Genomic DNA, 102,893 nt, shown 5'->3' on the forward strand with positions numbered 1-102,893 from the left:
CTTCCGTCTATAAGCCTTGATTAAAACATTCCCGGTTACTTTTGTTAAGCTGCTCACTGCACATGAGTTTAAAGTAGAGGTACGCACAGCTGTGGTTTCCCCACATACTTCCTTATGCCTTCTTTGGGATGTATTCGCACTCTAGCATTGCTCTATGCGGCACAGAGCCACTGCTAAACTACTTTATAAATTGGTTCCTTTGACATATTTTACTTGTTTTCTGTTTTCTCATGGTAGCAGGCTTACACACGTCAGCGCTCCAATGACACCAAACTCTTACGCCGCGTCGGTAGTGGTAGTTTCGCCCCTCGTTTGTTCTTCTGTAGGGTGTGCATGTCAAATTCCCTATGCAGTTGATGCATATTTGCTTTTGCTGTTTTCGCATTTGTGCCTGCCTGGGAAGTGGTGGTAGGGTGAGAACTCTTACACTGCCCTGCGCACAGTTGGTACGGACGGACAGTTACCGAAAAGGTGGGCCGTGTGCTTTGAGATGGGTAGGGAAAGATATCCCGGGTCAAGCTACGCGTGAACACCTTCCACTACACCAGGGTTGTAGTTAACGGAGAATTACCAGAGAAGTGACTTACTCATTTGACTATCCGTATAGCTTGTTTAGTGCAGAGTACTGTTATCTCAATACGAGAAGATGTAATGGTATATGTGTGTGCGCTAGATGCTACACGCAACTGATTGCTAAAGGTCGGAAATTTGAGGATGCAGCTACGCGCATAGTAGCTGACCCGCTTCCCTTGAGTCGGGAACATTAAGGTTGCAGGCAGGGGAAGGCACAACTTCTTTTGGTGAATACGCAACAACATTCCATCAAATTTGTATTGAGTCCGGAGTCAAGTGACTCCCTGCCGCAGTCTTAGATGGAACGTTAGACTTCCTTGCAAATCACCATGCCTTGAAATATCTTATTAGGAAAAGGAGTTCTACATTTACACATTTAAAGGAAAAGTCTAGAATAAGGAAGGCTAGCCATTTGAAGGCCTGGACTAGGGAAGAAGCAGATAGAATCTAATGATAGCATCAACTGCACAGCTAAGCAAAAGGTTGATACTATTACGCATCTCAGCCGTAGGTCTACATCCGTGAGAACAGCCAGCATGACGGGATGCGGGATTCAAGCGCCTCTGCTGTAGAAATCATTTGAACCGCCGTTCGAGACCCAACCTCTGAGAAAGACGCACAAAGCACTGGCTTTAAAGCCTAAATACGGGAGCTCTAGATCCTTGAAGCTAAGGCTTGAGTCTGGATACACTAAAGAAAAGCAAGCAAATGGCATTAACGACGAAATACTTATATTTGGGGTGGTTTGTGGCCAACAGCCCCAAACCACCGACCCGGAGACCCCGCACCACCCTCCTCCGGAACTCAAAGCCCTACACAGTATACTCAAGAGAGGCTTGATATATGCCTGATTCTTCCAGCAAGAACTCATTATCTTTGGTCTTTCATTCTTTCTCATCCCCTGCAAAACCCCGGACAGATCGGCACGCGCTCCCCCCCTTCAAAAGAGAGGGTATGGCCTGTCTGGGGGGCCCCTCTTTCTCTTTCTCTGCTTGCTGCCGCTAATTCCTTGCTCTCATTGGACCATACACGCCAATCTGCCTGCGAAATACAAACATAACGGCCACCACCCTTCACAGGTTCGCTTCTCAGCGACTTAGGGTGTGTGGTACCGGAGTGTGCAGAATGATCCCCAAAGCAAAGCGCAAGGATAAGCAAAAGGGGGCCCCTCCCTCCGCTCTAACCACGGATGCGGCTTCTTCCATCCCACAGAAAAACCTTTTCTGGGGGCCATCCGCCCCTGGGGCCCCGCGTCAGATGGAAAATGGGGGATCGTCTCACGATGAAGGGGCCCCTAGAGCCAGCAGGAGACGTAGCAGGAGGCTAAGAGATAAAAGTCCCCCTGACTACTCTGCGGATGAAATTATTTCGCTTGTGGCAGACCCACTCCACCACAACCACCACCGCATCGGCAAAAAGCAGCACCCGCAACAGCAGGAGCTGCAGGAGCACAGTGACGGCGGGAAGCCACAGCAGCGACATAAGAAGCGAGGGGCCCCCAGAGGCCTAGCCTCTTCAAAGCCTTCGTCTCGGAGGCCACGCAGAGAAGATAGCCGTGGAGTCACAGCAGAGGACCCTTGGGGGGGAACCCTTTCGCTCAGCATTCCTGGCAGACACGCAGGGGGGCCTGTGTCGACTGCTCCCACTTCAGGGCAAGCATTCGAGCCAGCCTCTTCACCTCTAAGCGCTCTAGCTCCCACAGTTGCAGCTTCAGGAGCAGAAACAGGAGACGAGGCCTGCGTCTTGGTACCCTTGAAGCAGGCGAGGGCCCTCCTTGCGTCTGCGTCTCCCGCTGCAATCCAGCTGGCGGCAGCAGCAGCAAAACCCCTTCCCCAGGTGGCTCCACAGAACAGGTACTGTGCGACTGGAGGCAGGGGCCCCTGGGGGCCTCCTCATTTTGAAGACATTGGAGGAGAAGTGCCTCCCGTGGAGTCTCCTCATGCAGAGACCATCGTCGCGCTGAGGCCCCCGCACAGCTCAACACATCCTTTTCGGTGCGCATGCAGATCTCGCAGCCCTTTAAAATCAATCTTTGTCTGCTTCCCTATCGCCTTTTCACGGAGCCTACAAGGGTGCCTTTCCCGAAGTGGGATGTGATGGCGACCCCCTCTTATCCTTGCCTTCGCTGCCCTGCTGTGTGTGTGTTCAAAGGCATCCCTCGATGGCGCTCGCTTCCCTCCCTGCAAGCCGCCTACCCACGCTAAGCCACGGAGGCCACCCAGTCGTAGATCCTGCAGTACCCCCCCGTGTGGCGAGCTTCCCCCAGGGTTTCCCTGCAAAGGACCACCCCGCTCGCCATCTTCAGCAGCACGTCGAGGGGCCCCCTGCTCTGAGCAGAGGACCTCAGGGCGGGGGGGGGGCCTCCCGAGGAGGCCCTTACCCTCTTCGTCTTCCAGGCAGAAGAAGCAGCGATGACCCTTTCGCATGCGGCTCTTCTCTAACGGGTCACACAGGGCCCCTTCCCTCTCTGAAAGACCAACTCTATTACAGGCTCGCTGGGGGGCCCCCGCGGGGGCCCCAGGGGACAGCTGGCCCTCGCACGCCCGAGAGGCTCCACGAGCATCTAGCGGCAGAAGGCAGATCCTACACTGTGAGCGCTCTCACCAATCAGCAACTCGCCAACTTCCACACCCAGAGGATGGACGCTGGAGGCTTGACTGTGGGGAGGCCTGGAGGACTGGGTCCGACAGGAGGGGATGCCCTCCATGACGCTTCACTGCGCGTGCGCAGCCTCAGGGATGATGACAATCCTCAGACGGATGCAGCCGGCGCTATCCCGAAAGCCCCTGTAGACGTGCCTCAGAAGGGGGTCTCCTCATACTGCTTTCGGGAGCAGGGCCCCCTGGGAGGGCCCCCTAGACCACAGTGGAGAGAACCCGAAAGGCAAGCCTTGAGGGCCCCTGCCCCCCACTTCGGCGCCTTAAGAGACCCCCCTGATACCCCCGCTGCCGCAGCAGTGCTCCACCTGGAAGGGCCCCCCACAACTGCCTCACGCCAGGCAGCGTCCGCGGAGATGGCGCTGGAGCTCCGACAACGGCCTCAAGCCACCTCCGGCTTGCTCGCTTCTGGGGAACCCCCCAGAGAGAACGACATCTCGAGAGAACTGACCTCAAGCTCCTCGCTACCTTTCCAGCGCGGGATGATGAATGGTGCCACTTCTGGAGCTGCCTCGGGATTGCGAATGGCCCTACCCACCTTCGATGCTCTTGCAGCGGTGCTTGCGCCTCCCCCGCCGGAAGATCGGGGGCCCTCAAGAGACAGCAGTGCTGCAAGGAACAAGGACCTTAAGACGAAGGGACGCGTATCCGTGTCTGGGGTGTTTCTTGACGCTGCATTCCCCGCGGCGAGAACCCCTCCTGCAGACTTCCAGACGATCCCTTTGGAACGGCACGGTCCCCCCCGCCAAGCCCTTCTTGCTGTTGCTTCAGCAGCGGCCAAAGATACTCTGGAGGCGCTCAAGAAAGGAGGCAGGATTGTGCTGCGGCTACCATGGGCAGAAGGAGGGAGCTCTCCAAGCGAGAAAACCCCCCAAGCAGCAGATATTGCAAATCGAACTTGTGCGGTGAACAAGGACCCCAAGGCACCAGTAGGCGTCCCTCCCCCCCCAACCCCTCAGCATACTCCGGAAAGCCTAAGACGAAGTGAGAGGAACCACTTTCCTTCCTTGCCGATCCGCCTATATATACGCCATAATCCCTTTACTTCGGGCGACTTCTCGCTGCCCCCATGGCTGCTCCTCACGGGCTCTGCCAAGCTGTCTGTCTATCTCTGCATCCTCCCGTCTGCCCCTCTCCTTGAAGCCCTTCCTGCGAGTGGCTTGGCGTCCGTCTCACTCCAGCAGCAGTCACCCCCTTCGAATGCCTGTATGTGTTGCTAAGTGTGCGGCTTCCCCCTCCCTAGTCGCCGCTTGCGTCTGTGGCGAACCCCTACGACAATCGGCTCGCTTCTTTCCCGCATCCTCTCGCCTCAGGTGTGGCTGCCCTAGTAGGCCCACTTAACGAACTCGAGAGCTCAGGCGGCCCTTATGGACCTCCCGTAGAGATAGACGCTGCTGCGTCTGCTCTTGCCATTGTACGAGTCACCCCGGCAAGTCGAGCTGCTGCTGCTGCGGGTTCAGCAGCAGCAGCAGCTGCTGCTGCCCTGAGGAAAGCGTCCTTTGCTCCCACTGCAGCAGGAGAGAGAGAAAGCACAATAGCTACTGCCGGGGAGGCTGTAACGGCAGCGGCAGACTTCCTTGGCCAGGTCAGACTGAGCAAGCCCCCTCCTGCGTTCTGCCTTTGCCGCGCTGCCTACTGCTGCAGCCTTGGCTTCCCAGGCTGTCTCACTCCACCTTCCTCACCAAGTCCCTTTCTGGCTTTGTGTGTTCGTGTGTGCATGCACCCCTCCTACCCAGGTGCTTGCTGCTACACTCGACGCCTGGCGCCTGTCCCTCCTAGAGAAGCGGAACAGCCACCAGATCTCCCCTGCAAAGGCAGACGCTCTGGGGGCGATCGGTGGGTTTCACGAGGTCGAATTGCAGTTGCTGTTGCTCCTGTAGGCATGCTGCTGCTCGAAACGCGCAGAAAGGCGGGAAGGCTAGCAGGTGGGGAGAAGCAGAGGGATGGCTGGGACCTTGAGCTATGGAGGCGCATTGTTTGTAGGCGTCGTTGCCTGCCTTCCCGGATGTGCGTACAAATCATGCAGCTGAAGTCGCAGCAGGCCTGGCTCTCGAGCAGCTGCAGAAACGCAGCCGTTCGCTCCGAATGGCCTTCGAGGATACGCAAAGAACTCGTCTAGAGAATACAGAGAGGCAACGGAACGAACGCCTTGCTCAGGAGTCGAAAGGCGCTGCCCTCACAGCCTTCCTCAGTGTAAGCTTGCCAGACGGTATAACGTGTGCATCCCTGTGTATTATCTGCCGTCTTTCTGACACCTTTGAGCCCTCTCCGGTTCTGCGTGAGCCTCCGAGAACCGCCGATCTGCCCTCCTTGCTTCCAGGGCAGCCCCATGCCCTTGTTCTATTTGCTTTTTGCACACACGCGCGCCATTCCAACGCACACCTGTGCGCGAGTAGGACGCATGTTTTACCACCGCTTTCTGTGTAGCTCACCGCGTGTGGACTCCAAGGCGGCCACAGGCCTCAGAGCTGCCGCTGCTCGCAGCTGCCTGGGCATCACCCTGTTCTTCTTTATTGGATTGCCTCGGCTTTTCTCCTTGCGTCTGCGCACCGTTAAACGGCTTGCATCCATGCGCGATCCTTCCCTTCTGCTCTCAGCGCCGAACCGAGCGATGGTGCCTGCACTGGCGTGCCCTTCATGGAGCAACTTGCGCGTGAGCATGCATGCCCGACTCCTGCCTCCGTTGCTTCCTACTCGCCCGTTCTTTTGCCTCTCTCTGATTCCTTACGGCTTCGCCTTCTACGCCTATTCTGAGGAGAAGGCACTGCGCAAGCGCCCCGTGGACTGCGGCAGAGGGACCGAGAGACTCAAGCCAGGATCTGTGATGCAGCGAACTGAGTGGCTTACGGTTTCCTGCCTCTGTAATTTTGCTGCAGGCGACTGCGTGATCTTGCGGCCGCCGAGAAGATGCTCCGCTCGCTCTCGGCAGATGCTGATTCCTCTGAAAAGAATGTCGTGGTTCCCCAAAGTAGGTCGCCTGAGTGTGAGTGTGTGTGTGTGTGTGTGTGTGTGTGTGTGTGTGTGTGTGTGTGTGTGTGTGTGTGTGTGTGTGTGTGTGTGTGTGAACTTTTGAGGAAGGAAGGGATATAGATCTGAAGCAAAACGTACTGTCCTAGAATACTTCATATGCATGCAATATCACCGGCGTGTTCGTCTGTTTTCGCAATCAGGTGAAGGTCGTCAGGAAGAAGCAGAAATTCGGGTGGCACCCAGGACGGTGCAGCAGCTGCAGGTGCGCAGTCGGGGAGTGGGACATGGCTTTCCATTTAGTTTTCTACCATCTTTTGCGTCTGATCTGGCATTCGGTATTATTAATAAAGGCTGTTGATGTAGGCTTCAGAGCTTGTGGCTAATTTGTCATCTCGCTGTTGCAGGCCGACTGTATCGCTGCGGCAGAAGCCACCGGACAGCTCAGCATCGTCAGCCAGTCCGCCTTGGCTACCCACAGAAAGCAGCTAAGAAAAATAGAGTCCCAAGTCAGTTTTATGAGGGGAGAGAGTGGGGAATTTCAGATTTCTAGGCTGGCAGTGCGACGTTCAAAAGTTCCCTGTTGCAATTCAGTGCGAAACTTCCTCGATAAGACGTTTACGTGCTTTGTTATTCGCTGAGGGACTAAGAATGAATGGCTTATATCTAGGCTTGTGTTGCTTTTGCGAGGGTGCAGATGGTATTGCGGGCCAATCAGGCACTGAGGTTGTTGGAGGTTCTGGAACAAAAGAAGCGCCAGCTGGTAGAATTGGTGGTCTTCCGCTGATATTTATGTTGCCACATCCTTTCGCGTCCCTTTGTAATTTCCGGATCTTCTTCATTTTCAGGTTCACTACTTTTTTGCGACCTATCTACCTCCTTCTCAATGAGTTTTAGGGCTTTTTGTCGACGGTTTGATGTTTGGGGCGTTCGTACAGTTAGGCTCAGCAGCACTCTTCCATCGTTGTGTTATGCCCGAGACGGATGAAAAAACAGTCCTGAGCAGACTGCAAAAGGTAAGACACACGCGGAGGGGTCTCCGCATAGATGGTTTAGGAATTGAATGCACAGGAATTGCAAGTCTTTCGCCTGTTTGTGGGTAGTGTCGTACCACGGACACAAAAATCCCCTAACTGATGAGTATCTTTGTCACCTCGAGATTTCAGGATTTTGAGGGCTGCTAAGGGCGATGGTTGTCTGTCTTGCAGTTCCAGTTACATGCTGAGCGAATTCCAGTGGATGAGGTGGAGAACGAAGTCAATGGCGCTCAACGCAGCAGAGGTAGGGGAGGGTTTGGAGGCTCCGTAAGGGCGCCTCGCCGCAGTTCTCTTGAGTGCCGTCTCTCGGATTGTTCTCTTTTCACCGCTTCATATCCACACTCTCAAGAGGATTTTAGATTTTCTCTAAGTTCCCTTTTGAATGACTCTCCTTCAAGTCTTAAGGCAACGACTCCCCCAGAAGGGACGCTTGCTGAAGGCCCTTTAGAGGAATCTCTGCCGGTGGCTCCCCAAGAGAGGCCCCTAGAGGCTGACACCCCCCAGGATGCCGCCCGGGAAGCCAGGACCATACATTCGCGTACACAGGAAACAGCGTGTCTCTTCGAGCAGCCTCAAATACAAGGCGTGGACCGTACGCTTGAAGGGTTGTCACTAAGGAAAAACCAAATGGCGGATGTAAGAGCAGCATCAACGCCAACGGTAGCAGCAGCACCAGCACCAACAGCGCCAGAAACGACCACACCAGTTCGAATTGGAATGTCGAGACCTATCGGGCCGGGGGAGGGATTTACTGGAACTTTTTCCCTCCGCAGCCTCATGGGATCTCGGCATATGCGTTGAGGTGTATGCAGACCCCGAACACGATCGGCTGCAGCATCTGCGGACTGGTTACACCCCATTCTGCCTGTTTTTTTACACACACAAGACTCGCATCCTTGTAGCAATTATGTTTGCGCCGCGCCAGTGTCCGAGCAGGGCTAAGAACAAACGCTTCAGCCGAAAACTGTAGACTATAACCTTAGACTTTAGGCCGTACATGCACGAAACCTCGTGAGGCGTCTTAGGGGGTAGAAAGTGCTGAGCGACTCCGAACACGTCCTTACGCGGCACACTGTTTTAGGTCATAGAACCGAAGAACATTATAAGACTGCGAGCCCAAGAGGAGTAAGGAGGCGTGCATACAGAAGATGCACCTGCAATTTCTATGTCTAACACACGGTAACCGCACTGCTTCTAGTTGTACATTAACCTGGAACCACGCGGCAGGGGACGGTGGTTCAGACATGGCAGGGCGTCAATTGTTTTCCTATAGAATAATCACTGCGACATTCTCGTGAGTTACCGGTGCTAAATCACTCCATGCATAGCATGACCCGAAAAATGCGATCCTGATATTACTCCAGCTGTCACTGTGGGGGCTGTTGACTGCCACCTATAGATTACGGGATATAAATTGGACTAGGGAAATCGTGCACAATGGAGAAGGCAAATTTAAGCGCTGGAAAATTGGATAAAGGCTTGCTAGAAAGCATTTTGTTGAGGAGGCTCAGTTGACTTCTCTACGATTTGCTCGAATTTACACGAGTGCGTGGCGATTGTAGAACAATCAAGGAGTATGCTTTCCTATTGTTTGTCCCAAATGGATCTCAGTACCTGAGAGCGACCGGGATTGCTAAGGGCTTCAGAGGGAAGCTCGCAAAAAGCAGTGGATGAAAATACCCTCCTACGCGATTCGACAAGTCAGCGAGGTCACGGGATCCATTGGAGGCGATCTTTCCTCTTGCCTTTAGCTGTCCTTAGCCTCTAATGTCCTTCGTAGCAACTCAAGCTCAATGCCTATTTTGACCAAGAGTTTCGCTAGCGCTGCCGCTTGATCCGGTGGGGTCTACATCTTGAGGGGCAATATCTTCTAGAACCAGTGCACATCTCTATGAGACCACTATGGATATTCATTCGCTTCCTCGCAGTTCATGAGCATCCCGCCCAGAAATGTAGTTATACACCTAATCCATTGCTTTACGGCTTTTATGTGCTTTAGAATTACTTTTGATTTCTTACCCATGCCCCTTCGCCTGCCAGCTTAGCACACTCACACATCCAACATCACTTACGGCAATCGTGGCGTCGCAGAAATCGCCGAGGAAAACGCTTACTTCAAGCCTATATGCAGTAGTTTTGGTGTGTTTGCATGGAGGTTCTGCATATTAACTCTTTCATGTCTTTTCCCAACTTTCGCTGTGTTCCTTGTAGCCTTCAAGTTTTCTCTCCGGCGTTGTCGATGGCTGCGTCCACTCAGCGTGCATGCCTCATCGCGTTAGAAACACAGTCGCCTGAATCTTCTTGAGCATACCATGAACTACTGTAAGCAGCTATATTCTGGGACTATCTTCCTCTCTATTTGGGGTGGAGGGACACCCCACTTCATTGCAGCTACCGGCAGCACGAACTCGTTGGGATCAGCGAATGCGACGAACCCGTCGCCAGAGAGCTCTGCCTTCACATTAGAGCACCCTTTTGTCGCCCTGCCTATTCCAGATGCAGAAACCAGTGACTCAAGTCTTGATGTGGAGGAGCGATTTATCAAAATTGTAAGAAGGGAACTGCAACGAGCCCGAGAAGAGACATCGCACGAGGGAGAAGACATAGACACGGAAACGTTAATTGAAGAGAGCCATCCACATTCCGAGCTCGTCATTGTCCCCCGTACTAACAATATATCTAGAAACTCCACCAACAATCGCTTTAGCTATGCCTTACTCATTATCCTCACCGCCTTCCTCGCCTACTTCCTTGCGCACGTGGTGCGATATACTGTTTCGCAAGACCCCATTGTCGAATGTGTCTTGTCATTTGGAGACGTAAAGGTTCCACCTGATGGTCAGTCGCCCCCCAAATGCTCCAAAATATCGCAGACAGAGTCTTAAGGGCCGCAAATTTTGGTGCAGACTTACCTTGCGGATGTAGTTTCTACAGCAATCTGCAAATAACCCTAAACACTTAGCCATTTATCGCCTCTCGTGCTACTAGATCTTTCAAGTAGTTTCAACATGTTGGCATTTAAACTAGTTTCCTGTTTTTTCGAGCGAGGCTTTAACATGAACCCTACGACGCTTCTCGGGTTCCGTAGAGAGTGTCTTATGGTGATTGTCCCTTACATACACTGCTCTATATACTTTTCCAGATCGTCCTCATTACGTATTTACAGTGAACGTATCTCTCAGGTGCTGCATACCTCGGACAGCGTTTCAAATACCTGGAACAAGAGAACCATATAATCATGAAGGGTGCTACTCACGATGACTCAGACTGCACCTTCAGCAGGCACTCCGGTTCATTCGTGAATGCCTCTGACCTCACGCTTTCATCCTCGTTTAAATGGAGTTAAATTTTTTCTAAGGGTAAAAGTTTCGCAGCAACAAAGGACAGCAGGTTTCGAACTCCTCCGAGGGCGCACAGACCGGAAGTAGATGGATTAAGTCCAGCCTCCACCTCCGATAATGATGAATGGAATGGGCCCAATAAGATGTTTTTCCAAGATACAGAGAAACCTGATCCTTTTATGCACTTATAAGGCGCCGTCAGCATGATTATTCTCCTCCAAGGATGATAAAACTAAAACCCCATAAAACTCCTTTTGCTGAAGAATTGCCGTCATCCTCTCTCACCAAGCATATTGGTGCTCATCCGTACACCCTAAATCGCTTCACCACCACTAATGTAGCATCAATCGATTGTGTAAATGATTTTGATGCGATAAGCTTGAAGACCCATTCTGATCAAGCGAAGCGAATCCGTTTCAATGGTAAAAGTCTCCAAAACACCCAGGAGAAAAATTATTTGGTGCAGATCGAACGTCCTCTCTGGACGCTAAAGTATAGTCTCATTGAAAGCCTTTTTCCGCGTGAGAATATCACGGGCGTGCATAACTTATTCGATGCTGCTACAAGTGATGAGCACGTTGGGGTGTTTCGAAACCCCACCTCATCGATGGAATTGCTGCCCCACAGGCGCCGTTGGAGAGATTTCACATCGCTAGTACCGGTGTTCAGGGCCATGCAAGCTTCTAAAGACTTCCAGAGAGAATCAAATTCATTAAGGCTGTTGTATGTGATAGCGCCTGAGCTGTTCGAAATGTGGCGCAGCCAAAAGTCAATCACAGATGACGGAAATTCGCTTGATTCAGCGTTTTCATTGCATCGGAACATATGCCATAGTCTTACTGAGGGGAGCAAGACCTGGGAACCGACCAAACAAGATTGGAACAGTGAATTGCCCATGGAAAGTGCTTTATCCACGGGCGAGTCACGGAGCCTTGGGTTGTTAGTGCTTTTTGGGGCAATTTTTGTAGTGTCTACAGCTGTATTCGGACTTTATAGAAGTCGGCTAGTACAGGGGAAAAGTTATCGCCTCCTTTCTCCTTCGTACGCCGAATGGGAAATACAATCATGTATTCTAGCATTGGATGTGTATCACGCAAAAGATCCCACCGATCTCTACTCTGGCATTATTCGCTCTTCCTTTAATGCCTCGGTCAGTATCGTGGAGCAACAAGTAGTCATATCGTACGCCAGGAGGGCCTCTGTCTCTCGCTCTCCTCTCTCTGCCCTTATGGGGAAACCAATACAAGTGCAGGAGACCCTAGACCTCCCCAGGGCGGTCTGCTATGCTCCAGCCCCTTCGTAGATTGAGAAAGACCTTGAGTTGATTGGCTTGAGGGAACATCAACAAGGGGATGACAAAACAAAGGAGAAAATAAGCGTGGCGCTACGCTTCGCACCTGCCCGTGGGTGGGAACAGCCAGCAGGACGACAAATACCGCCACCCCCTTCTGCTACCTTCATGTCCCAGGTCGATTATTTCGTGCATCCGATTCGCAGCGGGCTCATAATGAACAGACCCACCGGGGAGGCATCAATGGGAAGCAGCAAAGAGCAAGAAGCCCAGGCACGTCGACCCATCGGTGTTACGAAGACAGGGGACAAGTGCATTTGGCATGTGCTCCTGCAACAATCCCAAGAAGCCTCTATCAAAGTAAACGTAAACACAAACAATTCTTGTCGAGCCCAAAGGGGGCTTTCTAACCCCAAGGCGTGAAAGCATGCAGTTCCTGACGGGTTCCAACGATACGTAGAAGCCCTTCCCCAAGCAAGATATCTTTCTTTTGCGGATTCCCGAGACATGCTACCTTGGAAACACAGATCAAATTTCTACGAGGATGTGGACTCTAGAGGAGTTGGGAATCGGCAAAGGTTTCGAACCACATCAGGGGCCCTGTGGAGATGCCACAGAGGAGGAGATCGAGGAGTCTAAGGAGGTTTGGGATCGTCCGGAGGGCGTTATCGTGAGGATGTACATTGAAAAGGAAAAGAAAACAGAATATCTGCTACCGATTCTTCCAGCATGACATCTGGCCGGCCGACACACGCAGACTGCCTGGGCATTCATATGTCTGAAGTCCAACGTTTGAATGAGGTGACTAAATGTACAAACTGGAGAGCATCTACAGTGATGCTCTATTAGACCTTAAGCCTATCTGGTTGGTGTCTTCAGAGAACGTTGGTTTCTTCGTTACCTACCACTTCCGTCTCCGAAGTTGTTGGTACACACGGCATAGTCTGCTAAAATTCGGCAGGCCTTTCGGTGTGTATGCTCGTCAATGCGGGTTTTGCAGTGCTGCAAACCCAAGGGCACTCCTATTCGGGCCACGTTTGCCCGGCTTTAACAATATGCATCAAACTGTATTTAGAGCTAGTGGGGGTAAAAGTGGGCTGCCCGACAGTCCAGAGGTGGCGCCTTTTTTCAATGAAACGTTACGGGCTATTCTACACAGCATCAGGGGTGGGGTTGAGAGAAGCTACGGGGTCGTTAGAAGGGCTCTAGCTGGGCCTCTGGCCTGCTTTTCTTCTTGAGAGAGGAAGACCCATTGCGTGAGCTTTTCTTCATGTGGAGGTGGATCTTGGCCCCTAACATGCCGTAGTGGAGTAGACTGCGGTTTTTGCTGCGGATGCAGCTGTTCTTGCGTCTTCATCTGCTCTGGAGTAGGCTGCATAGTTTGTTTTTCTCTTCCTCCTTTGGGTGCGTTGTTGCACAGGGGTGTGTGGTGGCCGTGTCCAGTAGGGGCTGCGTGTACGAGGCGCAGAGTTGCCCCTCTGGGTGAGCTGCCCCGTTGCAGCTGTTGGTGCAGTTGATGCTGCAGCATCAGCTTTTGCTTCTGATCTAGTTGCTGCCTGTGCCACTCATGCAGCAGCAAGAGCTGCTGCTGCTGTTGTTGCTGCTGTTGCTGTTGCTGCTGCCACTGGTGTAGTTGGTGCTGCGGCACTGCCCGTTGGTGTTGAGGGGCAGTTGGAGGATCTCCAAGGGGGCCACAAAGGTTCACGGGAGCGACCGTTCCAACTAGGCTGTTGCGAGCGCCAATTCTTGCGGGGTGTACATGCACCTGAGGAACCGCCCATGACATTCCAGAGGACGGCCCAAGCGACCTCGAGAGGCTGACGCTTCTCCTCATCGCCGGGGCGCCCACTGGGTATCCGCATGTGTAAATGAGGGACGTGCCTCCAAGAGGCCGCAAACTCCCTTCAGGTGCACCTAGTGCGAGAGCTTCTCTCCGTGGAGTCATTGATTGGGTCTGCTGCGGCCTCACGGAGGTTCGTGGGGTAGTCCCGTGGACCCCCTCGTGAGGCTCTCCTTGAAGGCCTCTAAGAGTGTTGTTATTGCTGAGGGCTTCTCTGAAGAACGGGGTTGGCTTGTATGTGGGTGTTATACTGCGCCCCCGACTGCCGTGGCCGAGGGTGTGAGGTAGTGTGGGAGCCGCCCGCGGAAGTGGTTGAGCACCAAGCGTCTGTTCTCCCGTTCGAAACGCTCCTAGAGGGTCCCCCCCAGACCGTGGTACTGCGGTATGCGAGGCCACGCGATCTGCATGCATGCCACTCCTGGGGTGCATGTACAGTTGAGTGTTTGCACCGCAGCCGCCCCCATAGCTCAAAGATCCATGGGAAGTTAGCTGCTGAGGATAGCCGGTGTGCTCTGGTGTTGTACGAGGCAGTAATCCGCGTGGAAGGGGCCCAGCTGTATTCGTCAGCTCAAGCGGTGTGATTGTGGAGGGAGGGCCTGCAGGTGTTGCTGCTATTGCTGGTGTTTCTGTTAGGCGTCCTAGACCGTTTTGAGCCCCTTGCGGAGCCCCTAAAGGCGCCCAAGATGGAGGGCTCCACTGAGAGGTTCCTATGCATGCGCTTGTTGCTACTCCTGCGTGGCGGTACCCCAGTTGGCTTCCAAGACTGTACGATGGAGGGACTCCTCCTAGGGGTCCTCTCTTCATCTGGCGTTCCCGCTGCCCGGGAGCGTTTAATGCAGTGGCACCTTGTGAAGCGTATCCCGCGAGGTGCCTGGGGGTGAAGAGAGCCTTGGGGGGCCCCCAGGCGACCTGTCTCATGTGCCCGGAGTCTCCCTGCGCTGCAACTGCTGCAGGTGGAGGAAGGAAGGCGATCTCGCGGGCTGGCGCTTCTGGACTTTCAGATCGCTTGGTGCTCGTCTGTGGCATAGAGTGAGCCGTTAAAGACTGAAGGCTGAGGGACCTCTGAGGCATTCCTTGAAGAAAAGGATTTGCCCGAAAAACAGGGTGAGCCCCCATGGTCGTAGACAGTATTGGGGAAGCCTCGGATGTAATTGGGCCTCTTAACAGAACTGCAGCTTTTGCTGCTGCTGCTGGATGAGGAGACGCCGAGGGTGCTCTCCCCGATGTCGCCCCTGCAACAGACTGGGGCGTTGTGGGAAACTCACGTGCTGCACTACAGCTCGGGTCGGCTGCTTTAAACGGGAAGCCAGGCGCTGCATTGACAGCGTGGGCTGCCTGCCCAGCTTGTGCTGCTGGATGCGGCAGGGTTGGTGGGGTTGTTGCTTTCGCTGCAGACTTTGCCGTGTGACTGTCATACAAGAATGCTCGACACTTCGATAGTGAGGGCGAACTTTCAGTGGCCGCCCCCTTGGCAGCGAGCTGCTGCTCCATGGGCCCCTTGTCAGGATGGTCGGAGGCATGAGATGGCTGCTGCTCCTCCTGCAACTCCGAGATGCTCAGTGCACCGTCCAATGCGTCGGGGCCCTCCCGCTGAGAGACCCTGGACACGTACTCAGGACTGTTAGTGGAGGCCCTTGTTCCAGCAGGAGAGGGGGGCCCCCGGGGGGTGAGGGCCCCTACTGGGGTGATGGGAGGCCCCATAATGGACAGCCTCTGGACCGCGAGAGCCCGGATTCGTTTGCTCTTGATTTTCCCGCCGTCGAGGCACAGCTGTACAGATAGCCCACATAGGGGCTTCTGCTGTTGCTGCTGCTGCTGTCGGACTAGGAGGGTGATGTGATACTCTCCGCTGCTGGGGAGCGCAGGAAGCACAAGTGGGCTCCGTGTGGAATGCAGTAGCTCCTGATGCTGAGTGCCTCTGCTGCAGTCAAGTACACACGCCTGTAGCTCTAGAAGCCCTGTGGGGGCCCCCCGCACGTTCCACTTGACTTGGAGGGCCCCCGACTCTGAAAGGCCTACCTCAGCATCTAAGCTCGGGGCTTCACTGTTCTCTGCGTGGGCCCCTTCAAAGGGCCCCGCCGCAGCAGCAGTCTGAGCTGGTTCCAATGTTTTTGGTGCTGGTGCTCGGGATGTACTGCGGCTCGCCTGAGGTTGGGTCGTCTGGACACCCCACAGAGTCTTTGGTGCCACGCCCTCTTTCCCGCAGTGGCCTTTCAAGCCCCCATCAACAGAGGGCCCCCCTCCAGGGAGCCTTCGCGAACGGAATGTGTCCACTGCTACCTGACCCTGCTCTGCCAAGAGCGCAGCAGCAGGTTCTCGTTTGCTGGTGCTCGTGCCGCCGTCCCTGCTACCACTGGCTTGGGCTCCTTGCCGCCTGTTCGGCCCCGCAATATCGGACCGTTTGCTGCTGCTGCTCCTGCTGCTATCGCTACTGTTGTTGCTGGTGCTGCTGATTCTGCTGCTGCTGAATCCTGATGCTTCGAGTGTAAGGGGCTCTGCTGCAGTACGCCTGCTGCCAGTGCTGCTGCTTCTATTGTTGCTGCTGCTTGTGCTGCTGCAGGTAGGGCTGCGGTCGTTACTTCTGCCGGCCATATCTACACAAGGCATTTCGCCTGAGTGGGCAGCCCTCTCTGGCGTTTTCTCGAGAGTTTGGGACTCCCCCAGCTCACATATCAACGGTGTGACTGCTATTTTGGGGTGCCGCAGATCGTGCTGTGCTGCATCAGGGGGCCCTGCATGTGGCGATGAGACCGACACAGTAGGCCCGTATTGGTCTACATGCTGCGTTTTTTGAGGAGAGCAGCTAGTCCTAACGTCACCTAGTGCTATGGCGGTTACAGCGGAAGGGCCCGGTTTTGCTGCACTAGCAGCTTTTGCTTCATGCACAGGATCTGCAGGAACAAAATGCTGTCGCTCCTGCGATTGTTCTTGCTGTTGCTGTTGCTGAGAGTAAGGGAGAGCGCAGGAAGACTCTTCCTGTTTGATTACAGCAGCCTCAGAAGCGGGAAGAGCCCCATGAGTATCTCGTGTGGGCGATATTTCTGGTGTCTGCTGTGTTGGTGCTCCAGGAGTGGCGGCACCAGCATCACGCTGAACGCCATTGCACATTTTTCCTGCTTCCTCGTCTTCGGAATCATCTTCAGCACTATCTAACGCATCATGAGCTCCAGCAGATGCTGCAGCTGATGCTGCAGCTGCAGCAAATGCCCCGGAGGGCCCCTCTAGGCCCAAGGCCTCACTAATCTGCAGCGCCAAGAGACGGCTTCTGCAATTCCACTCTTGCTGCTTCCTGCTGATACTGATGCTGTTTTGAGTCTTACTGCCGGAGCAGCCTTTCCTGATATCTTCTTCTGCCGCTGAAACCGCGTGGGGAGTCTCTAGAGACGGTGCTGAATCCTTAGGAGGCCTGCTCCCCGCCTGAATCTTAGAAGGCCGTCGTGTCAAGGCCTCTAGATCTAGGCCTTCCAAGGATAGGCGCCCCTCAGACTGTCTGCATGCGGGGGTATGAGAGAATTCTCTACACATGTACGGTTCCTCCTTGCCAGTTTTAAAGGGAACGTCCCCCAAAATGGCGGTCGGCTCGTGCACTTCCGCCGCTTGTTGGAGGAGTGACACTTCTTGGTGGGAAGTCTTATCTGAAAGTTCTTTAGCTTCTGCGGGCTCTGAGGCAAGGCCCCCTTCCCTCAGCCAGGAGAGGGGCTTGCTGAGGAGTTGAAGACCTTCTTTCGCAGGAGCTTTAAGCCCCTGAGCCGCTTGTAGGAGGGAACGAGCCAAGCGGGGAGTGCTTCCCCCCGCCTGCTCGGGAGCCTGCAGGGAGAAAGCACAAATGCTCTAATGCGGGAGATAGCACATGCAAGAGCGAGTCTCGATTAGAAAAGGCGCGGTATGCCTTGCACTGGGATTCTAGCAAATATCAACCAGGTGCCTATTCATTCTCTTTGTCTCAAAGGAACCCCACAAGGTCAAAGACTGGCCAAGGGAAGGCCAAGGAAAGGATACATGTGTGTGGTGTTACTGCTTCAAGCGGCACAGCGGCGAGACACTGTGAAGACGGTGATGCCGAGGGAGCAGAAGTCTGTGTGGTGGATTCCCCCTTGCCGTTTTGCTGCGGTAAAAGACCTTGGAGGCCAGAGACTCCCAAGCTGAGGAAACACCTCAGTGCAAAACCAACTTAAGAAAAGATTTAAGAATTATAATTAAGATCATCAGGCTCCCACATATTCTAGGCCTTCTGAAAGGCTCTGCGTGTCTTTGCTTGGCATTGTATACTTCGTGCCGCTCTGTTCGCCGGATCGTATTCAGTGTCTAGTCATTGCTCACTCGAGTAAAACAGTCTGGAAGAGACTAAGGCCCTTGCCCGCATGCCTATTAGACAATCACAGCACACCTGTCAGGCAATTTTCAACCGTAAACCCTATAGTTTGGTCTGCTGAAGCTGAATTTCGGCACATACTCTAGTTGCTCCTGCATCTCTCTCTCTTCTTGCCTAAGCTCTTTTCTCTGTCTGCACAGGGTCTCCCTTTCCTCTGTCAGATCTCTTAGCAGCTGCTGCAGCCCTGAGCAACTCAAAGCATTAAACAGAGCAGGATGAAAACAGGCCAGCAGCAGCTTCAGTGAGAGCAGCAAAAACCCTTGAGGAATCGTCGGTAGCAAAAAGATACACTTGAAAAAACAGAAAATGTGCTTTTAGTGCAGGAATAGCAGTGCAATACGTGTGCCCTGTTCCTCGCAGCAGATGAGGACAAAGGGATTGTATTTTCCTTGTTGCCAAAACTACCAAATAGGTCGGCAGTAGCAGGGCCCATCTGGCATGCGTGTGACACCACTGGGGGTCCACAAAGCGTGGGTACTTTGTGGAGGTGCTGAGCAGAATTGTGGGCTTATTCCTGCTTTTCAGGACAACCATCGGGGGAGAAGAAGGCAGAAGATTGATCAGGGGTGTGGTGTCTGTTCGGGATTTAGTGCTGCGCGCTGCTCTTGAGCTCTTACGGATTGTCACATGAAGTGATGAAAGAGAGGGAGGCCCCTACCTTGTTTTGTAGTTCGCAGGCCCTTTAGTGTTTGCAAGAGCTGCGGTTCAGGGAGGGCCCCCAGAGCCACGAGTGTCTGCTGCTCTGTCTGCATCTCCTGGAGACAATCAGGGCTAACCGTGGGGACTAAGGCTACATGCACGTTAAAACGCCGAATACACAGCAGGAAAGCGTACACGAGACAAAAGTCAACATGCAGCCGAACAAGAACCAGACCGGTCGGCAGAGGCCCTGATGGAGGGCTACTTCTGGGTCTTCTGCCGCCTGGAATCACCTTTAAAATAAAATAATTCACTTTAAATTATCAAAGAATATGACCGGGGGGATTAAAGCTCAGGGTATCATGTTGATCGGCCCATGTGGTTCACTTTGCTGCAACATAACCGCCACTGACCGCCGCAAGGGGTGAATAAACAAGGCTGCTGCAGATACGTATTCTGCTGACCATATTTGTTTGCTTCAGCAGGAATCCACTAATTAATTCCAAGCAATGCAACCTTTGTGCAAAAGCTATATGTTTCTAATTATTTGAACTCATTATCCGATCATGCATGGGCCTTAGCAGCCTGCCGAGCCCTTGAGTGTACAGGGACTACTGAAACCATAGGATTCAAATTCGATGATACAGATTTAGGGTTTATCCTAACCTTCAATTTTATCCGCATATATAAAACATGAGTAACTGGCTCTTTTAGCAAGTTCTCATTGCCACTGCCGTTTCCCCAGGGTCTCCTGCCACTTGTATGGCCCCCAAGGTGGCAATCTGAGAGGCCCCTTAGGTGACCAAATGACGCAATGTGGAGCATGATACTACAATCGTCAAGCATCAAAAGGTATGCTTATACAGCCCTAATCATACAGGAGAGAGCTGAAGGCGTGCTTGGTCTATGCTTTTCCTTCAAAAAGCGGGCCGTTAGAACACAACCCACCATCTCTTTACTATCCTACCAAGTACCCAACACACCTACAAGGACAATTGAACATTTATCAAGCATTCCAAAGGCGGGACCTTTCATTCGGAGCTAGTTACACTCTGAAACTAGCACAAGCTCACCCAGGATTGCGGCTCCTCGTATCGAGGTAGCAGTATCCTGCAACAGATAGACAACCCAACAAGCTAGCTAGTCAATTCTTTAAAATGCTTAGTTGACTAAACCCAATATGGTAGAAAGTGCTTAGTTCTAGCTCAGCCCGCTACATATTCCCCTCGTATCAAAACACTTGCCTTCGTGTTCCGTAGCTGTTGTCCGTCTTGATCAGGTGCACGCAGGACAGTGTAAGAGTTCTCCCCCTACTGCCAGCCTCCAGGCAGGCATAAAAGCTAAGGCTGTACAAAATGAAAAACCCCTGCATGCATCAACCGCCATAGAGAAATAGACTAGAAGAAAGGCACGCATACTGTCCACTGCGAACAATCTACAAATCCACTAGATCCAACTCCCCAGGTTCGAAACACGCACACGACCACGGCTTACAATAATCCCGTGCCTGTCTCTCTTGGACTTTGTCAATGTAGCTGCGTGCACTAGCCAGCTGTCCGTCGAAAGCTTTTGCTACTAAGAGTGCCTTTACACACCGGACGCCAATGCAAGCCCAGATCTTTTGCTGCGGGTACATCAGTGTACTGTCGTGATATAAACTCACTTAGAAACCGGAACAAACTCAAACTATGCAGCGGGGTGCTAGTGACAGTAGATTCGCAAGTATTGCAGAATGTGTTTGGTGCGCTCTGTCTGTCCACCTGCTATTGGGTGGTTGGCAGTGCTCATAGTAATGTCAAGGTGTAAGCGGGCCATACAGGGAAGACGGAACGCACTAACAAGTTTCGGTTGTCTATCCTTAGTAATATTCCTCGGGAGTTCGTGATGCCTCCAGATATAAGTTAAGAACAATTGATCTCCTTCCTGAACCATTGGAGAACAGGGGTAAGGGGTGAGATGGGCATTGCAAACCATGTAGATGCTCTCTTGATTCTGGGCCTCTGGCAGCTCAACAGACACGACCATAGCCAGTTTAGTCGAAACACCTCCAGGAGCTGGAAACCTCTTGCAAAAAGCTAGGTTCCAGACAATTGAGCGGCTTCAGCTTCTCAAAGCTGGGCACAACCCTCGTCTACCGTGAACGCATCCCAGGGCACTAGAAGTACCGCAAGAACTAGTTCACTGTAGCACGAATTTCATCATGACACAAACACTCGTATATACCGCGTGCAAAACGGTATGCGGTGCGAATCCGGCTTGCACAAGCCACGTAGTCCCAGCACTGTTTCGATCTACCGCAGGCCGTCGTCCACGTGGTGGTGCTTCGCCTTTTATCATTCTGGTGTTTCTCAATATTGGCAGATTCATGGGTGTCAAAGGCATGAAACGCAGAGAATGTCGATACGAGCTGTGAATTTCCACTGGCTTGAGCGGTTGCGCTGAACAATGATGAATTGCTGGGGCTTCGCGATAGAGCGTCCGCAACTAACGATACTTTACTGTAACAAGCCAGCGAACAAATGTCAGGCTCTCACAGCCCTGCGAAATCTTTTGATTATTGTCTAGACAACAAAAAGGCACCAATAGAAATAGTGCCGGCATCTTTTTCTCCCGTAAAGCTACACAGAATTTCTTCTACAGACATGGATACTGCTGCTCAGTTCCGGTGCAGCGATGATAATGCCTAGCAAAGCTTTAGAGCTTCGGTAAATTCACACGCAGTTAGGAGAATATTTGACCCAGGGATCCACCACTATTGTTGGTTGTTACGAAGAAACGACGCTCATAATGGGGCAGGGCCAGTGCCTATAATATTGCGCGACGGCAGACAAGCATTCTTGCGTTGGGATCAGCCTCCTCGGTCCGCATTGTAGATTGCGTTGATAAGTATATCATCCAAAGATACAAAAATCCAATCAACTTTAAACAAGTTTTGGTGAAAGCTGGATGTTCATGTGGGTTCGCAATACCGTTGCAGATGTAGGGGTATGCACCAGGCCTACTATTCTGATTTTTTTCAGATCCGGCGTAACTCCTGCAATCAAAAACGCGGAAGCCCAGGAATCTTTTTTCGTGAAAATGAAAATTTGCATGCCTTCGCATACCACTGCTTGCCCGCAACAGCTGAAGCGCTGGTTGTAGGTGCTGTAGGTGCTCTTGAAATATTCCTTGAAGACTAAGACGACCTTTAAGCAGTCTCGCAGTCTGAGGTGGGCTCATAGAAAGCCCAAGAAAATTAGCGTTGCATTTCACCTCGGCCACCAATATGTCCAAACGCCATACAGGTACACTCCACTTCGCGAGTGCGATTTTGATTCGCCAATTTGGGAATGTAATTAGCGTAAATGTATATACATAAGAAAGCGTGTTTGAACTTGAAAATCAGGTAGACTGTTGAACAGGGTGGCTTGTCAGGTGATTGGCCAATATGAGGCATCGAAAGCTTCGGTTCCTCAGCAAACCTGTTCAACGACTAAAATGCCGCGCTCTGTGCCACTTTCCAGTCTTTTTCGTCACCAGTACGGGGCTGTACCCAGAGGCGCTGGTCCTTTTCTGTAGTTTGCCTGTTCTCAACAAAGCATCCTATTGCCTCTCAGTCTCCTCTTCATGCCGTGTAGGCTTTCAATATCACGAAACATATCTCGGGATCGACTGCAAACGGCCTCGGTACGATTAGCTAGATCACCAGCAGGTGACCACCGTGTTGGAAGTTTGCGATTATTTGGCACATCCGCGAGCTCTTCCCGTAGATTTGCCCATTCCTTTTCTTACTTTACCGAGTCCTCAGCAGCGCTCGCTGGAAAGAGCGACTTAAGGCGTTTGTATGACGGGACCCGACTTCAGAGCCATCTTCTCTTACTGCTCTGCTGAACTCCGCACGAAGAAGCTGACTCACGTTCTTGGAGCATTAATTGTGTTACGCTCCCCGTAGTTGATATCCGCAATAGTGAGGAAACCAGAAGTTGCTTTTTTATAGTGCTTCTCGGCATTGGCCTCCACAGCTTGCAGCTGTGGCCAAATGCGCCTCTTTCTTCGGGTCGCCCATGGCACACCTAGGATTCTGGCATGATGCAGGGGATCATTAAAGAGTTCACGAACATTGCTGGTAGGACCCTGCTTTTCTCTTCTGAGTTTCTTTGGCTTTTTGAATGTGTTTTCAGCTCGGGATTGCACGACTTTACCTCTCTTAGTCGACGCAGGTGTGTTGGTGGGATGGATCTAAGTGGCTGCCTAGGAGCTCAAGTCCCTCCGATTTCTTTCTTGTTCTCCTTGGACTGTGGCTTGGGCCCGGCTGACAAAGCTCCGACCTTCATAGCTTCCCTATCCCAACTTGGCCCTGCCAAAGAAACCAAATGCGCAGGAACTGCGTTTAATTGTTCCTGAAACGCCAAGTGTTCCATCGTATATTGAAGCCCCGCCAGGAAGTTGTTACAGCCCCTAGTTGCTGCTCACTCTGAGACCACCTGACGCACCATTTCGTGTAGAATCGCAGTGGGAAGCCAGCTGCTTGTCTCAGTCGTGGCTTTCGCGATTGAAAAATTCATAGGACGTGATATGTCGATTTATTGATAGGCTAAGCTGTTCTAGCTTTCTTAAATTTACCCGTAGTTCTCACTCGTCTAAGTTGTGGCTTTCTCAAACAAAGAAGTTCTGAAAATATCAGTGTATTGATGGATAAGACTCCTTCAAAGCTTGCTGCTAAGCTGATACCCGCATAATCCGATGAATCAGGGCTTCTATAAAAAGCTTGAGCTGTAATATTTCTTGCATGCAAACGATTTTGTCTACTTCAATACAGCCACCATCGAGATTATTTTCCCCTCAAGAAGCCAGGTTTAATAAGCACGAGGTTCTCTATATTTCGGGGTAGTACGCAAGGCACATTTCTGACCGCTGATGGAATTTTCAGGTGCGAGCCCATCCTTATGCCCGTCAATCTTTCCTAGTTGGCACAACCACGTAGGCACATCCACGATCATTTTCTAGGCAAACGCCAGGCCTCTACACATTTTGAAGCCAGTGCATGAGGACCGGCTGTTGTCACAAGGACAGGCGTTTTGCCACTGTATACTTCCTTCTCGGAGGGTTTTCCCAGCCTGCTACCAAAGAAAAAAAGTTGCTGACTTACCGCAATGAGGGAAACCAGACAATTGTTGCATGAGAATCTAAGCCAATACTGCATTTTACAGGCAGTGGCTGATAAGGAACGGTTGCATTCGAATCGTGCAGTGCTGCCAACTCTAATGCCCACTCAAAACATGTGCCGATAAAAACCCTCAGCCCCTGGCCAACATCAACATCAATAAGACGGCAGTGAACCTTTATCAAGAAAGCTTCACCATTCATCGAGCTTGCTGGCGTTTTCGAGAGGAGGTCAGAGGGACGGCTAGGATGCTTATAGTTGCACCCATGACCAGTCGCAGCTAGCTATGCATAGCAACTAGAGCATACACACACAGGATTGCGTTTTCTTGTATCGAGGAAACATAAGTCTGCAATTCCTAAGTCATATAAACGCAAAAGTCAATCGGCCAGTCGTGTGCTGCTTTCTAGACTACTAATGTAGTAGATTAGAGCTTTACCGGAGCCTGGACGGCGAGAGCTGAGGCTTTTGCCAGGGGTGTACTGGAACCTCATACTCCTCGCGCAAGTAGCTCCTTTTCTATCATAGTACCTGGATCAGCAGGAATGTATGCTTGAAGATAGACATTCCGTGAAAAGAATCCTATAGACGAGACCTGGTGCCCCGCCGAGCCTCCTTGTTGCTACGGAGTCGCGCTGCGAACTGTGGGCACGCCTGTTGAGATCTCAAGCTCCATGACCACTCTACTTAAGCCCCAGAAAGACCCACACAAAGTCGGTTTCAAGACGCAATGCGTTCCATGTATGTAACAATGTGCATTTTTCATAAAGGCGCCGTTGATTGAATCTCGGTTTCCGCAAGTTTGCTAATTAGGCCGCCCTCTGACGCTCGAAGCTCAGACCCCAGCACCACCCACACACACGGTGGTTAGACAAACAATTTGGTGATAAAGAAGACAGCAAGTGTTGCTTAGAATCATTATTCAAAAACTGCTCTGTAGCCGAGCTTATCCCTGTACACAATGTTTTGCGCAAGCCACCGAGCTCAAACTATGTTTTTGCTATTTGCTCACTGTTCAAGCCCGACCATAGTCAAGCTTACCTTCCTTGTTAAGCCTCATTGTGGGGGAATAGCATGAAATTGTGACGAAACATGAAATAGCTTCCTTTCCCTTGGTAATTGTGGTTTGCACATGTTATAGACGATCATGCGTCTGCTTTTACGTTGTTTGGGGGCTGCTTGATAGAATATAAACTTCTAGAGGCCTCAATTCTTTAAGTATCAGGGCTTAGAGAGCACTAGCGACTGTGAAGAAAGTATCTAGACTTGTGATTACAGTGCTGGTGCACTACACCCACACCTAAAAACTGGAGGCTTCAGTCTATGTGGCAGCATATCACCGACCCAGCAGGTTGACAATTATAAAGGTAAGGCTACACTACCCTGAGTAGTCTCACATTACGAAAGCAGCGAGCAGAATATCTGTGTGTCATGACACATTTGGGGCTGGCATTTAGGTAGCGCTATCGTGAAACAGGTGGCTCAGTGGGTTGCCAGGTCTAGTGGACCAGGGAGAGATAGATGAAATCAAAGGACCTAGTGCTCGGGATTCATGTAAAAGACAAGATCAAAGAGACATTGAATCCACGCTCACGTGGTCCGTAGCCACATGCTCTTTCAACTGGGCTGATGGCCGAAATCCTACGCCTGCTTTTATATGTTTACCGTGTGAGAGAAAACGGGGGTATAGCAGGCGAAATGGACGCAAAATCCCTGCTGATAAGCCAGTTTGTACTCAGCAGGGTTTACCGTGGCTGGTTTGGGTTGGTAGATTGTTTATTTACAGCGTCCTTCGGTGGTGGCGAATGCATGTTTGGTGAGTATTTGTGCCCCGCACGTTTGTATTGAGTACGCGCAGGAGAGGCTGGTAGAATTGCTAAGATACGTCGGAGCGTCGCGCTACGCTCTTGCTTATTGGGCACGGCGCACAAGTGGAAGAGTGCAGCTTAACTTTTGCAAACAAATGAAGTAAGTATACTTGATGAAGTATGATCGTATTTCTGTTTGCAGCCCCTGTAAGGACGTTCGGCAACAAGTGCTTAATGAGATATTAGGGCGCCTCAATCGACTTGCGGTATCTTCAAATTGTTATTACATCATCCAGATTCGTGCCTCTATATACTTTAAACTTGTATGTCTCTTAAGAAGCCACCTTCTCCCATGAGATTCTCGTTCGATGTCTAGTATACGCTTACTATTTAACTCTGTTTCGTTACAAACGGTAGAGCCAGCAAAACCTTCTCTTACGGTGTCACATCGCCTTGTCGTTTCTTATTACTTCCATATCAAACCTTATTTAATGACGGCCTCCAGTTTTTGTCCTCTGGTTTACAATAAACTTTCGAGGAAGTGGAGGCTAGAGTGAATGGCCACAGGAGAGCATCATGGTAGCAACGGTGACCGCGTGGGAAAACGAAGCCAGAAGCAGATATAATGGCAAAATTCTGGAGAAAGAATATTCATTTTAATTGTTAGAATGCCTTCAGTTATTCATTACCAGTAGCAAACGTGAAAGACCTATCCGTTGGTCCCTTACAATTACCTTGAGACCCAAGTGACCCCATGGGGGATTGGGGGAAAGGAAAGTGGCACTAGTTTTCAGCCCTCTTACCTTCCACTGCCCTAAATATTTTCATGTAAACGAGCCAAAGGGGAGGGGAGATGTTCTTTATCAGCTTCTCTTGTTGCTGCATCTACCCCGTCCCCGGCACCGTCTAGTGTATCGGTGACTTTTCAAGCGCATTACCTTTTTGTAGCTGTTAATTTTGAAAATACATACTCTCTTTCATGGCTAGGATTCTGCTTTTGCTCTTAGCTGAAGAAACAGCTTTTTACCCTCATGGGAGGCGCCTGCGCCAGCTACAGTGGGCCCTCTCTTTTCCCCATGCCCCGTGCCAGTCTTTGCCAGAGGCCTTGGAAAGCGTTAAAACTCAATGGCTTTGCCAGGCTGGTAAAATCCATTGTTAGTGTCGTGGATTCCTCCCTCTGGATAACCGCCTGATTTTCAGTTGCTGCCCATGCCCGCGTTTGTAGGGACAATAGAATGCCCGCACAGCGCAAGGACTCTTCCAAACCAATCGCCCCTGATATCATGCTCCCCACCTGCCGCATCAAAGACGGTTGGGCAGCATGGCGGGTCCTTAGATGGCCTTCATGACGACTCCCAAAGGAGGAGATTACAGGATTATCTATGCAGGCTCAACGAGACGTCTCACGACTCTCTGCCCCAACCTACTGACAATGATAGAGGTGGTGTAAACAAAAATGAGAAAAAAGAGGAATCTCATTACTGCTGCGCTTGGAGGAGTGGGCAGTCTGCTCCGTCCGTTAGACAACCGGAGAACAAGAACGAGGAGTGTGGCGAGAGGAGGCCAAGCGAAGAGGAATCCCAAATCCCTGGTATTTTGGGGGAGAGTGCTGGATATCGATATGCCCTCGGAGGAATTTTGGTTTACTATGAGGGCTGTGGAGCTGAGAGAGCCACAGGGTAGGTAGAAAAGAACTAATTCGAACTTCTGCAGATGCTAGCTCTCAAGGGTTGCTGCTAAAGATATGCTCCTGATTTTTCTGTGCCATGCTATGCGAGCAGCATGAGTAGAGACCAGTGGACAGACAGCAGCAGCGTGCCCCAGACCAGCAGAAAGAATGAAACTGCTGATCCCGCAAGGGTACCCAGTGTGCCTGTGAGGAAACGGCGGGAGGGTTGCTGCTGTTGCCTCAGATGCCCCTGGGCAACCCCAAATTCCTCCAGCGCTTCAGATCCCTACTGTAAAGACACCCGACGGTGCTCTGCCACCCAAGAGTCTCCCAGAGGATTTCTTAAACGCGAAGCTGCTACTGAGCGACCAGGCAGTAGTCATGCACACGCAGAAAGATCAGAGGATATAGGAAAAAGAGAAACGGGGGGACAGAACGTCTTAGAAGCACGGAGGGACATAGCGCAGCGCAGAGAAGCACCTAGGAAAGGGAAGCCACATGAAGGAGGCGTTTGTTTTTGTTGCTCCTCTCAACAGGAGATAGTGAGGCGTAGAGGCTTGAATCGTTGCTGCTGCTGCTGCCCCTACAGGGACTGTAGAGTTCCACTTTCCCAGTGTCTGGCAAGAGCCCTTGGGGAGGAAAGTGACCCTAGTGTAGAGGGCAAGCCAGTGCAGCAGAATTGGCGTGAACATCTGCAGCATGTACAGAGGCAGCTAGAAGGGCAATGCGGGGAGTCTGACCGGAGCAGAGAGATGGAACCAGTTGGGAAGCAAGAAACAGAAAAGGGTATAGCAGCTAAGAAAACAGGCGCTAAGGCACAGAGAGGAGAGATGCGAGGCTCAATGCGAGAATCGCACAGCCGAAAGCACGGGTATTGTGCAGAGGAAGGTGAAGGGGTGCAAAACGAGACTAGGGAGCGTCCCCTGAACAGCTTGTTGCACGCTACCCCGGAGGTAGACTCATCGCTGCTGCAGCTGCTGCAGCAGTTGCCTCTTCCTGCACCACCGTGCGCTGAACAGCTTGTGGAGACGGCGTGGAAGCCTGCAGATACAAAGGCAAGGCGCCTAACTGCAGGAGATAAACGCTCTCAGTAAACTGCACAGGGAAGGGAGAGAACGGCAAATACGCTCAACAAAGATAAGGAAACACAAATTTTCCAGCAGCGACTGAGCTGTGACCCTTATTGCCGCCGCTGCAGACGTACAGCCCTCTCCAGTTGCACATTGCCGATAGCACACCAATTACAGCAGCATGCATGGGGCTCATGCGTGTGCGTGCAGCTAGTGGTGCCACTAGACTCTCTCATATTTGAGTCCCGATTTGAATCTGGTAAGGAAATAGGGTGTGAGTGATTTTGTGTGTGTGAGCCCCTCCCTGTCTATCTCTCTGTGTCGGGTTGTCTTTATGCCCTCCCTGTGCTCCATGCCTATTTGTCTCTAACTCTTTCCCTGTATTCTTGCTTAGGCTGAATTTCTCTACTGTGGATTTCCTGTGCATATGATTTGTGTGTCTGTTTACTACTTCGTTTTTTGCTCCATTGTTTCATGTGAGGAAAGCGAGTTGCTGCTTTGTGTCTATGACTCTCCATCCGTGAGACAACCTCCTAAGTGGTAACAGCCCTGTCCGTGCCTTTTTCTGTTGCCCTCTCTGTGCATCCGTAAACTTTTGCTGGCTATTTCAATTTTCCCGCAAGAATAACTCGGACTTTTACGCGATTCCACTTCTATCTGCCTTGGTAGCTGCCCTTTGGTCTTGGTCTCTTGCATGTCTCGCAGTTGGGCCTAGTTTTTTCGCCACCCACTATTCTGCTTTGTAGTTCTCTTTCGCTGGAAAGCTAGATGTGCACGCCACAGAGCAACTTATCGAAGCACTCTCTGAGTCTATGTGCTGGCTGTAGGGAATCTATTGGCTGCAGTAAAGGGCATCTACGAGCCCAATATTTATCTCCTGCTCCTACGCCCAGACACAAAGAAAAACAACAAAACCTTTTGGTTTTTTTTTTCTGCTGAGAGAACAGCCGAGCCCAAGCAAGGAGCCAGACCCCTCACTGTCACGTAGGGTGCATGATCAATTCCAAATTTCGGGCTAGAAAGCTATACATCCTAAACTGCAGTCAATATAGGCAGACAGGCTCTTCGCAAAGTGACCTGTCTTATTCCGATGGAAACCTTTTACAGCTTTGAATACATCGTAGCTGTTATCTTCCAAAAAAAGGCACAAAGTGTCACAAACCAAGCAGAATTGAATTGTTATCAAAGATCGAAAGGAACATCTGCTAAGCTTGCCATATCGCTGATGTCAGTTCGATGGACTCTTATAACCCTAAACGCCTATAGCGGGTTTTTGTAAGCCCCTTATTGCTTATTTTCTCAGATTCAAAATTTTGAATCTCGTCAAGGAGAATCCATTTTACTGTCAGGGGCATGGGGCTCCACTTGTCTTTTCTCCTAAGGCATTTCGGGAGAGAAGGGAGGGCTGGAGAAGAATTGACTGTCCAGTTCGATTTTACAAAAACAGAGCCGCAGCCGCAGTCAATTATATCTTCGAGGGATGCTCACCACCTTCTGCAGCTCCCTTTGTGTCTGTTCCTAAGAGAATCTCTACTGCAGACGCAGTATCAACAGCAGACCCGTGTTCTGGATTAGCAACGCCAGGGCACGCGGCAGAGGCCGCTGCTCCTGCTTCCCCTCCGCCTTCTGCAGCGGCAGCACGACCTGGAGTGCTGCACTGGTCCTACGACGTAAATTCGCCAGTGACAGACTTGCGTCGAAGCTATTTTTCTCTTGAGTTTGATTTTACGTTCACGGAGGAGACAGGCGACCGCATCTTCTTCGCAAGCGCCCTTCCCTACACTTACTCAGATCTCCTCGATTTGACTGCCGCTATGCAAACAATGCCGCATGCCAAGCGAGTGAGTAAACATGAGGCACCAGCGAAAGTTAGCTCATGCAAATATAATACCAATTCGTGAACTAAGAATGAGGCCACAGAAAAAGAGATTCCCTACAGTAATAGACAGAAACCTGTCACAAACCTACAAGACGACGTACGGAAATTCGATTAAAATATTGCCCGGACGGTAGCGTTGGGCGACGAAGGTGCCTTGCGGTACACTTGGGACCTTCAACTAAAGCGAAGGGGAGAAATTCAGAGCCTGGTTGCGATAAAATCAGTGCCGACGTCGCTTTCAGTTGTTTTTGTTTCCGCATCCTCAATCGTCCATTTTTTGGTGCTTTGTTCCCTGGTCCCCTGCTTGCGCATTTCTGGCTTCCTCACTATTTCTTATTTCCCGCCTCTGCGTGTTTGGATATGGTCTTCTTAGTACTGCTCAGTTGGAACCCTTTGTAAGACTCCGGGAAATATTCCATGCCCCGTGTTCCTCATTGGGGATCCCCCGGAAAGCCCGCTTCTTCAACAGCACAAATCACCGAAGGTGCACCCTTTCGTGTTTGACGCTTCAGCGTTTCGTTTTGACCCAGCTAGTGCAGAGGAAGGTGCCACTAAGCTCTCTAAATCTGAAAGGAACAAGGGGTCACCCCAAAATATCGCCAGTTCAACTTCAGGCTGCAGACACCGAGCAGCGACGGCAGTATCGGCACCGACAACAGCAGAGGCAATATCGGCGTCAGAAGGGCATCAACGCCATATGGGGGGTCCCCAACCGCCAAGGAGCGCCAGTGTAGCTGCATCAGGCATCAGCGCTAGCAAATGCAGCAACAGTAGTTTGAATCACCATCTCTGCAGCAACAGTAGTTTGAATCACCATCTCTGCAGCAACAGCAGCGCCTCTGCGTGCCGCAGCTCCGTTCATGCCTCAGTCAAGGCTTCGCCCGTGCAGCAGCCTCTGCCAGGAAGTCCTTCCTCTTTGTGGCCCTTCTCGGCAGAAAATCATTCATTTATGTGCGTTGAGTGCATGCGCTCTTCAAAGCCGCTTTTGTGCATATCATGCCGCGTCCACCCCAGCGAGAGTAATGCCAGCTATTTGCTGCTAGGTTTGCTGTGTTTTTTGTTGTCTGAGTCTCCTGAGGCCTCTCTCATCCGGCGCCTCTTTTCCATCGTCGTGGTTCCCATGCTCAATCCAGATGGAGTTATTGGGGGTATGAGCCGCTGCGGACTGCACGGAACGGATCTGAATAGGGTGTGGGAGGCCCCCTGTCCGGTGCTGCATCCCTCTATTTTTTTTTTAAAGCAAATTCTTGCGGAATTAAGGAGAACAGCAACCCCACCACTTCTCTTCCTCGATCTTCACGCACATTCCAGCAAAAAAGACGTATTTATGTAAGAGTAAAGTCATCATGCAAGTGTCCACCACAAACGACGGGGATAGTGACCCTCACGGGACAGCTACTCATGAGGCAGCCGCACTCCGTCTCTAGAGGGCTTCTAAGAAGCGTAGCAATGTATGCTTCAACTAGCTAGCCTCCACATACTCCTCGTATACGATTTGCAGCTATGCAAACAGCGCGGATCAGCAATTGAATCCAGAGGGGTTCTCTGCGGGGGATGGACTCCTAGGACTGTCCTCTTCACCTCAACAGAAGGGACCTCCCAGCGGTTTGAGCGCCCTGGGACCGCCTGAGGTCCTTCCGCCTACCAGCAGCACTCTACTTAAAGCTCTAGAGGAGCGATGTCCATGGTTCGACATGACGGGTCAGTCTGAGGAACTTTGTAGCTTCAAAGAAAGAGCATTAGGGTGTCATAAATGTGCAAAGGGTCGATACACAGTGGTGCTGTGCCGACCGTGTCCACCAGTATTGATCGGAGCGTGGGCAAGAAAGCACTTAGCGGGCCGCTAGCGTGTTTCGGCATTGCAGATTGCAATAAACTCTGTGGCATTCTATGTGGTGGTGTGCGGCGTGCGGTTTAGCATGCATCACAAAGATACAAAAATGCAAGGAGGGAACGGGCCGCGTTGTAGGATTCAGAGAATTGGGAATTGCCTGCTCCTACACTCTCGAAGCCTCTGTTTTTGGCCACGCACAAGCAAGCCCCAAGCAATGGGCAGCTGCCCTCAGCCGTGTAAGCACAGGGGGAAAACGGTGCTCTCCCGATCATAAGAGACCAACGAAAGCAGAAACGAAGGCCCTCAAACAAGCTCGGTGCACTCTCCAGTCCATAGACCCCTTGACATGAAGGGTCAAGCCACATCACGAAAAAATTCAACTTGGGCAGGCATAAACCCCAGACACGCCCAGTAGAACAACATACCCAAATCAATACCCTCAGACATTCGCCGTCTAGAGTGCAGATTGAAAAGTAAGAAGGTGTGGTTCTGCAAATGTATCCACGTTGTCTGAAGGGGCCCAGAGGAAATGAAGGCGTGTCTTCTGATAAGGAATACAAGGGAGACGGAGATCCTAGGGCCCCTAAGGAAGCGAGCTCCTTTCACTCTTTAACCCTACAACGTCGGTAGAACCATAATCACACTGAGTCTCTTGTTTATGCTGCTAGTGATAGTAAGCCAGCTTCCCGCTGTTTTTTATCGTTTCTCATGGTGTGCTCTCGCTAGTTAAACGGCTGTGGTCTGTGCTTCTGGCACTGACTGCTTGCAGGCAGCCCCGAAACTCGTTGCGCTCCTCAGCACATAGAAGAAGGTAACCATCGATGTTTGCAGAAGCCTCGCTATTCACAGGCCGACAGTGGAACTACGCGCACCCCAAAGGAACAGCTCCCTGGGTGCCCCCCAGCGGGGACTAGCCGAGAAGCTCCTCCCGACGCCGCTCCAGCAGGGCGCCTCGTAGAAGGAGCCTCACCACTGATGCACTTTGAAGCTGGTTCTCTCTTGCTTACAGGGCTGACCGTGGGCCTGGCACTTTATGACTGGTCTCTTCAGCTAGCAAAGGGTGCCCCCGAACTGTTACAGCCAGGGCGAGCAGCCCCTGCTGGAGAGAAAGGGTGCCCATCGCGGGGTTTGCTCCCTGCGTGCCCGCGCTGTGCGCTAGTACGAAATAGGGGCTCTTGCAAAGCTGCTTCCCCCGGCAACGGCTGCAGAGGCCTAGGGGGGATCAGACATCGGGGGCCTTCTAGTAGGAGACACGTCTCAGCTGCATTACGTAGATGTGAGGTGTGGGAGTCTTCACGGGATGCATTACTGGTAGGGGTCCCCTACCACTCTTACGAAAATTCAGTGAGAAGCTTTATCGGACCTTCCTCTGAATGTGGATCATTTGTTGAGGGAGACCTCTGTGAAGGGGAAGCAGCCACTAAAGGGTTGCGACCACTGCCAACAGCAGGAGAAGCAGCGAGAAAAGCGATGAGCGCGGTTAGAAGATCCCTTAAGGTTTTTGCTGCAAAGGCATCTCCTGCGGAAGATATACCCCATGATATCCTCTCTGGATGGCCTCGACAAAAGCTTCCTCCCAGGCTTACAAATGGAATGGTTAGGCTGGACACTGATGAATTTTTAAACACTCACGGCGAGCCTTTACAAATATTCTCAAAGGGAGAAGAAGTAGCACCGCACAGAACCAGAGCAGCGGAACAACGGCCATGTACCTCACCCTATGAAGAAAGCGCATCATCAGCAGTAACAGGCAGCGCTCGCAATGGCAACAACAGGGACACCTTTTCCAGTGACGGCCTTAAAACCTCAACAGGCCTTGGAGCGCCAAAGGGACCCACTCAATTTGTGCGGAAGGGGGCTCTGGGATTCCGTGGGTATAGCAAAGCCTCAGCAGCTAGGCTGCGGCTACGTCTGCGGCAAAAAGAAGATCCATGGATTTGTAAAAGTACTTTATACAACACTTCAGACGAATCCGTTCAAGCGGCCTTCAGCAGTTGCCCTAAGAAATGCTGTGAAATTGGACACATTGATCCTAAACTTGTCGCAATTCCGCTCCACAGGACCTCGGTCGAAGCCCACCACCCGTCCTCTTCTCCAAATAATATGAACGACCTTCAAATGTCGCACGTGGTAACAGGCCAGCTGGACATTGCCTGCTCCATGCCAAGGTCTTCAATGCAGCGCCGGCAGCATCGAAGCATGCAGGCAGAGAAAAAAACACGCCCTAAGGGTCACCGGAAGCGCTGGGGCACCCATATTAGAGCAGCGGAAACCCACTTGAATGGCACTCATCCGGGGGAAAGCCTCCTCCAAGGGCGCTCAAAATGCGGAATTCCCACAGCAAGCAGCACGGGATCAACAGGCGGATTGGGAGTTTCCCAGGCTTCAGAATCCCCTCTAAGGGCTTCTTCTACTGGTAAGGCACCGGGGACGTCTGCTCGTTGCAATGGCGGGGGACCTCGCTGCTTCTCCAGTAAGCTCGAGGAAAGCGCTGAAATGACAAACTCCTCAGCACCTAAGGAGAGCCTGTTGGGTTCGTGCTCCGCACCTTCATATTTTTCCCTAGGGTCCCCGTACGAGCGCCAAAGGCCTGAAGGGATCATTAACCAAGGGTGCAGCAAGCGGATCCTTCGAAGAGCCACCAGCAACTTAGGCACCTCTGTACTTCCCGCTTCTGCTGCCTTCCCATCCAATTGCAACAGGTCTTTTGTTGCCGCTTCGAGGGCACAACTTAACGCTTGGGGCCCATGGGAGGAAGAAGGCCCCAGGAGAGGCTTTGTTGGTTTGGAGAGTGCCTTGTCCGCTAACAGCCTTAGTATTACGCGGGTCACTCCAGCTGCAAGACCACGGAGGCCCAATAGGTGGGCTGAATTTCCCCCAGGCGTCTCCTGTCAGGGGGAATCCGCCGCTTTGGGGACTCCCTAGAAGCCCATTGGCTCAGTGTTTTACAGCGCATACAAAGTTAGCAGTCCCTAGCAGAATAGCCACATTTGCAGGGGGAGAAAGCACTTTTTAGAGAGCAAAAAAAAGTCCTTGCGGCGTTTGATCGGCTCTTACGTGTCACCCAGACCATTGGGCACTAGCAGGCTAACCGGGGCCTTTGCGCGTTCGTGCAGCCTCTTTTTCGTTCGGGCTGTGTTACTAGGTCTCAACAGACTGGATGGCTTTGTTGGGGTTAGAATCAGCAAGCAAGAAAGGTGAAGAAAGTAGCACACACACACGTAGGCGGTAAGATGCTGAAGGGGGTCACAGAATAAGATTGGCACGTAGACAGACTTTTCAGTAGAGAGATTGACAATTACGTTAAACCAACGCGTGAAAGGGAAAGCGCTTAGGGAAGGAATCAGAGCCAAAGCAAATGAACACGAAAGAGATCGTGTGCGGTGCATACACCATTATATTGCCAATCATCCAGTGACTAAGACGAACAGGAAATTTAGAGAGTTCTATTCCCTTTGTAGAACGTTGCTGTAGGTCGCTGCTGCTCCCAAAGAGAGCGACCCGCAATTTGGGTGTACGCCTTAGCAACGGTTGCCGCAGCAACAACCACATTCGCAGAGGGGCAACAACACCTGTTGCCGCCACTGGTGCTGCACGAGAGAGTAAGATGAGAAAAAACAGTAGACTGTAGGTACACCGTAAGGTGCCTGTACACCTGAACTTGAAGATTAAAAATACACTCACCTGGGGATCTACTGGGTATGAGGACACTGCCAAAGGAGGCCCCCAGAAGCTTATTTGGGTTTCCCCAGAAAGGCACGGGCCCCTGGATAGCTGTCGAGGGCCCCCGTTATTCAGGCTGTCTGTGCATCAGCAAAGAAACGAGAACTGCCCGGTGGGGCCCAAGGAACCCGGGTGCCCTCCTTTGAAGAGCCCCTTACGGGGAGAGGCCCCTTGGAGACCTCAAAAGGGTCCACTGCAGAAGGTATAGGAGCCTTCTTTATGCTGCATCCAAGGAAGCGTGTATTTCAAAACACCACCGAGTGGTGCGGACACGTTGGACATGGATTGTGCTTTGTTTGAACTTGCCGAATTCTTTCTAGCGTGCTTGCAATTGTGCTTGTTTGCTCGGTGGTGCATGTCTTTGGCTGCTCCGCCTGGGGGCCTGTGTGCGTGTTTGGCTGTGTTTGAACTCTTGCACCGACTGTGCTTTGGTAAATAGCCTGGAAGCCCATACTTTCTTGCTTAGTTGAATTGACTTCTTCGACGGGTCCCCTTCTTTTGAGTTGCTCCTGAACGTGCACGTGTTTTTGGCCACTGGTGTTTTTGTCGTTGTCAGCTGCTTGGTGTTTCAGTTGATGTGGTTTAATCAGAAGTCGTGGAGCCAACTATCGCACAGGCTCTGCTGCTCTGAGGGAACAGAAGGAAGGAGATTCAATCGAATGGTGCATTACAGACGGCATACGGAGGGAAGGGGATGATTAACAGAAGCGCTCGCGGGTACTAGAGACAGGAACAGCCCTTTGATGAGAGAATAAAACAGTAAGCGGCACGCAGCAAAGCAGCGTCGAGGGATGGATATCACGACAGGGAGACACTGGCAACCAGGGAGGCCTTCGGGGTCGAGGGGGGCAAAGGGCGTGTGCAGAACATAACGCAGCAGACAGTAACGGAATCCAGTGACTGAGAGAGGGGCACATCTGCACAAAATGCAATTTCTCTCACCAGGGGTCAACACTGCATCCTCAGAGCTTTCCGGATATGCGTCGAACGCCTCACAGTCGAAGGGCCCCTTTATTTTAGGTATAAATGGAGGGGACACCGTATGGCCGTAGAGGCAGCCGGGCGGGAAGGAAAAGAAGCAAGAGAAAAAAGCGGAACGCGCTGCCGCAGGAAGAGAGAGACGGATGCGGCTGTTCTTTTCCAGCAAGCGAAGCAGCAATTGCTGCCCAGAAGGTAACGCACATCTATGGAGAGACCAGACGTGAAAAACTGATTCTCTGCTTTGCGACCTGACATGTAATTTCTCAAAAGCCCGCCCCTGCAAAAGGGGCTACGAGGAAAATAGAGAATAGTTGATTTTCATACCCACTTACTTCACCTGTCTCTTGCTTTTGTTGTAGTTTTTCCCCTCTAACTCACCCCCACTTAAGTGCCCCTGACTACAACGGCTCTTTCCTGCCGCTCAGCATGCACGTACCTCCAGTGAAGGCGGAACACCTTGTGGTACTGTAAGAGGTTTATTGAGGATGTCATCATACATCGCCGCAGGGTCTTCACTGTAAAAAGGTGTTTTCCTGTGGAGGCGCTCGCAAACAACGAGATGCAATGCACACGCACCCACATACATAAGTATACTTTGTACACAGAGCCGCTGTGTCAATCTTTATTTTTTCTACTCCTCTAAGCTAACATCTCTGTAGCTATTCCAGCCACCGATCAAGGCGGATTTGTGCCGCAGCTTCCAGCAAGTATCTCTCCCTGCATTGCTGCTCCAGAAGGGTTCCCAGCTGCGCCTTGCCATGGCAATCAAGCACGCAGCCTACAGCAGCAACCACAGTAGTATGCCACCTCACCAGAAGACAAGCTCGTAAAGAAGAATCCCAAAAGCCCAGGCATCGCTGCAGAAATGTTGTCCTCTCCTTAGCAGTGTCTCCGGCGGCATGTACTCGCTCGTGCCACAGAGGGTACAGCTCCTATTGAGCTCTCTCTCCTCTTCTGGCCAGGGAACGTTTCCAATCTCCCCACCGTATGTGGCCTCCAAAGGAAATGAAGGCTGCAAAGGCACTCCAGTAGGAGCCGGGTCACCTGTTGGAAGTTTATCGAAATGTGTTCTTCCCACTATGGCCTCTTGACCTGCTGTCCCTGCTAGCTTGGATCCTGCTACGACATGTGCAACTGCGACTGCAGTTGCTGCCGCTAAACCAGCTGGAGCTGGTGAGGAAGATTTAGGAGGTTCCGAATGATCTGCTGAGGAGGCATGGACAGCGGAGGCAGCGGAAAGAGGCACCAAAATTATCAGCGCCGTGTTGATACATGGAGGGGCAGAACTACAGCCATGCTGGTACGCAGAGAGGCACAGAGCGACAGAGAGCACCAGCTCTATACAAGGGAAGATAAACAAAAAGAGAAAGACCTCAACAAGCAAGTAGAAGTATCCGTGCATTTCAAGCGTGGGGTAGTTTCAAATAAAAATAAGCTCTCAGGGGATTCATGGGGTGAATCAAGTGCAGTAACAATGGTCAGACATTTGAGATGCAGATGGTGGCGGCTACATAGTGGTTGCAGGAGCACCAGCTGCAATAACTAAGCTTAAGGACACACGGGCAGCAAGTAGAACAATGGCAACCGGTGCCTAGGTTGCTCTTAGTGCTGCGGGTGCTCTTAAGGAGAGGTACTACTTTTGCTGCAACTTGGGCTCTTTCGTCTGCTTGAGCCCGTGCAATATTTTCGTAAATCGCGACAGCGCTATCTCCTGTGTTCCCGGTTAACACTCCTATTGTTCCCCCTATTTTCAAGCCGCTGCTGCCACAAGTGTTTCTCCTCGTATGGCTTCACCATCATTAAGCGCAGGGTTGACAGGGACTAGGGTTCGATGAAGAGATACCTTTGAGCTGCTCCAACTGGTCAACAGTTTTCTCTTTAGAGCCTGCAGCACCACGCAACACTCGAAGACGTGCTCCCTTACTGTTCCCCCTCACCCATCTACTTCTCTTTCTTTATCTGTGATTCAGTCTTTCCATGGCTTGCACCTCGCCTGGATAAGGTACCTAAGCTCCCTTTACGTCTCAGCTCCCGCTTCACTTTCCTGGTTAGTGCCTTTGGTTTCTCTCAATTAATGTACATCAAATTTCGCTACGCTGGCCTGTCTCATGCTTCCCGGCCTACATGCATACACTTGTACCCACTACGTAGCCCCTCATTTTCACAGGCTCTTATATCCCTCTCCCCTTTCTTGGTGTCTGTCGCTTTCTTCTAAACAGCATTAGATCCGTTCTGTTCGGGCTTCTCTTCATGCCTATGTGCTCAAATGTGCGACTGTTCTCGACAACGAGAGCCTCTAAGTTGCGGAATGCTCAAGAAGTTGCTTCTACTCTACAGTTCCCTTAGATCCCTGTGTGTCGGCATAGGTTCCTAATCCCCCTGCGTTGTAAACCTTTGTACCTGAAGAATGTCCTTCATCCTGTTCTTCATTATCCTTGGTTGGTTCCTCCAGCAGGATTGACACCCAGCTCTCTCTTTGAAGGGCCCCCTCGCCAAAGCAACTCTCCTTATCCGAAGCCCCACGGAAAGGCCCCCGGCTGACGGTATTACCGCCAGAAAGCCACAGTGGTCCAAAAGACTCCGAAGGATCTGGAGAACTCTTTGCAAGTCCTTCAGAGAAGCGGTCATTCTGATGAAAACTGGAGGGCAGCGGCCCCAATTCAGTTCCAGGAGTTCCTTTCAAAGGACTTCCGCGCCAACTGTTTGCTGCGTTGTAAAGCCGTTTGTGCTCTCGCTGCAGCTGCTGCTGCAGCGCGTGGTGTTGGGACTGGGCTCCATCTATCACTCCATAATCTCCTAGTGAGAGACAACGAGGAAGCGGCGGTCCCACAATAGGCTGCTGCAGTGGGGGAGCCCCTAACCCCCATGCTGGAGGGTCCCCGGCGTGGACTAGTTTTGAGCGAACCGGAGTACATGGATATTCCTGAGTGTCTCTCTCCCAGTGGCTTTCTTCTGGTGCAGAAGTAGAAATAGGGGTCACTTTCAAAGGATCCATTGGGGTTCCTTCAAGCCTTTGAAACCCCTCCGCCTCGTTTGGTGTGGGTCCATGCATATGCGCTCCAGTGTTTCCATGTGTGAGGCTCTCTTCAGAGCTGCTATTTTGGGAGGCCCCCAGGACGCCAATGAAGGTTCCCTCCGAGTTTGGGGTGTGTTGCGTCACCGATGCCAGGTAACTCTCTACAGTGGCAGCCTCTGCTGTGTTGAGAGATGCAAATGAGCCCGAGTCTAACCAGCCCAAAGGAGTGGTGGCCCTCGTGGTAGAGTCCACAAGAGGTCCCCCGTTCAATTGCCTGGAAGAACGAAGGCCCATTGACTGGGCCTTCTTTAGAGACCAATAGGGCAGCAAGCCTGCAGGGAGCAAGCACAACGTGTTGAGGCAACAGCAGGACTCGTTGCTACTGCAATATCAAAACAAGATGCAGTAGCATTTCCAGGAGGATGGGCTAAAAGTTTTGTGTCAATATCATTTGCACCATAAGCAGCATCACAAGGGGCAGTAGTATTATTAGCTGCCGTGAACTGCCAGTGTACCTTCTTCGCAGCTTGTAGCTTCTCCCCTCACGCAGCCTTCCTTATCGGTGGCCTTCGGAGTTTCGAAGGGCCCGTCTGCCCCAAACGAGGAGGTCGCAAACATATCTAAGGAGTTTAGGGGTGTTGTCGCATGCAAGGATGGCCGGTGCTGAGTTTCAACTGCTTCTATGCCATTCAAAGGAGGCCCTCCACCTCCAAGTGTCTCCGCTGCGTCGGTGGAACCCCTCTGCAGGGCTGAGAAGACGCCATACTTATGCCTTGCAGCCTCGCATGCTGGATGGCAACAGCTGAGGGTACCCCATGAAGTCAAGTGCCTCCATTGTGGGAGACCCTGGGAGCCCTCGCACCTTCCCTGAGCTGCCCCCAAGATGAATGGCCTCGGCTTTTCTATTTGCTTGGAGAATCCAAAGTCTACGATTTTGATATGGCCGTCATTCCCTATTAAAATGTTTTCTGGCTTTAAATCTCTGTAGATGACTCCTAAACCTATTTATAATGGAGAAAGATGCACAGGCAGATATGCACACAGAGGTAGCAAGACAGGCAGCGACGTAAACAAGGCAAACGAAGGCAGTCACGGAGGAGGGGGGCAACAGAATCAGCGAGAGGGAAGGATATCAAGGAAGGCAAAGTAGGAGACGCATGCGGGGGAGTATGCAGCGGAGCAGAGCTAGAGAAAAGAAGCGAAGACGGGTCGGCACAAAAAGTTAGAACCTTGCTACACAGTGTGGCCTGTAGCCGTTGGGCACTTAGAGGAAGCAGAGAAACATGTGAGGCTACCGAAAGAAACTTTCTGACATCGAAAGACATCAGCTAACAGAGATACGGAGAGTTCAGGGGAAAACGAAAAAGGAAAGAAACAGCTTACTGTGAACATATAGTAAAGCAACCAATACCTCCGCCGCATAGAATCGAGCCGCCTCCAGACGGAGGGACCCTTTTCGACTGCATTCAACCAGACATACAAGATAGTTAGGGGGGTTGGCACCTTTAGAGTTTGATGTCAGTGAGGCCGGTTGTTCGATTAAAAAGGATAGGCGTCAACCTCAAGAAAGCCACATGACACACAGTGGACACCTGGGGAGGGATAGTGAAATCAAGGAGGATGAGATGTTACAGGATGAAGCAGTAGCCCAGATAGTCGGGAAAAAGTAGAGGAGCACATGCAGAGACAATCAGGGATAGTCATGAGGTTGGACGACAGCAAGGTCTGGATTGTAGGGAGTTGAGAGAAAGCAAATGGCAGCTACCCACGTAACGGCCCACAGCTAAACAATTGATAAGCCAAAAGAAGCATCACATCTTCTGCATATGAAATTCCAACAAACTCTGGGTAACGCTGTAAAGAGGAAAGAAGAACGGCTATACTGAGATGAAGGGAACAGTGCGTAGCGGCGGTGCTGCTACTTTCGTATTTGCAGCAGGTGATGCTGCGGTTTCGGCGAGTGCCGGGACAGGGTTGAAAGTGTGGCAGGAAAACAAATATTTGTGCAGCTTAGCGAGGCAGTTACTGTGTGTGGTTGAACAGCTTTTACTTCAAAAGAGAGAAAAGTTCGCCACCTCCGACGAATTCCATGAGCAAAAATAAGTGTGTACGCGTCTGAAACGTAGTGAACCTACAAGCAAACACCATGCACTCTGCCCCTTTGCGTTGTACAATCATATCCAGTTCCCAGAAAGTGGCTGTGCCTCTGCCACCCCATCTGTCTCTTCACGCCTTAATAATAAGCAGTGCTACGATTCGTGCCTTGAGTTTTAGGTTCGGGCTTTGGTATGAACGGTTAAGAGCCCATCGAATACGTACAGGTTAACGACGAGAGGGTGGTTCATTCCTCGGAGTATTCTCCTTTCATTCAGAACATGGGTTTGTTGCTTGACCTGCAAGATCTGGTATTTTCGCAATCTCTTAATGGCGTAAGGCCGTGCCTCCAGGGCTTTCCTAAACCTGCAGCAGCTGAAGGACCCCTCAGGTGGAGCCCAAGCAGCTTCATCTCCTGGGAGCCCCCTCCGGAGGGAGCTTAAAGAAGAAACTTGGCGTGGCTTCAAACGGCTTATGAAGACTCGACCCAGAGTGCCGGTTCCTGAAAGCGCAAAACTTAGCGTCTCGGATATTAGGAACAAGGGGAGATAATTAAGGGAAAGAGCTGTAGACTCTGCCCGGCCTCCCCTACCAGCGAAACATAAGAGAGCCACTGCAGGTCCCAAAGGCGCCACTGCTCTAAAAGAGCACCTAATGTCCTAGCCCCTAAACAGGCTAGCTTTTCTTCGAAAGGCAGTTTTAGGGCATCAGGCATACCAACAGTTCTGATGAAAGTAAAGTCTTCGGGAGCCCACGAACAAGCAGCAAAAAATGCCTTCTGTTCCTCAATTGAGGGTCCCCCAAGTGGGTCTACCGGCTGGAGGAAGGGTTGGCACGGCCTCTGCTGCTGTTGCTGCTTCTCCAGCAGACAACAGGCGTGCATGCCACCTAGTGGGGAGCCTTCTAGTAGCCCTTTAACCATCCCGCTGCTGTAATCATCTTCCACAGCACCACTTGTGAGACCCTTCGGACAAGTCTCCCCCTTTGAATCTCCCCTTGATGCTGGCCTTGGGAGCCCATCTGGGTCCTCTTGTAAGTTGCGTCCTTCCTTCCGTATTTTTGAGGGCTCCTTTTTTGTATGAATACCTTCTCGTGAGGAAGCAGTCAGGGCCACCGGCGTAAATTGCCTGGGTTCGGGGCCTTTTCCTTCTCCCACAAGGGTGTCTTTGTGGGCCCCTGTGTAGTCAACGCTCCCAGGTGTCTTATTACACACAGGCGTCTCATTCCCTCTTGCGCCGGCTAATGGAATACTCTGAGGTGGGGTGGCAGTGCTGTTGCTACTCCGCTGCCGGGAAACGCCCTTGACGGACCTTTCTCGTGGAAGTAGGTCCTCAGGGGCCTCAGAGACCCCTGGTGCTTCTTGACGGCCTTCTTCGAAGGGGGCCCTGGTTTTGCGCCGATGCACAGCCGCACGAAAGGCCTTCCTTAGCCAGGAAATAGGTCGATTATTTTGCGGACTCGTACCTAAGAAGGCTGGGGTATCTCTTGGGGACCCTTGCGGTGCAGCTCCCTTCAACAAGGGGGGCTCAGGAGAACAGGGAATAGCCAAGTGGCATCCCTGTCGCCTAGAGCACAGAGCCGCTCCCAACGCCAATAGTCCATCTGCTGTGGGGCCTCCGTCCGAGTAGCCTGCTCGAGAGGGGGCACTTAAGGAGGCACCCTCACCAATCCCACACTGTGACCAAGGAGGCCCTCCGCCCCAACCGCGACGAGAGAAACAGAGGCTCTCTGTTTTGCTACGAAGAGCTCTAGACACTCGTTTAGATGATATAGTATTGGGACCGCTGTTACTGCTGCTGCCGTGCTGCAGCAAAGACGAAAAAAGATGCTTGCTGCGGCGGGAAGATGCGGAAGATGTTGGAGCCCCGGTGGAAGGTCCTCGTGAAGCCTCCAGATGCAGAAGGGGAAGAGAAGGTGCAGTGTGACTATTTTTCATTGCTAGTAGTACAATTGCCAGGGCCTTCTTGAATATCTTGCTTCTTTGTCCCCTCGTGCTGTTTCCTCACCCCGCTGTTTGTGGGTTTTTACTTGTGTAGACACGCGTCTCTGGTACTGGTAGAAGCAGAAGACTGAAGAAGTAAAGCCTGTACGCTTGGCGAGACCCTTAGCCTTGGGCCTGAAGGAGAAGCGAAGGGCCCCACATCTCATTCCTTGGCTTCTGTTGACTCCCTGAAAAATATCACGCTAGGTGCAACTCCACCACAACCAGTAGGTAGTGCCATGTACGTTGGAGTTACTGTGACATCCATAAAGCCCTCATTGGACTTGCAAGAAGTCTAGGTAGAGCGGCAGGGGAGGGAAGCTGGATTTGCGTTGTTCGGTCCCCCCGACAGGCTTCTGTGCACGAAAGAGCCTTATGGAAACTCTTTGTGTACCTTCAAGACGGAAATGACAGAGTAATATCATGAAAAGCCCGAATTAGAGTCCCAAAAGGCATAAAACAAAGAAGCAAAGAGGAGATGAACCAAAACTCTGGGCGCTCACAGCTGCCTCTGCAAGGGACTCTCCAGAAATCGGGAAAAGAAGGTTTCAGTGTCTCAGCATCGGATTATTGGCGGTCCCCTACTTGTTAAAACAGCTTAATTCATTGAAATCAGAAGAAAGAAGACAAAGCTTCCCCCTGTCTCGCTGTCTGGTTTTGAGTGCCTAGCTGGCAGCTGGACGGCAAATGGCGGAACAACAGACTGTAGTGCTCCTTGAAGAGTCATCAGGGCAATAACTCAAGAACATGCACCATGAATACATATTTCATCTTAAAGGACAGAAAAAATAGCACAGAGATGACCGAAAAAGCATGGAGCACATTCGGCTCCCCACACAGCACCGGGCGGCTGCAGAAGATAGAGCCGCTATCAGCATTAAGACGAAGTGGGAGAGAACTGCTTTTAAAGGCTCTCTAAATCTTTATCTGCTCTTAGACGGGGTATTTCTAGCATATTTCAATTTGCCTTCCCTCCCTTGCAGGCTCTGTGCTACCGTGAACGTACATCACAACAGTATAGGATAAGCCGAGATAGGAGAGGATAATGCTATTATTACATTACATTGATTTTTTTCATCGCCTCCTTAAATTCTTAAGTGCACTTGCGTACATATTTCAAAAGGTCTGTAGCCATATTCTGGGGCAGTATCCCAGTGCGTGAGACAGCAGACAAGACGGTGAAATGTCCCTTATTAAGTCCTCTCAAAGGTATCTGCGACCCGAAAACCAAATCAATGCTACTTGGATAAAGTTTCAGCAACTGCATCTGAAAGCAGAGCTGATAACCCCAATGTATGTCTTTTTTCTGGGCCCAGTGAGTCCTGAACTCACAACGAAGGAGCGCAGCTTGGTGCAGGAGCAGCCCCAGCATCCTCTCCCACTGTTATTTGCAACACGGGTGCACAAAACAATTGCTCACAGGGTACACTTCAGGCATACCCCCCGAAGGCTGCACCGTATCAACACTCTAGCTACGACATTTTGCCCTAGTGGAATGAGTATAATACGATACTATCAGGGCACATGGTGCTAAAAGAGGCTTTGGTCGCAATGGTCTTGCAGGCGTGTTCATAGTACAGGGTTCTGTATTTTAGGAGGGTCTCTAGGTTGCGTTTATCGATCTTGGAGCAGCGAAAATGAAGCTGGTAGTGGGTTGAATTTGAACGAATGCTTGACCTTCCCTCTACTCTAATGTCAGACGCAAAAAGCGATAAGTAATGAAGCTGCTGGGACAGGCACGCATTTATACGTCTGGTGAAGAGAATACGCGCATTGCACGGTGCTGATGGTGGCAGCTACGACTAGCTGAATCTTACCTCGGGGCTGTCAGAGGGCCATGAAGAAAAGCCAAAAAGTGAGAGAACTCATAGAATGAGAAAGCCTGAAATGTCCTTTTAATACAATTATTCTTTAGCCTTTTCATTTACATTGCCTAACTGGCAATAACCACTCCCGGGCACGATTAGAAGAAACGACCTACCATGTTCTCTCCTCTAAGCCTTAGAATTTGCCTTGGTTGCTGCTTGGACAGTATCCAAGTGCTACTTGTAGCATCTTCTTCTTCAATGTACAAAGCATCACCAGATATATACATAGAACATTACTTTCACCGGCTGTTAGACACCAGGTTACATTCCATCGCCACTCCAAGCTCTGCAGCAATGTTTACTATCTAATACTCATGGTTTTCGCTTCCTGCGGGTAGAATACATTATCAAAGCTGACCTCCCTCAAGACGCAAGCCAGTCGGGGAAGAGTCACTCACTTTGGGCCAGTTAGAGGCGAATCCTGAGAGGAATCAGCTTTGCGTCTTTGTACTGCTTTGTCAAGATCTTATTTTAGCGGCTATAATGCCAACTGACGCTCTAGCGTAAATGCACTCTAGTAAATTTTTGCATACCCTTGCCTATTCACGCTTTCCCACCTCCTGTTTCCCTCTAATAATTCTTGCGACTGAAAGCGAAAGCGTGAAGCAAAGGGTCTGGCGCTCGGTTGCTATGGTTGTGACGGACTGAGGTAAGCTTTGGCACGTGTTAGTACCCTAGTTGGACTAAATTGAATATTGGTAAGTATTTGTCTGATTGGTGTGCCTGGTCGCATATCTTATCCTGTTTATTGCAGCCTGGCGTTAGCCGGGTACAGTAAGACGCGTTGGTGAATGCCTGTTCACTTGTGCAACAAGCGAGTGAATGGAGGGTCCAGCAACGCAGAGCGTAACTGCCCCTCTGTCATCATGCCGTGAGATCTGAGAGGCGCAGGCACGAGAATGCACTAGTTTTCTGAAGAAATACTCACTTACATTTTACAGGGTTTTTGTCGAGTCTAGAGTTGTCTTTCTGTGGAGGTCTTAAATTGAGCGTGACAGCCATAGCAACGATTTCTAGGACACAGAAGTATGATTATTTGTTTTGATCTGGGCAGTCATAAGTAATATACATTCTCGTCCATGTGTGGTCGTCATAGTCATTCCTCGTGCACCCATGCCTGCTTTTACAGTTTGCTGTCACTTCATGCATTGCATCGGCTGTTGCCGGTTAACAAGTTTTATGGGGCTGGTTGCCGTTATTATGGCCAAATCATGATGAATTTCGATGCGAATTTCCATTTTTAGCTCGTCGACACCGAAGTAAAGGCACCTTCCAAGCGCAGGAGTGGTAATATTCCTGGCACAGGAATAAAAGAGCTTACGGTGCGTTTCACAATGAAACAACACGCTGAAGCTACAATTTTGTGCTTATGTTTAAACGTTGAGATTTTGGATGGGAATTTAGGGACTATGGTTTAATGGTCAAATAACTCGGCCCGCAGACACTCGGTAAGTTACAGGGATGAAATCAAGCAAGTCACATGACTGCATGGGAAGACCTATCTGATGTAAGATTTTTGTTCGATGATTTACTACCAAAAGTAAAAGTAAAGAGTTTAGCGATCGAGGTGCCGCTCGAAATCATCATCTGGTTGTCTGGTCGATTGAGGGTCAACCGACCGGTCAGCCGCAGGCCCCACGGTCAGATCGCTTAGCATCTGGAACCCTACATCGCAAAACCTAAGCCCTGTGCCCAAATGCTAAGGATCACCTCATAAATATTAGTCATTACGCTAAATCCTTGGGAACTCTGAGACTTCGCAGTGTGTCCTCCGCTGCCTCCGGCAATTGAGAGGGACCATAGAAACACAATACCTTGAAGGTTAAATCCTTCAATCTGGACGTTACACCCTTCACTCTCAGCTTCCAACTTCGTTCTCTTTTGCCAATTTACACACAGTGCTCCAGAGGATAAAGCAAGATGGAGATCCCCACCTTTCAGTCCCTCTCTGATGACTGCCTACGCGTCGCCGATGCGCTCTACAACGCAAGACACGACAGTAAGCTGCGAGACCTAAACCATAGAACTACACTACAAATTTATAAGCATAGAGAACTATGCTCTAGTCCTAAAAGGGGCTCCAATTTTCCGCTTGAAAGTCATGTAAGCGTCTTCAAACGATGATAGGCAGCTCTGAGTTCTTTCTTTTCTGCATCATATTTGTGCGTGCAGTTCCACGCCTAGCATCCCTTGCTTGCCTCCTTACAGCTATATTGGGCTTCGCCACTTCAGTTGCATGCATTGGAGTCGTTATTCGGCAGTGGCTCAGCAGCGTTCTGCTCTTCTTAAACCTCGGACAGCTGTAAATCGCCAAAATCTTAAGCCCTTAGGGACTCTTTGAGATTGGATAGTGCTGGCAGAAGCGGTAGACATAGAAGTACGCATTTTTCCTTGTCCGGTCTGGTATGCCTGTGTTCTGCTTGAAATCCCAACCCTGTTGTCTCTGTTTTCTATGTATGCAGCCTCTTATGTTTGTTGCTGATAACCGCTGAGGCGGGCCGCGTGTTGCATCTAAGCTCCATGGACCAGTGTATGGAGACGCGCTTCGGTTTCTTCTCCAATGTCACGTCTCGTGCCATCATTTACTTCTACCTCGGTATAGATCTAAACCGACACAAGCCCTGGTTGGAAGAGGCTATAAGCTATCCGCGAGCAGCTCATTGGCGTGAACAGATAGTCATTTAGTTGGTACTCTGAAATGCGGAAGCCTGAAGCATCGACCATTGTGTGCACTCAGGGCTCTCGTGCATGACTCTGGGCCACTTGACTTACCTCTGCTACTTTACAGGTAACCAGAAACCTGTGGTCATACCCTTTTCTGGAGGCCATATGTTTTTAAGGATTTCATCTCGCAGGCGTCGGTGCTCTGTCTGCAGCGAGGATTTCTGGTTTTGAGGCTCTGTGCTGCAGGGCTACTGTTCATGGGAGCGGGAGTGATTAGCATTGTTTTCCGGAGGAGACAGGTGGTGAGTACAGCGCAAAAGTACCGCCAGGATGTAAACGACGAAACAAGGGGGGTTTCCTTCACAACTTAGCAGCCGCTGAGCGGTAGAACAGGGCGGAGATGGAAGGAGAGGCATGGAGGGCGTGTACACTTGCAAAGGGGATAGAGAAAACCAAACCATTTGCAGCGCAATAAAAACGTATGGAATCCGTTTGCGCATTGTGTCCTTGGTGCTTCAGCCTCCTGAAGGAGAAGTTCTCCCCAACTACTAAGGCGAAACCCGAAGCACAAGGGCTTCGGATTTTACTGGGCGTTGTCTACCCTGAATTTTAGGTTATGTGGAGATTAGTTTTGAACGGAGGATCCCGGGTTCTGCAAGGCTGTCTGAGGGAGATCTCTCTGGACTGTATCCTCCATAGGAGACAGGAAGGGAGAGCGGGGGTAGCAAAGGAGGAGCAAGGAAGTTCGGAGACAGCGGGAAGTCGGCCCTGAGGAAAGATAGAAGGTGGAAGCACAACAGAGAAGACACAAATCGGAACGAATGTTCTGTTTTTGCCTTGTTTTATGTGAGCACGGAGCTATAAATACATAGAAGAAGCAAGGTAAATGCTTTGGAGTCCTTGGCAAGAACGAGAGAACAAGGCAGGCGTGGGGGATATAAAAGTCAGAGAGACACTACGGGAGACCCAGACCGGAGGATGTAGACAATCACAGAGGGCATCCAACAAAAGAGGCGGATCTACCAATGAAGTATGGAATTGATAAGCTTAACAGTCAATCTAGAATCGAACCCACCCACCACAAATAATACGAAGGCACAATTACACTTGCTACGTCATCCAACCCGTTACCCCTAGCCTCTCAGTTCAGTAACTCGCTATATGTTTCTCTCTGTAGAACACACCAGCTGAACTTTGCCTGAAAAAAATGGTCATCTGCGATCTGCATGACATGCGTGAGCTGCCTTAAAACATATTTTGTTAGAAGAGACAGAGCCGGGTCTCCATAAGGAATCGCGCCTCCGTAAACATTCCTGAGCCACAGCGATAAATATTTTGAATAATAAAGTGCGTTCACTTAGTAGAGTCAAAGAGGAAATTGCAGGACTCAGAAAAGACAGCAGAGACACGGTTTTAGAGACCAGAAGCAAAGGGACCACTTGCAAATGAAAAATTCTGCGTGCATGCACTGGCGCATGCCTAGATATGCAAGCATATTGATGATGCTGGAGAGGCCACAACGCCAAAGCTCACCCCCAAAGGGCCTCCTTGATTCTCGCAGGACAGATTTCGCCCTCCGTCATTGCCTGATCCAGCGAGACCATCAGCTGCACGCATATATACAGGAATAAAACACTCCCACCCATAAAGAGGGCCATATTCAAAACCTACCCAGCAAATAAAATCAACTGAAAGCGCGAATAAAAGCAGACCCGTGCACGGCTTGGCCTTGAGGTCGTCGCATTACTATACCCATGGTTTTGGAATGTTCGTACCCCGAAGGCATATGCTTGACAGTTCTTAAGTTCCGCTTGGAACTGGAACTCTCCGACCTGAGAAGCGCGACAAAGAAAATCGCAAAAAGTTAGCGAACTAGAGCAACGGACAATAGCTCGAATTTTGTGCACCCAGATTTGCGAAGGAGGCTTCTTCAGTCTGGGAAGACTCAAACACCTGCGACACCATGGGAATGTCACGCTGATGATACTTGAAGATATGGATACTGTAGAACAAATAGACACGTGTTCACGTAAGAAGTACAAATGAAGAAATATAGGCAACCGCGAGCATACTAGCTGAGTTACATGCTTTTTCCCGAGTGAGGAAAATTCCCTATATGCATAGCTCAACAAGGATGCAAAAGCTTTCGGAGATATCCCGAAACAAGCAAGCAAATGCATCTTGATAACCAGGCCTCGGTTCAAGATCACCCCTCTCTGCCCTGCACTACTTCCTTGCAATGCCATCCTCCCTGTGTCCTCCCCTTTAAACACTTTTCCTGACTTTTTGTCGCCCCTTACCTTTTTCAGTTTCAGCCAGTCCTTCAAAACTTCCCATGTTTGCTTAAACACAAAATCATTAAGCAGTTCCCCAGACACTTCAGCTCTCAATGCCGCGACCCGCACTGCCAAGGCCAATCCCTCAGGGATCTCTGGAGGTATCCGCCTGTCCCTTGAACTTTCTCCAGGTTCCTGGATAGAGTCTTCCGAAGGAAAACTTCCCTTGCCCCCCCTTGTGGCTTGGTGAGTGTGAGGGCCAGACGGGGTTTTAGGAGAAGGTGGCAGGGCCTTCAGATCCCCAGTGAGTTGGAAAATATTCACATCATGGCTGCCGTTCGCAAAGTGCATCATCCGACGGAAATACACTCGGCGCAAGAGCGCCTCCTTGACTTGCTCTGGAGACGCTGGGGTTACTTTTTCCGGAAGCAAAGAGAAGAGAAGCTTCTGTACAATGTTGCCATTACAGCTACGGCTGCTATTGCTGCCGGCTGCGGACGGTGCGAGCGCCAGCAGCGGGTTTTCAAAGAACGCACTCTTCTTCCCTTTACTGCTCTGCATCAAGCGGCAATGGAGCAGCCAAAGATGAAGGATGTACACGTAAAACGATCCATTGAATCCCTTGGGAATTGCAAATGCTGTACGCAAGCGCACGCTTAAACGGTGCTCATGGAATGAGGCGCCAGTCTGCCCCCGCGACAGCGACGGCAGCAGGAGCAGCCCGTTGGCCTGCTATTGCAGGAAGACCTCCCCTAGGGTGGCGATAGGGAAAATCAGCAGCAGCAGTGCGATGCCCCTAAATGAAAGTACAAAAGAGTTCTGAAATCGCATATGAATTGGGAGTTCACGAACTCCTGTTCAATTGCTCATTCTCCACGCGTTCGAGGATGATGTGAATCATCTGCCAAGCAATCTGCGGATACTCCTGGTGTCGCCTGAATGCAAAATACAATCCAAACTCTTTGCCATGCATCCCACTAGACGCACTTCGCGCCTCTGCTGGTAAAAAGTCAGAAGGAAAATATTGATGGACCCGATGCTATAATTTCTGAGCTATAAGCCTTACGAGAAAACTCTGTATATGGCTTCCTGAAGGGGTGCTCGCATGTGCTTTTGCAGGGGGAGCTCTCTTTCGGCAGACTGCCTCGGGCTGATAAAGCACAGCGTTTTATCACTTAGGAGCACCCGACTTTCCAGCTGGTAGTCATGAAACTCTTCCGGGTGAAGCTTCCGAAAAAACTGCATACAAAGTAGCCACACCTAAAAATGCACCGTTTAACGTTCGTGGATGCACAAGCCTTTGGGTGGCTGTTCTTGCACTTCGCCAATGAGTGTAATGCATTCGCCGATGATTTAGGATTTAGGCTTTGGGGCGAGTTACACGGATCAGAGGAAGACTTAGGGCCCCCACCAAATGAGAACTCAGGTTTGGAGTTTCTTACGACAGGTTTCGTTGTTTGGTTCTTCTTAGCTTTCCTTAGTTCATCGGGCGTTGGGTTCCTGTAAATCTTCATCAAGTGTTGCTGAATAGCCACACTACTTTGTGATGCCTCTCCTCGGGGGCACTGGAGCCAGTTTTCCGAAAACGTGTTCATCCCTGCATTCGCCAGTTGTGTCCCTTTCCTCTGCGGTGCTTTTCTGAGGGCGCCCAACTTTTTGGAAGGCCTACCTAAGCGCTCACGTATGGTATCCAGTAGGCCAGAGAGTGCAGTCCGCTGCCGCTCCTGCTGCAGCTGCGAAGGCCGCGAAAAGAGAGAGGCTCGTTGAGGGGGCCCCCCCGGGAGGCCCCCTATGCTCGAGGGGGCCCAAGTAATCCATGTGGAGCGTGAGGCGGAACGAAGACAAATTCGATGCATTTTGCGGGGTCAATCGGACGCCCGCCTCAGCAAAACAGACCACCCATTAAGCACACGTTTAAAGCTCGCAGTATACGCCTTTGTGTTTTAAATGCATGGGATGATCTTGGTGTTACCCGGTGTGAACTAGACCAGGAAGGTTCCAGAATACAAATAAATATACGCAAATTAACTGAGATAAGCCGAGGCCTCTGTTTTGGGGTTTGGAAGTAATGCTTTGGCGCTAGGACCTGTCGGTTTCCTTGGGGGCCCCTTGCGAAGCCCCTTTTTGACGGCTGCCAACTGTTGTTCATGGCCTTGTTTTGATTCCTTTTGTTTCTATATCTTGTTTTTTTGCCTTTACAGAATATGTTTTTTTGACGAGGACATAAGGTTCGCGTGTGTTGTAGTGCAACCGAGAGTTGGGGTATATAGCAACAGCTGACAGCAGTCTGTGATAAATTTTTATTTTCTCGAATATGTCTACGACTAACCCAGACCAAATTGAGACAGAATGGGACCAGCTCCAGCGTAAATACGGCAATCTTCCTCCCAAACCTCCTAGAGAGACAGAAGATCAGAAAACCAAGGAACTCGTCAATGCCCTCGAGGAGGTAGATACACTTGAAGGCAAAACACTGGATCAGCTAGATGCCCTTGAAGATGAATTAGACGAAGATACACTCACAAAATACAGAAACAAACGGATAGAAGAGATGAAGAGGCAGCAGCGAAGAAACAGGTACAAACAGCAAAGTATAAGGAGAACCTGCAACTACATTCTCATCCGCAGTAACATATTGCTGGGTGCCTGGGAGATGTCTTCTTGCACTCCTTTTAAAATCTAAATGCACCCTTCCTCTGAAAAAGTAACAGCCCCGGCTGCTTAGCACAGAACCATCATTACTGCGCGTGCTTGTAGGTTTGGCGAGCTATTACACCTAGGGAAGGACGACTTTCTGACCGAGGTGACAAAAGCATCCGCAGTCGACCCGGATGCCCAAGAAACATCAGAATCAGCAGGTTCCTCTAGTCAGCATGAGCAACTGGAGCAACAAAATTGCGGGACCTGGGTGGTATTGCACCTGTACCAGGAAAGTGCTTCCCCTTGCGTGCTGATCAATCGTTGTTTGGCAACTTTGGCGGCAAACTACAAAGAAGTGAAGTTCATGAAGGCGATAAGCACCGATGTCGTGCCTGACTACCCCAACAGTAGGCTTCCGACTGTTCTTCTATATTTTGGAGGAACCTGTAAAAAGCAAATCGTTGGAGTGGATGAATGGGGAGGCAAAGACATCAACAAGAATACCATTGAACGAGCCCTGAGTCAGACAAGCCTTTAACGGCGCCACCCTGAACCCTTATTGCATGCACGTTCTTAAACACAAATTGGACTTGTGTACTGTAGAGCATCAGAGTAAGAGTCTTTAGCAATCCCCCAGGAGGAGCTCGATGTTCTCAAGCTCCTGCTTTTATGGTTTGGCTCATGTATATCGCAAAACTCAACCCTAGGCGTGCTTTGATTCACGTCTGTGTCTGTGTCTGTGCGTGTGTGTGTTTGGCTTAGAACGCTTTGGCGTGCTGCGGAGAGAAGGGGAAATGGCGCAGTCCGATAATTCAAGTGATGAGTCCGACGAAGAGAAAGAAAGAATAAGAGGCAAAGGGTATTCATCTATGCGTCTGGACAATCTTCTGAGCAGACGGCTCTGAACCCCACTTGGCAGCCAGCAACACTGAGGCGTATAAGGGCAATCATGGGCTGCTCTAGAGTTCTCGTAGATGTGGGAAAGGCGAGGGGCTTCCAGAAGCCTGCTTCTTTCCTGTCAATGGAGGCTGGGCGGGGGCAAACTAAAAGTACAGGATGTGCTCCCTTATCCTCTTATGAATATATCATGAAGCACCTTCTCCCTTAGAATATTTTGCGTTCTACTTCTTTTTCTTCTTTAGCGCTTGTTCTTTCTGCCTCCCAATGGCGTGCCTCTCTGAGATCCAGAACAGCTCCGGCTGCCGCTTCTTCAAATCAGCATGAGGGAACCTCAGATGTATGAGGTTCTGAAACACCTGGAGTTTGTGCTTTTCTGTGGCAGTGAGGCCTTCCATTAATTGTTGCCTGTACATCTGGTGAAAGGCTAGTGCCTCTGGAAACTCCTGATGCCTGTAGGCATCCCAATCCTCTGCTTTTTCATTCTCGTCTTCTATTTCCTCCGCTGAAGAAGCTGCCGCTGGCGCTCTTTCTTGCCCGGCGCCTCGTGCTGCCGCTTTTTGCTGCAACCATTGCTGTGCCGCATTCGCCTCGGCAATCGGAGCGGTTGTTGCTGGTGTAGCAGCCATACCAGCACGACAGGCGGAGCAGGAGCTGCTCTGAATAGCCTCTGCATGCAGATCAGCAGGAAGTGACCCTAGAGCACGAAACGCAGAAGCTGCCGCTGCCGCCTCCCTTAGCACAAACGGCGCGTCGTGACGCTGTGGAAAGAAAAAGAATGCACCAGAAAGCCTTGGGCAAGGAATCAACAACTGCCGTCATACGTGCCCCACGTATTGAGACCCTGGCCTAGCACTCAAATAGTGATAGATGCTCCCCTAAACTAAGTGTCGGCTTGCCATTTAGAGGCTTATGATTGCGTCTCGTGAAGCGAATGGCCCATGTGTATCCCACTTTAGTTTGCTGCCTGCTCGATTTGCTAGTAGAGAGCAATCTGCTTTATTAGTTTGTTTTCGAGTGTATCGGTGGAAACTCCACTGTAAATAGCGTTAAGTACCTGTCTTAGAAGGTGATACTCCTCTAGTCTTTCTTGGAGGCTCTTCCTCTCAGCCTCCTGTTCATCGCCTTCCCTGGGTGAGAAGATAAGGTCTAAAAGGCAGCGAAGCTTGCTGCTGCTCTTCAGGAACGCCGTCGTCTCAGCAACAAGCGACTCGGGTAAATGAGGGCGATAGCGGCGCAGGTGCAAGGGGACATCCCCCACCCTGCAAACAAAGCGGAAATCAGTTGGAGATGCTTAATTGATAGGGCTGAAAGAAAGACTACGAAATGTGTACGCTTTCCAATTAAAAACCGCTGGCTTAGCCTACTGTGTTGTTTTCTTTTGTTGTGGCGTCGCCTTCTTTTTGGGTGGTGGAGGTCCCCGGGCTGGGGGGACGCTCAAGGCCGCTGATCGCGTAATGGAGAACACCGATAGGAACATTTCCCTCGTCCTCGCTTCCTGCGCTCGTTCTCACCCCTGACTGTATTAATCCTTGATTTTGTGTTTCTTTTGGCCTTCTTTCACCATACCATAGGCGGCAGCACTGTCCTCTGATTAGTGTTTCTCTTGGTCGTCAGGCTAATTTCCGGTACACCAGTTTAGAATGAGCAAGCGGCCCTTCTTACGGATTCCAAGGTCATGGTACACTGAGGGAGGGCCCCCTGCTTGAGGGTTTTTGGGCCCTTCTGAAAACGCTACCTGAAAACCCTTACCACTTACCCTACACAGTGCTGGGGGCCCCCAACAGGGGGCGTGTGCCCTCTGGTGTATAGGAGGTAGTCAAAGGAAAAACTGATCATAGGCGATTAAAAAGCAGTGAATCGATAATAGAACGCAGAAATATCTCGAAAAGATCCCTGGCTCTTTCCGTGATGGTTTAATTGTGTAGGCTTTCGGCATATCGGGGCCCCCTATCGAGGGCCCCTACGACGAGTAACTCGCCCGAAATGCAACAGCTCTTCGAGAGTCCCGGCTGCTTCGGTTCCCAGCTCAAAATGGAATCTCCTGTTAATAAAGGGCTATTTTGGGGGGGGCTTAAGAGGAAAATAAACCCTGTGTGGCGTGAGGATGCGGTCCAAATCCCAAGCTCGACACAGTACCCCTAAATAATTAAGTGGCTACTGAGCAGGTTAGCAAGAGTTTGTTGTATCTGCAGCTGTAGTGCTTTCAGATGCCTGTATACGTAAAATTAGTAAATAGTGTAAGACTCTAAATCCTTGCGGGGTTGATGTTTTGGGGGACTCCTGCCCGCCAGTGCGTGAGGAGGACGGCGTCAAAGCCTTCCGCCACCGCAGCATCAGCAGCGGCCACTGCAGCTGCGGCAGGAGAAGCCCCTGAAGCGGCAGCGGCGGCAGCTGCAGCCCCTGCCGCAGGAATGACACTGAAAGAAACAGAGAGGGGATTATAGGATAGGTAGGCGGATATAAGCGCAGGCACTAGCACAGGGGGGGAAGCTCGCCTCCTGCACCGCTGAGGAACAACAGCACAGGCCATAAACCGAGTAAATTAAGGCGCATTTGTCGAAAACAGCAGGTCAAGGAGCATATGTGTACACGCCAACCAAAGCCGCATTTGCCCCCGGTAAACGCTAGCGGCTCCAAATGCAGCAACGATAACAAAAGGATTAGCAGGAGGAGCATATGAAACAGATTACCACTTCAAACTGCCCTTCTCGGAGCCCGTAGATCGCTCCCAGTGCCCATCTGCCTGCGCTCTCCCTCTTCTGTGCTTCGTTTTCTGATGCACCGTGTTCTTTGGGAGCCCCCTGGTGATGCCCTTTACCCCCTCCTAGCACTCGAACCTCTCCCCTTGGTTCTAGTGCCAGCACGAAACGCCGGGTCGCTCTCCATTCTAGGCGAAACGCCTTCAATACCTTGTATAGCTGACGTGGGCCTGCAGCAGCATCTGCACTTGTGGTAGCATCCGTTCTAGACACACTAGGAGTAACAGCAGCAAGGGAGAATTCCGCAGTCCAGAGGCGGTCCATGGCAGAGAGAGGCATGGAGAGTGAAGCGAGAGCATCACTGGAGGGGCAGAGAGCCGGAAGGAGCGATGAAAGAGGGAAGAGACAGCACGATACACAGCAGTAGCAGAAAATAGATAAAACGCAATAACGACCGCACTTTTTGGTAGAGAAAGAGCAGCAACAGAATCGCAAAAGCGTCAGCACAGCGATGGGTTAAGCAAACTGAAGGTGGCACTTACCACTGATCGATTGGCATGACATAGGTGACAATTTCGGATCGGGGAAAGGCAAACACCCAGCTGTGCGATGCAACCAACCTACCGAGCTGAAGGCCCCACTGAAGAGCATGCTGCACTGCTCCAACGTTGCTGGTAACAGTGGAGCCCCCTGCGGACTCAACCCAGCTATATGTGGACCCGGCGATCCTCTCCGATGTGATTCTCGCGCTGTTGGTGCTGTTGCTGCATGACTCAAACATTTGGGGCTGTCCGTGTCCAGCACCCCTAGAATTTCTTTTTGATGTTCCTTCTATTATCAAATGGTGGGGGGCCCTGAGAAGCCACTTGGTGGCCTGTGGGGAGTAGGCCTCGGAGATGGGGAAATTTCCTGTTGAGCCACATGAGAGCCCCTGCAGGAAGCCTCTTTCTCTTTCTTCCCTGTGCTGCTGCTGCTTCCTTTCGGCGACAGCCTGCAGTGACCGCATTTCTGGAGGTCCATCCGGTGTCTCTTTCTTAAGCCCAGACTGACGACCGTACGAGGGGCTCTTGACGGGAACTTGTTCGGTATGTGAAGGGCGAGAAATGCGTGGTAGCGCTCCTTGCTGGGAGGGTTCCTGCAGCTTTACAGAGGCTCTCTTGGGGCCTCCAAGATGGTGTTCAGTGGTTTTCAGTGCATTACAAGTCGGCAAAGCCCCCAAGGTACCCACGTTCTTCAGTCTGTGAAGAATTGGGCCATCGATAGGTTGAGAATGAGCCAGTGCCCCGTGTTTGAACGGTGCTGCTCGAAGCTTGCTTGTTTGGGCATGCTGTTGGTTGGTGTCTACCTGGGATGCCGCTGCCTGGCCTGAGGACCATTCTGTCGGTTGGAGAGCTGCCGAAGAGTCTAATGGATTGCTACTGCTGCTGCATTGACTACGAGAGAACACAGAACCCTCCACTTGGATCACCTCATTTGGTTCACTGAGAAAGGGTTTAAGCGGCAGGGACACGATTTCGCCTTCTCTGTAGTCTGGGAATCCTATTGAAGCAGACCGGACGCAGGCCCTAGAGGGCTCCCACTGGCAAATCTTGCCAACATCCTTTTGTAGTGTCTTCACGGAGCTTGTGCTATTGTCCCAGTTGCTGCTGATAAATGGATCTTTGAAAGGGCCCTTGTGGAGGGCCCCCGCCAAGTCAAGAGGTTTGTCACAAGGCCCTTTTCCGTGGCCCACAGGCAACACCCAGGCCCCCGAAGAGCGGCCATCAGTGGGGTCAGAGGCACTTTTATACTGTTCTTTAGGACATTCGTGGGCTCCCAAGCTCCGGCCGGATGCCGACGAACCACAAGAAGACTGTCTACTGGTTGTGCTCATGGATTTAACGGTAGCAGGTGCCGTGGAGCTGCTGCTGCTTGTATTATAGCCCCTGATGCTGGCGGCGTCAGTTGCTCTTTGAGGGTCAGAATGAGAGGGCACCTGGGTACTCGAGCACTGGAAGGCACCCTCCTCTTTTAGTCTCCGCTGTGAAGTGCCAATGTCTGCTTCTTGCAGCTGCTGTTGCCTGCATTGTTGCTGGTGCCTCTTCTGATGTTCCTGCACTGTATGCTGTGCCATCTTAGTAGGTGTTCGCCGCTTTCGATGCTGAGCGGAGGGGTGTATTCGCTCGCAAGTCCTGCTGAGCAGCTCAGGAACCTTATGGGAATTGCATCTGTGCATCTGGAGAGAGGCCTTCCAGCAGCAGCTGCTTTGGGAAGTAAGGGATCCCCCTCCTGCTGAAAACGAGCGGAGCTTTTTTTGCCGTTGCAACCGACTAGTGGCTGCTCCATGTTTTAAAGGACGAGGCCAGAGCCGTGGCACCTTGGAGTAGTGGCTATAAAGGGGCTTTTCGCTATCAGAAGCAACCCAAAGACAACAAGGGCTCCCCAGTTGCCTAGGGGTAGCATCAAAACCACGAGACTTAATGTCGGGTCCATCTTTGCTCTCGCTGGTCCTTCGAGCATGGTAAGACAATTGTTCTTCATTGGCTGCCTCTGAATGCTTGGGCAGGATGCCTGCTGTGAATAACGGAAAGGAGTGAGGATATAGGCTTTTGGGACGAACAGCCCAGAAAGCATTAGAAGATAGGTTAGCCGCGAACACTCACGCATTATTGCCCAAGGACGGCACTTAACTCAAGCGTTCGTGGTGAGCGTGGTTGGCCTAAAGTCGTGCAAACGAATCTCGAAGTATTACCTGGAAGTTCCAGAGGAGGCCCTTTAGTGGCCGATAGCCTCCGTTTGCTGCTGCGGGATCTTCGTCTTCCGGCTCTTGCCGCTGGAAGTTTTCTGCATGGTGTAGCAGCATAGACGCGGCGGGTCCCACAACCCACCGCGGGGCCTATTCTCAGAGCCAAAATACAAGAGTAGTGCCTGATAGCATGAGTGCGACTCCTGATGATGCTTCTGCCAATGCTACTGAATTGGCTGCTTCCCCTGTTCGCGCGGCTACTGAGGTGGTTTGAACAGCAGACGTAATATGTCTTTTCCTGTGACGCCCAATGTCAATCGTCCGAAGGCTTCATACGCAGTGCTTCAGGGCTAAAATGTACCTGTCTGTGAGGTTTTGCTTGCCAACATGGGCCTGTGGAGCGAAGTCGAGGTTAGCTGGAGGGTCCTCCAGAGTGGCGCTTGCGAAGACCCTCGGTACTTCGCAAGGAGGCAGCATAAGGTCTCTGCTGCTCCCTCCATCAACTCCAGGTCCTCTACAAGGATGTGGGGCCCTAAATCACTTTCTTCCTGCAGGCAAGAGCCTAAACAACTGGGCTGTTCAGGGTACGGGTGTCGTCGTACCTGGGGACAAGCCCCAAGTCCTCAGCCTGGGAATATACATTCCATATATTGACTCTCGCACCGACAATCCAAGATGTTAGTACCTTAGGGACGCATCTGCCTTTCTCGTCATTGCGCTGCATCCCGAACTGTTGTCTAGCCTTTGTAGGGATGGAAGCACTGGCTCCGAGCAAACCAACTGTTTCCCCCGCTGTTTTCGAGTAGCCACTATTGCTCAGTCTTATGTCTGAGGACTTAGAACCTGAGGAGGAAGAGTTTTGGCGAGGAGCAACTTTGTCGCTGCAAGTGCTCTTTTGCAGTAACGCCAATGACTGCTCATTACTCTTGAAGTAGCTGAACCGAACAGGACAACGGAGACCCCAGACCTAAACTTTAACACTATGTATCTCCCCTCAAGCCCTATTTCAAAGCCCTGCATGCAAGACGCTGCATCAGACATTTCGTAGGATTAAATATAGTTTGGTTGGATTCGGGGAGACGCCTTACGCATCCCTAATTTGCACTTTGAACATCGAATCAGTAGTACTACATGCACTTTATTTAGGAAATAGGGTTTTTGGTTTGCCTCTCGCTGGCTTTCAGTCCCCGAAGAGAAAACGCAAGACTCTCAGTTATACCTCGGACAATCTCCGCATAGTCAACTGAAACACACAAGTCCTAAGCCCTAGTACCAAGCCCAAGTGTATCGATCTATTAAATAGAATCACGTTAGCTGGCTGTTTAAATTAGCGAAGAGAAAGTCACCGCTACGCTTTTGCAGTCTAGAGTTCACGTTTTAGGGTTTGGCCGACCAAATGCAGCTTCACTTTCGTGCAAAGGACCTTCACTTAACATGGAGCTTTCTGCACAAACGAAGAATACCAGCAACACTGAATGTATAGACCTTCTGCTTGAGCTTACAAAGTACAGGGGTTACTGTTATAGACGTAACGGAGTACGAAAGTTTAGGGTTTGTAGGTCACCAGCCTTGGTACTGTTAGCCATCAGGGACTGGCCAGTAGACATACCAACAGGAGATCGCACAACTTCATAGTGCCTTAACTGAGTACCGCCAATGGTCGAAGGCCCCTCGGACCGGTTGCTGCTGCAGCAGCTGCTGCAGCCCCTCCTCGTGCTGCAATTTGTGTTGCGGTTTGTTAACAAGTTCAGTGTCTTTTCCTCGCTGCTAATGCATGTGTCGCACTCTTGCCTACTGCTTTTGGTAATACAAATGATGCTGCCGGGGGAACCTCTACGAAAGCGATTGAAATCGCTACTGTCGATGGTACTGCTGCTGCCACTGGCAGTGCTACTTTGGACTTTCTCCAGGGGCTTGGCGGCGAAGAAACAAGGGGATATCACTTTTCTTTCTGCTGGCGCGTGCTGCAGATACACCTCAGGAAAAGATGAGTTTCTTATTTAATTGCTCCTTTGCTTTCCATGCAAAACGAATTGCCATTTTGGTCTACGCAAAATGTTGTCCAATTTTATGCAGCAGGCTATGACTCTAGGGCGTCCCTACACCTGATTCTTTCCTTGTTCCTAGGTCAGGTGTGCTTGTAGACCTTTGGTTGGGGCCTCCAGAGGCCTCCAAACTAAGGATTGCTGCCTCTGGCGTGGTAGACGCTACTGCTTGCTCTACTGCACCTAAAGTGCGGGAACTGCTGCTGTTGAGAACAGATGTAACACCACTTGGGTCCATTTTAGGAGTCAGCCATGTAGGCTTGTCAGTATTGCGGCAAGAGCACCCAATCTCGGTGCTGGCAATGAGCTGCAGCGGGAGGCCGTCATGATGTGCCTCTTGGTTGACAGAGCGCTCTTTTACCGCCCCTGCTCCTTCATTTGCTACATGAGCTCTAGGGCACGTAAATACTGTACTAGCCTGAGAAGTAGCTACAAAGGGAAGGCTATAATGAATCGCCTCCCTGGAGGAATTTAGATGTAGCTCCACTTTTTCCATTGGAGAATTTTCATCTTCAGGATGACAAAATGCGAACGTGGGTGGGGCCTCGTCTTGCTGCGGCCGTTGTTGCGGCTGCTCCAATAGACTTGGCTGATGATATATGGAATCCCAAGAAGAAGCACTTCCTGATACAGGCACCGACCACTCCCAGCCTCTGCCACTATTGCCTCTTGCGTAGCCTGCAACAGCAGCACCGGAATTTACTTGTCCTTTATGGGGCTTTCATTAGCGACCTCGAAATAGAGCGAGAGAAACAAAAGCGGGGACGGCACACGTGCCAAAAGAGACGCGAGGCAGAAAGCACAACAAAAATACTCACCAACTAAAAATGAAGGAAGAGAAGGGGTGTCCCCCAGAACAGACTGCCTCTCAATACCCAATTGTTCGTTACTCAATTTGCTCTGGCTTGCCGGTTTCCCACAAATCACGCAACAGAGATGTTCTGAAAGAAACTCTGGAGAGGTTTTAGTGGACTCTCCGAGTGAGTACATAGGGGAAACCTCCGAGCTCTGTGCTGGTGCTTCCTTGGTACAGTTAGAGGGGACGAGGCAATGATCACCCATGGAAAAGGGAAGTGTCTCCTTAGCCCCGCTGTAAAGCTCTCTAGAGGAGTTTTCAGATGATGGTTGGAGGAGGTGTCCACCAATCGCACGGTACATACAGCTGATATCTCCTGATAGAGTGGGGTTTTGGGGTGCAATGCAGGAGCTGTAAGGCACAGTCCAGCAGCCTAGGGAGTATTCCATGTTGAAGAATGCGCGCCTCGATATCAACTCCTAAATCATAGGTGATAAATAGATACGAGTGGAAAATATTAGCGGAATTACACAGGCTTCTAAGGGCATTTGTATGTGCTTTCCCGGTAGTGCGCCCCAGCGGGGAAAAAGTTACTGAGTTTGCATTTCACAAAGAATCGTAGCAGGTCATAGGCTAAAAAATAAGCTGACCTAGCTCCTGGGGCCATTTAGTGATAAACTGTTGCAATGCCGATCCAGGTGGGGCTGCCCTTCTGCCACTCCTCCACGACACGCATATTACCAGCGGGAATGCAGTAGTACCTCCAAATTTTTTTTGAACCTTCAAACAGCTCCAACTAGCATATTTAATATCTATGAATACACAGATCACAAGGATATACCTAGTAATTCAATACGAAGGAAGAGACGGATACGCTTGTGGAGCCAGCCATCACTTGCCCCACGGCCCCCGTGCACCCCAGGGTCACTTTCAATTTTTCTACCATTTCCTCGAGAAAGTGGAAATGTTTTGCCTTATCACGAACAAAAGCGGCCAAAAGCGGCAAATAATGATGAAAACTGAACAGAACGGAAATACTGGATAATTGCTGCCAAGGTCACCAAGGGTACGCTTAGCCGTTCCAAGTATCGAGCCAAGATATTTTATTGTTTGGCCCGTCTTCCACGAAAACACTCGAGCTTTCCACTTGATCAGATCGATATATATATTTATGGGTGATCAAGCAAAAATAATATTTTTTGATCGTAGATTCACTCGATGTCTAGACAATGAATAGTTGATTTTCGAGCCTCAGCGGCTCACAGCTGCACGCAGAGCCAGCATTCCCAAAACTGCATTCCCTAGGTCAGAATTCTTCACTGTCTACATTCTCTGAGGGTATTTATAGTTTGTGCACCTCAAAGTCATAGGCATGCACACTGAGGCGTACATTTCAAACCTGAATCATATATCCACACTGGTGGGAATATTTATGTACGCGGAATCCTGAAATTTCCCAAAGTGGGCCTGAAAGCACGTTTGAATTCAAGCCATAAATCCCTGAGGATATGCTTAAGCATATATCCCATCAAGTCTAAATAACTCATTCCTCCAAAAGTGCGCTAAATCGTGCTTCTTTTGCCCCAACCTCCTCGCCTTCCCCCGAGGCCACTTGCCCTTCTGTACAAACGTGGCCACTGATTCCGCTATTCAGACCAGAAAGACAGGCAAGACTATATTCAGCTGTCTGTCATAGCAGTCCCGATATTAGCAAACGTGTCTGGACTCATCAGTACATGTCAATATCGCATCTACATAGACAGGAAGTTTACGAAGACAAAATCACAATTAAGCCAACTAGTCACTTTGACAATCCTCCTTCCAATACAACCAGCCTAAGATTCACAATTTGATATCAGCCCCCCAATTTCCAAGTCGTGTATGGTCTCCCTACCCCTTGGAGCCCATGTCTAGTGGTACATGTATCAGCCCCCATCTATTTTGGGGGGAGGCATACACACGTGCAGATCCTTGCATGTAAGACTCTAAATTATATACCAAAGCCACTATCTACCAGCAGCCCTATTATTCGTTAAACAGGTACCGAGCTAATGGCAAAGCAGTGTTTCTCTGTTTGTCTGAATGCCTCATATATACAAAAGGCATCGGCCAGTAAGGAAGTTTGCATGTTTTTATAGGCCTGAGTCTCTTGAGCTGCTATTACTCCAGGGAACACACCAGCATCACTATCTTTACTGTTAGATTAGCAGCAACTTCACCATGGAAACTGTGAAAGCCACACTAACCACCTCCACCTTGCTGGTGCAGGAGCAGCAGCAGTAACAACAGCAGGAATGGCGTACCAGCGGTCCCGAAAGCGATCACTGTTTAAAATAAACCTGCTGCTGCACCACTACCTGATCGGATGATGATGCAGCGAACAGAATTTGGGGTGCCCATAAATTAAGAATACAGTGCAATGCACGAGGTCGTGGCTATCCGCGAGACAAACGGCATCCACGAGTAGGCACCAGCACTACGGGTTGTGATGGCAGGGGCTCTCTGCTGCCAATGCACCATTGACTACGGAGAGCGGGCACGTAGTTCGCATCATAAAGAGGACTACCCCTCTGTTTGCGTGCGCGCCTATGACACTTTAGCGATTCGCACCATACATCTGTTGCTACTGCGGCTGCTGCAACAAAAAGTGCTGTTGCTGGTATTGTGCTGCCAACGCAACGCTGGCTGTTGTTGCTTAAACTGCCGCTGTGACAACAGAAGCCGCTGCACATGTCGCCACCTGCTGTTCACTACTGCGTTCTCTTGGCATCTTTGTCCACCGGTTCACTTTCTGCGCTGTCTGCAGCAACAAAGGCTGCTAAATGCGGTACCAATAGCAATTGGAAACGTGACATCCTGTTCTGCTGCTTCTTCTACAGTCTCCATTGCCGCTCTTACTGCTGGCTAAGCTTCTGGGGACTCTCCAAACTGCTTGTTGATCCATTCCGCGATCCTCCGGGTGCACTCAGATGCAGAGGGCTCCTCCAAAAACCCGAAACAAGGAAACTGAAGCACAACCTACAAACACTAAACTCTAGATCCAATGCCTTTCTTGGAAGCCTACAGAAACATTTCAAGATGTGATCGCTCGATCCAACGTACTACCCCCCCCGCCACACACACACACATATCCTACGGCAAAATGCTCAACCCTACACCCCAAAGTGGATAGCAAGAACCCCAGGTTATTCCGTACGACGTGAAATTCGTCTTTCCAAACGATGACGACGGCATTGGGCTCCGTGTCCCCTGTCTTCGTCGCGTTGACGGTACCATTCTTCTCCAGGGTGTTCTGGGCCTCCTCAGACAGCCATCCCAGGTCGGAGAAGTAGGAAGGAAGGGGTGGACCCGCCTGCGGTTCGTTTCCGACGAAGTTTGGTGTTGTTTCAGACCGCAAAAGCTCAGGAGAAGCGAACGAACCGAAGTCAGAGGGGAGGGATGATACCCGAGACGCACGACGAGCAGTTTCCGTCACAATATCACCCTCTCCAACCTGCGCTGCATTGTGTTGTTCCTCAAGACCTTGACCTACTGTCACTGGGGATGATAGTGCTTTGCATTCTACTGTTGCTGGTGATAGTGTTTCCGCTTCATCTGCTGCTGCTGCTGCTGACGCTGCCTCCACCTCAGCAATTTCCAGTGAAGCTACTCCTGCTGCTGCCTTTAGTTCTGCAACTGCTGCCGGTGAGAAATGCTGTGGAGTATTCATCCTTAGAGTGCCGTCAACTTCGATATCTGGGAGGACGTTGCTGCTTGTATTTAAGATGTACTTGCTGTTTCTCACGTTGCTGTTGCAGCTATTATTGATGTGGCTGCCTCTTACCGTGTCGCAATCCTCTGGGATTTGCAGAGGCAGCAAAGGCTCCGGAGAGTCGAACACTTCCGCGTCTCTACAGGCGGCGTTGAGCCGCCGGGCGAAAAGCAAGGAATCACTCAGAAGTACCTGAATAGAAAACACACGCAGAGGGAACAGCACAAGGAAGTAGAGAGACTGAGAAACGGGACATACAAGGAGGGGAGGTGCGGCGTCTAGAAAAAGTAAAACTTTACACCCATCGGAAACCAAGAGCAGGAAAACATTTATGACGGTACAGGCAAAATGTAAACAGCTTGAATGGGTAAAAGATCATGCAACGTGAGGCTATGCACACCCTAGAACTGAGAGCGTTGCAGGCCCATTCTGCTATGGATTACAGCACCAAATGGGACACCCCACGCTGTCTACAACGTTTCGAGGTAAAATCCCGCACAAAACAATTGCTGGGCGCCATGCATGCCATATGGCATAAGTGCTAGATATGTCAAGTTTAGGACTGAGGTTTGAGACTCGGATGTAGCGCTTCTGGTACCTCTACGGATCCGGTGTGTATGCAAGTTGGAGGGAAGCTCCGAAGCACCGTGCGGTCGCTCAGGAAAACAGGTGATACCCAAGGGTTTCTAAAGGGGGTTTTATCCTGCATAAGTCAAGCACCGCTTAAAGCATAGAGCGACATCGTGAAGCGCAGACTGTGTCCTACCTTCATACAGATACTGCCAAATGTGACGCCTTTCGGGTGTGGGAATCCTAGGACTGCACCGACAGCCCGTTGCAGAGGATATGTGCAATGGTTTACGATTTGTGGCACTTACCAGAGTGTTGCTTTGGAGATCCATTGAGAAGGCACCTCCGCCAAAGCGGTAAAGAGCTGCTGCTTTTTCAATGGAGAACAGTGGCAACAGGGGCTCAGCCGTCCTGTTAAGCTGCACCCCGAGATAAGTAGCAAACGGACTGCAACCCTCATGAAGTGCTCCTTGTGGCTATCGGTGATAAGGTTGAGGATTCAGCGCTCGTGGTCTTCCGAGAGCCTGCCGTTTAGGGCGCGCGAGCCCTTTATGCTTAATTTTAGCAGCGCCCGACCCACAAACAGGTCCTCTAATGCCACTAAGAAGTAGAGCTTAGCGCTTACTGTATACGAAGGCCCACTTTGGGTGAGGTCCAACCACGGGGAGAGCAGCACAAGAGCTCGCGGCAGGCCAATGGGGATCCCACCTTCTCCAACTGTTCGATTGTGCTGTATAAGCTGCATTATCAACGTGACCGCCAGGTTTCCCCCCGCACTATCCCCTGTACCAACAGCGACATTGTAGGCAAATTCTGTAAGAACCTATTGAGCCTTGTCAAAAGAGATATTGGGCACCCCCGTTCTTTCTAGTTCTGATGCCCGGCTCTGGGTTTCTGTTCTTACCTGCTACGACAATAGAACTTGGATCAATTCCTTCCTCTTCAATGAGATATCTATAAAAAGATAGCGCATCCTGTAGCTGTCCTGGCCAAGGGCATTCCGGAGCTAAGCGATAACGGGGCGCTACCACTCGGGCCCCTGTTTGGCGGGAAAGATCTGAGCGCATTCATTATCACTAGAACCCTGAAGCCCGATCCCTAAACCCGAGCAGACAGTGCAACCAGCATAGGCTAAGAAGCATACAGCGGGACAACTCCGTTCTACGGTTGGAGGCTTCGAGATTAGTGGGGGTTCGTACTGCGCTGACCGTTTAGGAAGATGCGATAAAAATCAGGATTTTGTGAGATGAAGGCTCCGCCATGCAGGAAAAGGATATACCTGGACTCCTTGACCTTTTCCGGAAAAGCTACAGAGAGCGGAGGTGCACCATTGCTAAGAGCTGCTCCATGGGAAACCCCATCAGGAGAATCAGGATCCGACGCGGGCACCGCTGGTTCTGTCTCTGTTTCTTCTGCTTTTGAATCTGTGGCAGCCCTTACTATTGAGTTTATTTGCTTTAACAGCAACAGTCTGAGCCTCCAAGCATCAGTAAACGTATATTTCTGCTCAGAGCTCTTAGGGGCCCCCCTTGGCGTTTCATACACATGAACCATGACCCCGTCCTTCGTATATACAACAACGGCGCGCTGGTGCTGCAGGGCCCCCATACCCTCCAGCATCTGATTCATCTTGCATATGCCCCTCTCCATGACGCGCCTGTCTCTAGCCAACTGCCGGTAGCTGTGAGGCCAACGGGTCAAACGGGTGTACGTAAAGATGGCGGGACAAAAAAGACGACGGGCGGAATGATCAGGCACCGCGGTCCGCAGCAAGGAATGCTGTGCCATTTTCACAGATATTCTTTATTGGTAACTACAAAACAGGATATATATGCATATAGACTAACAATTAAGCATTCAAAACGAGCCACGGGGAAGGAGGAAGGCCAAATGAGCTCCAGCCCGTTGCCACAGGTGTAACAGTCCAAAAACCGGGGCCAAAGCCTCAACTCAAGCTGTTGGACCTCTAGGGAGCCGTCTTTGAGGCTGGAACGACAGAAGAACAAACACTAGAGGCTCTTAGTGTTAAGAGGGGGGCATTCCTTTTGCCTACGGCCTCATATTACGCGGGGGGCGCCTCCTAGCAACTCAAAGAGCCCCACTGCCGCATGAAAACAGCAAACAGAGACAACAAACAGAACAGAAAGTACCTGGACAAACGGGGTTCCAGGGGGGACCGCTCAAGTGTGGTGGTTCCGGTTGTGCTAGGTCGAGCCGTTCATATAAAGAGATAAGGAACGAGCATCCCCAGTCTGCCCTCTACACGTAAACCACCCCGAAAAGCACCTATAATGTCAATAACATTCCTTATCTTTGAAAAGAATACAGGGAGCCACGGAAAAGCACGCGCTGGCTGTCTTCGTCTCCAGGGGCTGATGGTGGCTTGACGTCAAGAAAAACAAGGCACAAGCGAGCTTCCTTTTGAGCAGAAGAGAAAAGAAAATTGTGACTGAGAGGTAATCGAAGAGACACTTGCAGTATTCTGATTGGCATGGTCGAGTCTCATTATTTCCGCTGTTGTGTTTGCAGCGGTCCCCGGTGCGGGGCCCGGAGGAACAGCAAGTGCCTCAGATGCAGGACATCGCAATTCAACAAAGCACAAAACACCTGACAGTCCCATTTTCAATAAAATAGAATTCTGCTGTAAATCTCTGTTTTTCTTGCTTATTTTTCTGTTTAATAGTAGAAAGCCATACAGGTTTTCACCCCTGTACGCGAGGCGCCCGGTCGGTCTGTGGGCGTCGAAGATTGCCTACATTGCACAAGGGTGCTGTGACACTTCAATACTTCAACTGGAGCCATAATTAAAGCTTTGATTTTCTGGTATACCTAAAAGCTACCCCAGGTAATTTCGAATATGTGCCCTATGGGGATGAATGCTTCCTAAAGGTTACTCAGCGCTGGCAGTACAGCCGAAGATTCCGGCCACAGGAGAAATTAGCCTGTGCCACTTCTTAGCAAGCTTAACAAGCTCTCTTTAAGAATTCCTTTATACTGATGCCAAAAAACGTTAGAAGCCTTTGTACTATACTGCTTTCTGTCGCTTGGACTAACGCAGTCTTCCCTTAGTACCAGTAGCGCCTACTGGTTGATGGAACGCTTCACCATAAGGTCTTTGAAGGGAGATGTCTGGTTGTTGCTTCACTATAAAAAAGGGGAAGTTAATTATGGTTTTTTACAAGAGCTCCCGCCTTCTTGTTCCCGACACGTGCAGGGGGACGTACAACTAGATTGCAAGTAGATGCACCCTCTGAGCACTCCGCAGTATCGCAGCTTGTTGTACCTGTCATCTAGTGCACACCCATACAGCACTGCAATACATAAGATGTATGAGCATACAAAGCAACTAGCCAGTCCTCTACCGTTTCATAGCGACATGTAACCAGTTGGTAAAAAATGCAATGTTGTAGCTTAACCCGCTAAGTTCAAAGTGCATTCTTACGCAGTGAGAGTCTAAATTAAAGTGTCTATCTTTGAAGGCCTTATATGGAGCGCTAGATTTGGCAATAGTGCATGCTTCACGCAGCTGTCCCCCGGTTATCAATTTGACTGCTAATTCGCTGAAACGTCAGATTTACCCACAACTGTCTGGCATCGACCAAGTTATTTGGTCGCTCAATAATCTAATGACTTATTCTGGTAAAAGGCGGAGGAAAAGCCTCTGACGGTAAAAGCTGACGGTGGCATCACCCCTCTAGGGGTAGCAGAGGCCGACATGCAAACTGATATGGACACTACAGGTAAAAGTACAGGATTCCCTAGCTGACAAAATGGTTACGGGTGGATCTATGAGGTTGCGCAAACCAAAAGGGCATCATCGCTGGGATAATGGATAGGGACTCAGAGAATTCATTAGCCGATTGGAGATGTATTCTGCATTGTTTTTCTCGGATGGAGAGAATGTGCGCGCGTTGAGACATATTGACTGAGAGGAAGATGCCTTCAGTGGTGGCCTGGTTTATGCAGACAAAGCCGTCTTCCTGTAGGCATTCATTCTGTTGGAGCCTTTGCACGCGCCCAAGGTTAACAATACAATTTGAAAAAAATGGAGTTTTGCACAGGAACCTATCAGCTGGCTGTTTATCAAGATGCACGAAACCTGGGTTTGCAAAAGCCACAACGTTGACGAGCAGTTGCTTTATCAGCGGCGTCACGTGAGGTGGTTACAGAATGTGCAGCGACTCAGCGCCTGAATAGCCTACCGTTAAAGCTCTCACTGATTATGGAATCCTTGAGGTTTCAGGAGCAAATGAGCACAGAGCCTGTGTCTTTCGTTTTGAATGGAAGAATCAATTTGAGAAAAAGAGCCTATGGATGCCGGAGCTGTGTCAAATCGCCCTAGGCTACAGCCAAAGGTCAACGAAAAATAAACGCTAGAAACACCGCTGAGCTCCTCAGCAGCCCCACGTAGTCTCTCAAAACCGCACTTGCTTTTACTAACGGAAGCTGGGTCATATAGTCCGCAACTGCAAGAGCATACAAGAACCAAAGAGGTTGAGCTACTAATATACATATTGCAGAATGACGCTTTGACAGCGAAGGCCCAGCAAGGAAAAGGTTAGTCCCTCACACAGGCTGGGGCGCAATGAAGGGAGCTCTCAAGGCTAGAGCCGCATTTGTGGACCCACCAAGGGTCAGTTCTGCACTGATACAAGCTCACAGAAAATGGTGGAGAATTTCTAGCGTCATTTAAAAACGGATTCGTTCGGGGAGCTACCATTAGAGGAGACGGCATGCAGGCACGATCTTCTTGTTCGCTTGTTGGCTCAATCCATCAGACTCATGTTGCTCATAGGCCTCGAAATGCAAGGCCTGGCAAAGCTGAGGCCGCTAAGTACTACTTCGAATTGAAATTGGGCCCTTTGGGCATCGTCCGTGACATTCGTGTCGGACCCACATGTCATGAAGCAATCAAGGCATGCATGAGTGAGCCAACAGGAGGCGCGCATGCGATCGCAGCTGCGCACTGCGAAGTTTAGTGTGCTTGCCACGGCTATGAGATTGAAAGTGCATCCCTTCTTACTGTCGGTGCAAGTCCCTCACTATTAAAACGTTTAACCGAGTTTTCAGGCATATGAACAGCAAGTGGGCAAATATCAAGGAAACGTTCACCCTTTTGTACTTACTAATGACGAGCTGCCAAAAGGCTGGCCACCTGATGGTCGTCCAGCTCAGCTTCTTAAGCTGATCCCCGGGTTAGCACCAAGCCATGTTCAACGATATAGGAAGCCTCTAAAACATTAAGAAAAGACTGAGCTGAATGCAGATGATTATTTGGAAAACGGTAGAAGGCACAAATCTATCAGAGGCTTTAGGCATAACCCGATGCTGCTGCCCAAAAAGCACGAACGGTGGCACATGTGCGTTGAATTTCTATGCCTGAACAACAGTGCTAAGGAGAAGAAGTTTTCGATGGCCCGTATTGGCGCATTTCCTGACGAATTACGCAGGTCAGCAGCCTACTCGGTTTTCGACTTCACAAAGGCTTTCTGTGAAATTGCCACTCACTCTGATGGCAAAAATCTGGCGTTTAATACCCGCACTCGCGAACTCGAGTATACCTGCACGCTGTCTGAATTTGGTAGTTCCCAGCCGCTGCTTGTATGGATGACGTCCTACACTTCGGCGAAAGCGCTCAAGAGCACCTCAGCACCTGCGGAGTGCGCTTCAGCTCTCACGGAAAAGGCACTAGTATGTGAAGGCGCAAATGTGTTCGCTAGTCCCGAGGACAACCGGGGTTTGGGGATACCGTGTTTCAGCTGCACAAATTCTGCCAGATCCGGCAAAAAGTTGAGCAAGGTGCGGCTTTTATCTAACGCACCCGCATGGACGCCGCGAGTCCTTTGGTTTGCATCTGCTTAGAGATATCATTCCTCTATTTGCTCACATATTTGGTTTGTTGACTGATATGATTACAAAAGACGCATTCTGTGACCCAGGCAGAGGAAGCTGCTGCCGCATGAATGTTTGTTATTGGCCGTCTTACAACACTCCTGGTGCTTGCGCTACCCAGTAATTTATTGGCGCCTTCTTTTCGTAACAACCGGCTCTAGGAGCACAGTGGTGAATGACATTCTCAATCAAAGGCTAAGATATCTCCCCAATATTTTAAAAAGTTGTTTGTCATTCTCGTTGCTAAACCGAAGCCAAGCAGCGGTATTCAGTGCTAGAAGAACTCTGTGCGGTGAGTTGGGGTGTGAAATGCTTACACCTTTTTTGTGGGCGTACATTTAGTGTCCAGATCGCCTTGAATCGCTAATATGCCTTAAGAAGAGCTCTCCAAAAGCTCTGATAATAGTAAATCTGTCTATTGCCTTGGGTGCTTTGTGCATTGCGACGTTAGATTGTATCAAGGGACTCACCAAAACGATCGCCGAAGGGCTCTCGCGACTCCCTATGCATCTCACCATTGTGTAGCGCAATCGCTTTGTCGATACTGATTTACAAGTTCTCTCAAGTTGTGTACGTCCCAAGCTATTGACACTCACTGGTTCGCTATTCGTCCCAACATTCAGAATGGCAAAAGGGTGAAGCATTACCACGTTGGGGATGGCCTGCTGTAGTTCAAAACCAAGCGAGGCTTCAGTATGTGTATACCATCACTCTATTCCGCACTGCCTACTTGCGCAAAGCTCAGGATCGTGTTTTCGTATATCATATTGGGACTCACATTGCAGTAGAAAGCTCCCACGGTACCCTTGGTGGCCTGGGATGCTTCCTGCGGCAGAGGAGTGCGCATCGTCATGTCAAGCTTTTCAGCAGCTAAAGCCGCGCAATCACTCTAAACCCTGCTTCCTAAAAATTTCGGTCAGCTCCTAGAAAGATTTGGACTGATCTGGTCATGTGTTTTATCGCTGAATTGCTGGGAATTACGGTCCAGGGCGGCACTTACGTCATAATTCATGGATCAGTGAACAGGCCTAATCGCTTTCTCCTGCGTTGTCACAGCTCAAAAATTGCTATGCTCATGCCTATGTCCTTAACAGATTCCCCAGGAATGCCGTTACGGACAGGAATCCGAATTTCTTGGTGACCTCGGAGGTACACTTCTTACCTGCCTACCCGTTTGCTACAATTACCACTGTCAACCACCCTGAGGCTGCAAGGCGGAAAGAGCGCACGAATCACCTTCTCCTGCAGCATTTGGAACTGTGCACTAGCGAAAATTCAATGAATTGGCTTGATTACCTTCCGTGTTCTCTGCGGGCTTGTGCTGCCTGCCACCCACTGCTCTCCTCCACCAAGCCGCGCCTGGTCCTGGGGTCCGGAGTCACGAGCCACCTGTGGCAGTGGAAGGATTCAGATGACAGCTGATCGATGTACGCGAATGTTGCATAAAGCTCAAGCGACAAAAACACATCGTCACACTCAGCCGCGGTCGGTTATGTGTTCAAACACACCTTATTGCAGATACTGTTAGCTTGATACAAGAAGCCGCAATGTGTGCGTATGCACTAGTTGCTATGTGCAACTAGCTGTAAATGGACGAAATACTTAAAGGGTGTAGCTGCTTGCACCCCATTTGTCGCTCTTACCTGATGCCGTAACTCTGAGGGGTGCCGGGAGTGAAAGGTCGGCCCTCGTTTAGGAAACTCTCAGCTGTACTTTACTAAGTATGTCTTGATTATAAAGTTCAGTGTCCCCTTGCGGCGACTTCAAAATGGGATGTCGTGCCAGAAGCGGGGGCATCGTGTGAGATAATGGAAAGAATAGGGGGAGCTCTTTTTTATGTCACTTCTTAACCTTCTGATATATATTTGCAGCCATCTGCGGGTGATAAGTTTGTTGTGAAGGCCCAAAACGAACGTTATTGTAGGAACGAATAGCCGAAAGCTAAACGAACGCCAGCAAAATCATGGGATATGAGAAGTTCTCGGAAGGGGATGTGCTGGTATGCAAATATTTCGACCTGGGGCTCTACATATCCATGCGGCTCAGCTTATGGAAAGGAAGCATTTCGGCCAATCTTCCAGCGTCTACGGCGTTCCTAGAGTGGAAATAAACGATGAGTTTCCCATGTGCAAGGAATCCAGTCTTCGATTATTGAACTTTCTGCACACAATACATTCAGTCCAGTTAAAAATTAATTTCGGTAATAAGGCTGCTGCGGTTTACAGGCGTCTCTCGGAGTTCTAGAAGTCTGCCACTCTGTTCCGCTAGAGTTTTCCTGGAATTGTACTAGTAGAGCACCTACCAGCGGAACAACTGTAAGGGAGCAGGAAGTCAAATATATACCATGCAGGCTTAAGCCTTTTGGTTTTTCTGGCAGACTGAGAGCGAAGTGCTTTGCTTTTGTTTTACTGAGAGAACGAAATGGTCCGGCAAATCAAGAACTAATGCTTGCGCACTCTAGTGTACTTCATCCATGAACCCTTCGCGAACGAGCTCTAAAAAGTCCTTTTATTGTTTTCGATGTCCTTATTCTGTTGGGATTTCAATTATAGGTTCTCCACGACGGTAGAGCATCCAGGTTATGTGTGATTGGCCATCAGCTTGCCAAAGTGGATAGTGGCATGGTGTTTTTTTGAGAAGTTTCTTCATGTTCCGCACTGCTGAAAGGTATTTAGTTATGCCCAGGCGTGAGTTAGTCAACTGTTTAATGTTTAATCGGAGAGTTGTTCAAAAGACAGAGACCCAGTCGACCTTATTGGAGCCCCCGGAGCAATGCATGGGCATAAAGTCCTAGACAGTCGGACCTTTGCGAACTGAAAAAAACACTATCCATTATATATTTCGCACACTTTTCATCTTTAGTAATTTGTTATATCCCCTTTTAGTTGTTTCAGATTGCTATGGCCTTTTCACTCTGTCCCGGTACATTCTCCCTTACAGCGACCTGACCACTTGAAGACCTGCAACTCAGTACAGCAAAACCAGCATACGCACTTGGGCATTCGCTGTACGGGCTAAGTTCAGAATTTTCCTTATGTGAAGATGGAGGAACTACTAAAAATTGAAGGCTGTCTGGAGCCCGAGCCCCCTCTTCTTGCTTCACGAGAAGAGGACACGCCCAAAATGAAAAGATGCGTAAGGTTTCAATGTCTCGGGCTTGATGAAAGCCTTTCACATCAATGCTTTTTTCCGTTGCGTGTTACTGAAGAGTTGCCTGCTGGGCTTCAGTCAATGAACGGAATATCGCACCATGAAATTTCGGTCTTAATGCATGGAGTTTATCACTCTGCAAGCTGTCCGTTCTTTTGTGTTCGCTTAGCAGCTTTCTATGGATACGCTGCACCGAGATACTCCCGACGAGAGCCCAGCCCTTGCCTGCCCTGGCGGTGCCTATGGACCTGTCGAATCCCTCACCGTGGAGCGGGCGAAGCAGGTGCCTCTTCATCGTTGGGAGTATGTTGACGACTTTGGCAAGACACAGGTAGGGAGTTCATGCATGCCTCCTTAATTTCATCGTCCATCTCCTTATTGTAGTTCGCCTTTATGTCCGTTCAGGTGAGTTGGACATTGCAGGAATATGCTTACCTTTGTGCCCTGTCGCCCCACTTTCTCCTGCTTTCTCCACGTGTCTCTAGTGAAGCTATGTGGTTTACCTTTTATATTCTATTTGTAGTGCTCTGCTGTGTGTCTGCATCTTGCTGACCGACTGGCTGAAGGTCTCGTAGTTCATTGCTGTCCTTTGCGTCCTCTGCCTCCTGTTGCGTCACATTGTCGAGCTCTGTTGCAGCACCCCTAAAGGTTTATAGTAGGCTCGTGAGTGTGCTACAGGACTTCAGTAGCGATCATACCTCTAATCGTATATTGTGATCTCTAGCTCATGGCTTTCTGCTTCAGGGTCCATACGATGCTCTGCGCATAGTGAAGTGGATCCAAAGCGGCTTCTTCGACAAGAGGGGAGGGACCCTCTTCAGAATGGCGGGAGAGGAGACATCTAAAACCCTCTTGGAACAGTTGCCCAGTATCATGACTGGTAGGTACGAAACAAGAGGGGAGACAGGGGCATAACTGACAAAAGACAGAAGGAATGATGACCCGCGTTACCTTGGTCCTCATTGTGCGTTACTGCTCGCTTTTTAGCAATCATGTACTTATATACAGGAAGCGTGCTGGACGGATATTCACCTTAGCAAGGGGTGCCTAGGGTTGGGGACAAACTGTAAACGTGCCATGCTGTAGCCGTTGGCTTTCGCTGTCGTACTTTCATCTGCCTATGCTTTATTGAGTTTTTCTCCCTTCATGTATTGTCTGCTTGTTCGCGCGTGTATTCCCCTAACCTCTCGTTACAGAGGCATATGCTGCGATGGTGTTACGTATGGAGAAACCCCAGCGGATGCAAGCACCTCCGGAAGAGACTTTGGAAGTAGTGGAAATGATGCCCATGAACCTCTCTGATCAAAATTCAGATATACAGTCTGTCCTTAACGTCAAAGCGTGAGGCTTCACCCTTCTATATCACGGAATGTAGTGTACAACCACTCACATACAGCATAAGGACCCATCTCTGAGGAAACGCCTTGCCCACTTTTGCACAGCTAGTTCACCCGTACATAGAACCGTAGAGTATCGTACTGATATAGAGATTCACCAAACAGAATCTAAGGCCATCTCTCTAGTCTCAATTTTGTAAGTAAATTGAATTACTGCCAAAGCTGTGCGCCCATGCAAGGTGTGTTTCACCCTAACATTCCAAGTGTCGGCTTCTGCAGGTCTGTACTTTCCTGTACGCAGCAGTTTGTGCGTTGAGCATGGCTCTACATTCTGCAGTATGCTTCCATGTATATGCAAAAACACGCTTACACCATTTAACAACTGCGGCCTCTTGCGCCACTTGCAGGCTGCATCGGAGTCTCGGGACTTGCGACCTCATGGTGGTGCTGATGCCTTTCACAAAACGCGAGGATACGCCTGCGAATCGCAATGGGGACTGCTCAGAGGCAGCGCTGAGGAGAGCTCATGTAGATCACAAATCCCAGCAAGCACTGGTTCACAGCACAGGCAGTTATGTGTTTTCATGTGCGAGGCTTGGCCGGTCACAGAACTATAAGCTGTGAAGGATGTAACGGTTTGCCGCTTTTGATGAATTACTGAATAGGTTGAGATACTTCTGGCTTCTTCATCTACCTTTGAATCCTGCTCGCGTAGGGTTCTGTTTACTCATCGTTCACCTCTGTACTCGCCTTGCACTAAATGAACTCGATACTGCGAAACTCTCATCACAAGAATAATAGTTTGGGACCACGCCATTCATATTTGCTTCAGGTGCCCCAAAAGATGTTCAAGATTCCCGTACACAGCGCCATTTTGCGCCTGAGTTCGCCTATCTGGCTAACTGAGATAACAGCCCTGGAGGAGAAGCACAAACAGAGATTACTGTATTCAGGTAAGCACAGGAATTGAATAAAAATCTAGATGCGCAAATCAGTGTTACATAGTGACACGTTTCCCAATAACAGTTGCTTGGCTGCACATGGACCTACATACGTAATTAGCGAGAGGCTCAGCTAGAATACAAAAGCAAAAGATGCTCACATACCGTGAGAATATGTGCATGCATATATGTATGACAATATACATAGAGTGAAATATTTATAGGTTTGTTGGAGGACTTTCTTTTAGCTATGGAGTCCATTCGGTCAACTTTTGCACTATTCCTGCAGACCACCCAGACCGACAGGAGATGCTAAAGTACATCATTGAATGCCAAAATCCAGAGGCCCTTCGCTGCATCATTAACTACATTTACGGGTGGGCCTAATGTAGCTATGATTTTGTTGAAAGGCCCTTATATAGAACCTGTACCGTCCACATACGATACAGTTACATCGATCTCGACTCAAAGCTACTTTTACACTGCTATGTGTACTTCATTGCTACCTGTATGGAGTCACCCTGCACTCACCACGCTGCTCGAAACCATCCTTATACTTTCGGTTCGGGACTGTTGTGGCTACAGCTACAAGGCAAGCATCACTCACGGCAATCCGATGTTGTTGGTGTCAGTGTACTTAGAAGCGAGTCGCTTCAAGATTGACAAGATATGCAAGGAGGTGCTGGAACCCCTCTCAGCGCCAATGAACATGGAAGCCCTAACGCACCTGGCGTCCTCCTCTGAAGCAGCTGGCTGCGAACAAATCCTCAAAGAATGTGCAAGAGTACTCTGTGACTGTGCCTTCGCGCTGTTTTCAGGTAATTCGCTCTTCATCTCTGCTTGCCTTAAACATCGCTTCATATTTGGCATTTATGTGGTCTTCTGGTGCTTCCGTACCACGCAAGTATCAAGCGCTTTTCTACACAACACATATGCAGTCTGCCATCCAAGGATTTTATGTGCATTCTTGCGGAATAGCTTTCGCGCATTTCTTGTGACCCTCTTAGATCTGCGCACTTGCGCGTCATCTGTAGCTCTGCCATCCATGATGAGGAAATCACCCAATTGCTGGTTAGCCAGTGTGTGTGCCATACATGCTCAGTGAATCTGTTCGCAGTACCGTATGACGGCCTCTGCTGAACAACACACCTTCTGATAGTTTTTATGTAGCGTGGCTGGATGGTACTTGCTCTGTTGTCATTAACAGGAATGAAGCACATGCAGTTGGGCCCACAGGCCATGGCCTTAATCTTAGAACACGTACGCTTCACACTCAAAAGAACCAAAGACCACTGTAGTCTGCCTTCAGTGCTGCCATTCTTGGTCGAATGTCCGTTCTACGGATTGGTTCTAGTTTCCTTTGTGCAATGTCACGGCGAAGGCTGTAGGTTGCTGTGCCTCTAGGATCTGTGCTCTGTGATCCACTCAGGACAACTTGCAATTGGATGAGATGCAAGTTTACTTATCGGCCGCAGCTTGGTTGCACCAATATATCGAGAATTTTGGAGAGCTTTCAGATCCTTCAATCATTATCGAAGACGCACAGGTATTTTGCTGTTAATACAACAGTCAGCCGTGCATTTATCCTTTTACTCAAATGATTTGTTGCGTTTTGTCATGGAGAGCTTATGCAGTAAAAACTATCATTTCATTGCACCAAATGCCTGGGTGGAGAAATCCGATGGTATTCCCCAAGTGAAACAAAGGCCTTGATTTTTTGGGCAGCTAGTAATATTCCTTATTACCTGGCTGAAAAATCAAGGCTCTTGCACTATTTGCATGAGTTACAGCCGCTGCTGAGATCAGTGTCTGCGTATGCTTCTGCAGTCCATCTACAAAGCTATCCGCTTTTGTAGCATGTCCCCTCAGAGGCTGCAGGATGTGCGCGAGCCCGAACTCGACTCTATCATCTTGAACGCTTGCCTGCGCAAGTTCTCTGGGAACGAGTGGAAGCCCAGAGTCTTTCCCTGGACGGTTAGTTGTACATGTATAATTTATGCCTACATCAGCTAGCCGCTCTTACAACGATCTTCAAACGTGGTGTGCATGACTGTGCAGCTGTAGCTCCAGTAGTACGTTCTACATCCAGACCCCTATAAGCTGATGCACTTTTTCAGTATACATGCGCCAATAGTCAGATATCAACACGCTGTTAGAGATGCGCACGTTCTTCTAATACCGCATAGCGGTATATTATGCTTGACTGCTTTGGTACACCAATGCACAGATCCTCTGCATATGTCCTTATCTCACTGCCTGCGCAAGCTGTATAGTCTGCATGCTTGTTCGTCTTCTGCGCTCATATCCGTGATAATATGATTTCCTAGGGACTATCTATATAATAATTGCGCGTTCTTTAGTGCGTCTACCTGTTTCTGGGCTAGCGTCCTACTCGGCAAATAAAGCTGTTGTTTCATGTGCCCGCGGCCAGTCGATAGAAGCGTAGACGCCTTTGTGCAGATACGCTGGATTATATGGTGGAACTACAAAATTTTCCAAATACAGTTGAAGATATCTTTGTACATAATCTTGCGCCCATCCTTCCATCTCCACAAAATTGGATGAGATATCCTACATGGTCTGCTGTAATGAGTGCCTACACATGCACATGCGTGCCTACGTGTATCTGAATGCATGCACACGTCTTGTGGTGCAGGAAAACTGTGAGTACGAGGTGCAGTGGCGAGGCTCGCTCTACCCGACAGCAATAACACGAGCTAACAACCAGCGGGCCGGCAGGCAGTGGGCGTGGACCATCGGGTCTCCACGCCTTGTCAGCGAAGTCCTGTACGCCACCGAGATAGTGCGCACTGAGAAGGGGGCCATACATGTAGGAGTTGCTACAGACGACCACGGGAACAAGGGCAGTAAGGATTCCACTTGAATCGGGGTTTACGGCAAATGAGGTTGCTGGATGTACAGCCGTGCAGAGCATTGAGCATTTGTTCAGGAGTTCCTGCCTACGATGCAAGCTTTTGGCCGTGTCTACGGCCGAGGCTAAATTAGCTGTACAAGATGCCTGCCTCCCTAATATTCATCTTTCTCGATCGCTTGTTATCGTGGGTTGCCTATCTGAATTGCTCCTTGTGTGTGGACCGCAGAACTGGCGTGTTACTTCGACCACGAGGCCAAGGCCTTCGTTACGGCAAGTATCGGGACTGATCCACTGTGGGTGAAAACTGTAGAAAACAGTATTTGGGTATAAGCTAGAGTAAGCATCATTCTAGTGTGATGAAGTTACCACTGCTAAGCAGTATGTCACAAAAACCAGTGATAGGGCCATCAAGCACCCACACAAATCACCTGCAAAGCGGAAAGCTCGATTGCCTTCGGGGACTAGCCATTCCTCGCACTCCTACGTTCACCATCAACTAGCGGTACACATCTAATATTGATGATCCCGAAGAAGTATACACATTTCCGTGATTAATCTGAGTGGATGCATTTACTGCGGATACAGTACGCAGACATACATTGAAACATGCATGCACACACCTGCGTGCGTAACGACATGAAAAAAGCAACGAGCCTTGTGCCGTGTGCCAAACCTTTTGCGCTCCCTCAGTTCTTCTGCGTACCACACAGTTCACCCCACTCCGGTTTGTACTTGGAAGCGAAGTCTCAGGCGTGGAGATATAGTGGCCCTAAGGTTATCGGTCGGCATAAGTGCACTGCACATCACGATTCAAATTTTGAGAACCTCAATGAAAGCCTCGTTCGTGCTACCTCATAAAGTACCAGTTGTAAGCCAGCCAGGGGACTATGCAACCCAAGTATTTTGGTGCATTTTTAGTAGAAAACCGAATGGACGCGCCCCTCGCAGCTTCTTGACAGTGCATGGGTGCTCTATATTTTTAACTTGGCTTTTCTGCGGTTTCGCACGTTTCTTGTTTGCAGTCCTATCCGTGCCGAATTCTTAAAAAGCCATTCATCCAGGTCTATCCGTTCTTCGAGACCCTGAACTGTGGCGATACCTTGGCGCTCCCTGAGTTGCAGACGGACCTCTTCAATAGCTCCTAGAAGACATGGAGCTTCAGATGTGAAGCCGTCGTTAGTTTGGCGGATTGCTGCATTCTGGTAGCCCCTGAGTTGGGGGCCCCTAAAGGCTTTTGGCAAAAGGATTCAGGCCGAAGATAGGCCTAAGGACAGTCCTTGCAAGCCTGCTAGCCCACCAGGCGTTCCCTTCTTGCTAGGATCGCTCTTGGTGCAGCAGTAAATGGCATCGAGGACGCTCTTCTTTCAATTAATTATAAATAGAGGACCGAAGCCCAAGGCATTCGTTTCGTTCGCGCTAGAGCTCGGAAGTGGAGAAACTGTAGATTGTGGTTCCGCTTGCATAACTTTTAGAATCATTTGTTACGGTCTCTACATTAGGTATAGTACCGCTGCTTATTGCTGCATAATGCCTCTCGATAAATCCTTTGACCGCCTCCTTAATGGCTTCTCTACCCTCACGCAACAGCGTGCTATCCGACGCTGCGGGCTCATAGAAGTCCATACAATGAGATCCTCCCTAACGTCGCAAAAAACACGCACAAAGCCAAGAGGGACCTGGGGCTGAATCGTACAGCATCAATAAGGATTACGAGAAAGATGGGTGCTCCCACTGCGCAGCAGATGGAAATATGCTGTGTACTACCGCGGTAGTTAGGCGTGATGATGTACTTCGATAACGAAAGCTGAGACGTGCTGTTTTTCTTGTGTGAGTGGGTCAACGTGGAGGATCGAGAGACGGCTCCATGGGTCGACCTTTCCGTTAGTAAAGTGAATCTCTGAGGCTGCACCGAGAATCCCCAGTTGTCTTCCACCCCCCCAGGCGTTCGTCTCCTGTATGCCCCGGTCGGTGAACAAGCCCTCTGTCATACACCAAAACGTCAGCCCCAATTCAAGGCTTTCATGGCCTCGGGTAAACATAACAATCTGTTGGTTTGCAACAGCTTATTACATGGGGGCTCAAAAGACGATGTACAGCTTTGAGGATACGGAATATCTGGTTGCCTATATGCCACAGTTGGGTTTGGTTGTCCTTACTTGGGAGAGGGAAGAGCTTGTTGCAGACATCAAGATGGAACTGCACGTTGATAGACTGAGGACGCAAACTCCCGGGATATCCAACCTGAGCAGTACACAGCGGATTAAGAGGTACAGAGGTCATCAAAACCCGCACGCATCTGCGCGGCACCGTCAGCACAGAGCAAAGCACGGCTGGCAACAATTAGCAAGTAGGAATCATGATTTATAAGGCAGCAATGGTTTTGGTTCAAGGGCTTGCCCGACCTGCCAAAAACCAAACTGAGCACAACTCTGCCACATCCACAGCCTTGTATTCGACAGTATAGAGTTATCTGCAAAGCACAGGTTCCAAACACTTCTCTGAATGCAATGAACGCCAGGACAAGTAAAGCCATGGTAGCATAAGTCTGAAAAATGTGGGAGCACCACACTGCGGGGGAGCTACTGATATCATAGGAGCCCCTTGAAATATCAAGGCGATTATAAACACACGTAAATGCCCAGTCGCACGGCGAAAACTAGTCCATGTACCAGAACAACTACAAAACTTGGGATGAAATTCCGAAGTCTAAAACGTACCAAGTTTGGTTTCCGTCGCTGCAAGCATATTTACGTCCTTGCATTTCGCCTTTTTCCTCTTTAGGGATTCTGCAAAGTATTGTGCGAGACCCTGAAGAAGGCGCTCTTCTCTTCGGCTTTTCTCTGTGTGTGCCTCGGAGCTTTGTACTGCTTGGCCTCGTCCGTGGCTGCCGCTCAGTGCCTCCTCTCTGACCTCCCCTGCCTCCCTCTCTACCGGGTTCCCTGCAACTTCCTGAGCAGCCTCTCCCTGAAGCTCCCCTTTCCTTGCGTCACTGCGGTGGAACTTCTCATTTAGGTGGAACTTTTCATGCGCGTTAAAGCCGCTGAATTTCCCGGCAATAGTCTCGGTCAGCGTATCTGCAGCTCCCTCATGCGTTGGCCCCGCAAGGGCTCCTAATAGCGTGCAGAAACTGTCAATCAAAGGACGCTCAACGGGCCTATTATACTGCAAATCACCAACGGAAAACCCTATTTCCTCACTTAGTCAGCAAAACTACTGCCTTCCCAGCGCTCTGTGTGCTCAACAGGGTCAGGATTGTAAGCCGTAAGTCTTACTTGAACAGCTTCCGCAACTGCGTCAACGATGGAGTACAGGAACGCCACTTTTTCCTGAGTGCTGCTGCTCGCAACACCTTGGCATCCAAACCGACGAAGCTCCTCATCCTGCTCACAAACCCTATACCGTAAATTCTGGGGTTTCATTAGCCATACGCCTTATCTCTTAGCGACAAAACATTTCAAATCTGGGGCTTTTGGGCTTTCAGCATGTAAGCAGGGCGCGAATTCGCTAGTGTCCGCATTCACGTGTAGAATTTGAGATTTACGATGTGTCCTTCATTGATTTTGTTGTTGAGGGCTGCAAAAGCAGCGGCAGCAGCGTCTCTGCAGGAATTGGGAAGACTGTTTTTAACAACAGAATCGAAAGCTCGGAACTCCTCAATAGCTTTAATGGGGGAGGATGAACTGATGGCCCCAGATATGAGGAATGGATATTTCATGCGGCTAAAGGCAGCCAAAGCTCCTGATGCACCCGAAAACCACAATGCCCCAATCCAAAACGCCAAGCTCTGCACCCTCAACCTAAACTCCCGGACAGGCAGTGTTAAGATAAAGGCGCAAATCTTGATGCCATTCCTCACGCTATCTGAGGTAACTACTAGTTCACTTGCGAATTCGATTATATGCACAATGAAATTGAAGGGAATCGGGGCCAATGACAGCGGATGGGGACGAATGCATGCATCGAATGCTATATGCACGTTCTCGTGCTACAGCGCACCTGGGTAGGAGCACCCAAACACGACTACCGGTATCTCGTGTGGGGAGACACCTTGGGCCTTTGCTCTCTTGAGTCTTTCCGTCGTTACGAATAAGGCCAAGTCAGCCAAAGCCTTGAAGGAGAGAGGCAGCGAAATATGGCGCAGAGTGCCACCGAAAGACACAATACAAGAAGGCGTGACGGAACAAAAGGCTCGAAGGGAGGAAGTCAGGAGATGACATGGAGAATCACGAGCATCAGTCCATCAAGCGAAAGGCAGAAGAGCCTGAAGGTGAGAGTGCACCAGTAGCAGCAGTTTGCATAGCAGTATCCGGCTACTAGACCCCTTGACCGGAGACAGAGATGACCCTCTTTTTCCACAGGTCCACGTTTGTTGCTTGAGACCTCAAACTGTGAACCCTACATACAAGCCCCTAAAGCATAGGGACAAACCTGCTGTATAGTAAGCCATCTGAGGCTCGTTGAGTCTGAAGAGGGTAGAGGCTTTGATTGCCCGTAGAATCGATGCTCAAGGGCATATGCATCAGCGGAGAAGGTTGTGCGAAGGATCGCAAAGTGACCTGAAGCCCCCCCACACACACACACACAGAGGCAGAGAGAGGGACAGAGACAAGGGGTGTGAAACTCGCATGGGAAAGAAGCCGAAGGCGACTACGCTGACAAGGAGGTACTCCAATAAAGCAAAGAGACAGCAGAAATTTCAGTGACAATTCCTCACGGCAGAAGTAAAAACCAGAGACTCACTGAAGGACGCATGAATATCAGAGGAAGGGCGCAAAAGAAACCATGGCCATCAGGAATCCTTCAAAGAATAACCGATGCGATGCATTAAAAAGCACTGGACGAAAATCGTTGTAGCCTCAGCAGCAGGCGCGGACCTTCTGTGATATCTGTAGGTAAAATCTCTGCTTCACCCCCGATGTATACGAACATCGGCGTGGGCAGATTTTGCTGCTGCTGCTGCTGGTGTTGGTCCTTGGGGTGCAAGAATTCAAAGTAACGCTGCCTCCAGGTGAGTCCCTCTGCCTGGATGACTGGGTCGAAATGATCTAGGGGCTGCTCTATCCATTTGGTTTCCACAGCCGCCTCGCGCTGCTGCAGCAGAACTTGCAAAGGCAGCACAAAGGGTAACGAAGGCCTGGAGATACTAGCAGCAACATATGCACCCCTCTAAAATTGCAGCAACTCAAATATGCACCCAGCTGCTGCTTCAGCACTATCGGCTCCTACTGCTGCCGTAGCAGCTGAAGTATCAACCTACCGTTTGTCTTGTACGGTACAAGTCATGGGCAAAGGTATGGGGTCTTCCGAAGAGGAACCATTTTGTTGATGATACCTGCTGAGGCTGCAGTAATAGCAGCAGGCGCAGGAAGTGGAGAATGGTTGCATGTAGGATTGTCATGCTTAGCTCAGTGCTCCTACCCAATGCTGCAGCAGCACACATAGCGGCTGCGGCTCTTTTGGTGCTCCATGCTCCATGCAACAGTGCAGTGCCTCAGGCAAGAAAGCCCTGCTGTCTCAAAATTCATGCTGTTGTTGCATGCTGTGGCCCGGCGCTACCTGCTGCCGCTACAATGGCCCCGCTGTAGTCGAACTTCATGTAGCATAAGGCACACAAGTATAGACCGTCTGCCGCTCCCGAAGCTGCTGAAATAAGAGTTGTAGTAAAAGGAACGTCCTGCATATAATCAAAGTGTAGAACGAGCGCCGCTGCCTTCTCATCTCCGCCCCTATTCCGCCGCTGGAACTCCTTCCGGTAGCCTGTGCCCCCGAGCGATGCACAATCGAGAGCCATTATCTGCGACTGCTGTTCCCCCGTGATCGTCAGATCAGTGTTCGAATTATTTGGGTGCTTAAACTTGTTTCGCTGAGCAGTTTGGTTGCTGTTGCCTTTGAGAAAGCAGCGGCGGGGACCAGACCAGCAGCAGGCGTTATCAATGGATCGGCACCATGGAACCTCCCTGACGTGGGGACAGTGCGAACAACAGCAGCTCTCCCCAAGTAGGGGAGTTGTTAAAGCTCATCTGCCGGGCGGTACAGGCAAGAAGAGGGCAAACAGTGGCCCTAGTAGGGCGTCTAACAACCTCGGTGAAAATGATATCTAGTTCGTACGTTGTTGCCTCATTACTGCTGCAGTTCGATGCTTTCGCCTTGGCACATGCAAACGGTGTCTCTCTCGACCACACTGACGTGAGTACAGCAACCACTGCTGCCTCCTCAGTAGGGGCAACCAAAGAGCTGGGGTTGCCCACCGGCATTGTGGCACGTTTTACCCTTGGAGGGGATCGTGGATATGAGGTGCCCATAAATTTGGGGCCACGGTCAGACGACCCTTCTCCTAGACGTGATGTTGTAAATAGTGCAGTAAAAGGTGCTACCGCTGGGCTGGTGTGTATGCTGCTGATCACCATTCTTTCGGACATCCTTCATCTTTCAAAGGCTAGGCGGCAAAGGAAAGCTACACAGAAGGAAGCTAAGGCACTTACTGCACAGCGACTTGCTGCCCTAGCTTTTATGCGGAAGGCATCAGGGCTTTTGCTGCAGATGCAGGAGCAGATGGAACGACAGCGTCAACAAGAGCTGCAGCATCAGATGCTAGCTACAGCTGCAGATATTGAGCAAAACGTGGTGATCCTAGGTGTGCTACCGGAAACAACAAGCGTTGTAAGTCAACTGATCGACCGCCTTCTGCTGGCAGCGGGTGCACGGACGCCCATGGAACATGAGCAACGGCAACTGGAAGTACAACTAGAGAAGCAGCGAAATAAGGGAGAGGCAAGGATGCCGCAGATCGGGATTGAGTATGACATGGCATTCGGACTTGATGCTGAGGCGCCAGCGCTATCTGCTGCACAGGGCAGCACTGTTAGTACCTACGGCAGCAGCAAAAATAAAAACACCAGCACCTTTGAACCTTCCCCCATCGCGTTGGAACTCACAGAAGGGGTGGATCCTTGGAGGAACCCCAGATTGCCATACGACCAAGACGAGGTCTTACTGAAGTCGCAGGCCATGCTCAAGGATCCGTTGTTGGATACCCATGCGGTTTTGGAAGGCACCCAAGGGCCCCTGGAGGCTCTCGAGGGCATCGTGGATGTTTCTGGTTTGCTCTCAGAAAACAGGGACCTAACAAGCAAAGATCTACATGCCATTGTATCAGCCTTAAAGTTGCCCCTCCTTGTGGGCTTCAGTGTGGCGGAGGGTGAGGGCAACCGGAACTCTCCAGCCACCCAGAACATGGGGGAGCGAGGCGCTTCAGAGCTCAGTGAAGACACCCCCGAGTAACTCAAAAAACCTTACTAAGAAGGATTAGTGACAACTAATTTCTCCTCAGCTCCATCCTAGGGTGAGTTTGAAGGAAGTGCCTTGAGAGGTCAACAGATGCCATTCGTGGCAGAACTGTGGAACGAGCCCAGCGCATGGTGTGCCTGCTGGCGGTGAAAGAGTGGAAAACAGGGTAGACAACCGTAGACATCTTGTGCAGGTGGCGCCTGGGGTTATAAGGTTAATGCTGCGTAATCAGGGAATTTTCTGGAATGCAATTTTAGAGTATTGAGGTGAATTCCCCTAGGACCTTCTGTAAGTTTCTTCTTAGTTGAGCTCCTGACCGTTCTCTATCCACACGCCACGAGTTTGGTGGCGCAGTCTTTTCTGTGCTCACAGACAGACACATGCGGAAAAGGCGCAAATACCCTAATCGAAAAGCGCTCAGCCCTGTAAATTAGGTGCTCTATTCGCACAAGCAACACAGCTATTTCGCTCATGGGATAGTGGACCTTCAAATTTAGGGGTTAAAGTGTACGCTTTGGGGTTACCGAATAATAAAGCATGTACTCCCGAACCTCCAAGGATGGATTTTGGATATAACTGCAGTTGCCTGAGTCGTCGCTCAAGAACTAGGAGAGAAAAGCTCTCGTCTGCTACATCATATAGCACATGAGGGTCGAGGGGCCTTCTGTTGAGAGCGCTGCTGCGATAGGTGCTGGAAGGCTCCGACAGGCCACCCATGCTACCCCCCAGCAGAGCGCTTCTTAAGAGGCTTAGAGTCCGACGAGTGCCTGAAGGAAACGCTGACTTCGTGACAAGAAAACAAAATGAATACTATAATTTACGGCATGCGAATTCAGGATTTTATCGAGGCTTTGGGACCTACCCACGGTCAAGACTTCTGTTCCTGTTTCCATTTCATAGAGATCCTCTTCCGATTGATGCTGGTTATTGAGCAGGTCCCTAAAGAGCCTCTCGTTGCGGTACGTCAGGGATTCTGTGAACTGTTCATCTCTTCGAATCGCGTCCGCTTCAGGGCGCATGATCCTTACCCTTCTGTGAATCCGAGGCTGCCTGCATCCTCACAGCTGACACACAATGGCTCGAGTAAATGCCGAAGTAGGTCCGCAACAGCAGGAATCGGCAGGAGCACTTGAACGCGTTTGTCTCGGTCTAGAGTTTGGATGTACGGACCTGAGGTCAATACAGTGGACAAGTGAGCCCAGGGGTTCTTGGAAGGGAACAGGACCCACGGCGAGCCTCTCAAGCGTTTCCTTCGCATCAAATACGACCTTCACCAGAAGGGGATTTGTTAGCAGCCACTGAAGTAGCCGCTCTACGGCTGTAACATATGCTGTCTGCCTGTTTAGGAGGTCAACGATAAGCGTCCCCGAGGAAACGGAGAGACACATAAGAGATGCCGTATGAGGAGGGGCCCCAATCACACGCAGCCCAACTGCAAGAGGCAGCAAACCAGCAATTCCAGGCTCTCCAATCTCAAGAGGAAACAAAAATTCCCCGTGGGGGCCGCCCTTCAAGGGACCCCAAAATTCCCCGTTCCGGGCTGCGAAGCTTCCCGATGAGGTGTCTGTGGCGGGAGGAGACGCCCCACAGGGAGGGGCACCCAGAGATGCTTCTACTCTGGCCCTCGTAGAGGGCCCGCATGCGAAGCGGTTGCGCTCCTGGAGATCTTGTAGCGAAAACCGCCGGTGGCGCACGAGCGAATACACAGTAGAATCCGTCACGGGTCGCTCTGGGATCGGTGTGCCACCCCGGACAAGTGTCTCTTTGATGTCTTGATCCGTCTCTAAAATCTTAGTTTGCTGCTGCTGCTGCCGCCTAAGAGCCTCGAAGTACTCTCCAATTTCTTGGGGTGTCCTGATAAAACGAACTGCAGATGCCGGCAACAAGCAAGGAATACCGTTACCGCTGCCTGGAGCAGCAATGCAGACAGCATCGTGTTTCTGTGCGCTTGGATCAATATTCAGAGATGTTGTTTCACTTTTTGACGAGGGCCTCTGATTGGTGGGCCGTGAGGTGGAGGACTCCGAACGGGGTGACCCTTCGCTGGATTGGAATCTCAGGCGACGACTCATCAGGAATGCCCAGGGATCCAACGGCAGACCTGCAGCCAAGTAAATACAAAAGCTACATGGACCTTGACACTTAATTGACGCGGCAAGGGACAGGGCAAGGAGAATGCAGTGGAAAAGGTAGGTGGTGGTGGTGGTGGTGGTGTGTGTGTGTCTCTGTGTGTGTGTGTGTGTCTGCGTAGGTCGCCTACGGCGCTGACGGTAAAGTCCATTATGTCTGCATCCTTCTTATGTCATGCTACGCAATACATATGATAAACCTCTACATGCTTATTCAAATTAGCAGTTGAAAATCGAAAGGGTATACAATGCATGATGCGCCGTCTCTAGAGAAAACAATAAGCGCAGACCGTACTCCTAGACGTCCAAATGTGTAGCACCAGCAAACAGGTGAACACACCGGTACGGGGGTCTTTGTCTTCCAGAAGCGATGCAGCTGCTCTCTGCAGAGCAGAACCCCTTATGCATCCAAAAACATGTAAAAGAAATGCCTCGCTCTGTCGCTGCTGGGCCACGTCGATGAAGTTTCGCCAAGAAATAGACGTGCCCTTCAGAGGCCGGCACAGGGCCTCGCGAGACTCAGTCATGGTCAGATTCTCAGCCTGGAAACCACAGAAAACCCATACTCTGAGCCCTATGACTTAACCCTACTTGCCGAGGACGCACTAACTCTGGCATGCTAAGTGCTGGTAATACAATAAGAAAGCAGACAGAGGCACGTGCTGCCACTATTCATATAGGCGAAAAGCAAATCACAGGGAAGCCGTCTATGCCTAACATGGGCTTCTAAATTCTGTAACATGCTTTATCGATGCGTAAACAGGGTAGAAGAGCTTTCGGGAATAGTCTTGGGCTTGCTACCGGTAACGCCCATAGGCCCTAGAGGAAATCATACATTTTCGGGGTTCTCTGCAGCCCAGCAGGCAGCAAAGATTTTGGGAGCCTCAAAGAGAGGACGACCCTGAGTTTCGCAGAGCCGACTGAGGAGGGTGCTTAGAGACATCGGACTGAGTCGTGTAGGCAGCTGCTGAAGCATCAAGTTCTGATGCTCTTGTTCGTGGTGCTGTGCCCCTTCGTCATCTTGCTGCTGCTGCACCTGATGTTTGTGTTGATATTCCGGCTGCTGCTTGGGCTGAAGTAGTATGCATAGCATGTCTAAAAAGCGCAGAGGCCCTACTACCGCTAGCAGTTTGTCCAAGTTGACTGCTTCGGCGCTGCGGGGCATTAGCGCGAAATGCCTGGAGGACCAAATACAGCGAACAAAGGGATACCGAGCCCCCATGTAATTGCCACCACAGCACACGAAGTACCCCGGGGGCTCCCCATAGCGCTTGAATAGACAGCCAACAACAGCAAGCGGCGTGGGATATGTGACAGAGCTGCATCCATAGCTGGGACTAACACCGAGAAAGTGGTGGCGATAACCACTGGGGATCCAGAGGGTCAACCACAACGAAGATTGGAAGCCTTACTCTTTAACCACAGATTGGAAAGCATCTTGTGCAAGAGAACGCTGTCGGGGGGCTGCAGAAGGCGCCAATCCCGAGTTCAGGACCCCAAAAACAAGCTCTGGCGTCCTGCACTTCCTCCTCTCGACCGCCGAGACACTTCGTTCTTCTAAAAACCCCTGCGGGTCTTTGTCTGCAGGTTTTAGTGACAAATCAATTCTTATGTCTGATAAAGAGCGAGGCATAGGGGTCTGGTCGTCAAACAAAAGCCTTAAAGCTTCGTGCAGCTCAGCACGCAGCTCCTCCCATCCCCTATACAAAACACATTACAAGGCAACAGATCTTTGCTTCATGCCCCTCAATGGCTAGCATGCTTCGTAGCTTGAGCTAATTCACGTCGTATTTTGCAGTGATTCAGGCCTTTGGTGCTACGGTTGTACCGGCTTACTTTTGATGGGGAGCTGGGTCCGGTGGCCATTCTCCACTAAAAGGTCCTTGCCGTGGTAAAGAGGACCCCTGAGGGCCTCTCAAAGCATCCAAAATGCTGCTTACTAGGTTGGCAGCAAGCTCTTCTCCTCTCCCTTCATCGCAGAGCCTCCAACAGAGTTCAGGTGTGGACACAGCAGCATGGATGCGGATGGGACATCGTAAGGCCTTGGGATCCAACTGCTTCTGATTTGCTATCCCCGAAGCCGTAGTCACCGTCCGGTCACAATGAAGCAGAAGTGGATTCCTTAAATGCAAGGCCAAGTCATCTTTGCAGCTAATCGAGTTGCTGCAGCGCCGGGATGCAACGCGACCAAATGGATTCCTGAAGTAGCCTGTGAAGATGAGATTGCTGCCTGTAGTTCCTCTGCTACCACTTTTGTAGTGGCTACTGAAGGGGTCACAATGCCTAAGGTTGTATGCGCCACTCGAACAGCATGATACATGTCCATACCCTTGAAGTGCCGACCCGCCCAATGCCACAGTGGTCCGCCTGGATACTCCAGGCATCTCTTTTGCCTCTGCCAAAAGCTCAGCAGCTGCTCTGGGAAAGCCTGGTTTCCGGTTAGGGGCTAAGCTTATTCTTTCGTAAACGCTGGCAAGGTAGGTATGATCACAAAGAACGGAGAAATTACGTTAAAGTCTTCCAGAGGTATTAGAGCATAGTAGTTTTACTATATCCTACATAGTACAAGGAGAGTTTGCTTTTTTGTAAGAGGCGGTTGGATATTGGATGTAGTGATTTGTTGTGCAGGAGTCCCAGCCCTCGGCCCATTTTAGGCCTGAGGCCCCTGGAGGTACTCAAGGCAGAAGTAGGAAAGGAAGCCTGGAGATAATATCCGCATGACATAGCAAATGTTATTGCAAGTTTCTATGGGATAAGTATTTTCAGTAGTGATAAAGCTCTTGGAGCCTGCCAACAACGAAGATACCACCAGTTTCGTCGATGTCACCGCTTTGTACTGCCCGGAAGAAATGGACAGGAGAGTACCCAATACAAAGCGAATCGACAAAAGCAGTTTTATCTTCAGTGTCCATAATGCTTAACACCTGTCCTCCGGGCGTATCTAAGTCTCCCGTGGTTCAGATTTTCAGTACGGTGAGTAATCTCATGGGACAGAAATGACTGACGACATCCGAAGGGTGTACTCCGTCAATGCTCTAAAGACGGTGAATTAGAGGCATGCATTACTGTCCACTCTACGAGCTGAAGAGTCATGCTAGCTGATGCATAAACAATAAGAGAAATCTGTAGACCCTGCAACGGAAACACCGTTGCGTAGCCTAGGGTGCGCATAAACCCGTGCCACTCCGCTACCCACTTCACACTCGATAACTATGTTATGTTATGCGTGGCCTTGGGACAGCGGCCCAACCTCTCCCCTGGAGTAAAACGGTTTAATATAAAGCTAGAGGGATGGCAACCCCCTTCAGGAACAGCGAAGCTAGTCGTCTTCTGCTACGTAACCCCACTAACAAACCGTTCGTTCTTCCAGAGAGCTCAATTTGAGGAATTTCTGCACAAATTATTCTATTTGGGTCCACCTAGCAAGTGCTCATTAGGCCAAGTTCCTTGAAAATGCACTAATTTTCACGGCAATACAACAATTGAGTATAGTCACGCATAAACGCATGCGGATCCTCTTAGTGTTGAACTGTACATCTACAGTAGGGACAGAAAAGGTATCCGCGAGATGCTGCGCTGGTCGTCAGTAAAGCGAAATTCAGGCAAGCTGTTCATTCTTAATAGCAGTAAGCACAAGGGCTGGACAAAACGCAGCCCTAGTAGCATTATAGCGCTCTGGATGCTAATAATTCAAAGAACCCTCTGATCCCTTCAAGAGAACATGTAATGAATGCCTATGATATACTTATTCTGCTCACGAGATAGTGCGTTGCGCTGCCTTTTGACTGTAGGGTAGGGTGCAAGGGTCCTGGCGCCACGGGGCTCGAAAAAGGGCAAATCAACAATATATTAGTCAGAAAGGTGCTCTACAGCGGTACACTTGGGTAAGTATATTATATAAGCCTAAAAGTGGCCTGAAAATGAAAGCCCCTGTACCAAGCGAATTATCTGTCTGGAAGCGAAGTATTGCGCAGTAGATAAAGCCACGAAGTTGTGTGCGTGTGTGTCTTACTCGATACCCATGCGCTGTATTTCTCCTCCTCGTTCATCGCCTGTTTCCTCTCATTTTGTGATAAGCGTCAGACACAAGCTCCCCCACAGACCGAAAGATATCGTGAGCAAGCTCGGAGTTCACTGCGTTCTTCACGCCTCCATAAACATGCGATCCCGCCACAGCGGCGTCCTGTCCTATCCTTCGCGCTTCTGATTGAATAACGGCCGCCTGTTCGGCGCTAGGTAGCAAATACTTATTTGCTTCCTGAATCCAACAGGTCCGCGGCGCTGGGGAGTTGTAGTAGTACTGCTGATTCTCATACTGAATTGGGTACGAGGTTCGATGCACCACCTTCTGGGAAGGTGAGACACGCGCATACACCGTAGATGCCCTCGGGGAATTGACCTGCCACTGGCGAGCTGTAGCGCCCAAGCTAGTAGCTGAGATGGTGCTGGTTCCCAAAGCTGGACCCGAAGAAAATCTGCAGCAATACACGGAACCAGGACACATCATACTCCATAGATGAGCAAACACACACAGGTGCAAGCAAGTATCCCAAAGGCAACAGAATGCTTCAGCGGCTCTGGACAGCCAGGGTGGTGTTGGCCTACACGCATAACTGCAAATTCATCATCGTGTGCAATATCTATGAGCCGAAACCAGCAGATCTATCTGGCTGAGGCACTTCGTTATGCCTATTAGTGAACACACCCTCGGTAAGTGCCAGCCTGATTAAGGACAACGAAATCAGAGTAGGGCATGGCGCCGAATCTCGTCTGTATAAGCAACTCCCCAGGACCGTCCTGCACCACCTGAATAATTTCATCGCATACACGCCAATCCACACTGTATAGAGCACGTACTATTCACTCTGAGGCTTTTTGGCCAACCGTGTATGCCTTCACCACATATTTTCTTGAACATACCTTGGGAGGCATGATAGAAGTGATTTTGGGGTCGCTGGCCTGATGTACGCTACAAAAAGCCTCTGTTTTTCTCTGCGTTTCTGTTTCTAAGCGCTGCTGCTGCCTTAGATGGTCTTGCTGCAGCTGCCTGAGAGCTTGTTCCTGCTGTGCTCTCAGCAGCTCTTGTTGCGCTTGCAGTCTTTCATTATGCCCCTTAAACTCCTCCTGCAGTTGCTTCTGCTGCTTCTGCTGCTGCGCCAGCAATTGGGACAATGCCTGCTCCTGTTGTTTCAAGCAACGCTGTTTTCTTTCTTCGTGATCTTGTCTCTGTTTCTCTTGTATTTGCATCAGCTCTTCCAGTTGTTTTTGTTGTTGTTGCTTCTGCAACTTCTCCCTGTGCTCCTTCTCTTGTTGAATCTGTTCAATCCATTTCTGTCTCTCCTCATCCCTCTTGCGCTTTTCCTCCTCCAGCCTCTGCTGCAATTCGCGTTCCTTCTGTTCACGTTGCTGCTGCAATCGCTGCTGCAGCTCCTGTAATTCCCTCTCCCGCCGCTCTTCCGCCTGCCTGCGCTGCTCCGTGAGTAGCTGCAATTGCTGTAAGCGTTTCTGCTCCTGCTGCTCATATGAACAGCGTTCTTCTTCTCTCCGTTGCTTCTGCTGCTGTAAATGTAGCATGTGCTCTGACTGCCGTTCCTCATCCTTCTGCAGCGCTTGCTTTTGGTAATAGTCTTCCTCATTCATGAGTCCATGCTGCGCCTGGGCCACTATTGGCTGAGTCTGGACGTATGTCTGTGCGTGTTGTTCCCCCCTCCGGTAATCATGCATCTGCCCACTGATATAGCTAGCGGTGAAATCAACAGGCCAACGGCTCGACGCAAGGGAATTCTCGTTGTTCAACTTTTCAAACTCGGCAAAGGGCATATCTCCGAACTTCGTTCTCATCCAAGGCTCTGAGGAAATCATTTCCTGCTGTTGTTCCACCTGCTGTTCTATCTCCTGCTCTTCCTTCAGAGCTAAATTGTGTTCTTCATACTGATACAGTGGGGCGGACGCATGCTCAACAAGGGGCACAGCGGTCCGAGGTACTTCGGACGGGATCACTTGAACGCTCTGAATCATGCCACATCAAACAAAATAAACGACATGGACCCATGAGCTAAGACCGTAGAAGGGCCTTCACACACCCCGAAGATGGATACTTACCCTCATCATTGATGGTAGCGAGGCCGTTCTCATGGGTTCTCCGCAACAGCTTTCAAACAGGCGTCTACCAGCCTTTTCCCTTGAAAGTGTCGCCACTTTCACATTGTATCTATTGCTGGTCCCGGCTGTGTTTGGTGATAGAACGAAATCTCGCCTCTTGACCGTGTGTTGCCTCGGTGTTAATGAACAGCAACCAGCCTCGTCCGCTACAGATTCCAAGCCCTCAACCACAACCGGTTGCTGCTCTTGCTGAAGCGGCTGGATAGGTGTTGTGTACCAACGCGCCGGTACAGGGTAGCCCCTGGGGCTGCTCGGGCTTGTATGAGCTTTGTTTTCTTGGTTGGCTACCCTTGGGGTTTCTGGGTTGCAGCAAGCACCGAAGATATCAGTCGAAGGCGCGCAGACAGGAGTTGAATGTTGCCTCCATCTAACAGTGCTCGGCCTGATGAATCTGCCTTCCGCAACCTTGTAGCTTGATTTTTGGACGGAGGCCGGAGCTTGGCGAATGACCTTGCTGCTCACTGGAATGTCTTTATACTTATACTGTACCTGAATCTGAGGGACTTCTACAATGCGTTCTACGGGATACGGCCGATGCACGATTCGAGGGATTTCAACAACTTTCCCTACGACCACGGGCTTGGGGATGTGCGTGATGCGCTCCTCTACAACAGGCTTCGCCACAGGCACCACTACGTCCTGTGGAGAAAGGCCACGGAGAAAACAAGCATGCACAGACATGGAAAATCATAATATAACAAAAAACAGCTGGTAGGAAGAGCAAGCAACCGATGATACAGAAGCAGCTAAAAGAAGACACAAAACGCAGGTCCCGGAGCGCTGGAAATGCGGGATTTCGCGAAGTGGGTGTGAAGTGCGCTGCGAGAGCAGGAGGCAAGCAAAAATGCTGCCAGTTGCAACATGAGGGAACACAAGACGCCACACGGCACAGAGGTGCTCATGAGGAGAGCACTTACTTGGTAGATAGTAGTAGGAACCTCCACAGTTCTTTCAACGACCTGCACTTGAGGTACAAACGTAACGACTTCTCTTGATATGTGCTTCGGCACGTGGCTGACTCTCTCTACAGTTTCATATTTAGGGACAAATTTCACTTTCTCCTTTAGTATTTGCCTTCTCTCTTCCATTATTCTCTCCCTGGGCACAATATGCGGCACCTCCACGATCCTTTCCTGCACTTCAGGGCGCCGCACCTCCACAACCCGTTCACTGAACCAAGGGCTAGTGGATGTTGGGCCTGATATAGTCAGTATCTCTCCCTGTTGCGCTGGCTGCTGCCCCCCTCCTTCGCAGCCAAGGCAGTTCGACAGGGGGCAATGCGGCTGCTCCGAGGAGAATTGCTCTTGTATCATCCTGCAGAAACGACGGTGGACCACCTCCAAGCAATTGCTTGTTGCTACAGAGTGGGCACAAGAAAGGAGTCCCACTCACGAAAGTCAGTCTAGACGACGTGTCCACAGGGAGTTGTGGGGTAGTTGCACGATCCTCTTGCTGCAGCTGGGGAAGTGCAAAAGCCTAAAGAGCCAACATCAAGATTGCCCCTTGCTTTGGGAACCTAAATAGCAATACGAGATACACCTGTGGTGAAGTTGCTGGGTGAGGGCTTTTTTGGCATCTCTTGCGCTTTCCACCAGTAGAGGTCACCAATCACAGAAACCTGAATACCTTTCTTGACCAGATTGGTTGAACAATTTTAAAAACCGAACAATACCATGAAAAACCTGTGAAAATGGACCCTGAACGTCTGTGGCTTCCGTTGCAATGTTCTTCCGATGCAGCCACTGTAGCTAGCCCTGATTTCGGGGGCCCTTTTCAAATCACCGATACATCGTGAGCTTATTTCTGAACCTCGTAGGAAGATATCCATAAAAATTAGCAACACAAAACCTTTGTTGAGCTGAAGGATGCCGGTACCAAGCTCCCGACGGGCTCGGCAAATCGTACCTGAATGGCAACACCCCGTCACGAGCCCTAGCCAACCGGCACACTGAGTCTCTGTACATTGCGGATGCTGGAATACAGGCCCTCCCAACCACTCACAATTTAATGCACTATCATTATATTCCAGGGGGAACTACAAGACCAGAGTCAGATTCGCTTGGAAGCATCCCATGCCTCCAAAAAAATGGAGTACCACTTGCAAAAAATACTACACGTTGTGGGGATATGGCAGTTGTTATGCCAGTACAATCAGTCCTGAAGGCTCTAATTCATTCCATACATATATCGTCGTGCCTTTGAAATAGCCTGCTCAACGCAAAACGGAGAACTCGCCCAGTGTGACATGAAAACCTTGAGATAGGTGTACCGTGCACTATGCAAACTACATGAGCTTATGGAATATCCACTATTTTTGCTACCAAATTATTCGAAGCTTTAAGGGCTCAAAGCTCGTAGCAGTTTAACCTATTGCCTGCTCTTAGCAAGCAGTTATGGATAACCACTGACTACCTGTCAGAAACAAGGGACACAAACAGATTGCCAAAGTAAGTCAAACTGCTGCATTCTAAAAAAATATGACAATACAAATCACAGGTCATCACGAGAATGAATGCCTTGCGCTCGAAATTGTTACTGTGCAACTAATCACTATCACTTTATTATGCTCAGGCCCCAAAACTTGAGAGTCAAGGGCAGAGCTACAGTGACACTGTTTTTGTAGTGAACTCTTCATTGCAATCCGCCATGAACTGCACGCTATGCCGCTAGTTATGCTCTTGCCTACCATTTTTGCTTTTTTCGTCCAGCGTAAGGTGGTCCCTGTGCTACACTTACCCACTTTCTACTCAACGAGTACTGTGGAAGCAGTCGTGTGTAAGCAATTCTTTAATCGGGTTGTCTATCTCCAAATCGTACTCAATAAGACGTACCTTCAATGCAATAGATGAGGCACAATTCATGTACTGTGTGCCAGAAGCCAGAAGAAACCATCGATAAATTTTCGGAGTTCATCAAGGGTGCAGCAAGACTCAAACTAGCGGTTCCTATTCTGTGTTGCCAGGGACCGTGGAAACCTTGTATGCGGAAAAAGAAAGCCATCTGAGAAAGTGCCAAAAACCCTCTTAAATCTTGATTGAATCTGGAAAGAAGTGTCCTCCTGAGCGGACCTTGAATTGGGCGTAACATTGGTGGCAATGCAGTGTTCGACGCAGCTGTTCCTCGATTATCCACTCGCTGTGGATGCAGTAGCATGTCAGGTTTCCCTATAACAATCGTCTGACTTTGATTATGCTATTTGACTTGTCAATAGGTTGGTTCTCTGTGGCAACATGATAGGAAAACAAATCCTTGAGCGATGATAGTTGATGGGGGACAACGCCTGTTGGGGTGGCAGAGGCCGGCCTGCAGGCCGAAGTGAGTGCAGCAGCACCTTAGCTAATAGGGAGGCACTATGGCTCAACCAATAACATGTTTATAGATGCAATGATGAGATGATAAAAATTAGACAAGCATGGCGTCTCCAAGCACGAACAACAACTACAAGGTATCAATGGGCGTTTAAAGGTGTACCTCGTCCCAAGGTGAAGAGGTATAAATGCCTTTTGCGGCCTGTTTATTGAGGGAACAAGCACTTTATATTGGCGCTATTCATGCAAAGAAAATCGTCTGCCTGCAGGGATTCCCTACCAGTAGGCTGGACATATGCTGGTCGTCCAGCGCACCGTATCTAGCTAATACCCTGGTATGCCCTAAGGTATGCTCCGCCGCATCTAAGACTCTATTACAGGCAGATGATATAGGACATTAGGAGGAGGCTTTGTTACAAAAGGTCAGTGTGCTGAAATTGACCAGCGCTGTTGGCCATGACCCGGTATTCAAACCGGGCAAAGATAGACGGTAGTGCGTATTTGATGACTGTAGGCCCCTGAACAAGCGTACATTGCGGATCGGAGATTTGTGCAGCCGTATATTGGCAATAGAAGAAACTACCCTACTCAACAATCTACTTGGCATTTGCCTCTACGCACATTTATCAGACCACCTATCACCCAGACGACACGCACAAAACGGCGCTCCACACTAGCACTTCCAAACTCAAGTGTACCTGAGTGGTGCTTGTACCTATAAGTGCTTCCGCTAAATAGCTGTATAGAGCTAATCGGGATTTTATGAGCCTATCAAGGATGGCTGGATGGCTGTCTAGATGGACGCTTTCCTTGTAATTAGCCCCAAAAGTTAGAATTAAGGCCTGAAGCACCTACAGCGCCTTAGGCGTGCGCTTTGGCTGTTAAAGGACTTGCAGTAGCATGTGAAGGCGCGTAGGTGTTCCTTTCATACTCGAACAACTGCCTTTCTGCGATTTCGTGTTCGGGCTGCTGGAATTCAGCCAGATCGTGCAAAATTTGAGACATGTAAGGCATGGTCTTTACCTTTGATACTATGGGCTTGATTGCTGGAACGCTAAAGGTCAAAGATCAGGATTTTACTAACGTTGTCGACAAACTTAGCAAACGCGCTCCATTTATCACATTCTCTAGCGCTGTCACGACTAAGAAAGTCGTTCACTCATTCTCAACTCATAGCTGGAAGCTCCAGAGAATTCTTTGGTGCATCAAAACGGAAAGAGATTCAAAGTTTGTGAGTCCACGCTGCCGTATATTTATGGGCAGGTTTCAATTGAAAATACTACGACCACTGATGCGAATTACCCGAAGGCAGATGGGCAGCCAGATCTCACTAATTGGACTCTTCTGCATGATTTGGCATTTAATCCAAAACAAAAAATAATCAATTTTTTGACTTGGGTTTCTTCCTTGTGCTAAGTCTGTTAATAAGGAAGCAGTGCACAGCACATCCGGAGCCTCTTTCCGATCCAAGCATGAGCCTGGTGGTTCGAGGTCAGCAGCCACATTCAGATATGCTGTCTTTTGCTTGTTTGCTTATACCTCTTTTGAGGGCTTCGACGTCGACTTGACGCACCGACGTTACTGCATATAACACCCGTATTCGTATGCAGGCATTGCTGTAGGACGCGTGAAATCACTGCTGCAGTAGTGTGTTTTTTGATTAAGTCTTGACGCTTTATTTGTCATTTATTTTCTTGTAGCAGGAGGCTGACATATTTCAACGTTTTACCGACCGCAAGCCATCGCGCCACCGAAGTCGTGTTGGCTTGTGGCCTCGTTCGTTGTCCGTTAGTGTGTCTTTTAATTCGTTGTTATCTCTTTAGCAGTAAACGAGCACTTTGCCTTTTCCTTTGCACTGTTCTTGCGCTTCCTTGCCTGCATGGGGATTAGCGATAGGGCGATAAGTCTTCTGCTATTCTGTACGCAGTTCGTCCGATCCATAACGCAACCATTAGACAATTTTGTACATAGCAGGGTCGCTCATATAATGATCCATATAAGATCTTCGTCAGGAGACACTTATCTCCAGATAAACCACACGCATGATAGGAAGCTCTTGAGTATTTTTGACAAGCGCTCTTTTCTTCGCTTACCCGCGGGCCTCAGCCTTTGTGAGATGGGAGTAAAGCAGCTACGGCTCCTGTTGTTATATCCTCCAAGCACTTCGAGCATTCACAGCTAGTTAGGCAGTTCATATACCGACCACAAGCCACTTATTAAAGTGACCTGATAAATTATCAATTGTCTGCTGATTCTTTTTTAAATATGTAGCTTACCGTGCTACAAATGTAGGCAATTAATGGCATTCTTTACATAGCAAAACGTCGAGTGAAAACAGCGCTATAGCAGGCTATCCAGTGCAACGTACAGGGGCTTAGTGCTCTGCTAACAACTTGCGCTCCGTATGAAATGAGATCCATGTGCCGCTGCTGCAATGCGAATACGTTGCCGAGGGGAAAACTCCACTTGTCTTTGCACGGACAGACTATTATTGAAATAAGCTCTCCCCACAGCATGTGCATAATATTCAAGAAAGACTAGCTCGCAAAATTTTCGTAGTTCTCAGGCTCAATGTAAGAATTGCAGAACTTCAGTGCGTTGTCTCTCGATATCGGCAACAGAAAGTTTTGTAAAGTCCAGGCCCCCATGCATAGCCTGCGGGCAAATATCCATTTGTCTACTATTAAACTTCCGATCAGCTATGTACACATACATATGCATCTATGATTTACATACTTCAAAGCATCTCGTGCAATGCATCCCCGATGGATGCGTAGCCTGCTGCAGCAGCGCCACCAGCTCCAAGGCTGATGAGCACCCATCGCTTGATCCAGTGTACCTTCGGCCCGCCCTTACGTTGATTAGGTCCTCATCCGGGCTTATATCTTCTCCAAAATATTTCTGAGCATTGCTTGTGACTTATTGAGTCGAATCGGCGGTGGAAAGCACCTGGTGATGGACAC

The 102,893-nt window shown here is 50.2% G+C and overlaps 15 protein-coding genes and 1 pseudogene across 15 annotated transcripts; 8 read left to right on the forward strand and 8 right to left on the reverse strand.

Annotated features, from left to right (window-relative positions):
- Positions 1-1,698: 1,698 nt before the first annotated feature.
- LOC34618831 lies at positions 1,699-8,035 on the forward strand. Its single transcript, XM_026337747.1, has 12 exons — positions 1,699-2,548; positions 2,637-2,880; positions 3,064-4,214; positions 4,544-4,815; positions 4,967-5,066; positions 5,257-5,439; positions 6,401-6,462; positions 6,605-6,706; positions 6,895-6,960; positions 7,136-7,213; positions 7,406-7,826; positions 7,920-8,035. Exons 1-12 carry the CDS (start codon positions 1,699-1,701, stop codon positions 8,033-8,035), a joined length of 3,645 nt encoding a protein of 1,214 aa, XP_026193532.1.
- A 5,014-nt stretch (positions 8,036-13,049) lies between these two features.
- Positions 13,050-21,054, reverse strand: LOC34618833. The gene is made up of 7 exons (XM_026337748.1): positions 20,941-21,054; positions 18,948-19,010; positions 18,160-18,254; positions 18,027-18,071; positions 17,722-17,848; positions 13,515-17,513; positions 13,050-13,367 (listed from the first exon to the last, which is right to left on the reverse strand). Exons 1-7 carry the CDS (start codon positions 21,052-21,054, stop codon positions 13,050-13,052), a joined length of 4,761 nt encoding a protein of 1,586 aa, XP_026193533.1.
- Positions 21,055-26,877: 5,823 nt separating this feature from the next.
- LOC34618834 lies at positions 26,878-31,020 on the forward strand. Its single transcript, XM_026337749.1, has 8 exons — positions 26,878-27,347; positions 27,612-28,420; positions 28,571-28,666; positions 29,235-29,391; positions 29,711-29,970; positions 30,040-30,248; positions 30,660-30,770; positions 30,916-31,020. Exons 1-8 carry the CDS (start codon positions 26,878-26,880, stop codon positions 31,018-31,020), a joined length of 2,217 nt encoding a protein of 738 aa, XP_026193534.1.
- A 386-nt stretch (positions 31,021-31,406) lies between these two features.
- On the forward strand, positions 31,407-35,045 carry LOC113147382. The gene is made up of 4 exons (XM_026337750.1): positions 31,407-31,615; positions 31,788-31,843; positions 32,196-32,354; positions 32,890-35,045. Exons 1-4 carry the CDS (start codon positions 31,407-31,409, stop codon positions 35,043-35,045), a joined length of 2,580 nt encoding a protein of 859 aa, XP_026193535.1.
- A 2,587-nt stretch (positions 35,046-37,632) lies between these two features.
- LOC113147366 lies at positions 37,633-44,183 on the reverse strand. The gene is made up of 9 exons (XM_026337656.1): positions 44,118-44,183; positions 42,652-43,738; positions 42,374-42,436; positions 40,387-40,841; positions 40,214-40,343; positions 39,155-40,172; positions 38,668-38,765; positions 38,437-38,553; positions 37,633-38,162 (listed from the first exon to the last, which is right to left on the reverse strand). Exons 1-9 carry the CDS (start codon positions 44,181-44,183, stop codon positions 37,633-37,635), a joined length of 3,564 nt encoding a protein of 1,187 aa, XP_026193441.1.
- Positions 44,184-47,703: 3,520 nt separating this feature from the next.
- LOC34618836 lies at positions 47,704-48,999 on the forward strand. The gene is made up of 5 exons (XM_026337657.1): positions 47,704-47,782; positions 48,135-48,186; positions 48,246-48,459; positions 48,639-48,749; positions 48,967-48,999. The coding sequence occupies exons 1-5, from the start codon at positions 47,704-47,706 to the stop codon at positions 48,997-48,999; spliced, it is 489 nt and encodes a 162-aa protein (XP_026193442.1).
- A 62-nt stretch (positions 49,000-49,061) lies between these two features.
- LOC34618837 lies at positions 49,062-52,318 on the reverse strand. Its single transcript, XM_022732153.2, has 8 exons — positions 52,166-52,318; positions 51,790-51,962; positions 51,576-51,658; positions 50,748-51,361; positions 50,223-50,279; positions 49,981-50,054; positions 49,632-49,760; positions 49,062-49,215 (listed from the first exon to the last, which is right to left on the reverse strand). The coding sequence occupies exons 1-8, from the start codon at positions 52,316-52,318 to the stop codon at positions 49,062-49,064; spliced, it is 1,437 nt and encodes a 478-aa protein (XP_022587038.2).
- Positions 52,319-53,037: 719 nt separating this feature from the next.
- On the forward strand, positions 53,038-54,268 carry LOC34618838 (phosducin-like protein 3). Its single transcript, XM_022732154.1, has 3 exons — positions 53,038-53,300; positions 53,481-53,884; positions 54,126-54,268. The coding sequence occupies exons 1-3, from the start codon at positions 53,038-53,040 to the stop codon at positions 54,266-54,268; spliced, it is 810 nt and encodes a 269-aa protein (XP_022587039.1).
- A 216-nt stretch (positions 54,269-54,484) lies between these two features.
- On the reverse strand, positions 54,485-57,286 carry LOC34618839. The gene is made up of 2 exons (XM_026337658.1): positions 56,954-57,286; positions 54,485-55,021 (listed from the first exon to the last, which is right to left on the reverse strand). The coding sequence occupies exons 1-2, from the start codon at positions 57,284-57,286 to the stop codon at positions 54,485-54,487; spliced, it is 870 nt and encodes a 289-aa protein (XP_026193443.1).
- Positions 57,287-65,432: 8,146 nt separating this feature from the next.
- LOC34618840 lies at positions 65,433-68,637 on the reverse strand (annotated as a pseudogene).
- A 2,945-nt stretch (positions 68,638-71,582) lies between these two features.
- LOC113147367 lies at positions 71,583-78,556 on the forward strand. Its single transcript, XM_026337659.1, has 9 exons — positions 71,583-71,822; positions 71,920-72,044; positions 72,300-72,540; positions 76,172-76,222; positions 76,636-76,771; positions 77,088-77,230; positions 77,636-77,830; positions 78,061-78,181; positions 78,459-78,556. The coding sequence occupies exons 1-9, from the start codon at positions 71,583-71,585 to the stop codon at positions 78,554-78,556; spliced, it is 1,350 nt and encodes a 449-aa protein (XP_026193444.1).
- A 7-nt stretch (positions 78,557-78,563) lies between these two features.
- On the forward strand, positions 78,564-82,089 carry LOC34618842. Its single transcript, XM_026337660.1, has 7 exons — positions 78,564-78,987; positions 79,377-79,429; positions 79,599-79,715; positions 79,997-80,143; positions 80,826-81,036; positions 81,271-81,337; positions 81,867-82,089. Exons 1-7 carry the CDS (start codon positions 78,564-78,566, stop codon positions 82,087-82,089), a joined length of 1,242 nt encoding a protein of 413 aa, XP_026193445.1.
- Positions 82,090-82,460: 371 nt separating this feature from the next.
- LOC34618843 lies at positions 82,461-86,442 on the reverse strand. The gene is made up of 11 exons (XM_026337661.1): positions 86,302-86,442; positions 85,918-86,132; positions 85,041-85,156; positions 84,586-84,782; positions 84,317-84,427; positions 83,955-84,206; positions 83,762-83,882; positions 83,447-83,514; positions 83,115-83,285; positions 82,919-82,996; positions 82,461-82,682 (listed from the first exon to the last, which is right to left on the reverse strand). Exons 1-11 carry the CDS (start codon positions 86,440-86,442, stop codon positions 82,461-82,463), a joined length of 1,692 nt encoding a protein of 563 aa, XP_026193446.1.
- A 692-nt stretch (positions 86,443-87,134) lies between these two features.
- On the forward strand, positions 87,135-88,325 carry LOC34618844. Its single transcript, XM_026337663.1, has one exon. The coding sequence runs from the start codon at positions 87,135-87,137 to the stop codon at positions 88,323-88,325; it is 1,191 nt and encodes a 396-aa protein (XP_026193448.1).
- Positions 88,326-88,584: 259 nt separating this feature from the next.
- Positions 88,585-93,372, reverse strand: LOC34618845. The gene is made up of 9 exons (XM_026337664.1): positions 93,252-93,372; positions 92,297-92,888; positions 91,873-92,160; positions 91,296-91,638; positions 90,801-91,002; positions 89,502-90,432; positions 89,194-89,381; positions 88,856-89,098; positions 88,585-88,691 (listed from the first exon to the last, which is right to left on the reverse strand). The coding sequence occupies exons 1-9, from the start codon at positions 93,370-93,372 to the stop codon at positions 88,585-88,587; spliced, it is 3,015 nt and encodes a 1,004-aa protein (XP_026193449.1).
- A 1,133-nt stretch (positions 93,373-94,505) lies between these two features.
- Positions 94,506-97,935, reverse strand: LOC34618846. The gene is made up of 5 exons (XM_026337665.1): positions 97,540-97,935; positions 96,563-97,261; positions 95,381-96,469; positions 95,166-95,266; positions 94,506-95,073 (listed from the first exon to the last, which is right to left on the reverse strand). The coding sequence occupies exons 1-5, from the start codon at positions 97,933-97,935 to the stop codon at positions 94,506-94,508; spliced, it is 2,853 nt and encodes a 950-aa protein (XP_026193450.1).
- Between the last annotated feature and the right edge of the window lie 4,958 nt (positions 97,936-102,893).

The sequence above is a fragment of the Cyclospora cayetanensis genome, unplaced genomic scaffold (genome assembly GCF_002999335.1).
Source record: "Cyclospora cayetanensis isolate NF1_C8 unplaced genomic scaffold, CcayRef3 CcayRef3_contig_2, whole genome shotgun sequence".
Lineage (NCBI taxonomy): Eukaryota > Apicomplexa > Conoidasida > Eucoccidiorida > Eimeriidae > Cyclospora > Cyclospora cayetanensis.

Excerpts from the sequence above, each read along its gene's own strand:
- LOC34618831 (XM_026337747.1), top strand. The coding sequence starts at position 1,699 with ATGATCCCCAAAGCAAAGCGCAAGGATAAGCAAAAGGGGGCCCCTCCC. Across the intron at positions 5,440-6,400 it reads CAGTGTAAGCTTGCCAGACG|GTGAAGGTCGTCAGGAAGAA; the intron begins GTATAACGTGTG and ends TTTCGCAATCAG. Across the intron at positions 6,463-6,604 it reads GGACGGTGCAGCAGCTGCAG|GCCGACTGTATCGCTGCGGC; the intron begins GTGCGCAGTCGG and ends TCGCTGTTGCAG.
- LOC34618833 (XM_026337748.1), bottom strand. The coding sequence starts at position 21,054 with ATGATAAAAGGCGAAGCACCACCACGTGGACGACGGCCTGCGGTAGAT. Across the intron at positions 18,072-18,159 it reads GAGATGCAGGAGCAACTAGA|GCATGCGGGCAAGGGCCTTA; the intron begins GTATGTGCCGAA and ends ATTGTCTAATAG. Across the intron at positions 17,514-17,721 it reads CCGCTGTGCCGCTTGAAGCA|GCTCCCGAGCAGGCGGGGGG; the intron begins GTAACACCACAC and ends TTCTCCCTGCAG.
- LOC34618834 (XM_026337749.1), top strand. The coding sequence starts at position 26,878 with ATGCCCGCGTTTGTAGGGACAATAGAATGCCCGCACAGCGCAAGGACT. Across the intron at positions 28,421-28,570 it reads CCTAACTGCAGGAGATAAAC|CACACCAATTACAGCAGCAT; the intron begins GCTCTCAGTAAA and ends CATTGCCGATAG. Across the intron at positions 28,667-29,234 it reads TGAGTCCCGATTTGAATCTG|GGAATCTATTGGCTGCAGTA; the intron begins GTAAGGAAATAG and ends TGCTGGCTGTAG.
- LOC113147382 (XM_026337750.1), top strand. The coding sequence starts at position 31,407 with ATGCTCAATCCAGATGGAGTTATTGGGGGTATGAGCCGCTGCGGACTG. Across the intron at positions 31,616-31,787 it reads AGCAAAAAAGACGTATTTAT|CTATGCAAACAGCGCGGATC; the intron begins GTAAGAGTAAAG and ends TACGATTTGCAG. Across the intron at positions 31,844-32,195 it reads GGGGTTCTCTGCGGGGGATG|GCGGTTTAGCATGCATCACA; the intron begins GACTCCTAGGAC and ends GGTGTGCGGCGT.
- LOC113147366 (XM_026337656.1), bottom strand. The coding sequence starts at position 44,183 with ATGGATGTCACAGTAACTCCAACGTACATGGCACTACCTACTGGTTGT. Across the intron at positions 40,173-40,213 it reads TGATATTGCAGTAGCAACGA|GCTTGCTGCCCTATTGGTCT; the intron begins GTCCTGCTGTTG and ends TGCTCCCTGCAG. Across the intron at positions 38,163-38,436 it reads ACCTCTCCTTAAGAGCACCC|AGCTGGTGCTCTCTGTCGCT; the intron begins GCAGCACTAAGA and ends TCCCTTGTATAG.
- LOC34618836 (XM_026337657.1), top strand. The coding sequence starts at position 47,704 with ATGGAGATCCCCACCTTTCAGTCCCTCTCTGATGACTGCCTACGCGTC. Across the intron at positions 48,187-48,245 it reads ATTTTTCCTTGTCCGGTCTG|CCTCTTATGTTTGTTGCTGA; the intron begins GTATGCCTGTGT and ends CTATGTATGCAG. Across the intron at positions 48,460-48,638 it reads CTCATTGGCGTGAACAGATA|GCGTCGGTGCTCTGTCTGCA; the intron begins GTCATTTAGTTG and ends TTCATCTCGCAG.
- LOC34618837 (XM_022732153.2), bottom strand. The coding sequence starts at position 52,318 with ATGAACACGTTTTCGGAAAACTGGCTCCAGTGCCCCCGAGGAGAGGCA. Across the intron at positions 51,659-51,789 it reads GCCATATACAGAGTTTTCTC|GCGACACCAGGAGTATCCGC; the intron begins GTAAGGCTTATA and ends TTTTGCATTCAG. Across the intron at positions 50,280-50,747 it reads ACTGGCTGAAACTGAAAAAG|GTCGGAGAGTTCCAGTTCCA; the intron begins GTAAGGGGCGAC and ends CGCGCTTCTCAG.
- LOC34618838 (XM_022732154.1), top strand. The coding sequence starts at position 53,038 with ATGTCTACGACTAACCCAGACCAAATTGAGACAGAATGGGACCAGCTC. Across the intron at positions 53,301-53,480 it reads AGGCAGCAGCGAAGAAACAG|GTTTGGCGAGCTATTACACC; the intron begins GTACAAACAGCA and ends GCGTGCTTGTAG. Across the intron at positions 53,885-54,125 it reads TACCATTGAACGAGCCCTGA|AACGCTTTGGCGTGCTGCGG; the intron begins GTCAGACAAGCC and ends TGTTTGGCTTAG.
- LOC34618839 (XM_026337658.1), bottom strand. The coding sequence starts at position 57,286 with ATGGACCGCCTCTGGACTGCGGAATTCTCCCTTGCTGCTGTTACTCCT. Across the intron at positions 55,022-56,953 it reads GAGAAGGGCAGTTTGAAGTG|CGTCACGACGCGCCGTTTGT; the intron begins GTAATCTGTTTC and ends TTCTTTCCACAG.
- LOC113147367 (XM_026337659.1), top strand. The coding sequence starts at position 71,583 with ATGCAGGCACGATCTTCTTGTTCGCTTGTTGGCTCAATCCATCAGACT. Across the intron at positions 71,823-71,919 it reads TCGCAGCTGCGCACTGCGAA|GCATATGAACAGCAAGTGGG; the intron begins GTTTAGTGTGCT and ends CCGAGTTTTCAG. Across the intron at positions 78,182-78,458 it reads ACAGAGATTACTGTATTCAG|ACCACCCAGACCGACAGGAG; the intron begins GTAAGCACAGGA and ends CTATTCCTGCAG.
- LOC34618842 (XM_026337660.1), top strand. The coding sequence starts at position 78,564 with ATGATTTTGTTGAAAGGCCCTTATATAGAACCTGTACCGTCCACATAC. Across the intron at positions 79,430-79,598 it reads TGGCCTTAATCTTAGAACAC|GACAACTTGCAATTGGATGA; the intron begins GTACGCTTCACA and ends TGATCCACTCAG. Across the intron at positions 81,338-81,866 it reads AGTATCGGGACTGATCCACT|AACCTCAATGAAAGCCTCGT; the intron begins GTGGGTGAAAAC and ends TCAAATTTTGAG.
- LOC34618843 (XM_026337661.1), bottom strand. The coding sequence starts at position 86,442 with ATGACAATCCTACATGCAACCATTCTCCACTTCCTGCGCCTGCTGCTA. Across the intron at positions 84,428-84,585 it reads AAATCAATGAAGGACACATC|CAGGATGAGGAGCTTCGTCG; the intron begins GTAAATCTCAAA and ends AGGGTTTGTGAG. Across the intron at positions 82,683-82,918 it reads TTCACTTTACTAACGGAAAG|GGAGGATCTCATTGTATGGA; the intron begins GTCGACCCATGG and ends TTGCGACGTTAG.
- LOC34618844 (XM_026337663.1), top strand. The coding sequence starts at position 87,135 with ATGATATCTAGTTCGTACGTTGTTGCCTCATTACTGCTGCAGTTCGAT.
- LOC34618845 (XM_026337664.1), bottom strand. The coding sequence starts at position 93,372 with ATGGACACTGAAGATAAAACTGCTTTTGTCGATTCGCTTTGTATTGGG. Across the intron at positions 90,433-90,800 it reads AGACAAAGACCCCCGTACCG|GTCTGCCGTTGGATCCCTGG; the intron begins GTGTGTTCACCT and ends ACTTGGCTGCAG. Across the intron at positions 89,099-89,193 it reads AACAGAAGTCTTGACCGTGG|GCACTCGTCGGACTCTAAGC; the intron begins GTAGGTCCCAAA and ends CGTTTCCTTCAG.
- LOC34618846 (XM_026337665.1), bottom strand. The coding sequence starts at position 97,935 with ATGATACAAGAGCAATTCTCCTCGGAGCAGCCGCATTGCCCCCTGTCG. Across the intron at positions 97,262-97,539 it reads TTCCTACTACTATCTACCAA|GACGTAGTGGTGCCTGTGGC; the intron begins GTAAGTGCTCTC and ends CTTTCTCCACAG. Across the intron at positions 95,267-95,380 it reads CTTCTATCATGCCTCCCAAG|GTGGTGCAGGACGGTCCTGG; the intron begins GTATGTTCAAGA and ends GAAATTATTCAG.